General features: G+C 42.3%; 2 protein-coding genes across 5 annotated transcripts; both read left to right on the top strand.

Annotated features, from left to right (window-relative positions):
• Positions 1–25,562: 25,562 nt before the first annotated feature.
• AP1S3 (adaptor related protein complex 1 subunit sigma 3) lies at positions 25,563–65,751 on the top strand. Its single transcript, XM_033958893.1, has 5 exons — positions 25,563–25,681; positions 41,972–42,150; positions 54,797–54,905; positions 62,266–62,403; positions 65,543–65,751. Exons 1-5 carry the CDS (start codon positions 25,679–25,681, stop codon positions 65,576–65,578), a joined length of 465 nt encoding a protein of 154 aa, XP_033814784.1. The 5' UTR covers positions 25,563–25,678; the 3' UTR covers positions 65,579–65,751.
• A 4,406-nt stretch (positions 65,752–70,157) lies between these two features.
• SCG2 (secretogranin II) lies at positions 70,158–138,007 on the top strand. Of its 4 annotated transcripts, XM_033959351.1 has the most exons (3): positions 70,158–70,939; positions 112,473–112,529; positions 135,615–138,007. In XM_033959351.1, the coding sequence occupies exons 2-3, from the start codon at positions 112,496–112,498 to the stop codon at positions 137,510–137,512; spliced, it is 1,932 nt and encodes a 643-aa protein (XP_033815242.1). In that variant the 5' UTR covers positions 70,158–70,939; positions 112,473–112,495; the 3' UTR covers positions 137,513–138,007. The 4 variants fall into 4 exon arrangements, with proteins under 4 accessions (XP_033815242.1, XP_033815245.1, XP_033815243.1 ...); XM_033959354.1 differs by lacking the exons at positions 70,158–70,939; positions 112,473–112,529 and adding an exon at positions 115,569–115,618; XM_033959352.1 differs by lacking the exons at positions 70,158–70,939; positions 112,473–112,529 and adding an exon at positions 123,162–123,263.
• Positions 138,008–144,179: the final 6,172 nt, after the last annotated feature.

Raw genomic sequence — 144,179 nt, 5'->3', positions numbered from 1 at the left:
ATATAAAAAAAATCATCTCAATTTTCTGTAACATGTATTGTTCTTGTAGCATGTAACATGTACTGTTCTTGTAGCATGTAGCTTCACTATAACTTGTGTGCTTGTTAGAGCAGGATTTTCAAAAACCCGTGTTAAAAAGCAACGGTCTGGTAATGCAGCCGTTTAGATACCGAATCCAAAAACCCGAGACATTCTTAAAAAATCGTGCATGCAAATGGGGTCGGTGGACAGCAGCGAAGATTTCCTAATTTGCATGTGCCCATCGCAGAAAAAATGCTGTCAATGCCACCTTAAAAAAAACCCAAAACGACTCAAAACAAAAACACAGCAACAGCGGAGAGATGCCCGCACTCTCCCGCTGCCCCTGTGTTGTGATGTAGCGGGAGAGAGCTCCGCTGCATCACAGCACATCTAACCCTCCTGCAGTTGGACAGATGCCCACTCTCTCCTGCTGCACTAAACCGACCCTCCCCCCCCCCCCGACAGCAGGAGACATGCCCACTCTCCCTGCTGCACTGCCACGACCCGACTGACCTCCCCCCAGCAGCAGGAGAGATGACCACTCTCTCCTGCTGAACTAACTACCTGCCGTGACCCAACAAATGACCCCCTCACCCGACCGACCTCCCTCTCCCCCCCAACTCATTTCAGTGTTGAAGAGCCATTTGCATGTCAGTGTTGGAGACTGCTAGAAATCTCACTAAAGCCGGAGATAATCATTTTTGATAATCTTTCGCTAAACTGCATACAGGTTAAACTGCCGGAAAGCATTAAAGTTTTGAGAATCTGGGCCTTACTTTTCTCATAGCATGGATGCTATCGAAACCAATTTCAATTTTCTGTAGCTGATTATTGATCCTGTAGCTTGTTTGTTATTGATCCTGAAAACTACTGTGTACGTATCCTTGTAACTCGTTCTGGGCTCTTGGAGAGGAGGGACTATAAAAATAACTAACTAACTACCTAAATACATACACACAAATTAATCTCATGCATATTCATTATGGAAATCTTGAAAACCCAACTGGGTTGTGGCCCTCAAGGACCATGGTTGCCCACCCCTGAACTAGCTAGTAGTTCAATAACTGGCTTCTTTTCAATACAACTACACTTCCCCTCCTGATTCATGGTTTTAGGACTCGCAATTTCTATTATTCGTGATTTCCTAAAACCGAAATCACCCCCCCCCCTCCCGGACCTTACCTGGTGATCTAGCAGTCTTTCGGGGCAGGAGCAATCTTCCTACGCTCCTGCCCATTGCAGATCATTCATACAAAATGGCTGCTGTGAGTTCCCGTCGTAGTCTCAAGAGACTACGGGAACTCACGGCAGCCATTTTGTATGTGTGATCTGCACAGGGCAGGAGCGTAGGAAGATTGCTCCTGCCCCGAAAGACCGTTAGACCACCAGGTAAGGTTCAGGATGCCGGGGGGAAGGTGGAGAAGGAGACGAGGGTGAGTAAGAGCTGGTCCAAAAGTTATTCGCAAATTTTCAATATTCACAGGCCAGAATTGATTTCTGGATTTTTAAACAAAAAACAGTCTTAGAGACATTTGGAGCATCGAGATAAAACAGTATATTTCTGTGTCTCGTTGGCCACGAATTTGGAATTGGAGATTGAAATGTACAGTGTCAGCATCTATGAGGCAAACATGGTTATTTTTGTTGCATAGGATTTTTTGGACCCTGGTTCGATTAAATAAAATAGTTCTAAGTCTAATAGATGCTGGCATTGTCATATTGATATAGGGACTTTGGATCATCTGCTATATTTTTGTCCGTTTATATTTATATTTTGGAAGTCAATTTGGGGACAAATAAATTTAGTTTTGGATTCAAACGTTCCACTATCATATGAGGCTATAATTTGTGGAACGATATTACATGTGAAACCCACTCTAGATAAATATAAGAGTCGTCTATTTATGATCATGACAGGTATAGCCATTCAATTGATAACGAGTAACTGGAAGAAGCATGACGGAATAAGTTATACTTTTTGGTGGGTGAATGTGTGCACCACTTACAGATATGAAAGAATTAATGCAGAGTATAGGGGATTTAGTAGTGTATTTAATAAAGTTTGGAGCCCATTGACTAAATTTGTAAAATTGTAATAATGTATATTTATCTTATATTTCATTTTGTTCATACACCTATCCATGGGGGTGGGAGGTTGGAGGGAGGGGAATAAATATTGATGGTGACATTTGGGTAACTTTATTCTTCATTTATACTATATATTATGTTATTGTTATATGTAGGAAAACTGAAAATCTTGAATTATATATATATGTTACCTGTACAGATATTAGTGTAATGTATGTAATACCTACTGTTTGTTCATTTGTACGACACTGTTTTAGATTAAAAATCAATAAAGATTTTTTAAAAAAAAAGTGCGGGCCAGCTCTGCCCCTAACCCCCTCAAATATTGAGGGAGGAGTGTAGTCATCCCTATGCATAGAAAGGGACAGGTTTCTGCTTGTTTTTAGCCATGGAGTTTTATTCCTTCTGTGGTCTGCATTTGTACTGGATGCAATTAATGCAAGCTATTTTCAAATATTTATTAAAATAATGTTTTATGCTACCTTATATATGCTACCTAGTCTGAATGTTCTTCCATACTATCTATTATGGTATTGTTTGTATTATACTGACATTTATCATATTTCTGTCACACAGTTTTTCTGCAGCGCTGTTAGATGTCTATATTTTTTATACTGTTTCATAGTAGTCCTATTATTAGGTTTCAATTGCTGTTTCCCAATTTATCTACTCAGATTTTTATGAAACTTTATCCTGCTAAAAAAATTTATTGTGGTTGGGGCCAGAGTTCAAAGTTACTGGATAAAATCTCTCTTGAGTGGTGTAGTAAGGGGGGGAGGGGCTCCGGCACCCATCCTCCTCTCTGCCCCATGCTCCTTCCCCCACCCCACCACCACCACGTGCGTTCACCCCTTCCCTTACCCTATGCCTCTTACCGTTCCTGGCGCGCGCAGCAACCCCACCTGCTGCTCGTGCTAGTGTTGGCTCTTCCTCTGATGTCACTTCCTGGACCCGCGCCTAGGAAGTGACACCAGAGGAAGAGCCGACACTGGTGCAAGCAGCACGTTGGGGCTGCTGCCCGCGCCAGGAATGTTAAAGAGGTGAGGGAAGGGGCATGTGCATGGCAGGAGGGGAAGGAGCAGGTGGGAGTGGGGGAGGCGGACAAGAGGACGGGGGAGGGGCGCCACTGCGCCTTGCTACGCCACTGCTCTTGAGACAGGTGAACAGTTACCCCATTCAACCATCATTGCAAATTCTTGGAATTGGATTCAACGTTATCTTTTAAACGACAAACTAGTAATCTGATTAGGAAGGTTTTTATCAATTTGTGGAGTATGTTCACTTTGTTATCGGTCATTTTTCTGTCTTGTTGACTCAATTATATTAGCTCAACTGGATTATTGTAATGCAGTCTATTATGAGATTTAAAAAACTAACCTAAAAAGATTACAGCTGGTACAGAATACAGCTGCTAGATTGATATTTAATAAAAACAAATTGGACATGTTACAACTTTGTTAAGAACATTACATTAGTTGCCGGTTGAATCTATGGTAAATTTTAAGTGTGCTTGCATAGTCTATAAGCTAATATTTGACCAAATATATCTCGATAAGCTTCTCATCCCACAATGCCCAACACGTATACTGAGGTCAGCAGATCAGAAACTCTTGTTAATTCCTTCCATAAAAGATTTCTTTTACACTAGGAAAATAAACTTTGCAGTAGTAGTTCCAACTTTGTGGAATGCTCTGCCACAGCAACTCCGATTCAAACAACAACTTGATAAATTTAAGATAAGCCTGAAGACTTTTTTATTTAGCGACGCCTTTTCCTGTGCTTAGAGCATTTTGTTCTTTCTTTCTTTGTTTTTCTTTTTTTCTCTCTCTTTCTTCTTTTTTTCCTTCTTTTCTTATTCAGCCAACCGCTTTTATTAAGCGATCCCACCCCATATGTTTTACCCTCTTCCCTCTTTCTCCTTTCTTCTTCTAACATGTAACTTTCCCCCCCCCCCTTTTCCCTTTTTCCCTCACTTTCAAGTCTGTCCAGTTAACGTCTTTGGTGTGCACTTTCATTATTTTTTAATTATTTATCTTTTAAAAATTTTTTTATTGTAAACCGGCCAGATACTTGTTGATGGTCGGTATATTAAAAGTCAATAAACTTGAAACTTGAACTTGAACTTTTCATGCATCAGGACAAAGGTCTCGCAGATCTGTTTTTTTAAATTCTCGTTAGTATTTCCATCAGTCAAGGGTATTCAACCTCCAAGTTTGGTTACTCGATCTATTTCTTTCAATTTTACCGCTTTGTGGAATGGTTTACCATTATAGTTAAGAACATGTGGGTCTTGCTCAATATTTCGGACGCAGTTAAAAACTATTTATTTTTAAAAAACCCAATTTGATCAGTAGACTGGCTAATCTACATCTTATTGTAAACAGTGTCGAGCTTCATGACACATGGGGATGATGCAGTATATAAGAGGAAAGATTAGATTAGACCTTATTTATCGTATTTGTTTATATTTGGTCATTGGTTATGCTGTTAACAAAATTGTAAGTTTTATGTTAATCTGTACCTGCTGTACATCGCTGTGGGTGAATCTTAAGGTGGTTAATAAATCCCAATAAGTAAATCTGCAGTCTGTAAGAAAAAGAGACAAACACCTAGGGCCAGATTAAGTAGACGGTACACAAATTTAGGCACCAAAACTAGGGTTACCAGATTTTATGTACGCAAAATCTGGACTCATAGACCCGCCCCAGGCCTGCCCAGTTCCACCCATCCCTGCACTGTTACGCCCCACCCCCTCAGCCTGCTCATTGGGAGAGAGTGTATCCATGCAAACGTAGATGCGACAGGATGGCGTCACTGCGTTGCATCCTGAAGTGATTTGCTTTTCAAAACCTGGACATAGTGCCGGATTTTGAAATTTCGTCTGGATGCCCGGACATGCCCTCTAAAAAGAGAACATGTCCGGTGTCACAAACCCCCTTGCAGTCCAGGCTGGCGTGTGACAAACACACAGATTCGGGCGCGTCCCCTTCAACTAGGGGTACCTTCAGGATTTTTAGGCGGCCCCAGACAACGGTCTAGGCCCCTCGAGATATAGGGTAAGTACAAGGTTTCACTATATCACCAAGCAAACGAGTTCTTTAGGAAAACATAAATGGTTTATTCTGACCTCCAGGTCAAAAGATATGCAACAGCAAAACAATATCACTTTGCAGGTCATTGAACAAAAATAGTAAATTGGCAAAAATCAAACTTACAGTACATTTTCAAGCAGACAAGAACTCAGTAGGCAAAAATCGTCACAGCACACTCTGTTAGCAGTTCAGCTTTTCTCACAGCTCCTACGTGCAGGCCCAAATCACACAGCTGAGACGGTTAATCTAATTAGCTCCCTGCAACAGGAGTCACAGTAACTTTCTTACAGTTCCAACTACACTTTAAACAGTGCAGCCTGCCTCTGGTTCATAAACTTGTCTTTGAATGCATTACTTGATTCAGACTTCAGGCAAGCATTATTCTCCAACTTCTCATGCTTATACAGCTCAATATATATATCCCCTTCTTCAGGTTTAACTTGGGCAGCAGAGAGAGGAAAAAAAACGATTTGCAAAAGAAAACATAAAGCACAAACAGTTTCCCTGTTGCTGCATTCTTTCATTCAGAATTCCATACCTTCTAACTGGCCTTCTACCCTAGGGCCAGCTATTTCTACCTCCATGCCTTCTACCTGGTCTGGTACTGGATAGTTTGAAGGGGTTAAGATTTCCTCCAAATCCTGCATGGGATAATCCAACACGTTTTCCTCTGCTGCCCTGTTCCACAGCTCCTCTCCTGCCTTGGGCTGTGGGAGTGACTCGCCCTCGTCACTCGCTCCTCCTCTACCTGTTTGTCTCTGCCTGCTTTTAAACAGATCAGAGCCAATCCCCTTCAGCCTGTAGCGGGGGATGGGTTTTGGCTCTACAGCAGTTTTCCTCTGCCTGGGGTTTTCAACTGCAGCTACTTTCCTTGTGGCTTCTTTAGCTGTTCTAAAGCCCGGAAGCTGCTGTTGCCAACCTGCCTGCCTCTGTTCCAGCTCACTATCACTTTGATTATAGGGGCAAGGGAGGTCAGCCTCAAGTTGAGCGCCAGAATCAATCTGGTCCATTCTTCTGCACTTAATCCTATCAGGGACTGGGCTAGTGCTGGTGCTGGGTTTGTCACATTCCCCCACCCTTAAAGGATGACCCTCACTTGTACCCGGAGGAGTCCCTATATTCTCAGGCATACGTGACAGAATATTTACATTCAATGGCGTTTCCTATTTTTGTTTCTTTTATCAGAAGGGCTCGGACTAGGGCCTGTATCACAAAAGTCATCAGGCCACCGTAACACTGGGACCTCGTTTGGCTCACACACATCTACGCCCTTTGTGCACTCCAACCCCTCTAAACTGAATACCCTGTGGGCTAAAGCTGCTACTGCCTCCGATATTTCACCCATACTACCCTCCTTTGTATGTTCCAGTTGAGCCTGTAAATCTTCCAACACTTCTTCCACTCGGTTCAACTGAGATTTATACTGGCCTAGCTGGGTTTCAAATATTTGATTTTGCTTTACCCATTTACCTGTTTCACCTTCCTTGTCTTTCCATTTTCCTGCCCAACCTTCCATAAACTTTTTAAACTCAGTCTGCTGTCGCTGATTTCCTGCGACCTGCTCTCCTACTTGGGCAAGTTGCTTGGTCAATTCCTCTAGAGCTTTATTAAAGGACCCTATCTTTTGTTGATTTCGTTCTTCAAGTTCCTGCTGTATTTCTTTACCCTGATCCTCTTTATCCTTTGTCAGAGCTCTTATCTGTGCTTGTAATTCCTCCATCTCCTTCCTCCATTCGGCCCCCTCACTGTGTTCCCCCTTGTGTGAGTCCCCAGGAACCGGGAAGGTTGCCGGAGTATGTGTTTCCGAATTCTGTATTTGGATGGTTTCTGTCCCCTTACTTTCCACTTGTGTAGGTATCTTATCCTGGTCAGTCAATCGTTCGTGTGTACTAGGCTGTGTGTTCCCCGATGACCCAAAGCCTTTCATACCCCTCTTAGTCTCAGGGAAGTAAACCCATCTCTCCAGTCTTGCCACCCATATACGTTCACACACTATCTGGGCAATGCAATCTCCAGGCTGTACTTGGAAGGGTACAGACCCGTGATTTACCAATAGGACCGCTACATTACCCCGAAAATCAGGGTCGATTACTCCTGCTGCTACATCAACCGAAGCTTTCCACGCTAAGCCTGAGCGGGGCGCGATTCTTAAATACGAGCCTGGTGGCGGAGACAACTGTAAATCAGTATTTACCAGGGCTCTCCCCTTAGCGGGAATCAGTTGTTCCTGTGCGGCATAAAGATCATACCCTGCCGCCTTTCCATACGCTCGTGTAGGGGCCTTTGCTTTCTCAGACAAGGGCACCCACCTTATTGTGGGCTGCCAGCCTCTCCCACCATTTCTCGCTCGCCAGTCCCCTGCTCTTCTGGCCCTCCTGGATTGGAACTGACATTGTTTAGCCCATGCTCCCAATACTAGTCCACCCTTAATCCGGGTCTCTTCCCCCCTCCTGCTTCCAGTCGAGGTCTTGCAATCACCCCTAACCTTGGTTCTGAGCCAATCCTGCCCCAGGATCAAGGCATGAGGTATATTCTGAGCAATGGCTACCTTTAACTCAATCAGTTCTCCCCCAATTCTCAAGTTCACCCGCTGACGGGGATACTCCCTCATATCCCCATGCACACACCACACCTTCACAGTATCCACCCCTTTCTCACTGGGGCTGGCACCCCTAATTTGATGCCATAATTTCTGTGCCATAACACTCTGTTCTGCCCCCGTATCAACCAGGGCAGACACTGTCCTGCCTTCCACTCGTACTTTCTGAAAATATTCCCCGTGACTAGTTCTCCTTACCTCACAGGCAATAGTAAAGTCCCTTCTTTCCCTGCATTCCCTTTGACGGTGTCCTTTTCCCCCACACCTGAAGCAAACGATGGGAGCTGGGTTAAAGGGTTTCTGTACTCGCTTCTGAGGGTTCCTAGGTGGTATGTTATTAATAGTAGGAGCCTGAAGTGTAGTGTCCCTCTGGAACTGTGTCTGGGGTCTATAACTTGGGCCTGGTTTCTCGGGAAGTCCCTGGGCATCCAGATAAGCTTCTGCCACAGATAGTGACTGTGTCAGATCCTGGCATCCCTGTTTCTGGATCCACCCCTTTATATTCTGGGGCAGAGCCTCTAGGAATTGTTCCCTGATTAACTCAGCGAACATCGCTCGTGGGTCTGCCAAGAAAGGCTGTAACCATCTCTCCGCAGCTTTCGTTAGGCGTTGTAACAGTGCCTTAGGTCTCTCTTTTACCCTTAACTGGAGAGCACGAAAGGTTTGCCTGTAATACTCTCTTGTATATCCCAGAAAATCTAGGATATGTGCTTTCACAGCTGGGTAACTACTGGCCTGATCCGCAGCAATGGTCTGAAAAGCCGCAAGGGTCTCGCCAGCCAAACATGGCAGAAGGCGAACCGCCCACTGCTCTGGAGGCCAACCTGCTGCAGCAGCAACCCTCTCAAAAGAGTTTAAAAAATCATCTGGGGCATCCTGTGGTGTTATTTTGTTCAAATTCAATAAACCTAGAGAGTTTTGCCCTACCACGGGTAGATTACCCCCAGTCCCCAATACCGGTATATGCATCTGTCCACCAGTCGTAGGCTTCAATAGCTGCGCCATTAATTGAGACTGCTGCTCCATGGCTCGCATAAAGTCACTGTGATGACGTTCACTAGCCTCCTGGCTTGCTTGCCATAGTCCGTGGCTAGTCTCCAGGACCTTCTTTAAGTCCTCATTCTGCCTCTGACGTTCTCCCGCAACCACTGCTAACGCCGCCGGCTCCATGCTGACTCTGTAAAAAATGAAAAAACACACGCTCCAAGTGCGATACCACACAGTTCTTTCTCCCCGAAACTATCTTCACCAGCCCCTCTGTTGTATATGCTTACCAGAGGTACTGATGCATCATCGCCTGCGTGCTCATTACAGGGTGCACCACCCTTCTTCAGAGACCTATTGGTCCCCCTTTTGTTCCTCGCCAGCTCAGGATGATGGCCTTGACCCCCGGTCTGCTATCCACCCTTCCTGCAGCCGCCAAACTCCAGACACTGGAACCGATATCCTTGGAATGTTCAAGCCGCTTCCATTCACCAGCATTTATAATCCTGGTTCCGATGAACCAAACAATAGTAGAGAGTAAAAACAAAAAAAAAATTTTCCACCTTTGCACTCCCCAATCTTCACCTGAAGAGGTAACAGACCGCACTCCTGATACCAAACTGTCACAAACCCCCTTGCAGTCCAGGCTGGCGTGTGACAAACACACAGATTCGGGCGCGTCCCCTTCAACTAGGGGTACCTTCAGGATTTTTAGGCGGCCCCAGACAACGGTCTAGGCCCCTCGAGATATAGGGTAAGTACAAGGTTTCACTATATCACCAAGCAAACGAGTTCTTTAGGAAAACATAAATGGTTTATTCTGACCTCCAGGTCAAAAGATATGCAACAGCAAAACAATATCACTTTGCAGGTCATTGAACAAAAATAGTAAATTGGCAAAAATCAAACTTACAGTACATTTTCAAGCAGACAAGAACTCAGTAGGCAAAAATCGTCACAGCACACTCTGTTAGCAGTTCAGCTTTTCTCACAGCTCCTACGTGCAGGCCCAAATCACACAGCTGAGACGGTTAATCTAATTAGCTCCCTGCAACAGGAGTCACAGTAACTTTCTTACAGTTCCAACTACACTTTAAACAGTGCAGCCTGCCTCTGGTTCATAAACTTGTCTTTGAATGCATTACTTGATTCAGACTTCAGGCAAGCATTATTCTCCAACTTCTCATGCTTATACAGCTCAATATATATATCCCCTTCTTCAGGTTTAACTTGGGCAGCAGAGAGAGGAAAAAAAACGATTTGCAAAAGAAAACATAAAGCACAAACAGTTTCCCTGTTGCTGCATTCTTTCATTCAGAATTCCATACCTTCTAACTGGCCTTCTACCCTAGGGCCAGCTATTTCTACCTCCATGCCTTCTACCTGGTCTGGTACTGGATAGTTTGAAGGGGTTAAGATTTCCTCCAAATCCTGCATGGGATAATCCAACACGTTTTCCTCTGCTGCCCTGTTCCACAGCTCCTCTCCTGCCTTGGGCTGTGGGAGTGACTCGCCCTCGTCACTCGCTCCTCCTCTACCTGTTTGTCTCTGCCTGCTTTTAAACAGATCAGAGCCAATCCCCTTCAGCCTGTAGCGGGGGATGGGTTTTGGCTCTACAGCAGTTTTCCTCTGCCTGGGGTTTTCAACTGCAGCTACTTTCCTTGTGGCTTCTTTAGCTGTTCTAAAGCCCGGAAGCTGCTGTTGCCAACCTGCCTGCCTCTGTTCCAGCTCACTATCACTTTGATTATAGGGGCAAGGGAGGTCAGCCTCAAGTTGAGCGCCAGAATCAATCTGGTCCATTCTTCTGCACTTAATCCTATCAGGGACTGGGCTAGTGCTGGTGCTGGGTTTGTCACACCGGGTAAAACCCTAACCAAAATGATCTGGGTGAAACTCATCTTCTATAAAAGGCAGGGCCAGATTAAAGGATATGCCCAGGAGGCACGTGCCTAGGACCCAAAATTGTCAGGGGGCCCTAGGGCCGGCGTTAGGGGGGCGCAAACAAGGCAGCTGCCCTGGGCCCAACAGATCCAAACTTCTTGATTGAACTCCTACATTGTCCTTTTCAGAGGGGCCCCGACACAACGCTGTTCTCACAAGCTGCTGGTGGCTGCCCCAAAGTTTTCCCTCTACCGCGATCTATCCTGTTGTAAACGGGAAGTTGCGGCAGAGGGAAAACTTTGGGGCAGACGCCGGCAGCTTGTGAGAACAGCTGCCGTGTCAGGACCCCTCTGAAAAGGACAATTTTGACTGCAGGGTAGAAACGATCTCTTGCCTCGCCTCCTCCTTCCCCCGTACTGTCAGAATGCCTCATCTTTCCCCCAAGGCAGGGCCGGCATTAGGGGGGAGCAAGGAGAGCAGCTGCCCCAGACCCTTGCCTTCTCTTTTGAGTCGCAATGGTCATTTGCTTTCCCCCTGTTTCCCTGATGTGGCAGGCCCACAAGCCTTCTTCCTTCCCCCCTCCCCCAGCGTCAATTCTGAAGTTCCGGGCGAATGACTGACCGGGAACTTCCTCTCCGACGTCAGATTTGACGTTGGGCAGGAAGGCTTGTGGGCCTGTCACGTCGGGGGAAGCAGGAGGAAATCGAGGGCGGTGGGTTGGCGAAATCAGCAGCGGCGGCGGAGAGAAAGAAAGGGGAGGGGCAGGAAGAAAGAAAGCCTGAAAGAAAGAAAGGGGCAGGGAGAGAGAAAGAAAGAAAGAGGGGGCAGGGAGAGAAAGAAAGAAAGAGGGGGCAGGGAGAGAAAGAAAGAAAAGGGACAGGGAGAGAGGAAGAAAAGTTGGACTCATGGAGGGACAGAGAGAGATGTTGGTTGGGATGAGGACTGGATGAGAGGAAGCATGCAGGAGGAAGAAAGAAAGGATGCACAGTCAGAAGGAAGTGCAACCAGAGACTCATGAAATCACCAGACAACAAAGGTAGGAAAAATGATTTTATTTTCAATAGTGATCAAAATGTGTCAGTTTCTTCAAATTTACATCTGCTATATTTTATATTTTGCAGCGTATTAGGGGGCCATGTGTCGTTTCTGTGGTGTTTCACTGTTTGCAGTTTGGCTTTATGGCGGTTCAGTTTAACCTTTATCTACATATTTCTATTTTTAATTTGTGATTACTTATTCCATATTGGGTGAGGGTGTATCTTTGTTCCGTGTGTATGAAAGACATGGTTTTCTGTTAGCGTTGACTAGCCTTGTTTGACAAAATGCATCGGGCATGGTTCTTGGGAGCACCTAGAATAAATCTGATTTGAATCTCTTTTTTCTACCGATCTTCTTTTGATTTATGTTGGATTCTTTGGTGGACAGCTTGCCTTGTTGTTTTGTTACAAGTTAACATACATGGAACATAAGAACATAATCTAATCTAATCTAATCTAAACCTTAAGTTTATATACCGCATCATCTCCATGAGAATGGAGCTCGACACGGTTTACAAGAACTTAAAATAGTGGGTAGAGAAGAAGAAAAAGGATTACATGAACTTATGTGTAGAAGGGGGGAGAGAAAGGGGGGAAGGATAGAGCTACAATTTGCTGAAAAGCCAGGTTTTCAGTTGTTTGAGGAATAACTGAAGGGAGCTCAGGTTCCGCAGCGGGGTGGTGAGGTCGTTCCAAAGACCTGTGATTTTGAAGAGAAGGGATTTCCCCAGTTTGCCTGAATAGTGGATGCCGCGTGGAGAGGGGAAGGCTAGTTTAAGCCTTTGGGCAGTTCTGGAGGAGTCGTGACTGGAGGAGTTGAAAGACAGTGGGATAAGAGGAGGCAGGATTCCGTGAATGATCTTGAAAGCCAGGCAGGAACATTTGAAATGGATTCTGGAGATTATTGGGAGCCAATGAAGTTTGGCAAGGAGTGGGGAGGCATGGTCAGACTTGCATTTTGAGAAGATCAGTTTGGCTGCAGTATTCTGGATTAGCTGGAGTCTTAGAATACTTTTTTTTGATAGATTTAAGTAGATGGCGTTGCAGTAATCTAGTTTGGAGAGGATGATGGATTGGACAAGGATGGCAAAGTGTTGCCATTTCTGGATCAGACCCTGGGTCCATCAAGTCCGGTGATCCGCACACGCGGAGGCCCCGCCAGGTGTACCCTGGCATAGTTTTAGTCCCCATATCACTGTAAGCTTCTCAAGGGAGATGTGCATCTAGTTTACCCTTAAATCCTAGAACGGTGGATTCTGCAATTACTTCCTCTGGGAGAGCATTCCAGGAGTTCACTACTCGCTGTGTGAAACAGAACTTCCTGCTATTCGTCCTGGGCCTGTCCCTCCTCAGCTTCAGTCTATGTCCTCTTGTCCATGTCACATTGGACATTGTAAATAACTGCTTTTCCTTTTGAAAGTCTCGATCAGATCCCCTCGCAGTCTCCTCTTCTCAAGGGAGAACAACCCCAGTCTCCTAAGTCGTTCCTCGTAGTCCAGGTTCTCCATACCTTTCACTAGCTTCGTTGCTCGTCTCTGCACCCTCTCTAGCAGTTTTATATCCTTCTTTAGGTATGGAAACCAATGCTGGACGCAGTATTCCAAGTGCTGTCTAACCATGGCTCTGTAGAGCGATATTGTAACTTTCTCTGATCTACTCATAATTCCCTTCTTTATCATGTCTAGCATTCTATTTGCTTTCTTCGCCGCTGCCGCACATTGCGCCGACGGTTTCGGGGTTTCATTGGAATATACTAGAGGAGTTACAAATTTGGTTGTTTATACATACATATGGGTTACAGTTGGTTGACGTAGAGTGAGGCGTTGTAAACAGGGTTATTAATATAGACTTATATTTTGGATAATATTACTGCTTTACAATTTATTTGAACACTTTTATATATGTATGGAAAGGGTTCAGAGTTAAAGTACTGGGTAAGTAGGTGGGAAGGGGAATTTGTTCAGAGATGTTTAAGGGTGGCATAGAAGAAAAACTGTGCACTGGTAAGCTAATCTTTGCTTGTTTTGAATAAAAAAAAAAGAAAGAAATACAAGTAGAAATAAAGAAGTAAATAAGAAAACAGATAAATGGGGGTGGGGCAAGGCCGGGGGGGCCCAGTATATTTGTGTGCCTAGGGGCCCTCGAAGAATTAATCCTGCCCTGATAAAAGGTGCTCTGTGCCAAGTGACCTTTATAGAATAACACTTGGGCCCACATTCTACACATGATACCTAAAATTAGATAACTAGATTGACACGCCTAACTGATGTAGGTGCTTAATTTATTTAAAAAGCTTAATCAGCACCGATTGGCAATAAACAACTTGTAATTTATGTTAATTGTACTTAATTGTATGGTGGGCCTCCTACCTATCACTTTGGACTAGGTGCCTACTCAGTGGTGTAGTAAGGAGGGGTGGACCACCCTGGTGACGGGACTAAAGCGCGCGGACAAAAACGCTAAGACAAATGCGAGCAGGACATCAGCGCGCCGGATTACAAGGTAACTTTAAAGCGCTCCAAGAGGGGTATGTGGGGGGAACCCCTCTTTTGCTTAGAAATGTTGCCGCTGCCATTGGGGGTGGGGGGAACCCCCCACTTACAGAGGAAACTAATTTTTCAATAAAACACTGGGAAAAATTACGCTTTCCTCTCTAATTAGGGGGGGTTCCTGCCCCCCAATAGCAGCGCCAACACTTCTAAGTAAAATTGTGCGGTTCCCCCCCCCCCACATCCTCCTTTGGAGCGCTTTAAAATTACCTTTTAATTTGGCGCGCTGACATCCTGTGCGCATATGTCTTCACATTTTTGTCCTCGCCCGATTGTCCCACGCGCTTTCGTCTATGAACCGACCACCCCAGGTGCCATGTTGGTAGGAGCGCTGGCACCTCTCCTCCTTTCCACACCCGCTCCTTCCCACTCCTCCACCACACGCATGCCTTCACTTCCACCCCCCCTCCCTCCACGTACCTCTAGCTTTTCTCCTGCATGAGTAGCAGCTCCAACCTGGGCAGCAAGTTGGCGATGCTGCTCATGCCGGGAACATACAAGCAGCATACGCTAAATGCCAAGCCACCCATTCTATTCCTGTGAGCAGCTTGGCGTTGAACGTGCACTGATTTTTAAGTTTTCTCACATTTGGAATGATCTTCCATTTCTGTTAAGGAGTTCTGGTTCACTTCAATTTTTTCGTAAATCTTTAAAGACCATTTTATTTGCTAAACACTTTGAAAATTAATCTTTTGAAATTTTGTCATTATTTTTTTTAAGTTAACTATTGTAAACCAAGTCAAGCTTTCTTGAATGATGACTCGGTATATTAAGCTAAATTGTAGATTAGATTAGATTTATGTGCAAGAATAATGCATGCCGCCGCTTCTGCCGGTTTCAGGCCTTCAGGTTTGCGCTGGGAGGGGGTGTTGGGGGCTCCTCCCTCCCCAGTACACTTAGAAGTCCTGGCGCTCCCTTTGGGAGGAGTTTGGAGGGGAAACTACAGTGAAAATTCCTTGCAAACTTCCGAGGAAAGGAGAACGGGATTCCCCCCCCCCCACACCCCCAACAGGAGCGCTAGGACTTCAAAGTGTAGAGGGAAGCTCCCCCCCCCCCCCAACACACCCTCCTCGGAGTGCAAACCTGAAGGCCTGAAACCGGCAGAAGCGTAGGCACGCATTAGTCCTGCGTGCAACTGTCACCGCGGGTTTGTCGGTGCGCCAATGTCCGGCGTACTTTTGACGGGTCACCGCAATTCTTATTTTACAGCATTTTGATTTGCAGATTTTATTTGCAACACAATTCAGATTTCAGAGGTGGTTCTAAAATAGGCAAATATGATCATGTTACGCCGCTTCTGAAAGAGGCACATTGGCTCCCTATCACACATCGCATCACCTATAAAATCATCTTGCTGACCTTCAAAATAAAACTTTCACACCAGCCTTTATATCTTGATAAGGTTCTCATTCCTCAATGTTCTTCACGTACTCTGAGGTCCACAGATCAAAAACTCTTACTAATTCCTTCCATAAAAGATTTCTATTACACCCGGAAAATAAATTTTGCAGTAGTCGCCCCAACGTTGTGGAATGCCCTGCCACAGCAACTCCGAGATGAACAACATCTAGATAAATTCAAGATTAGCCTGAAGACTTTTTTATTTCGTGACGCCTTCACCTGTGCTTAGAGCTATCTTCTTTCTTTTTTGTTTTCTCCCCTTCTCTTCTCTCTCCTTCTCTCTTCTGTTCCTCTCTTATTTAACCAACCGCTTTAAAAAAGCGACCCCACCCATTATGTTTTACCCCATTCCAACTTTCTCCTTCTCTTCTCAAAACATGTAACTTTTCCCCTCCTTTCCCTTTTCCCCTCACTTTCATGTCTGTCCAGTTAATGTTTTTGATGTTCACTCATATCATCTTTAAATATCTATGATTTTTTTTCTCTTTTTAAAATTTTATTGTTAACCGGCCAGATACTTGTTGATGGTCGGTATATTAAAAAGATAATAAACTTGAAACTTGATAAACTTAATCAGCCCATAGCTATGTCTATGCAGAACTATATACTCCTGTTATGAATGGATATCTTGGTGCATAGCCATAGAAAAGCCTGCCTTCCCATGACACTCATGCTGCTAGCTTAAACTGAGTTATCCTAAAGACCACGTGAGCCAATCGTGCTTGTACAGAGTAATTTAGAAAAACTCATTTATCTTAGCCTTTAACTAGATTTTGGCATTATTTATTCATGGAACTAATTTGTAACTTCCAAGGCCAACCTTTGATGAACTTTAATAAATCACCTTCCTGAGTTCACAATTGATTTTAAGTTTGTATTGAATTTGCAGCTTCCTTCTTGATAAAACTAATCTATGAACTTCCTTCAGATAATGGTCCAACTATATAACCACAAATTAACAGTGGCAGTATCTATTATGGTACAGTATCAAAAACAAGCACATAGTGAGACAGTACAAATGTTTAATTTGTAATATAAAACAAAGGGTCTGATAACACAATTATTATATGAAAATTGATTCAGAGTTTATCCACACAATCATCTCGCATGGTTTTGTTTTATTTCTCATTCTCTCCCTACACCATGGATGAGGGGGGTGGGGGATGAGAGAGATGGAATTCAGTAAATGGCACCCAAAACTAGGTACTAGATAAAGCCAGTATTCTGCAAAAGGCAAAAAAGCAGTATTATCAAATTGATGACCTCTGACCTTTACAGAATACTGGCTTAGCACACACTTAACCCTTTATTTGGCATTGTTGCTCAGAAGCAACATGTGTTTCCTGTGGCTCTAATGGAAGATCTGCATCTCCAATTCCCTTCATAATAATAATAACTTTATTCTTATATACCACAGTACCACAAACAGTTCAATGTGGTTTACAAAGGAAAAGACTGCATACAGACGGTGTCAGGTCAAAACCGCGGAAGACAAAGGCGTGCGCCGACAACTGAGCGCAGCGCGAATGCGCGCGCTGAAGAAAATAACTGTTTTTAGGGGCCCGACGGGGGTGTGTGGGGGGGGAACCCATCCACTTTACTTTATACAGATCGCGCAACGTTGTGGGGGCGTTGTGGGGGGCTTGGGGGGTTGTAACCCCCATTTTACTGAAAACTTCACTTTTTCCCTAAAAACAGGGAAAAAGTTAAGTTTACAGTATAATGAGGGGGGTTACAACCCCCCAAACCACCCACAACGCCGCCGCGATCTGTATTAAGTTAAGTGGGGGGCCTCCCCAACAAAACCCCCCGTCGGAGTCCCTAAAAACTGTCATTTTCTTCGGCGCGCGCCTCCGTCTTGCGCTCAGTTGTCAGCACGCGCCTTTGTGTTCCGCGGTTTTGTCTATGAACCCATACAGACAGCGATATTACAAAAAGCATTTAGAAATACATCGGCATGGAAATAGAATCAGACAAATTTATCAAAAAGATAAGTTTTAATTGATTTTCTAAAGGTTTGGTAAGAAAATGCATTTGAGAAAAACGCATTTGTTCCATTTACCAGCTCTTGTAAATACAACCCTTCAGAGATGACAAGAAAAGCAGATAAGCACTACGTGTTCAACCGGTACCTGCAAAATCAAAATGGTATGAGAGATACATTGGAGCTGAACCTGTTATAGTTTTGAAACAAAGGCAGGCAAACTTGAAGAGAATTCTGGCTTCCACAGATAGCCAGTGTAATTTTTTTTATAATAAGGGCTTAAGTGATCCAATTTTTTCAGGCCAAAGATGAGACGAACTGCCGCATTCTGAACAATACTTAGGCGCTTAATGGTTTTCCTAAAAGTTCCCGGATATACAGTGTTGCAATAATCTAAGATGCTTAAGATCAAAGATTGGACCAGAAGTCTGCAGGACTAACCATGGCCCTCCTATGGCCACACCCCTTTTGAGTTGCATACCAGAAAATATAAGCATTCATGTCATAGAATAGGCCACTAATCAGTTTACCTGCAGATCTGTGATCCATGCCCAAATTTACACACCCAACTTTGGGTGACCTATGCAGAATCCAGGAGCATATGGGCAGTACCAAAATATCAGTGACCTTAGTGCAGAAACTCTGAATGGAACTTTTCAATATTAAGGATAGGATAGGCAGTTTGGAGGTTGTTCAAGTTCCACAGATGCTGATGGAATTTTAAAGCCTTAAAATAAGTCTTAGCTCATATCTGGCTTTAAATGAAAAGGAAAATGAATGAAGATATAGGCCCTCTAAATTGGAAGAATTACAATTGTCTAAATTTCCCTTTCTGGTGGGCAAATCTGTCCTCCAGCTATAGATATGAAAAAATGAATGCCGATAGTTTGGGGCACAGTAATTTATTTAAATTGGTTTGGGGCCTGTTGACATCTTATATTACTTTATTATAGCAGGTCTTTGATTATGAGTCAGTTTTGTTTATTTTCGTACACATCCAGGGAGGGGGGGGGGGTGGATTTTTCTGTCCTAATTTTGACCTTTGAGTATTTACACTTGGGGTGGGTGGGAAGTTGGGAGGATATTATTAATTTGAATAGGGTAAGGTTATTTAGGAAAATCTAAGATTCTGTGTTTTATTGCCTCCAGCGACCATAATATGGTATGGCTCAACCTCAAGAAAGGTTTCCCTAAGACAAACACAGCAACAAGGGTTCTCAACTTTAGAGGCACAGACTTCAACCGCATGGGAGATTTTTTCCATCAGGAGCTACATAAACAAGCAATATCTGACAATGTGGAGGATATGTGGTCGTCTCTGAAGTCCATCCTACACGAAGCAACAGACCGATACATAAAGACAGTAAGTAAACGCAGGAGAAACAAAAGACCCCAATGGTTCAGAAAAGAAATTTCAGACCTAGTTAAACAGAAAAAAGACGCATTTATCACCTACAAACATTTAGGCAGAGAGGGGGCGAAAGAGGACTATCTAGACAGATCTAAAGCTGTCAAAACAGCAGTCAGAAAAGCCAAACTCCGAATGGAGGAAGAGCTAGCACGGAAAATTAAGAAAGGGGATAAATCTTTCTTCAGCTATATTAGTGACAGGAAAAGAAACAAAGGTGGGATAGTACGCCTTAAGCAATCGGACAGTAACTTTGCGGAATCAGATTCTGAGAAGGCAGAACTACTAAACAAATACTTCTGTTCAGTGTTCACGCGCGAAGCGCCGGGAGCTGGTCCACAGCTGCAGACGGGAGATAACCAGAAAGACCCGTTTCAAGATTTCGAATTTACGCCCAGTAGCGTCTATGATGAACTATCAAGACTCAAAGTAAACAAAGCCATGGGACCGGATAACCTACACCCCAGAATGCTCAGGGAGTTAAGGGAAGTCCTGGCAGAACCATTATCTGTTCTTTTCAATCTTTCCCTAAGCACAGGAAGGGTCCCCTTGGACTGGAAAACCGCCAACGTAATCCCACTCCACAAAAAGGGCTGCAGGACAGAGACAGCAAACTACAGACCAGTGAGTCTCACGTCTATAGTGTGTAAACTCATGGAAACACTGATCAAACAGAATCTTGACACAATCCTAGACGAAGAAAAACTGCGTGATCCACACCAACACGGGTTCACCCAGGGTAGATCCTGCCAATCTAATCTGATTAGCTTTTTTGACTGGGTTACTAGACAACTGGACGCCGGAGAGTCACTGGACGTGGTATATTTGGACTTCAGTAAAGCATTTGATAGCGTCCCTCATCGAAGATTACTGAACAAGCTGAAATCGATAGGATTAGGAGACACTCTAACTACATGGGTTGGGGATTGGCTGAGCGGTAGACTTCAGAAGGTGGTGGTGAACGATACATCGGACGTGATCAGTGGAGTGCCGCAGGGCTCTGTCCTGGGCCCGATTCTATTTAACTTATTCATAAGAGATATGACGCAAGGACTTAGAGGAAGGGTATCATTGTTCGCCGACGACGCCAAACTTTGCAACATAGTAGGCAAAAGCTTATTACCTGATAATATGACACACGACCTACTGTTGCTGGAACAATGGTCAACTACTTGGCAGCTAGGCTTCAATGCTAAAAAATGCAAGATAATGCACCTGGGTAACAGAAACCCGCGTAGAACTTATGTACTAAATGGTGAGACCTTGGTTAGGACCACGGCGGAACGCGACCTAGGGGTGATCATTAGTGAGGACATGAAGGTTGCCAATCAAGTGGAGAAGGCTTCCTCCAGGGCAAGACAAATGATGGGGTGTATCCGCAGAGGTTTCGTCAGCAGGAGACCTGAAGTTATGATGCCGTTGTACAGAGCCATGGTGAGGCCTCACTTAAAGTACTGTGTTCAGTTTTGGAGACCACACTACCGAAAGGACGTGCTGAGGATCGAGTCGGTTCAGCGAACGGCCACCAGGATGGTCTTGGGGCTCAAGGATCTCACGTATGAAGAAAGATTTAAAAAATTGCGGCTGTACTCACTTGAGGAAAGAAGAGAACGGGGAGATATGATTGAAACATATAAGTACATCACGGGACGCATCGAGTCAGAAAATGATATCTTCTGGCTCATGGGACCCTCGACCACCAGAGGGCATCCGCTGAAGATCAGGGGAGGGAAGTTTCATGGTGACTCCAGGAAGTACTTCTTCACCGAAAGAGTAGTGGATCATTGGAACAGACTCCCACTCCAGGTGATAAAGGCCAGCAGCGTGACGGATTTTAAGAGAAAATGGGATACTCACGTGGGATCTTTAAGGGAGTAAATTCAGGGGAGGGGATACTTGGAATGGGCAGACTTGGTGGGCTATAGCCCTTTTCTGCTGCTTTTTTCTGTTTCTATGTTTCTATGTTTCTAATCATTGGGGGTGGGTGGGAGAAAATGGTTGGTTGTGTATATTTGTAAGTTGTATGTGCTTTTATTGACTTACTACATGTTATATATTTGTGTATCGCACTATTGAAGTTTGGAAAATCAATAAAGAATTAAAAAAAATATATATATATATATATATATAGGCCCTCTTTTACTAAGCCGCGGTAGAGGTTTCTATCATGGCCCAGAGCACTAAAGGGCAAATTCTTTAAGAAGCGCCCAAAAGTTAGGCGCCAATATAGGCAATGTCCAGCGCAATTCAAGTAAAATTGGGTGCTGTTTAATGAATCACACTCAGCGGCACCTATTTTACAAGTGCCCAATAAACAGGCCAGCTCTAGGCACAACTAATAGGTAGGCGCCTATGTGAGCGCTTAAACACACTTAAGCGAAGCAATTCTGCAAACAAGGCGCCTAACCCGTAGCTACGCCCATGCCTAACGTGCATAGCGCTCGTTTTTTTGAAGGCCACCTAAATTTTTAGAGGCGCTTTGTTGCAGAATCGCGCTTTCTTGATAGGCGCCCATGTTTCAATTATTGCTGATTAAAAATCTTAATTGAGCTTGTTAATTAATTTAGATAGGCGCCTATCTAGATGGGCCTGTTACAGAATTTGGGCCTAAATGCTTCAATGCTCATACAATTCCTATGAGCGTCGGAACATTTAGCACCCCATGCCATGCTAGAAACCTCTGCCACAGCTTAGTAAAAAGAGGGCCTTGTCTATTATGTGCACCGATTCAGTGTAACTGAAGTGTAATAAGCTTGTTAAACCTAAGGGTAAAGCTACCCTTGCTATGGTATTTACAATGTGAAGGCAAATGTCCAAAACTGTGGAGGCAAGTGCAAAGTCTGTGCTTACTTGTACTCATGGAGTTGGCAACAGTTCTAAAAGAGGAAAAAGTGCTGGCAGAGATTTGCATCTGTTTTCCTGTGGGAATATTATGAAAATAACACAGGTAGATTCAAACATGCAAAGCTAAAACCACCTTATTTTTCCTGTGGTTGGAAGTATGTGTGTTGTTGATCCACAAGTATACTTTTACTGGAGGCCATTTACCTACGCATGATACCTTAAATAGAAAGCAAGGGGGAAGGGGTATAACGCGGACCTCACGGACCTCGCGGATCTAAAACCGCACGTCCTAAAAATTCTGAGGTCTGTGCCACTTGTAGTTTCTGGCTCTGACAGACCTCTATAACATTTTAGCTCTGACGGATCCTAATGCTTTCCCCTCCCTATGCTGAGACTAGCGGCAAAACTTTTGCCCTGAGGTCTGTGCCACTTTTAGTCTCAGCATAGGGAGGGAAAAGCATTAGGATCCGTCAGAGCTAAAATGTCATAGAGATCTATCAGAGCCAGAGACTAAAAGTTGCGCAGACCTCAGATTTTTAAAGACATGCATTGTGCAGATCAGATCTGTGAGGTCCGTGAGGTCAGATGCACAGCAGACCTTTGCACACATTTTTTAACCCCCCCCCCCAACCCAGTGTCATATCGCGGGGGCTCTCAGAATCAGTGCGGAGGGAGAGATTTGGAGGAAGGGACGATCGGGCTAATTAGCAAAAGCCACGGTGCGCCTCCTCCCTCCTTAGCCATTAGGGAAGGCAGAGCCGGGGGCCTGAGCTGCAGGGAAAGCGGTGGAATAAAGGTCTGGGTAAAACAAGCTAAAAGTCGGGCTTGTCAATGCACAGACCTCAGATTTTTAAGGACGTGCGGTTTTAGATCCGCGAGGTCCGCGTTTTACCCCTTCCCGAAAGCAAGCTACTTACAGGAACTTTGAAAAATCTGAAAAATCTAGGATTCCAAACCCCAGGGTCAATTCAAAGTTACTAAATACATTAGGCAAACTTTTAATCTTACACCACAGCTTTCCCTTGTGACTTACCTACCAGTTTGGCCCTGATTCTTCGGGAAGCCCCAACCCCGCATTATTAAAATGAATAGGAGAAAATATTTTTCACTCATTGAAAAGTTAAGCTTTGAAACTCATTGCCAGAGCATGGTGGCGTGTCTGCATTTAATAAAGGCTCTCTAAGTATTTTATGAGTTGGATGACAACAGTGGCCGTGGGGGACCCTTGATAAAGCACAATAGTGTCAGGTCATCCTCTCCCGGGTCATACTTATTAAGCTAAGTGCTTGAAAGTATATAAAGTATTTTATAAGAGATATTTATTGAAAATCTAAATAGAAAATAAGATAAGAAAAAAGTAAAAGATATTTTCTAAGAAGATTATTAGTTGGCCAGTGATGAGGGGCCATGTATTTCTTCCTGCTATAAAACTGTAATTAGCGGTGGAGTGGTGGGTCTGAGGCCATGAGATAATCATAAATTTAAATATATATATCCGGGACGTTTTTGGCAATAGTATAAGCAGTTCCGGAATCATTTGCGATTTAAAAAACTGACATCAATATTTTGGAGGAAAAATTCATAAGCTGCTGTTAAGATAGATAAGAAGAAAGCCACTACATATCCCTGGGATCATTAGCATGGAATATTTTGGGGGATTCCCTGGGTACTTGTGACCTGGATTGGCCACTATTGGAAGCAGGACACTGAGCTAGCTGGACCATCAGTCTGACCCAGTATGGCTCTTCTTCTGTTCAGCTCCTGTAGCCAGCAGGCAGAAGACTACATAATTAGCATTCCAGCTTCCTCTGCTGCATGGGCCCAGTGTTGTGGGATGAGTAGAAAAGTTACAGGATCTTATGGCTCATACTGCAAGACAGACCCTATGCTGAATAGGATTCTGCAGGCCCAAATTCTGTACGCAGTGCCATAAGTTCTGCACGCAAATCAGTACGCACAGCCAATTTGTAGGCACAACTTAATTGTTTAACAAGACCAACCAGCACTGATAATTATACTTGGCAATTAATATCTTAACTGACACCAATTGATACTAATTAGAAGTTACAAGCACATTCTATAAAGTGGTATGCAACAGTTCTAGTACGCAAATCCCCTCCCCCTGTCTCACAGGAGCCAGCATCCTTTGCCTGCCATCTCCTCCCCTCCCTCCTTCTGGCCTGGAATCTCTCTCTTCACCCTCCCTTTAGGCCATTTACCCTAAATCTTGCCTGTATGACTGGCAGCGTTAAAGTCAAACTGCCTTTGGCTGGCGCAGGCTGCTTTTCCTCAGCTGTGTCCTGCTTTCTCTGACAACTTCCTGTTGCATCAGAGGAAGCAGAAAATGGCAAAGAAAAGGGGGCCTGCATTGACTGGAAGCAGCCTGGCTTCAATGCTGTTGGCAAGGAGAGGGAGGGGGTGTGGAGTAAGAGATAGGCCAGGTGGAGAGTGAGAGATGCCAGCAGTCCATGCATGTAAAAAGTACATTTAAGTATGTGAGCTGTGATTGTCACAAGCCTCACGTGTATCATACACAGATTTTTTTCCGCCCCTGACATTAAGACCAAACCCTGCTGACCTTCTACCTTTTCATGAACCCCAAATGTGCTATTTGCTTTATTTCTGTCAGAGGCTGATATTTTTAATTGTCACCTCTTTAACTCACTTAGCCTTCAGCAAACAAGCTGCCTTATCCCTCTGAAACTCAAGAGAGAAATGTGCATTCTGTTTCTGGCTAACATCACCTGCTATGGAATTTGGAGACATTGGGCTAGTATAGGCTTGTTTGCCTATTCTTCAAAAACTTTCAACTTGATTGGTTAAGTGACTTTTGCTTCTTTGTTGTCCCTTCCTAAGGTGCCTGGCTCCCCTAGGTCTGGCCAAACAGAGCGAGAGAGAGATCAGACAGACCCAGGATTTAGAATGGAATGGAAAGATTTTCAGGGCATGCATCTTTAAAAAAAAATGAGAAACATTTATCAATAAAAAAATAATTAATCCCAGAAATCACATACTTTACTTTAAGTACGTGCAGTTTTTAGGCTGCAGAACACGAGACACACCAACATTATATAAAAAAAATAAATTCCAAAGTACCATTCTACTGATCCTATAGTACACAAAACTTTCAAAAAATTAAAGTTGTCTGAATTTATCCCTACAGATGTTTATAGCCTTTACCTCTGTTATTTCAACCCTCCTTTTGGTACCTTTTCATTCAGCAGGTCACATTTATTTCCTGTTGCTTATATACCTTTTTACTTGAGTGGTTGAGTGCTTGAGTGGCTCCTATGCAAAGTTTACAGAGAAAACCTGCTAAGCCACCAGAAGGTCCTATACAAAACTAGTATCACTCATAAAATCAAATAGGTTTAAACGAATTAGCCACTAATCTACAGAATTAATCTTAGTGCCAAGCCCCCGGTTTATTTGAGATTAATGCAGTAATCTATAATCCTAATGAGACGACATAATGCAATTCAATTTCTTTTATTGCTAGTAAGTGATCGGAAGAGAGCAGTGCAGTAGAAATGCTCCCTCCCCTGCCCTGGGTGCTCTGTGTCAGCAGATGGTAACAGCAGCTCATCTCCCTGGGCCCTGCCAGCCCAGTGATGTAGGCGTGCTCTTCCCTGAAGAATTAGTAAAGGGGAGGGAGAGGGCTGGGGAACTTTCAGTTCAGAGCATTGTGGGAAGAAGCAGTATGAGGTCCTGAGAGCTCACCTGTCACAGGCTGAAACACTCTGAGCTCAGCCTGCTACCTGTTCTCAGAAGGGCTTTGCATGCTGCTGACATGGTGAGTAAGCTGTCTCGTTTGAAAGACAGGTTGTTTGTCTATATTGGGAGGACAAGATTTATGATGGGAGATGAGCAAGGAAGTAGCAGAGAGGGACTGGGAAAGGCATCGGAAACAGGAGGGGACACCTGGGAGAAGCAGGTGAACCAGTTCCCCGTGCTCCTTCACCTTGCCGAGGGCTGGCATGAATTTCTATTTCTGAACGATCTAGAGAACAAATAAGTAGTGGCAATATTATTTTTAATTGAATCAAATCACCTGCTTGTAATTTTGCTCAGGGTTTGCCATCTGAATTGGGAAGAACCCACAGTAACTCCGCTGGCAGCCAGTCAAACAAGTTTGGCTGCCCAGGGAAAAGGCTCTAAGCTGTGAATTTACCTGAAATAAGTCTCATTCTTCTGCAAGCATGCATAGGGAAAGCATTTGATAAAGTTAATCTTTATCGGATGTGTACAGGACCCCCAAGAGGAATAAACACAGAATGAATTGTACTTCCCTGTCTGCGCATGCCGGTGTAGATCCTGCCCCTAAACTGTCAGTAGTGCAGAGGTAGGAGGTGGTTCCAAACTTTGTTTGACTTTATTTACAGGAGAAATGAACTGAGCCAGTTGCTTTGACTTTGAACAGTTCTCACTCAGCTGTAATGTACTGCAGTGGAGGAGTGGCCTAGTGGTTAGGGCTGCAGCCTTAGCACCCTGAGGTTGCAGGTTCAAGCCTAGCACGGCTCCCTGTGACCCTGGGCAAGTCACTTGACATTCCGTTGTCCATTAGTCAGATTGTGAGCCCACTGGGACAGATAGGGAAAAATACTTCAGTGCCTGAATGTAAACCAACTTGGACTATAAGTGGTGAATAAATGCCACCCCTCATATGAAATCATCTCTGTAAAAATTGCAGTGCAACTATAGCAGTGCCATCTAGGGGAACAGCATCTGAAAGAGATGACGTTGTGGAGACCATTGGTAGAGGAGGGATTCCTGTAGAGGGCGCATGTGCGCACTGGCCCAGGGGACAGCCTCCAAGGAGGCTGCCAAGGTCCCATGCAGATAATACTAGAGCATTGGAGCTGGAAGGTTCAGGAGATCTCTGATCTGCCACTGAAGTTTTGGACTGCGTGGCTCGGGCAGAACGCACTACCCTGTTGGGTGTCGAAGAGAAGGCCCAGATACTTCAAGGTCTGAGACAGCGTCAACTGGTTCTGTTTGAAGTTGACAATCCAACCCCAGCTATGTAGCAGAGAGATCTCCACCATACAGGCGCACTCATGTCGAGATGGAGGCCATATCAACCAGTCGCCCAAGAAAAAATAGACCTGGACACCCTGCCTGCGGAGAAGAACCGCTACAAGAACCATCACTTTGGTGAAAGTGTGGGGAGCTGTTGTGAGTCCAAAAGGAAGAGCTGCGGACTGGAAATGCTGTGGCAGAACATGGAAACACAGAAATCTGCGATGCTCTGGAAATATTGGACTATGGAAGAAAGCCTCCGTGCGATCCAAGTATGCTAGAACTCCCCAGGAGAGACAGCAGCAATGACTGTGTACACGGTTTCCATTCGGAAATAAGAAATCCGCAGGAAGCAAGTGACCAACGAGATCCAAAATGGGTCTGCAGTCCTCTGAGCTGTACTTTGGCATGATGAAGTATAAAGGGTATCTGCCAAAGCCTGATTCGTGTTCAGGAACCTGTTCAGGAACAGGTTCTAGTGCTCGGATGCTCAAGAGACACTGCAAAGTAGCGCGGACCCTTCACTCCTTGTCCAGCTGATCTGTCAGCGAGTCCAGAAACAAGCCGGAAGCAGGCAAAAGAAAACAATCTTGTGCCCCTCCTGAGTGCTGTCCAGCACCCATTTATCCAAGGACATGCAAGTCCACTTCTAGTAAAACTGAGCAAGGCGGCCCTCTGGAGGGCTGTTTAGGAGCAGTAGCTGCCCAGGATCTGGCTGGATGAGCTGTCACTGGGACCATATCCCTGAGAATATTTCTGGTAGGAAGAGCCCGAGGATCTTTGATAAAAACGGCGTGAGTGACAAAAATTAGAACCGTCCCCTCCCAAAGTCCAGCGAGACATGCATAGGGAGAGACTTAGGGCAGTGATCAGCAACACTGGCCCTGAGGTCATCCAGACCTGTCCCTTGAAAGTAAGTCTACTTAAAGTGGCCTCAGAGGCAGCGTCCCCAGCCAAAGGAAAGAACCAAAGAGGCTGGCACGCAGACACCGTATAAGTGATAAGAACTCGAATGAGATCAGAAAGGGTGTCCGCCACGTAATCCACACCATCCAGCACTAGCTGGGGACAGACCTCTACTTCCGCAGAGGGCACCCTGTGCAATCTCGCGTGACAGGCACACACCACAAAGGAGGCTGCCGCCGCCTGGAAACCTGAAGAAGCCACTTCAAAAAGGTCAACAACTTGCAGTAATATGCAGTCAACAGCAAAACTCTGACCTGGGTGGGGGAGGGGGACAGAGTTGCCAGTACTCTTGAGATGAAGGGGAGGATAGGTGGGGGAGGGAATATATGCTTATAAGGCTATGCAGCACATTACACATCCTCTGCCCCCACTATACTGTAAGCCCTATACAAAGAACCCAGAGATCAGCATACTGAGGAAGCTGGACTAGATGATGCAAGTGGTAGGAATGTAGCATGATAGGTTGCCATGTAAATGCCCATGCTCAAACCAGAAGAGCCATCGCTGCGCCACACATGCACCTATGAACACCTAGACAGCACCAGAAGGCTGAACCTATATACGTGACATGATGGGAAGTACACCTTTCAATCAACAAAGCTAGGGGGGGGGAGGGGGCTGCAAGTTTGCAAAAAGGAACCACTGTGAAGACAGAGTGATTCAACCTGTTTCTCCTCTTCAGTGGAGTAGCCGCCTAACGGTTAGTGTAGTTGCCTGAAAACCTGGAGAACTAGGCTCATTTCCCACGTCAACTCCTTGTGACTCTGGGCAAGTGACATAAATCTTCTCTGCCTCAGTGCCTATAAAAGACTGTGGGAATCATGAGAGGGGGAATCATGGGGGGGGGGGGCAGGCAGGGCATATTAAAACTGTTGGCAACAATAAAACATTTTTTTTGGTTCTTTCTTCTTTCATTTTAACTATGAAATGAATGCATAATGTTGACATGTTATTGTGGGTTCAATGGCAATACAATCCCTAGTCTTGATTATACTATACTTCTGGAAACATGGACTGTCTATTATGTCTTTTAAAGTACTGCCTACATTTGGTTGCACTATACAAACAATCTCTGTGGTGTGACCTAATATATCTGAAAAGACTGATTCATACCCTTTATGAAGGAGGCCTTGAAATGCAGTGTGACAGGTTAATCCTAAATATAATCATGCTTTTAATACAGAAAATGTCTTCATCATAAGAACATAAGAAGAAAATAAGAAGTTGCCTCCACTGGGTCAGACCAGAGGTCCATCCCGCCCAGCGGTCCGCTCCCGCGGTGGCCCATCAGGTCCGCGACCTGTGAAGTGGTTTCTGACCACTTCTATAACCTACCTCAAGTTCTATCTGTACCCCTCTATCCCCTTATCCTCCAGGAACCTATCCAAACCTTCCTTGAACCCCTGTACAGAGTTCTGGCTTATCACCTCCTCCGGAAGCTTGTTCCATGTGTCCACCACCCTCTGGGTAAAAAAGAACTTCCTAGCATTTGTTCTAAACCTGTCCCCTTTCAATTTCTCCGAGTGACCCCTAGTGCTTGTGGCTCCCCACAGTTTGAAGAATCTGTCCTTATTCACTTTCTCTATGCCCTTTAGGATTTTGAAGGTTTCTATCATGTCCCCTCTAAGTCTCCTCTTCTCCAGGGAGAACAGCCCCACGTTTTTAACCTGTCAGCGTATGAGAAATTTTCCATACCTTTTATCAGTTTAGTCGCCCTCCTCTGCACTCCCTCGAGTACTGCCATGTCCTTCTTGAGGTACGGCGACCAGTATTGAACACAGTACTCCAGGTGCGGGCGCACCATTGCGCGATACAGTGGCATGATGACTTCCTTCGTCCTGGTTGTGATACCCTTTTTGATGATGCCCAGCATTCTGTTTGCTTTCTTTGAGGCTGTCGCACACTGCGCCAATGGTTTCAGTGATGTGTCGACCATCACCCCCAGGTCCCTTTCAAGGTTACTCACCCCTAGCAGTGTTCCCCCCATTTTATAGCTGAACATCGGGTTCTTTTTCCCTACATGCATGACTTTGCATTTCTCTACGTTAAAACTCATTTGCCACTTTTTTGCCCAGTCTTCCAGTCTCATTAGGTCCCTTTGCAGGGCTTCACAGTCTTCCGTGTTTCTAACCCTGCTGCAGAGTTTGGTGTCATCAGCAAATTTGATAACCTCACATTTTGTCCCCGTCTCCAGATCGTTAATAAATATATTGAACAATAGAGGTCCCAGCACCGACCCCTGTGTCTGTATTAACTGCAAGGTTTTTAGGATGAGATAAATTTTAAAAAATATATATCAAACACTTTTTAAATACTACAGGCTGTCTGTATGAAGTTCACATTATTTCTCTTTGTCCCTATTGGACTGGTCCAGACTAGTCATAAGGCCTCCTACCAGCAGAAGGAGATGGACTAAAACTGCTTGCTTTCCCTATTTATTTATTTATTTCGATTTTTATCTTGTCTTCCCAGAAGCTCAGAACAGGTTACAAAAAGAAAATATTCACAGTAGATCATACATTCACAGTAAATTAAGGACATGACTGGTCACAAAACATGGTGTACATAGGAGGAATGATATAAGGAGGAGTCTTGTCTGCTGGTGTCCATTTAGCTGAAGAAGAGGGTCTTCACTGCTCTTCAGAATGCCATCAGTGAGTTCTGTGATCTTATCCGTTCAGGCAGCTGGTTCCGTAGTCAAGGGACAAAGTGGCTCTAGGAGCGCTTACGAGCCGTTTCCATCTGGAGAGATCTTTCCCAGAGGATGCATAGTCATCTATCTGCTTCAGAGCAGAGGGGGCTGTTGGGGGTGTACTGGTGTAGCTTGGATGTAATATAGGTAGAGGTTATGTTGTGAAATCTTTTGTGAGCTATCGCCAGGGCCTTGAATATGCAGTGTTTGTTGACAGGTAGCCAGTGTTCCGCATGGAATGCTGGTGAGGTCGCAGTAGTTGAGGCTGTATAGGAAGCGGATTGCTGAGTTTTGGACTCTGAGATGTTTGAGTTCCTTTGTAGTTTTTGCCATTGAATAGGAAATTGCAGTAGTCCAATCTAGAGAGTACATAGGTGTAGATGAGCTGAGCCAGGTCAGGTTTGGAGAGGTATGGTTTGATCCTTTTTAGTTGGCGCAGCAGGCAAGCAAATCATTATTGCTTTGTCTAAAAGAGATGACATCTGGACTAGTGCAGCAAGATCCATGATTGGCTCCAGCAGCAGAGATCTTTGTGGTCTTCAACTGTTGGGCTGGGACCCAAGAGGTAATATGTGGACATGTTGCATCCATTTCTCCTCATCATGAAGTAATGGCTATTTAAGAGTGCAATCCTTTGAGGCTCTTTTTTTAATACAGAAAGAGTAGACAGACTGGATTTTAACTGCTATGGGTACTAGCACAGAACAGAGATGACTGTTCTTGGAAACAGCAGAAGGCTATGCATCACATAAGGAGCGACAATGGATCTTTTACACTAGTATGCCTGTTTCTTGGTAAGCCTACTAATTCTTTGCATTTCTTCATGTGCCCTTTTGGTCATCTCAACAGAACATTCTCGTAGTTCTTCCCAAACCAGAATTTGATTGGAAGCCACTTGTGTGCTCGCCACTTTCTTATTTAATGATCTGCTCCTGCACTACATCTGTTAAATCCTCCCCCCCCCATAAGTTTAAATCAAGTTTAAACATTATTTCAGGTTTCCATTTATGACTTAAACGTTTGATAGCCAGCCAATGAATTCACTGGGATATGATGAATCATGGACTTGATGAATTAAGAGAAGAGCTGTGTACCTTTTTATTTCTTCCTCCTCTGTCTTCCTTTGTGTGGTTAATAATTGGTGTTTAGCATTATAAACTGTATAGGTATGTTTATAGCATATCATATAGGAAATCTCTTTTAGGAGCTCAGCTGCAGCAGAAGTTTGTTTCTCCGATCTCTAAAACTTAAAATCTCCAAGGTCTGTCTTCTGAGGAAAGGCTTTTTCAATGGCTATCTGTTCAGCCAGACTTATTTGCATTGCAGGCATTATGTCCAGATGTCTAAGGAAACACTCTTCTTGTGTATGATGCCTTCTTGTTTTCCCCCAGAAGCATTTCTCAGTTTCACCTGAGTTGGACCAAGTCTTTGAGAAGAGCAGCAGAGAATTGATTTTAAGAGGACATTATGGTGATACAATCAGAAAGACAAAGAGCTTTTCATCTTGCACAGAAGACCAAAAAAGGGGGAAACATCCTCAAAAGCATCAATAATCTTATAGGCTCTCATTATTGTCTCCTTGATCCATCTACTAGGGGCCATAAGGAGCCATAGGAGCTATAAGTACCCAGCATCAAGCCAAAGCATACTAAGTGGGATTTGGATTTATTTCATTAGACTAGGGGATTTTAAACAATGGTGCCCATATCCCAAGGGGTGAAGGAAGAAGTGAACTGGGCTGCAGACGGGGGTCTTGAAATCTGAGGCAATTTATTGAAACTTTCTAGACACAGTGACAGTTATTGGTAGTATAACTGTGTATACTGTAATTTTAGTGACGTTAGTGGCTTAACAATGACATATGTGGCTGTTAGTAGTTACTAGTGGACATGTGGTTTAAGAAGGGGTTTTGAGGGTTTCATTGATTGTTCTGAGGCTTATCCCAGAGGATCCCAGGCAGATAAACTCATTGGATCTGTAGTCTATAATATTACCAGGCTGGACTCTGTGATTTCTTAAACAAGCTTTATTTTAATACAAAACTTAAAACAAAGAAATAAATAAACTTATAGTTCAGCCAATCTCAAGGAATTTTCTTCTTCTGCAGAACCCACACTCCACCAGTGCATCCCAGAGAGAGGGGAAACTGGGAGTGTAATATCACATACTCTTTGTGAAGTGGTACTGTACTTTTAAATTTAGCAGCACCAAGTCATTCCAAGGGTAGCAGATTCAAATCTAGTCAATTCATGCTAAGCTGTATTTAGACTAGCAGATTCAAAGGATAAAATCAGACGGGGAACAGTACCTTCTCTATAGCCACATGCAGCTCAAAATGGAGTTAATAACCATCTACAAGAGCAGCAGCCAGGAAAAATGGGGGGCTTAGCCCACCGGGCGAAAAGCAGTACAGTCTGGGAACTTATGTTAAAGAAATACACTCTGTTACATATCTGAAAACAAGCAGCTGCTTTCATGAATATAGGAGCAGAGCATTGATTAGTTAAAGGGGTGGAGGAACCAAAAAAGGTTAAGAACTCCTGCAGTAGATGACATTTGTAGAGCAGCCACTCGGGTGGCCCTACACTCTTTCATATTACAACAGTAGCATAACCAGAAACCAGGTAAAATGAGTGGGCATGTATTTCTTCTTCCCTTTCCCACTCTTCCCAAATTTAAAACTTAAAATAACTTAGCTGATGGGGATTCCCTGAACCCTATAATCTGAAGACTTGGAAAAGTGTAGCAGTCAGAGATGGCACTCTGAGCTTCCAGTGCCAGCATCACAAACACACTCAATTCCCATGCATGATCCGAGCACGCTCATGATGCTGATGTTGGTGGCTCAGAGTAATGCTGCCCCGCTGCGGAACCTGGGCTCACTCCAATTATTCCGCAAGCAACTGAAAACCTGGCTTTTCACTAAAATGTAATTCTTTCCCCCCTTACTCTTCTCTTCTATATATAAGTTCATGTAAACCTTTTTTTTCCTTCTCTTCCTATATTTTAAGTTCTTGTAAACTGTGCCGAGCTCCACATCCGTGGAGATGATGCGGTATATAAACTTAAGGTTTAATTTAGTTTAGTTTAGTTTGCTGTGCTTTTCTGAGTGGGACTAGTGGCATCTGAATGTCTTCAACGGGGCTTAGGGGATCTCTACCAGCTATAACAATGGTGTATGCTGCTGAGGCACACACCATTGTTATAGCTCAGTGGTCTTAAACCTGCGGCCCGGGGGCACTTGCGGCCCGCCAGGTACTATTTTGAGGCCCTCGGTATGTTTATCATAATCACAAAAGTAAAATAAAACAGTTTCTTGATCATATGTCTCTTTAGCTATAAATGACAATATTATTATTAAGACTTAGCCAAAAGGAAAGATTTATAAACTAAAAAGAGTTTTACCTCATACAAAATTGTCATTTCTTTAATAAGACATTAGCTATTTTTTTCTGAGGCCCTCCAAGTACCGACAAATCAAGAATGTGGCCCTGCAAAGGCTTTGAGTTTGAGACCACTGTTATAGCTGGTAAGGAAGGGCCTAGGCCTACATTTGGCTATACCTCTGCATTACAGATTGTACATGCTAGCTGAACAGCAAGTAGCTTAAAGTTCAGATGCTCTGAGTAATGGGGCTAGCTTAGATGCATCCCAATGGTCTGGACTGGTCTGACAAGGATGAAGCAGGTACAATTATGCTTCTATGATTGTCTGTATGTCTTTTCTTGAGTCCTGCCAAACCAATCCAGAGACCCACTTAAAGTCCAGGCAATGATGGCAGAACAGAATTAGACCAGAAGAAATGGAGCCTTGGGGAGGGGGGGGGGGGGTCCATTCAGACAACAGACACACAAACACACAAGCTCCAAATTGACATCCTAGTTGGCTTCTCCAGTGATCCAGCATAAGTACTGAAGGCCTTAGTAGGAGGCACTGTTTGGCAAGACTCGAAGAAAGTCAGTTAACAGTTAAGCGTAATTAAACTTTTAAAAAATGCAAACACATTCCACAGTACAGTACTCACAAGCCATGCCTTTGAGACTGATTGTGTTATCTGCTGTGGATGTTTTTATAAAATTTAGACATAAGAGTACACTGTGTCTTTGCATGTGCTCTTCCTGCTTTGACTCCAGCCTATATAGTGAATGAACTGGTACAAGACAATTATTTTTGAATGTTACTTCCTACCATTGCACTGCAAAGAAGTTGTAACTTAATATAGCAGGCAAAGAGGTCAGTGCCAGGCGTTGAAACACGAGATGTGTACAGGATGGATAGGCTGGGAGAACTGGTATCCTTGTACAGGAATTTAAACGATTTTCTTTAAGGTTAATAATTATAGGATTTTACAATCGGGATCATTTAATTTTGTGGCAGAATGTGGAATGGTAAGACTGAATATATATATATTTTGTAACTAAAAAGCCCTGAAAATCATGCAGTGTTTTAAATTAGTACCTTTATGTTTGAAATAATACTGATAATATATAGAAATAAAACAAAAGGAGTAAAGGTAATACCTTTTTTTACTGGACCAACTTAACCCCCTCCTTTACAAAGCCCCACTAGCATTTTTAGTGCCGGCTGCGGCGGTAACAGTTCGGACACTCACAGGAATTCTACGAACGTCGGAGCTGTTACCGCGGCAGCCAGCGCTAAAAATGCTAACGCCTCTTTGTAAAGGAGGGGGCTAGGACATTGTTTGATTAGCGTTCGAATGTAATACTTCTTCAGAAATAAGCAAATGTTGACAACTGGCAGTATATGTAAGTAAAACATCAAATCATTTCAGTGATAGTCTCACAGTCACAGGAAGAGTAAGGTGTGGGTAAGGTGAGAGACAGAGAGACATGGGCAAGTGACAAGAAGGAGAAAAAAACAGTAAAAATTCATGGCCTGTAATGTGATAGGAAGACAGGGTCCTTGTTGAGTCCTGTTCAGTAGGTGTCAAAATATTTTGAAACCGTTTTGATTTCAAAAATCTTGCGTTCCTGAATTGTTTTAAAATTTCCTTTTAGTATTCTCACCATAAAATCTTTGATGCAGTGTTCTGATATATATATTTTATGAAGTGTTGTCCCACAGAGGTGATATCCTGGTTGGCATTGCATTTTTTAATATAATATCTGTGTAAATTAATCCTAGTTTTTAGCATATGGCTTGTTTCTCCAATGTAACACCCTTCTTTACACTTTATTGTATTGAATGATATATACCACATTGGAAGATGAGCACGTGAAGGATTCCCTTATGCTGAAAGTTTTTTCCATGCCTGTGACTGTGGGGTCCCGTGAAATGTGTTGGCACAGTTTGCAGTTTGGTATATTGCAGGAACATGTGCTGTTCTCTTCCTTGTGATTTTGTGGTGGGAGTGTGGGTTGTTGTTGTTTTTTTTATACCAGTGTTTGTTTTAGATTACGAAGGCCATATTACTGAAAATAATGAAGTGGAAGGAATGGATCTCTGAAGAGAATTTAGGGCAGGGGTGTCCAACCTGCGGCCCTGTGAAGTATTTTGTGCGGCCCCGATCGAGGGCGATGCAGTGTTTTCCTCTGCTGCCCCCGGGTGTTTACCATCTTGCCGGCTCCCTCCTCTGTCTTGCTGCAGCATGCGGCCCCAGAAACATTTTTTTTGGCCAATGCGGCCCAGGGCAGCCAAAAGGTTGGACACCCCTGATTTAGGGGATCTTATACTAAGCTGCAGTGAGTGCTAGTGCATGCTTACCGCTGCTTAAAAGAGCTTACATTGGACATGCTCAGGCATCCTGAGGTAAGTTCAAAATCTACATGCGTTTCCTGCGTGCTAAAAAATATTTTATATTTTTTTTCTTTGAGCAGGCGTGTCTAGGGCAGAGAGTAGGCAATTCTGCGCTTATCAGCTTGTCCGTGTTATTGTGTACTAATTGGCTATATATATTTTACCAAAGTTTTTTATGGAATTCTAGATCAATTACTAGTACACAATAACACGGACAAACTGATAAACGCAAAATTGCCTACTCTCTGCCCTAGACACGCCTGCTCAAAGAAAAAAATAAATAAAATATTTTTTAGCACACAGGAAGCGCATGCAGATTTTGAACTTACCTCAGGATGCCTGAGCATGTCCAATGTAAGCTCTTTTAAGCAGCGGTAAGCATGCACTAGCACTCACTGCTTATATATATAAGAAATGGGGAGACCAGTAAGCTCAGACCCCTAAGCCAAAAAAGAGGGAAAGTATTATAAGAAAGATTTACATATGTTATACTCAGGAAAAAGAGGAAGACCTCAGTACCGGGGAACTGCACACGATCAACCCTGCAGTATATCCCCTGGGCAGACAACTCATATTCTATTTAAGTTTTAACCTAAATGAGTTTGCCCCGTACATCATAATGTCTCCTCTGTGTGCAAAGTAATGCTAGTGTCAGTGTAAAATAATGATAAAGTGAAAAATAATACAAAGTTATTAAAGTGAAGATCACTTCTTTTTTTTCAAAATAATTCCTTCTTTTTGACCCCTATTACCATTCAGATTTCTTTTCACTGCTCAAAAAAGTCCGTGAAGTAAATTCAACTTATCTGAGTCTAAAGGAAATTTGTTCACTGCCCGACAGAGCTCCGTTTCGTTTCTTCTTCAGGAGCAGGAACTTGTTAAACCTTTAGCATGTAGATCAGGTAAAGTCCTCAAATTGACCGGTATAAAGCTTGCCCAAAACCAAGCAGAGAGTCTGAATAAGTTTTACTTCCTCCACTGCGCAGTAAAAATTAGCAAGAGCAGCTGAATATAGTGCAGGATTACCACATGAGCCCTTAATGCAGAGATTTTTAACCTTTTTTCATTTCACAGCACACTTGCACAGTGCTAAATTTAAGGCATATCCTCACACAAGACGCAGTATTTTACCTTCTCCCTCTCCCCCCCCCCCCCACCATATGATCCAGCATTTTACCTTCTTGTCCCCTCTCCAGCCGGCTACCAAACATCTCCCCTTGTATCACTTGCCTTCCTCCCCCATGTACCTTTTGAAAGTTTTTATTCTCTCTAGTGGTTGGTGGCAGTGATTCATATACAGCCTGCTCATGCCAACCCCGGAGTCTTCTCTCTGACATAGCTTTCTTCCTGTATGAAACTCATTGGAATGCCCCTGGCCATGCTTCCTTTTCAGATACACACAATAAAAGATAGGCGCTGAGTCTTATGGAATAATGCATGTGTAAATCTTAATTGAAGCCAGTTAACTGCAATAATTGGTTGTTAGCACCCAGATTTGCTGGTTAAGGACTCATTACTCAATTAATTTGTGCGCACAACTTGGGTGAACAACTTTGGGTACCATGCATAGAATCTGGGGGATAGCACATAAACCGTAAGAGGGATGACTCATGAACGGAGCATGGACAGAACATGGATGTGTCTTCTAATTATGTGTGCACCTTACCGAATACTATAAGTTACATAAAATTGCACAGCGCACTTAGGACTAAAGCTGTCATAATTTTGTGTGCTTAATGTAAATGAGGAAACCTAAATATAAAGGTGCATCAATGCCGATTTATCTTTTATGCTATAATGGAATCTTGGTGCCAAGGTACCATTATAGAATAGGCACTCAGGGCCAGATTCTATAAGAGATATATAAAGTTAGGCACCTACCTTAGAATCTCAGTTATTCAGTACCCATGGGAATTGGTGAATACCCCCTCCTACACACACACACACTCCAAAGCACCAGCAGGCAGCGGTCCTGAGCCGCAAAGCCCTCCTTCCTCCCTCCCTTCCTCTCTCAAGCCCCAAAGGGGCAGAAGCATGTGGCGGTCAGGGCCTTTCTTCTGATGCTTCACTTCCGACGCAACAGAAGAAAGGCCCTGCCAGGGCTGGATGTGAGCAGCCTGTTTTGAGGCTGCTTGCTGCTGACCGGCTGCGCTCTGGGTAAGGAAGGAGGGGAGGGAGGGAGTTCATGGCTCCGGACCGCTGCATGCTTCTGTCACTTTGAGGCTTGAGGGAGGGAGGGAAGAGCGCTTTGAGGCTCAGGACCACTGCCGTGATGGTGATCAGGGCAGGAGGGAGGGTTTGTAGCTGCTTCGGGGCTTGAGGGAGGGGAAGGGAGAGAGAGAGGATTTGCTGCTCAGGACGCTGATGCTGGTGCTTCAGAGGCCAATACCTGAGATCACAGAAAATAATCCAAGAACTTTGGACAAGGGTTCCAGAATAGTGCATCTGAGGGACACAGTTGGTCTTCTGGGAGCATTTTGTATTGACTTGTGTATTTTAGGTAGTGTATAAAACATTGGAATTTGAGAATTCATACTCATAAGAATTTGATTCTCAACTTTTCTAATGAATCAATCTTTTACTTAGAGTGTCCTCAACCACTCCAAAAATCTCCTTCTGTAGACAAGGAATCGGATTCCCACTCAAGGGAACATAACATTTAACATCCCCAAGCTGGCGTAATACCTCTTCTTAGTATTGTTCTCTGTTTTGAATCACCAGGAATCCACCCTTATCTGCTAGTTTAACAATTATCCTTGTCATTTGGTGCAAGGAATGAATAGCTTGACACTCTTGACGTGACATATTAACAAACTGCTTCTTATTAGAATTTGATTCAATCTGTTGTAAATGCCATAGCAACAAATCCCTGAAAGTACTAATGTTAGAGTCTAGAGGGCTGGGGGACCTATGTGGAAGATAGGCAAAATATGGAATCATCTTTAGTATTATGATCTGACAAATATAATCTCAGTTGAAGATTTCTAATAATCCTGGCTATATTGCAACACATCCTAAAAGGATCATATTTCACCATTGGGACATAGGATAGACCCTTATTTAAAACTGTCAATTAATCTTCAGATAATTGAATCCCAGAGTTGTTTACAATAGGGTCGTCTAATTTTGGATGGTTGTATTATTCTGATGACCCTCTGCTCTATCCTCCTTTATGTCTACCTTGATTTTCCCGTTGTCCTTTTTATCCCCTGGGAAGTTGATCTGAAAAAGAAGACGACTTTTCCCTGGAACGAGATCTGCCGCTGTGTTTGCTCTCATTAGAATTATTTTCTTCAGGAAATCTTACCATTGAGACACGTCTAGATTCTGTACCATCTTCACATTTAGGCTTCGACAACGGGTGTTGTTTTAATTGCCCTTGAACTATTTTTTGAGGAGAAGCGTTTTACTACAATATTAATATTTACACATACTTCAATATTAAAAAAATATAAATAAAAAAGAGAGAGTTAAAGATGTAGTACAGACTCTGGACATTATTTGCTTGCTTGGCAAAGTTTCATGAGAATTCGTGGGGATTTCTCAGTTACCCTGTCCCTGAGTTCCCGTATACTGAAACTCTCACATATATACATATAAATTGAGGAGAGTGTAGTGTAGTAGTTAGTGTTACAGCCTCAGCACTCTGAGGTTGTGAGTTCAAACCCTGCACTGCTCCCTGTGACCCTAGGCAAGGCACTTCATCCTCCACTGCCCCAGGTAGATTGTGAGCCCACTGGGACAGATAGAGAAAATGCTTGAAGTACCACTTTGAGTGTGGTTGTAGAACTACAAAAAGGCGGGTATACAAGTCCCTATCCTAATCCTCTTTTCACAAACGAGGTTCTTTTTTAGTTCTATCATTGGGGAATACCTCCTTTGTTATTCCTTTTGAGTTTTTGTGTTATCCATTATTCTGACCAACATATGTTTTCCCCAAGTCAATCTTTTTCTTCTGGGCCTCAGCGACACCACTCAACCGCTCAACAATAGCTCATAGCGGTGAGCTTTGTGTCCACTCGTCACTGGCCCACACTATTTATCCAAACTTTCATAAACATTTAATATTAATATTTTACATTACATTAAATTAGTGATTTCTATTCCACCAATACCTTGTGGTTCAAGGCGGATTATAAAAGAAGTTATCTGGCCATTTCCAGAGGAATTGAAGAGAAGAGTGGGTTGCTTCAGAGAATTGGGATGAGTCTTGCGGTGTTAGTTTGTCTTCAAGGATTTCTTGAATATCATGGTTTTTATTTCTTTTCTGAACGATTTGTAGTCTGGGGTCGTTATTAGTAAATTGGAGAGTTGGTAGTCCAGTTTTGCTGCTTGTGCGGCTAGAAGGCCATCATACAGTTTTTTTCGTTTGACGTCTCTGATTGAGGGATGCGTGAACGGTTTGTGGGTTCTCCTTTGTCTGGTTGAGGTAGTTTGGAATAGGCGGTTGTTTAGGTAGGCTGGAGTGTCTCCGTTTATGGTTTTAAATAGTAGGCAGTAGAATTTGAATTGAGTCTAGCCTTACCTGCGTACGTTCTGTTTCAGAAGGAACTTGTCTAAACTTGTCTTGAATTCCTGGAGGGTGCTTTCTCCTATAACAGCCTCCAGAAGAGTGTTCCAGATTTCTACCACTCTCTGGGTGAAGAAGAACTTCCTTACGTTTGTATGGAATCTATCTCCTTTTAACTTTAAAGAGTGCCCTCTTGTTCTTTCCACCTTGGAGAGGGTGAATAATCTCTCTTTCTCTTCTAAGTCTATTCCCTTCATTATCTTGAATGTTTCAATCATGTCTCCTCTCAGTCTCCTCTTTTCAAGGGAGAAGAGGCCCAGTTTCTCTAGCCTCTCATTGTGCGGCAACTCCTCCAGTCCCTTAACCATTTTTATCGCTCTTCTCTGGACCCTTTCGAGTAGTACTATGTCCTTTTTCAGGTATGGTGACCAGTGTTGGATGCAGTATTCCAGGTGGGGGTGCACCATGGCCCAGTACAGCAGCATGATAACCTTCTCTGATCTGTTTGTGATCTCCTTCTTGATCATTCCTAGCATTCTGTTCGCCTTTTTCGCCACTGGCGCGGATGGCTTTATTAACTTGTCTACAAGTACTCCCAAGTCTCTTTCCTGGGGGGTCTTTGAGTACTGCACCGGACATCCTGTATTCATGTATAAGATTTTTGTTACTGACATACATCACCTTGCACTTATCCACGTTGAACCTCATTTGCCAATTCGCGGCCCATTTCTCGAGCGTGTTTATGTCTCATTTTAGGTCTTCGTAATCCTTCTGTGTCCTCACTACTCTGAATAACTTTGTATCGTCCGCAAATTTAATCACCTCGCTCGTCTTGACTTCCCCATATCTAGGTTTATTTTTTGAATAACAGCCATCTCTAACCTTCTCTTTACACTAGGCTTATTGTTTTATTAAGGTACTAGTTTATTGTTATGGTTTACATGATCACCTCCTTTTTTGTTAATAATTCCTTAGGTCAGCCAGTCGGCCTGCTTTAAATAAATGTTTCCAAAAACCTAGACTCTTCTGATTAATTTATTAGTTCTCAAGTTCAGTGATTTTTACATGAAAGGATTAAAAATTAAAATCAGAAAAGATGTTTGTGTTATCTAGTACTGAGTGCTATCTTTTTTCCCTAGATCCGTTTTATGTTGCTCTTCAGTCGGCAGGGGAAATTACGACTGCAAAAATGGTACATCTCATTATCTGACAAGGAGAAGAAGAAAATAACACGGGAGGTTACTCAGATTATCCTGGCCCGCAATCAAAAGGCGAGCAGCTTCGTGGAATGGAAAGATCTTAAACTTGTTTACAAAAGGTGTGAGTATTTTGGGTAGAATTTTTAGTTTTGAAGTTTAAACAACTTTAGGATCACCAGAGGTAAAATAAGAGAAAGTCTCCTTACTAACTACTGACTTCAAATTGGATAGAATACTGAAATGTTCGTAAATTATATTTCTATGACCTACCCAGTCCTGACTGACCAGGGAAATGAAATCTCTGACCTGGAATCAAATACAAGTCCTCTAGTTCCAGCCAACTCTAATTTCTCTTTATACAGAGTTCTTCTAATACTACAGCTAGGAATGGATATATTATACATTTTGGGCCTGATTTTAGAAATGGTGTCCCGATTGAGGGCAATGGTAGGCGTCCTACAGACATCTAATGGACCAATCAGGATGCATGTTTAAAAAAGAATTGATGGGGTGAAGGACGCCTACAATGTAAGTGGTGTTCATGCATATATAGAAACATCTAGGCATGCCTACAGATGCCTAAAGCCACCAGAAGTGGCCTTAGGCATCCGTAGGCTTACCTAGGGAGTTCTCATAGGTGCAAATCAGGTGCCTTAAATGTAGGCCTGTAAAATGCTTGCCTACATTTAGCCAAAACAAAGTAAACAATCCAACTTGTCTGCAGTCTACTTTTTTCCAACAGTATCAGATCTTGGTATATTAATCACATCTTTTGTCTATCACCACACATTTATAGTTTCATATTTCACTGCTCTTCACTATTTCACTTTTGATGGTCTATCTTGTCATCCATGTTTCCAAACATTACGGTGTATATTGGTTCACCTTCACTCATTACCCCTGTATCACAGAGTTCATGCATGCCTTGGTCAGCCATCAGTCATTCACACCTATTCTCACATTACACTCCATTGGTCAAACATTCTGGCTAGCACCTTTTAGTACCTCACTTTTTTCAATATCTCATCACATTACATATAATACTCTCAATTTCTCATCATATAACATTTACCTTTAGGACCCCTGAGGAAGGAGTGTTTCTCCAAAACACTGCCCGTGTCGGGTCTCGCATTTTAACATATGAGAACCATCATTGAGATTACCATATTTTATCAATAAAGTTGCTCTGCAGTTTTTTTCTTTTGTTTTTCATTCTTGGCCTACATTTAGCACATATACACCGTTTTAAATCCAATCAAATATTCACTTCAGCAGTGACTCATACCAAATTTAAATATTCTTGTACTTTTTTCCTAGGATCATCAGATGGCTGTCAGGGTATATAACTCCTGCTTTCACAGCCCTTATCTTCATTGATACGATTTTCTTATTTATTTTTAATAAACGGCTCATATTCTCACCTTTTTTTCATAGAAATTGTCATATATTTCATATAAAATATATCTTTTGAATCGGTGCTTCACCCCTCTCGACATAAATCCACGTTTCAATTCTTCTTCTTCAGGGTCAAAGTGATTAACAGCAGTAATGCTGATAAGGCCATTTAAAGGGAATCTCTGTTGTTAATTAGCTTCACTGTTAATCATCTCGACCCTGAAGAAGAATATTTGAAATGTGGATTCATGTCGGGAGGGGTGAAACACTGATTCAAAAGATAAGTTATATGAAATATATGACAATTTCTAAGAAAAAATGTGAGAATATGAGTTGTTCATAAAAAACTAAGAAAATCAGATCAATGGACAGAGGCTGTACCATGCAACCACAAATCAACAAAATAAAAACATCATTCGCAACTATGAGAAACCTAAGACAAATTTGAAAATTCTTTGACAGGAAACAATTCCAACTTATGGTACAATCTTTTATCCTTGGACTAATAAACTACTGCAACATACTTTACCTCCCCTGCCCAGTGACCATGATAAAGCAACTACAAACAATACAAAATACAGCCCTAAGACTCATCTATTCACTGAAAAAGTACGACCACATCACAGAGGCATACCACGACTCACACTGGCTCCCAATACAAGCAAGAGTACACTTCAAATTCTATTGCCTACTATTCAAAGCTATAAACGGAGACAGCCCAACCTACTGGAATAACCGACTAACTCAATCCACCTCAACCAGACATAGGAGAACCCACTCACTATTCACACACCCACCAACCAAAAATGTCAAATGAAGAAAACTATATGACAACCTAATGGCCACCAGAGCAGCAAAACTAGACAGACAACTCACCAATCTGCTGTCTTCAATCACAGATTACAAAACCTTCAAAAAAGAAACTAAAACTCTACTCTTCAAAAAATGCATAAAACCTATTTAACATGACCAGATCCATCCCAAACTCCATCTACTATACTATCTACTCCTTATCAAATCTAAAATGTTCAAATTACCCAACATGTATTACCTAATTTCACGACAATTCTTATGTAATCCGCCTATATATATTGTAACTTCATGACAACTCTTATGTAATCCGCCTTGAACCGCAAGGTAATGGCGGAATAGAAATCACTAATGTAATGTAATGGAGATAAGGGCTGCAAAAGCAGGAGTTATATACCCCGACAGCTATCAGATACCCAAGAAAAATAGGAAAAAAAAGTACAAGAATATTTAAATTGGGCTGAGTCACTGCTGAAGTGAATGTTTGACTGGATTTAAAGTTGTGTATACACGTATGTGATATTGTAAACCAGTCTGTTTTTATTAGCTTTGTGGTTGCTAGGCCTATATTTAAGCAATAGGTGTAATTCTGGATACGGTGCCTACCGGTGATTGACAGGCACCTACTGGGGCAGACGCTGTTTCCCAAAGCAGGCCCTTTATATGTAAAAATGTAATTACAAGAGAATTGGACAGATGGATGGCCCCCTGTGATCCTTAGCTACTGCCATGTTTTTGTTTCTATGTAGGAATAAGTTGACAAAACAATTGTAGATGATACTTTTCGTTGAATTAGAAATACATGTGTGAATATTTTAGGAGGGGTAAATGCCCATGATTGAACATATGAACATGAGCCAAGTTGAGGTTGCCCGAATAGATAAGTAACAACAGGTTGAACCTCAATAATTGGTACTAGTACTTATAAGTTTGAAATTGTTACCTACTCAACCATATTTATATTCATTGCCAAGTAAATTGTAGGCTGCAGCAGTGTGTTGATATATCAACCTGTAAAGAGATTTAGTTGGGTGGAGAACCAGGTTTGGACCTGCTTGGATGACCTTCCATCCTCTATGCATATCATTCTATTTACAAAGAGCTTAGTGTTAATTGGGCATGATCACCGGATTAAGTTAAATGCCGGCATCAACATTTAATTTTAATCTGTACATTCATCACCACTATCCACATAGGTGGTAGTGCAAACTATATGTTTTGATCAGTGACCACATTGGCATTATTAATTTTCTTTAGGTCTGCTATTTGGTAGACCTAAAATAAAAAACCATTAGCCATTTAGCAGTTGAATATTGTCTGCCTACATCATTCATAGGGTCTCCTTTGAATGATGTAGACAGTGGCGCAGTGGTTAAAAGCTACAGCCTCAGCACCCTGGGGTTGTGGGTTCAAACCCACGCTGCACCTTGTGACCCTGGGTAAGTCACTTTATTCCCACCATTGCCCCAGATATACTAGATAGATTATGAGCCCGCCGGGACAGACAGGGAAAAATGCTTGAGTACCTGAATAAATTCATGTAAACCGTTCTGAGCTCTCCTGGGAGAACGGTATAGAAATCTGAATAAATAAATAAATAAACCTATCCTGGCTCAGTTATATAGATAGCATTACGTTATTAGCAATTTTAAACACCCTGATAATTCTCACATAATTCTTCAGATAAACTAATCTAATCTAATCCTTAGGTTTGTATACTGCATCATCTCCACGTTCGTAGAGCTCGACGCGGTTTACAGTAGGAGAAATAGGAAGGAACTACAACATAGGGTTAGAGGTAGAAGTGTGAAGAAAATTTAGAGGACTTGGGAAGCCAAGATATAAGAGTTTCTTTGATTCCTAAGTTGGAGAGAGACTTACATTTTTTGAGAAAAGCCAGGTTTTCAGATGTTTGCGGAAACTAATTACACATTTGCCTGCACATGTAATTGTCTTTGAATAATAGTCTGAGAGGATTCGGATAAGTGCTAGAAAGGTGAACGAGGCAGTAAGAGTGAAATTTGCAATTATCTGTCTTTTGCTAGGAAAGTAGGCTGTTACTCATTAAGGCCCTCTTTTACAAAGGGGTTTACTGTGGTGACCCAAGGTAATTGCACCGAAGCCCATTGGGAATTAATGGGCTTGTTATTACAACTGCAGATGTGTGCATCCACTATCTTGCTCATTCTCTTCTTGTTACCTACGTACACAAAGGGAAGGGCACAGGCACATTCATCCCAGACACCGCCCCTCCCCCACAACTGTTCATATTGCAGCTCTGAAAACAAAATACAGATGGTGTGATCCACTCTATAGTTTACTTTTATATTCAGAGAGAAAAGTCAACAAGGAAGCTGAAGGTGCTACCTCCTTTTATTGAGCTTTCATAATTCGTTTGCGACTAGTTTTTGAAAACCTTTTTCATTGGTTCCGTGCAGAATGAACTGGAAATAATGATGGTGGATGTTTTAATTATCCTTCTGTATTACAGCTTTGAAAACAAACTCATATAATACAAAGTATATGGCTGGATGTGTATCCACAGAGGAGCAAAAAGCTGAGGGAGACAGAATTTATAGGGATGGGCTCAGAGACTGATGTATGTGATGTCTGGTGAACTTTCTCAATATATCTTCTTTAAACACTTTAATACACTCCTTAGTAATAGCCAAAATAGACTATTGCAATTCCCTCTATAAAGGGGGCATCACTTAAGGAACTAAGACGGTTACAAATCATTCAAAACACCACAATAAAAATCATCACCAAATCCAGAAAGTTTGATCACGTTACACCCCCTTCTAAAGCAAGCTCACTGGTTACCAATAAACCACAGAATTACATTTAAAATATGCTTATTGACTCATAAAACATTAATCTTTAAATTTCTCCTATTCCTGGAAAAAATGCATATTCCCTATACTCCGTAAAGAGCATTAAGATCTGACGACAAAAACCTCCTGTCCATCCAATCCTTAAGATGCATTAATACCTGAAGAGATACTATCTTTTCAGTTGTAGCCCCACAAACCTGGAATTCACTCCCGAAACAAGAGGGAAGAAAAGTCATCAGACAAATTCAAAGGATTATTAAAAGCCTTTCTATTTAAAGATGCTTTCGATGGTTAAAATTTCTAAGAGGCTCTGATTATCGTCTTTTCCCTGCCCTTCTGTGTTGGCCTTTAACTGTCTTTTTCCTATCACAATTGTAGTTTTCTCCTCAACCTTTTGTATCTAATCAGTCACGTTAGTCCATGTCTATGTTAGTAATTGTTTTACCTGTCATCCTCATATTTTATTGTACATCGCTCTGAATTCCGAAATTTTATTTTATCAAAATTTTATTAAACTTGGAGTACTAAAATATATTGAAATCCATCCATATTTTTTGTAACTAACATATTATATTTTGCTAATATTACTTTATATCCTCATTTATCTCACTCAAAATGTACAGGAAAATGAAAAGAAACATTAAAGAAAATCCAATACACAAGAAAACAGTCATCATATAGTCCATATCTCGAGACTGATCATCACTAAACTTACTGAGGACAAACTGGCCATCGAAATAACTCGATTCTCACCGGCTCAAAAAATTCAGAAACAGAAGTTTGAGGAGCAGATTTATCTAACAAAATAGTTTATAAATGTGTGATATCAGTAAATATATGTATATTTCTTGTCTCCATAAGTAATCAGGCATTTACAAGGGAATCCTAAGAAAAAAGTTTGCTCCCACAGCTAGGACCTTAGGCTCAGTGGCGTAGTAAGGGGGCGCCGGCACCCCTCCTCCTCTTTGTCCCCTTACACACTTTTCCCCCTGCCACGCGCACACCCCTTCTCTTCTCCTTTACCTTTTTAACTTTGGCATGAGCAGCCACCAACTTGCTGCCTGTGTTGGCTTCAGCACTCTCTCTGATGTCACTTCCGGGACCTGTGCCCAGGAAGTGACATCAGAGAGAGCACTGAAGCCGATGCAGGCAGTAAGTTGGTGACTGCTCGCGCTGAAGTTAAAATGGTACGGGGAAGGGGTACATGTGTGGAAGGAGAGGGCGCCATCGCCCCGGGCGTCGCTCAACCCTCGCTACACCACTGCTTAGACCTAATCTGTAGGAATTGCTTTCGATGAAGCTGTTTGTCTGAATACATCTGGAAACATATTAATAGGTCGACCACAAAACGGAATTTGCATTTAGGAAAATACAGGGCTCCTTTTACTAAGCTGCAAAAGCGTTTTTAGCGCACGCAGGATTGTTGCACGCTAAACCCGCACTACACTGCTAGAACTAATGGCAGCTCAATGCTGCATTAAGGTCTAGCACGCGTGGCAATTCAGCGCACGCTAAGCGCGCGCTAAAACCGCTATCGCAGTTTAGTAAAAGGAGCCCACAATTTCAAGGTCAAATTCTTCTCAATGTCTTTATGAAAGGTAAGTAACAATGTAGCATGTTTTTCTATAACAGGGGTGTCCATCCTTTTGGCTTCCCTGGGCCGCATTGGCTGAAAAAAATTTTTCTGGGGCTGCACAAATGCGCAAACGCTGTAGCAAGACAGAGGAGGGAGCCGGCAAGACGGTAAACACCCGGGGGCAGCAGAGGAAAACACTGCATTGCCCTCGACCAGGGTCTCACAAAATACTTCACGGGGCCGCAGGCTGGACACCCCTGAAATATCCTGAGAGGACTCTAAAAAATTGAGAAACATCCAAGCTATCTGGAGTAACTACTTGATCTAAGCCTCCCTCCTCCTTAGTAACCTTGGAACCTCTTGACACATAATAAATATGCTCTACTCATTGCTAATAAATTAGCCTGAGAAAGTTTCAAAACATCCTTTAGATATTTCTTTAAAAGTTCCAGAGGAGCTAAGTAGTGAGTTATTGGGAAGATCCTACAATTTTGAGGGTGAAAACGATTTTCCGTTATTTCTAACAGCATGCAATAAGGAACTAATTTTAACTGTGGACACAGCTGCAGCTTGTAGAGCATTCAAGAATTGTTCAATTCTGTCCCCTCTAACCTTTTCTCAGTCTTGGAGAATTTTACAGCTCCTTCCTGAGAAAACTGACATAATTGAGGAATAGTTCCTTGCATTAAGTTATCAAGTCATTTTTATTTATTGGGATTTACTGTCTGCCATTGCTAATAGGAATTTAATGCAAATTAGTCAAGCACATCCATATTTACTATGAACTTTTTTCACAAAAAAAAGTTTATTGTGGGGCTCACTTTCAAAGGTTTCTGTGGTACTTGGTGTGGGGTGACGGGAATAAATCGCGCGAGACAACAGCGCGCAGACAACTGAGCGCAAGGTTGACGGCGCGCCATAGAAAAGCACTATTTTAAAGGGCTCCGACGGAGGGTGTAGGGGGGAACCCCCCCACTTTACTTAACAAACATTGCGCTGGCGTTGTGGGGGTTGGGGGGGTTGTAACCCCCCACATTATACTTAAAACTGAACTTTTTCCCTAAAAAACAGGCAAAAAGTTTGGTTTCAAGTATAATGAGGGGGGTTACAACCCCCCAAATCCCCCACAACGCCAGCGCGATGTCTGTTAAGTAAAATGGGGGGGTTCCCCACCAACACCGCCCGTCGGAACCCTTTAAAATAGTGCTTTTCTTCGGCGCGCCATCAACCTTGCGCTCAATTGTCTGCGCTCAGTTGTCGGCGCGCCGTTGCCTCGCGCGATTTTGTCTATGAACCTTGGTGTGGTACTATGAAATGAGTTAAGTCGGTTACACAATCTCATTTGTGAAGATTTTTAATACATATAGTTTAAATATCAGTTTCCAGCTAATAAGCTAGTTTGCATAATTTTGCATCACCATCCCTCATAAGGAAGGGCTGGGCTCACTGGTTGAGCTGCTGCCTCTGCCTCCAGAGGTTGGGAGATCAAATCCTGGTGCTGCTCATTGTGACCCTGGGCAAGACACTTAATCCTACAGTGCCCACTGCTTTGAATTTCAGCTGTGAAATGCCAAAGTGACAAAAAAGGTGGTATACAAGTTCTCATTCCCTTCCCCTCATTAGCAATCAGTTCACATGAAACTTTGCAATAGTGAAGCTGTGTATAAGCCACGTGCCCAAATACTTGTTGAGAAGTCAGTGGTTAAAATTTGCTATGCCTGTCTCTTTTCATGAAATATTAGCACAAATCCTGCAAATATTTGTGCCACAGTTGGCATGGAAATTTACTCCAACCCTGGGAATGTCTAATGTACAGATGTGTGCTTACTTGCAGCTTGCATGATGTAATTCTATGACTTCTTAAAAATCAAGTAGTGAATGTTTCTTTACGGAGAGGGTGGTGGATGCCTGGAATGCGCTCCCAAGAGAGGTGGTGGTGATGAAAACGGTGACATAAGTTACATAAGGACCTTCGGTCCATCAAGTCCGGCGATCAGCACACGCGGAGGCCCAGCCAGGTGTACACCTGGCATAATTTTAGTCAAACATATCCCTCAATGCCTCTCGTAAGGAGATGTGCATCTAATCTAATCTAATCTAATCCTTAGGTTTGTATACCGCATCATCTCCACGTTCGTAGAGCTCGACGCGGTTTACAGAAGGAGAAATAGGAAGGAACTACAACAGAGGGTTAGAGGTAGAAGTGTGAAGAAAATTTAGAGGAGCATCTAGTTTGCTTTTAAATCCTAGGATGGTGGATTCCGCAATAACCTCCTCTGGGAGAGCATTCCAGGTATCCACCACTCGCTGCATGAAGCAGAACTTCCTGATATTTGTCCTGGACTTGTCCCTCCCCAGCTTCAGTCCATGTCATCTTGTCCGTGTCACATTGGACATTGTAAATAACTTATTTTCCTGCTCTATTTTGTCGATTCCTTTCAGTATTTTGAAAGTCTCAATCATATCCCCTCGCAGTCTCCTCTTCCCAAGGGAGAACTATCCCAGTCTCCTAAGTCATTCCTCGTATTCCAAGTTCTCCATACCTTTTACCACCTTCGTGATGGAGTTCAAAAAAGCGTGGGATGAACACAGAGGATCTAGAATCAGAAAATAATAGCAAATATTGAAGAACTAAGGCCAGTACTGGGCAGACTTGCACGGTCTGTGTCTGTATATGGCCGTTTGGGGGAGGATGGGCTGGGGAGGGCTTCAATGGCTAGGAGGGTGTAAGTCAGGGGTCTCAAAGTCCCTCCTTGAGGGCCGCAATCCAGTCGGGTTTTCAGGATTTCCCCAATGAATATGCATGAGATCTATGTGCATGCACTGCTTTCAATGCATATTCATTGAGGAAATCCTGAAAACTCGACTGGATTGCGGCCCTCAAGGAGGGACTTTGAGATCCCTGGTGTAGATGGACTGAAGTGAGCTTTGACGAATTCTTCAGTAGTTGGAATCTAAGAACAGTACCAGGCAGTGCTTTGGATTCTTGCCCAGAAATAGCTAAGAAGAAGAAGAAAAAAAAACCCAACAAATTTTTAGATTGAATCAGATTGGGCAGACTGGATGGACTATGTTACTATGTTAATTGTTTGTATGTCAGAGCCAGTAAAAGGAGCAGGTATAAATGTGTTGGGGGAGATGGGGAGGTGAAACAGCTGCCCTAAGCCCCACAGCTCCAGGGGCCCCATGGTCCAGGAACCTCTTCTCCTTTTCCCACCAGTTATTTCCCTTTGTAGTGGATGTCGAGAAGCAAGCAGAAACAATTTTTGTTAGAAAACTCGCCTTTCATTGTCAGAGCAGCAGTTTTTACAACTCGCTGCGCTGGCCAGCATTGGGCCATTTTCTTTGACGGTCCCGCCTACTTCTGCTTCTGCAAAGGCAGGACCCAGCAGAGAGGAAGGCCCAACACAGCCAGTGCATTGAGTTGTGAAGGCTTCCACTGCCTACGATAAAAGGTGAGTTTTCTGGAGGGAGGGTGACAGAACACCCTGAATTTTTGTGTGGTAGGGAGAGGAAGAAAAATATGTTGGACCAAAGGGGAGGGTGGAGAAGAGTGAAATGTGTTGGGCCTTGTCGGGGGTGGGGAGAGATGGAGATTGCTAGACCCTAGCATGGGAGGAAGGCTGGAGGGAGGTGGAGATGTGCTAGACCCTGGGATGGGAGGGGGGCTGGAGAGAAACAGAGATATGCTGGACCTGCCAGGAAGGGGAACAGTAGAGGAGAGTCGACCCATAGGCAGAGAGAGAGGGCGTAATGCCAGACCATGATGAGGGCCAGGTGAGAGAGATGCTGGACTTAAAATGTGGGAGGAAGGGAAGGGTAAGGGCACAGATAATAAATACTGGGCATAGAGTAAGAATGGAGACAGGGACACAGCAATGGTGGAAAAAGAGTGGGAAGGGTTACCAAGGAGCATTGTTCATCACAAGGGGAAGGATAGGGGCACACTGTGAATGTAAGGGGACGATAGGAATACTTAAAGAACAGATGCTGAACATGGGGGGAAGATAGGAACAGGAAAAATGAGGAGAGATGCTGGGGAGGACAGATAGGGACTTGAAAAGAAGATGGATGGCAGACATAGAGAGGAGAAATACCAAGTAGACTCTAGAAAATCAGGAAAAACAGAGAAAAACATAACAAATTGAATGGAAAATAAAATGCTATGACTACAAATGTAGAAAAAAATATTTTATTTATCAATTGGACTGTTAACTTTGAGAAATTGGCATCTCTGATATTTGCATTTCTGTTTCTCTGGTATTGCTGAGAGTGGGGGCTACTGGGAGAAGGGGAGCAAAAACTAGTGTCGGTGGAGACGATAAAAATTTGGAGAGAATTCAGTTTGAGGAAGGACTCCTCACTGGGGCCCAGATGCACTAAAGCCAGCGATCGTCACTAACCTTATTTTAACAGCTTAAGTGGCGATCGCGTTTGCCGACCCGATGCAGAAAATGGCTCACCGCCTGGTTTTCGGCACGATCGCTCATTCCCCAATCCAACCATGCAGATAAGCTAATTAATATTAAAATGCTCTAACATGGCTTCCTGATGCACTAAAAAAAAGTGTTTACCTCTCTAACCTCCTTTTTAAAAAAATGGACACAGATGATGTGCATGTTATACATGCATAATATCTGTCCCATTAGAAAAAAAAAAGAAAATAAAGGGCCCCCCTGCCACGCCTTCCCCAACAAAGGCACCATGAACTGCACCCCCCCTCCCCATGCCAGCAAAAACGGCAGGATCTTCTTAGGTATCATATCAGAGGGCAGGAGGAGACACCTGACTGGAAGCTGCTGTGGCTCAATGGGTCAAAGCCCTGTTCCCATCTTCCAAAGGTCATAGGTTTGATCCCAACCAGCTCCCCCATTGGCGCTCAGCGTTATGTAAATCAGTCAACAGACATTTATATTGAAGCCTCTCCCATGCCATGCCATATCATGCGCACACCTATCTATTTAGGTGTAGCTTTTCCTGATGGGCACCCATGAAATTGTGGACACGTCTCCAAACTCACATCTACATCCTTTGGATGCCCAAGTGCCAATTAGCGCTTGTTAAGATTCTTAAATCCTAAGTTAACCATTTTCTTTGGACACCTAAGTCGCACCTAACGTTAGGTGTGATTTAGGCACCCTTTATATAATCTGGGCTTATGTTGGTAGCCCTCCAATCTTTAGGTGCTATGGCTGATTTTAATGATAGAAAGTTGTAATCTCTGAAATTTCATTTTTGAGTTCTTTCAGCACTTTGGGCTATATACTATCTGGTCCAAGTGATTTACTGCATTTTAGTTTGTCGGTTTGCCCTATTACATCTTCCATGTTTAGAGTTGTTTTCTCTGCATCATCTCCATTCATGTATAGCTCCATTGTATCTACTCCATTGCACTCATGTATAGCTCCGTTGCATCCTCAGTAAAAGACTGAAGAATTTATTCAGCCTCTTTACTGTCTGTCTCTCCCCGCCCCCTCCCCAAATGTTCTATTTAACCCCTCAATCATCTAATGGTCTAACTGATTCTCTCAAATGCTTCTTGCTTCAAATATACCTGAAAAAACTTTAAAAAAAAATAAAAAAATTTTAGTGAGTGCCATAACAGCAAGCTTATTTTCAAATTATTTTTATTCTGTGTTTGGGTTTTTTGTCTTCCTTATAGGTACATTGCATTTAACTTGGTAGTGCTGTATGCTGATTTCTATTTTCTTCATTTGGAACCTTTATATTTTTCGGAAAGATATTTTTTTGGCTATACTAGCCACTTTCACCTTGCCTTTTAATCAAGTTAGCTGTCATCTGGGTTGCACCTAGTGTAAACTCTTAAACTTTGTAGCAGATTTGTCTAGATTTAATTTTTTTAACCATTTTCCTCATTAAAGGTAAATATAAACATTGTCCAAGAATCTACTGGAGTTGCAGGGAGCTGCTCCTGGGACTGCAGCCTGACTTAAAAGCACCTCAGGCTAAGAGTTTAATTTTGAATATTATATTTTATTGGATTAACTGAATGCTATCCAGGAAGCTATTACCTACAATTAATTTGTTTGACAATTATGTAAATAATTGAACTGACATGAAATTTTGAACCTTTCTTTGCCAGCAAATACGTGATAACTGTATTTGGCTCTTTCTTGTCTTCTGTTTCAGGTATGCTAGCCTATATTTTTGTTGTGCAATAGAAGACCAAGATAATGAATTACTGACTTTAGAGATCGTTCATCGATTTGTAGAATTATTGGACAAGTATTTTGGAAATGTAAGTGCTTATCTTAGTTTATTGCTTATTTAAAAAATCTGATATGCTATCATTTCTTGTTAACAGTCACAGCAGTGTACAAATATAAATTATAAAATACATACGTAAAGTCGCTGCATCAAAATAGGAAACGATACTAATCACCCAATTGTCTATTTAACTGCAAACTAGATTTAGAAGATAAAAAAATCGGATAAATATGGAGATTATTCAGCTGCACATGGTCCAGGTTGATTATCCTATAACTTTTTTTTCCTTGTTTAGATGGTATTTGGATTTTGCCCACTCCAAGAAATGTGATCATGATTTTAAGCCTGTCTCTATTTGTGTATTTATCATGCTTATAAACTGTCCTTCCCTGGAGGGCTACTAAGCAGTGAATACCACCAAAAATAAAACCCACAATCAAAATAGGTATGATAACAAGATACTAACATTAACTCTCTCTTTTACAAAGGTGCGCTAAGCTTTTTAGCGTGGGCTAAACACTAACGGGTGCATGTTATCCTATGGACGTGTTAGAGGTTAGCACACGCGTTGATTTAGCGCACACTAAATCCATGCTAAAATGCTTAGTGCACCTTTGTAAAAGAGGGCCTAAATGAAATCGCTAAAAACTGTGAAGCCAGAGGTGAAATAATAACAGATCAATTCTACTACTACTAATCATTTCTATAGCGCTCCTGGATGAATGCAGCACTGTACACATTATATGCAGGTACTTTATCTGTCCCTAGTGAGCTCACAATCTAGCCCCCCCTCTTTTTTTATTTTTTTTTTAAATTTATAAATTTTGAATACATTTACAATATCCAATAAATCAAAGGAAAAAAGGAAAATAAGTAAATAAATCAGTACATAATCAAACTATACATACATAATTCCTTTTAAGCCCACATTAATGGGGAACACATCTTGCTATTTCTATCAAATAAATTCAGGAAAATAAAGGACAATAATTCTCGGTTCAAACTAAGAACCTTGAATCATTTCTTAAATTGGGATATTGTTAATCTAATTTCTCCTCATATTCTCAGCTAAATGAAACAAATCTCATTTCTCATTTCTGTTCTCTTGCAACCAAAAATTGTTGTAATTGTATAGGATCCCAAAAAACATACTCAACATCATTTAACTTAACTAGACATTTACATGGAAATTTCAGATAGAAAGATGCATCTAGGGCCAAAACTCTATCCTTCAATTTCAGAAATTCCTTCCTCCTCATTTGAGTGGTCCTGGATACATCTGGGAAAATCCTAACCAAATCCCCACAAAATTTCTTTAACCTATTTTTGAAGTAAAGTCTTATTATTAACATTTTGTCCATCTCACTCAAGCATGTTATTACCAGGGTGGACCGACTCTGGATCACATCCTGTGTATCTTCTAAAAATTCAGTCAAGTTTACCTCTGGTGTGGTCAGATGGTCCACCTCCTGGGCAGATTCGAGGTTTTTTGGAGGAATATAATAATAATAATTTATTGGAAAATTCTCTGCGTTGGCCATTCCCAGTACTTCTTTAAAATACTTCCTTAATAAGATTTCAGGTGACAGTAAATGAGTTACTGGAAAATTGACCAAGTGGAGATTTTTCGCTCTATTCATATTCTCCATATATTCTATTTTAGAATGTATCACTGTAGAATCTTTAACAGCTGATACCTAGACAGCTTGTAAATTATTACATTGAGTTTCAATAGCATTTAGTCGTTTATCCAAACAAACTAAATTAGAATCCACATTTTCTAGTTTAGACGAAACAGACTGAGAAAAATCCCCCATTTGTTTCATTGTTACCCTGAGATACCCTTCAACTCTAGTTATTCCTTGCCATAAGTCCTTTAAGGTAATATCCTGCGTTTCCTCTGTTTGTGGATTTTCTTCCACTCCTCCAGAAAAAATCAGTGGTTTAGGAATTTCAGCGTAAACTAATTTACTTGTCTGAGTAAATGAAACCACTTGTCCATCGGATATAGTAGGGTTAATATTCCTACTATCGCTGGGTACTGGGTGAAGAGGAGGAGTCCGTTCGAGGGGACTTATTGAAGCTCCTGACAAAGAAGATTCAACATTTAATGGAACCACTGATGGATTATCAGACAATAATGTTAAATGTCTGTCCATGGGGCCCGATACCACTGGTGTTGAGCTTTTAGGTTTTATTTTCCTCTTCCCCATATTCAAGCAAGCATATAAAGAAAGACAATAATAATAGGGAAAATATTAATACTACCAGTAGACTCCAGCTCCTAGACTCCTCGTGGTTCGGCCACACCCTGCGGCCGTGCGGCTGCGGCTGCAACCGCGGCGGCGGCTTGCTTATGTAGTAAAGGAAATTGTAGGAGACGGACCCGATGACGTCAGGGGGTCCGTCTCTGTCACTGCCTGTCGGCGTTGGTGGTATCCGAGCAGAAACCGCTGCTGCTGGAGACTGGGAACCAAAACACAGCCCCTCCGCCAATATCCACCGGTAAGCGTTAGTGTCCCAGTGCTTCTGCGGCGGCGGCTTGCTTATGTAGTAAAGGAAATTGTAGGAGACGGACCCGATGACGTCAGGGGGTCCGCCTCTGTCACTGCCTGTCGGCGTTGGTGGTATCCGAGCAGAAACCGCTGCTGCTGGAGACTGGGAACCAAAACACAGCCCCTCCGCCAATATCCACCGGTAAGCGTTAGTGTCCACCCGCCCTCTTTTTATCAAGCTGCGCTAGAGGTGTGTAGCTCGCACTGGCTCACACTAAAACCTATATCGCAGCTTGATAAAAGGAGCCCTAAATTTTTGTACCAGGGGCAATGGAGAGTTAAGTGACATGCCAAGGTTAATAAGGAGCAGTGCTGGGATTGAACATACAACCTTAGGGTGCTGAGGCAACAGCTCTAACCACTAGGCTACTCCTCTACTACAGCAAGATGCCTGTATTTACGAGGGTCATTTCATAAATAATGCACATTTTAAAAAAAATTTATGTTTTATTTTTATTCAAGTATTTCTTTACAATCCTTCGATATAGTCTCCCTGCTTTGCAATGACTGAGTCCCAATGTCTGTGAAGCGTTCATCCAAGACACCGTTTTTGTTCAGTTGCCGAATGGCTCAGGTACCGGCGGAAAAAAGCTCTTCCTGAGATGCAAAACGATATCTACGCATAGGTTGTTTCTACTTTGGAAAAAGGTCGAAGTCTGGTGGACTCGTGTCTGGACTGGAGGGAGCATGAGGTAACACCTCCCAGCCGTATTTGCGTAGTTGGATGATCAAGGAGCAAAAGGGGCACTCAAAAAGGATAAGGCCATAGTGGATAGACTGAATGAATTCTTTGCTTTGGTCTTTACAGAAGAAGATGTAAGAGATCTACCTGAATTGGAACTGGTTTTCAAGGGTGAAGATGCAGAGGAACTGAAAGAAATCTCGGTGAATCTGGAAGATGTACCAAGTCAAATCAACAAGTTAAAAAGTGATAAATAACCTGGACTGAATGGTATACATCCCAGGGTACTAAAATAACTCAAACATGAAATTGCTGACCTGCTGTTAGTGATCTGTAACCTGTTGCTAAAATCATCTGTAGTACCTGAAGATTGGAGGATGACCAATGCTATGCCGATTTTTAAAAAGGGATGGTTAACAAAACTAAGAATGTTATAATACCTCTGTATCACTCCATGGTGCGATCTCACCTGGAGTATTGTGTTCAATTGTGGTCTCCTTATCTCAAGAAAGATATAGCGGCACTGGAAAAGGTTCAAAGAAGAGTGACCAAGATGATAAAGGGGATGGAACTCCTCTCATATGAGGAAAGACTAAAAAGGTTAGGGCTCTTCAGCTTGGAAAAGAGATGGCTGAGGGGAGATATGATTGAAGTCTACAAAATCTTGATTGGAGTGGGACGTCAAAATGAGGCAGATCCGCCCCTTCCCGGCCCATCCCCATTAAGCCTAAGGCCTGATTGGCCCAGGCTGTAGAAGCCTGGACCAATCAGGCCTTAGGCATAGGAGTCTGCCCATCCCCACTAAGCCTAAGGCCTGATTGGCCCAGGCGCCTAGAGCCTACTCTAACCCGATTCTGTAACCAGCGTCTGTAACATGGACGCCGGTTACAGAATCAGGGTTAGTGTAGGCCCGATTCTGTATAGGTCACTCCTCCCGGGCGTACTATACAGAATCCAGGCCTTAGCGCCAACAAAAATAATGCCAGTTCCAGGACAGCATTAGAAAGATTGCTTGAGAGAAGAAGCCCTATGGGGCTCAGACCCCCCAACCCCAACACTAACTACACCCTCACCCCCATCCCTCCGAAGCAGGCCACCACCTCTCCATGCCCAATCCCAATTACCCCCCACCCACCTCCGAGGTAGGACCAGAAACTCCCCTGGTGGCCTAGAGGCCCACCACATGGCCCCAATGTACTTTAAGAAAGAAAAGGGAGTAGGCATCTTTCCCTCCTTCCTCTGGAGTGTGATCATCAAAAGGTGGCGCCCCGAATAGTGCATTCTGGGATCAAATAAGTTAGTTAGATGTTAACAACCAATCACATTAACAAGCACTTGGAAGTAATTAGAAGTTATGTAGAGGTGTGCCTTATTCTATAACACATGTGTCTAAATTTCATAGTGTGCCTTCCAAAGGGAGTATGGCTATGGGTGAGGCATGGGAGATCAGGAGCGTTTCCAGAAATCAGACACAATAGGATTAAAGCATAAGCAAACTTGGCAAGTGTAACAGCTTGCACCCAAAGTTAGGTGCAAAATGTATAGCACTAAGCACAAAATGACTAGTATGCTATAAAACAGGGCTATTTAATTCTGGATCTTGGGATCCACAGGCAGGCCAAGATTTCAGGATATTCACAATGAATGTGCGTGAGCGGAATTTTCATACCAAGGAGACAAGACCTAGTGGTTAGAACAGCTGGTTTGGCACCCTGAGGTTGTGGGTTTGAGCCTTGTGTCACTCCTTGTGACCCTGGGCAAGTCACTTAACCCTTCATTGCCCCAAGTACCATGGGTAGATTGTGAACCTGCTGGGACAGATAGGGAAAAATACTTAAGAGTAAAGGTATAGTATATAAGTACCTTAATAAACATAAACATGTATGCTCACTATGGATATCCTGAACACCTAGCCTGCTGTGTGGCCCTCAAGGACCAGAATTGAGTAACCCTGCTTTACAGAATACAAGCATAGGCATTAGGATGATCAGCACTAACTTTGGGTGCCATTTATTGAATTCTCTCCACAGTGTACCACTACATGGTGTGGAAACTGAATTCAGTATTTCAGTTGGTTGTAGCAGCATAGATGTGCAAACCGAATTCTTCATTTTCAATATTTTTCAAAACGCAGTCTGAATGATGGAATGTGCCATCTTATTTGGTGATGACCTACAAGGACTTTTCTGTTAGTATATTCTTGTATATTTAAAGAAGTATCACAAGCGACATTAACAGTGATCTCATGCTGACATATCCATCAAAATGGCATTCTCTTTGACAGATAGATTAGATAACAAATCAAACAAAATGTTGAAAAAGAAATATAATTGAAATTTGACAATACTGATTATGTTGTACTAAACTACAGTATATAATAGGATTATTGTCTACTCTAAGCAGGTTTTTTCCTTTAATAAACAGCCAATGTTCAAGCTGATAAGTTGTGTTGTATCTAATATAATAAAACGCTAAGCGCACATGCGCACTCATACCCCGTGCTTCCCTGACCCCTGATCTGTCGCGCTATGCGAGCAAGAGTGCGCATGCGCGCTTACTACGTCGTCGGCTGCCAGGAGGAGGGATTTGAGGGAGCCGGCTGTCGGCGGAGGGCAGACGCCGGCCCAGGACGGTCTGCAGTAGACTACTTGCTCCAGCTCGCGCCACCTAAACGGCACCACACCGCCTCCCTGCTCGCGCAGATCTCCATCAACGAAAAACGCCACTACCATTTGAAGTTTATTTTAAAAGTTTAAAGTCGCTGCGGCGGCTCCTCTCATGAGCCGCACCTGCGTCGGAGAAGGCTTCGGACGCAGGCAGCGATCGTGAGAGGGGCCGTCGTGGCAATTTTAAACTTAAAAATAAACTTCAAATGGTAGTGCCGCTTTTCCATTTCTGGCTGTGCCCTCTCTTATTAACTCAGCGCTCCATGCAGGCTCCTCTCTCGCGGTCTTGCCGGCTCAAGCTCTCTTGCATGCAGGCGGGGATCGAGAGAGGCTCTCTGGCTTTCACCCGGTCCTACCTTTAAATTTATCTTTGTCAGGAGGGGTGCGGGGTGTGGGGTGCGGGATGCGGCACAGGGAACTTTCCCAATGGGTGCAACAGGTTGGGCCTTGAGGCGGCTGTCGGTGGAGGGAACCTCTGATCAGGGGCAGAGCAAGGTAAGTGTATCATAGGGATAAGAAGGAGGAGGGGGGCAGAGCAAGGTAAGTGTATCATAGGGATAAGAAGGAGGAGGGGGGAAGAAAAAGGAAGGGAGGCCTACTGCTGGACAGGGGGAGAAGGAAAGAGGTGCTGCTGGACAGGGGGGAGGTAAAACAAAGGAAGAAGGGCTGCTGCTGGATAAGGAGAGCAGTGAAGGGGTGGTGGTGGACACAGGGAGGTAAAAGGAAGGGAGAATGGACAGGGGAAGCAGACAAGGGGTGGTGGTGGACAGCCAAGGAAAAAGAAAGACAGAAAGAAAGAAAGACAGAAATACAGAAAGCGGCTAAGTAGAGAGAGAAAGAAAGAAAGAAAGACACACACACACATATATTTTAGCACCCGTTAATGTAACGGGCTATAAGACTAGTTTATTTAATATAGTAATTGTATATTACTATATACAAAGTTTTTCACTGCCTGTCTTCTTCTTGAGGTATCTTTACTCCTTCACTCTGAATCTTTTTTGACTGAAGTATTTATTTAATAGGCAGAACAATTTTTGATATTGCCTGTGGTGCCTGAAGGCAGTGGGTACTTTGTACCCTTGGGTCTGCATGTTTTTCAAAAGGACATGCCCTGCAGTTTCCCTTTTGAATAAACAAATAGCATGCAAAATAGGTAGGCATCACACCTTTCCCACATAATAAAGAGAAGCATCACATCAAGCGGCATTATGGGGCAAAGATCTGGAACAATTGCTCACGCCTACTACTTATGGGGAATTTAGGAAACACCTGAAAACATACCTGTTCCTGAAGTATTTAGGCAACTAACTTGTATAATCCTACTCCACAATAACTGATCTCTAGCGCTGTTAATAACTAGCTTCTAACCTTGTTAATTCTAATTAATTTGTAACATCTTTTAACCATTGTAAACCGCATAGAACTTCACGATCCTGCGGTATATAAACTGTTATTATTATTATATGTAATTTTTTGCTTTACCAGGTCTGTGAGCTGGATATCATTTTTAATTTTGAAAAGGCTTATTTTCTGCTGGATGAGTTTCTAATGGGAGGAGAAATTCAAGACACATCTAAATTATCTGTAGTAAAGTCCATAGAAGAATCTGATATGTTACAAGAGGTAAGTGATAAGGGAGCAGAAAATGCAGTATATAATTCTAGCGTACTCAGAGCAGGATCTTGTTGCCACATCAAAGACAGACAAAACACAAATGATGTAATTTAACAGTAGTTCATTTAAATACAAAAGCAGCTTCTGGAGTTTTTATTAATGGTTGAATTCAGTTGCCAATTGTCTACGATGTATTAAGGTTTTACATATTGATACTAGTGTCAAGTTTTTAGAGAATGACATGGGGATAAAGTTTATCCCTGTCCCCTCAGGCTCTGTCCCTGACCCCATGCTCGCCTTGTCCCTGAAGGCTCTGTCCCCATCCCATGGTTAACAATGGGTACCCATCCCCATTTCATTCTCTATACAGAATTTCCCCCATATGTTTTCCCTAACTAAAATGTCCAGCATAAATTAGAAGCACCTCTTTGATCTTCTCTTCTGCCCCTCATCTGTATTTTTTTTCCCCTCTCATTCTCGATGTCATGTTTATTTTCTGTTTAATTTTTATTCATTGTATTTTTTTACTGGTTGTCCAGTACTTCTTGTTGTAAACCACCTTGAACTATCACGGCTTTGATGGTATATAAGAATAGTTTATTATTATTATTATTATTAAAGCATAAGCAAACTAGGCATGTGCCTGGAGCCCAAAGGTATAGGAGGAGTGTCCTCAGATGTGCTAATTCAATAGTCTTGTAAGTCAATTGCTGGCAGAAAAAGTGGGGGAGAGGAACAGTGAGCCAGTGCCACCCACTGATGTCTATAATACCCAATCCCCCTTTGCATCTTGTACATTGTCCTCCAGTCAGCAGGTGGAGTTAGAGAACAGTGTTTCCTACTACTGCTGCTTTCTGTGCTGGTTTTCCTGTGCAGATAGAATGGGGCACTGTTTGTTGGATTTTTAAATGATAAATACTGATAAAACACTCATACAAATAAATAAATAGGCATTTTTTGGATAAACGCTGGAAAAGACACCACTCCCTCCCCCCTAGTTTTCTCACTCCTTCAATGGCTTAGTCATAATTCTTCATTCAGGTTTTGTTTTTGTTTTTTGCTGTGATAATGACCCTGAAGTGATACAAATATAAATATTTGATTCAGCTGGAAAAGGTATGGTATGAAAATATTGATGGATGGATTTTTGTACCCTCAAGGAACCTCTAAATAGCCAGAAAAAAATAGCTTAAATTTACAATCTATAAACACTTAAGAATGAAACCCTAGCTATTGGAAGGGGGGGGGAGGAGTTCTTCACATTTGTTTATATAGAGCTCACCAAAACTTTAATTGTGCCCTGAATGTACTACATAGTTCTTGACTGATAAACTGTTAAGGAAGAATAAACCAAAGTGAAATAATACTGGTCAGCCCAAAGTTAGAGATTTGCATGAGGAAGAGATCACATAAGGGTCCTTTTATCAAGGCGTGGTAGGGGTTTAACGCGCGGAATACCGTGCGTTAAACCGCCTGCCGCGCTAGTCGCTAACACCTCCATTGATGAGGCATTAGTATTTTGGCTTGCCGCGGGGGTTAGCGCGTGATGAAATGTCCAACACGTTAACACCCTTAGCGCACCTTGATAAAAGGAGCCCATAATCTTTTTTTTTATTAGTGCAATAAAAGGACCATAGCCTGCAAAAATGTCAGATTTCCGCCCTGTATAATTTTGTGTGTTTTAAATTAGAGACAGGCCTTGTCAGATAAGTTTGATCAATTTTTTTGACTGGGTAACCAGAGAACTGGATAGAAGGAGTGCGCTAGATGTGATGTATTTGGATTTTAGCAAAGCCTTTGACAGTGTTCCACACAGGCGGCTAATAAACAGAGTGCCCTAGGGATGGGACCCAAAGTGATGGACTGGGTCAGGAACTGGTTGAGTGGAAGGCGACAGAGGATAGTGGTCAATGGAGATCTCTCTGAGGAAAGGGATGTTATCAGTGGTGTGCCTCAAGGTTTGGTTCTTGGGCCTGTTCTTTTGAACATTTTTGTAAGTGATATTGCTGAAGGGCTGTCAGGTAAGATTTGCCTCTTGATACCAAAATCTGCTATAGTGTAGACACTCCTGGTGGTGTAAATAACACGAGGAAGGACCTAGCAAAGTTTGAAGAATGGTCTGAAATTTGGCAGCAAAAATTTCATGCTAAAGAATGCAAGGTCATGCATTTGGGCTGCAAAAACAGTACAGTTTAGGAGTGAAGAACTTTTGTGCATGAAAGAGGAGCGGTACTTGGGTATGTGATGATCTAAAGGTGGCCAAACAGGTTGAAAAGGCGACAGTGAAAGCTATAAGAATGCTAGGGTGCATAGGGAAAGTTATGGCCAGCAAAGAAGGTATTGATGCCCTTATATAAGACTCTGGTGAGACCTCGTTTAGAATATTGTGTACACTTCTGGAAACTGCACCTTCAAAAAGATATAAATAGAGGAAGGCTACTAAAATTTTCAGTGATCTGTCATAAGATCTACAGGGACAGACTCAAAGATCTCAAAATGTATACTCTGGAGGAGTACACATATACTATAGTTGGGTGGGGTTCAGATTTTTGTGCAAGTACTCTGGAGGAGAGACAGGAGGGGAAGATGATAGAGATGTTTAAATACCTACGTGGCATAAATGTGCATGATGCAAATCTTTCATTTGAAAGGAAGCTCCGGAATGAGAGGGTATAGGATGAAGTTAAGAGGTGATAAACTCAGGAATAATCTAAGGAAATACATTTTTACAGAAAGGGTGGTAGATGCGTGGAATAGTTTCCTGATTAAAAGTGGTAGGGACAAAGACTGTGGGCCTGCCCTGTGCTAACGGCCCCGAAGCCCATAGAGATTTAAAGAGCTTCGGGGCTGTTGCCGTGTGGCTTTGTAAAAGAGGCAGTGTGACTGAATTCAAGAAAGCGTGGGACAGGCATGTAGGAAATCTTAGGGAGAGGAGGAGATAGTGGATACTGCGGACGGGTAGACTGGACGGGCCATTTGGCCTTTATCTGCCTTCATATATCTATGTTTCTAAGATGCAAGCATTAGAATGGTTGTACCTGATGTTATGAGTTCTTACATATGTCTGGTTTTGTTTCTTCTAAAGTCTTGAAATATTGTGAATCTTTACAAACACTATAAAAATTTACTTTTTTTTTTTTTTTTGTAGACCATGGAAGAATACATGAACAAGCCAACATTTTAATGTAAACCTGTCTGGAAACACCAGAAATGATGCATACCATAGTCCTTTTATTTCAGCGACTGCAAATAATACCACAGAACTATAAAACTGTTAAAGGTCATAATTAAGGCTTCTGATTTTAGTTTTTAACTGATAAATGCTGATGAAACAACCCAATACAAAAAAAAAAAAAAAGCAAGAGTTGTTTTATTAGTTAAACACTGGAAAAATGTCACTTCTCTCCCCTGGCCCATCTTGGATTCTCAACAGAGTTTTGGAACCTGTTCCACAGTGGCGACTTTATCTGCTGCACAAATGTATGTGTTTGATTCATCCAAGAAAGATACCCAGCAATAATACCTATACCACAACAACACTGTTAGACATTGGGTTTTATGGGTTCATAGTCAGATGCACGCAAGACATAAGCGCGCGGACAAATGGGCGAAAACAACAAAAGGAAGGCGGGCTGTTCTCAGCACATATAAAAGGAGCAAACATAACCATAGTAACGAAAATGCATTCACGTGACTTATATTCAAAGCACAAAGAGCCTAGGTAACCATAGTGATAAAAATGCACTAGCAATACTCCTTCACGTTTACATTTATATGAACGTGCATGGGACCGTTTACGTGAACGTGTGCGTGATTGTGTTAACCTTTTGTGGTGCACTCCGCCATTTTGTGCTGTGCTCAATTGCCGTGCGCTGAATTGTCCTTGCACTCATTTGTCGTTGCGTACAATTTGTCTTGTGTGCAATTGTTGCACTCAATTGTCTTGAGCGCAATTGTCTTGCACTGAATTGTCATAGCTCTGAGTTGTCTGCGTGCAATTGTCCGTGCAAATGTTTTGCGTGCATTTGACTTGCCACTGGTTTTATATATCCTCAAAGAGCTTTTTAGCTGGAAAGTAAACACCTAATTGTATAAGATATACACATCTACGAATAGAAGCCTTGGTCATAAAATATAAAATATTTTGTAAGGGGGGCAGTGCTTGAGTGCCTCTATTTAGGCTCTGAGATAGTGTTGTAGATAGCTGTTCTATAGAACTGGCATAAGTGCAGATACTATAGGGTAGTGCTGCCTGATTCAGGAAAAAAAAATTAGATTCGATTCAGCCTATTTAATCGACTTTTCGATTCGATTCGATTTATCTGCCCTAGTGGATGTTTTTTTTCAAATATCCTGGTGGGTTTATTTTATAGCCTCTTCACCCACTTTGCCCTCTCCTACCCACGCTTGCACTGTGGTGTAAACAAAATAAACAAACAAAAAAGACTTTTCCTCTCTCTCTTAAATCCTAGCTTACGTTCATGGTCTAACACCACAAAATAGAAAATAAAATTATTTTTTCTACCTTTTCGTTGTCTGATCATTATTCAGATCTTATCGGTCCCTGACTCCAGTTATCTTCTGATAACTTGCTTGCCAGGGTCTCCTTCTTTCTTCTTTCTCCGTGCTAACCATCCATCTTCTGTCTCTGTCCTCCCCTTCCATTTCCCTTCCCTCCCCTGGAGGTCTTGTATCTTTCCTTTTTTTCGTCTCCATCCACCTTTTCTGAATTACCCTTTTATCCTTCATCTCTCTCTCCTTCCCCACCATGTCTCCCTTTCTCTTCCCAACTACCCTCCTATCTATTATGATCTATCCCTCCCCTCCACACCATTCCTTGTGTCCAACTTCTCTCCCTTTATGTTCCTTCCCTCCCTAAATCCCATTGTCCACCATCTGTCTCCCTCTCCTGTTTTTAGATCCTTATTTCTTCTATCCTTCCCCCATCTCCCCTCACCATGATCTCCCCCAAGTCCATCTCCCCCCTCCACCAAGTTCATTTCTCCCATCTATCTTCTCCCCATCTCTCCTCCAGTCCACCAACTCCCCATCTCCCCTCTCCCTCCATCTGCCTTTTTTATTTTTTTTATGGCACTCCTAAGCCCCCACCACCACCACACCCCCGCACCTTTCCCAAAGAGAGTCCGGCAGGAGGTCTGCCCTGGCGGTAGCGATCCACTCCTGCCAGCACTCCTCGCGTCTTCTCTCCACTGCGGCCCGCCCTTAGTGAAAACTTCCTGTTTCTGCTTGGGCGGCCGAATGGAGAGAAGATGCCCGGAATACCGGCAGGGTAGTGAGTCACATTTGCTACCGCCGCTTTTGCCTGGCCAGGGAGGAGAGGAGAGAGCCTTGCTGCCCCGATCTGTACGCAGAGACCCGTTCGGGATTTCCTTCTGCCGGAGTCCTTGCTTCGATGTAACTTCCGGTTTTTGAAAAACAAGGACTCCAGTGGCAGAAGGAAATCCCGAACGGGTCTGCGGTGGTAGCAAGGGGCCAACGAATCGGTAAGTCTGATTTTATGCAATAACAAACCGATTCGAATTGATTCACCCAAAGTGAATCAGAGAATCGATTCGAATCGCGAATCAGGCAGCTCATTTTCAAAGCACTTAGACCAGGGGTGAGCAATGAGGGCTGGAATCCAGTCGGGTTTTTAGGATTTCCCCAGTGACTATGCATGAGATCTATTTGCATGCGCTGCCTCCATTGTATGCAAATGGATCTCATGCATATTTGTTGGGGAAATCCTAAAAACCTGACTGGAATCCGGTCCTTCGTTGCCCACCCCCGACTTGGACACACAAATTACCATAGGTTTCTATGGGTACTGTGTAAGTCTTAAGTGTTTTGAAAATAAGCCCTTAACAGAGATCATGTGTTGAAAAAAAAAGTATTCTGTAAATGATGTGTGTAAGTGGAAGCCTTGTTTATATTCCATCCTTGCAAATTCCCTTTCTATACGTTAAAACGGGTATTCACAAAGTGGCACCTTGTTAGCACCTAGGCAGGTACGTGGGCACTGATGTGCAGAAGTGGTAGTATTCTTAACCATTTGGATAGCAGGTGCGTAACTGTGGCCTTCTAGGTTACAGAATTGCCCTTCACCTGATATGTCTTTTTATTCTCTGCGTTATACTTGTTGGCTTCTAGTGAAAGAAGTTTCAAGTATTTGTTATTTTAGTGTGTGTTATAAGGGAAATGATTATCAAGTGTTTCACACTAACATCACAAATAAGAACAATAGAAAGTTTAATTGACATGTGGGTGGACATGGATTTAATTCCCAGCTCAAGTCTTCTGCTTTCCAGCCAGAGCTGGAAATACTGCAGAAGCTGTAATCATAGATTGGGGGGGAGGGGGGAAGGGAGGAAACAGTAGGAATTAGTCATTGTTGTACAACGGTGACACATAGGGGTTGGTTTTATAATAGGACACCTAGGTTAACAGACCAAGAGGACACCTATTTTGGCACAATTTTATAAAGATACCTAGGCACTTATATGACTTCTTAAAATATTAGCACAAATCTAGCAGCATTAGTGATCAGATAAGTGCAGAGTCAGACATTACACCTGCTAAGGAGCAGGACTAAATGTTAACCCATAATTTATGTATTCAAAGTCCGAACAAAAAGTGCAATAAGCACTAAACATACAATGAAAAAAGTACAATTGGCCTTAAGAGCTGAAGTAAAAAGACATTTTAATTGGAATGACCCAACCAAGCCTGTGTTTCGGCTGGGAGCCTGTGTCAGGGGTCAGAATGAATCCTGCCTCTTTGCCCTACTTCCAGCATGCAATAACAACGTTTTGCTGTTTGGCACAGAGAACAGTATGGACTGATTCTGTATAGGCCACTGGTCTCAATGGTTGAGAATCATGCACCAGCGTCCTATACAGAATTGCGTCTTTCTTAAAGAACAGATTCCTTAGCTCCCTCCCCACCGATACTCTAACCGGCACTCATTTCACCAGCGCCATTTAGAGAAATGTGCCTGCCTGATTGCAAAGATAGGTGGCTCAGCCGCCTGTTTTTGCTGAGGGATCCCTTGCCATCAGCTCATTGCAGCAAGGTAATCCCGAATTAGCTGAGCCAGCAGGACTCCCCAAAATCACGGCTTCGAGGAGTCCTGCCAGCTCAGGTGATCGGGGGAGGGGCAATACCCCTGCTACAATCAGCTGAGCCGGCCACAGAAGACACCCCCCCGACAACCACCTTCGTGATCAGCAGGAAGGATGCCAACTCCCTTCTTCCTAACTCATCCAATAGTCCCACCCCCCACTTTTGTAATCAGTAGGAGGGATGCCTACTTCCTCCTGTCGCCAGGACCCCTCAATTCCCCGAACCCCCAACACTCCACTCGACAGCCATGGGAGTGGCCTTTGGTATTTGGACCAATCAGACTTTGGTATTTGGACCAATCGGAGTCTTAGGCCATTCTCAGGGCATTCCAAGATGCACTGGGAAGGAGACCTAAGGCTCTGAGTGGCCCAAATGCCTAAGCACCAACCTTTGAGAGGGGCCTTAGGTTATCTGGGTCAATCGGGTTCTTAGGCCCCCTCCCTGGTGCATCCTGGGATGCCTGCCATTTTGGAAGAGGCGGGTTTGCTGGCAGGAGGGAGTGGGCATCCCTCTTGTTGGCCTTTAGAATTACAGGAGGGTTTGAGTGGTGTTGGGGGTGAGATGTTGGGGGATCGAGGGGGCCCGGTGGCAGGAGGGAGTGGACATCCCTCCTGCCAACTGGAGGGGGGGGTCATCGATTGCCTTGGGCTACATGCTGTTATAAACTGGTTTTATTTCATTTTCATAAGATGATGTTATTGTGTGCTGGAAGTAGCACAAACACACAGAATTCATTCTGATCCCTGACGCAGGCTTCAGTTGAAACATGGACCGTGTTGGGTCATTCTGATTAAAGTGTATTTTGCCAATTGCACATACTTTATATATATATAATGCCTCAAATATATATGGAAACTAACCTCACCCATTCTCTGCCCTGGGCAGACCTCCTGTAAAAGTATGCCACAGTTTGCATTGGGTGTACTTCAGGTGTGACCTGGCTTTGTAAGAGCCCATGTGTGAGCCTAAATCAGTATTTAGGTACAAAAATAGTTTATAGCCTCCTTAGACTGGATTTAGAGCCCAGGGTTCTGGAAGAAGCTTGATATATGTAGCCCTGGCTGAGCATCATCACTGCAGTGCAGTGACCAGCCTAAAACAATTTGAGATACAGTATACAACTGAAGGATCATGATGCCAAAATCCAGCCCTGGTTCCAAATAAACTGCACCCCTGAAGGGATTAAGGAAATGGCAGCCGCAAAATAAAAAAAGGAAAAGTTTTTTCAAAAAGAATTTGGACTCCACAGTCATCTGAATTAATGTTGGGCAGAATGGTTTATATAAAAAGTGTAGGCTGTTTTATGACTTATTTGCCTCTGTCCCTGACAGATACGACAAAGCATATTTTTGTGTATTATAGAAGCTTCCGTTGTATGGGGTAATTTTCTATGTATACCCTTTCTTCTCAAGTTTTGATAAAGGTATGTTGTACTCTTTTTTATATTTGTAAAAATTGTATAAAACCAGCTTATATTATACTGTTAAGTTTGGATTCTGTGTATGTTTAATTGTGTGAATCAGAGAGGAATTGATGTAGGTGAAATGGACAATAGCTATATATTTAAAAAAAAAAAAAAAAGCGGATTCCCCTACTTTATTATTAATAATAATAATAACAGTTTATATACCACAATACCGTTAAGTTCTATGCGGTTTACAGAAGATTAGTGGGGTAAAAGTTGAGTTGACGTACAAGTTGAGTTAACTTAAGGGATGTGGGAACAATGGGGAGAAAGGGCAAGAGAGGGGAAGGAGGGAAGTGGATCAGCTGTCTAGGTATTTCAGGAATAGGTGAGTTAACAGGTCAGGGCGCATTTCATCTCATTTATTTTATTTTTATGTTCAGTCTTAAGTGGTATCTTTTGCATCAAAGTAATTTACACATTAAAGAGAAATATATAAAATAATAGAATCTAAAAATACTGCCTTACTTTAGAATTGTACAATAAACTAACCCACCAGCTCCCCCAAAACTAGAATAAGCCATGCCTTCAGGTGTTTTCTGAAATGAAGATAGTTCGTCTCCTCACATGACACAGGTTAAGCAATCCCATAGTTTTGGTCACAAATAAAAGTTTGTTTCCCAAGGGTGGGAGCTAAAGAAATTTGATTGAGAAGAACACAGCATCAAAGCATATTGTAACCCTCTTTTCAGTAAGTTGATTGTTGTCTGGGTACATCTCCATCACTTGTGTGCGCGCTTGCTTTCCATTCCTACCTTGTCCTGGCTGAGTTCCCTCTTCCTTTGTTGTCTGCCCCAGATTCATAGCAATTCTGTGAACTGAGTGCTAACATTTAAATGCTAATTATGTATATAAATATTTAGAATACTGGCATCTATGTCTCTAAATGCCAAAGTTACGCCTATGAATGTATTTACAGAATAGTGCATATCTTAATATAGCATTTTTATATCTTATAGGTAGATACCCATATGAAGAGTATGGTAGAGCAAGGGTGGAAATCAACATTTTATGCATATGACCCTGTGATTCTATATATGGTGGCCAAAATTGAATGCTGATATTTGGGTCCGATTTAAAATGTGCACCCAAGTAAATTGGCTAGTGAGCCAATTAGTACCCATAATTGGGGGGCACAAATATGCATTTGGGTGCACATCTTCCTACTCAATATTCTATAACAATGTGCCCCTGAATCCCATAGCATGCAACCCAAAAGGGGGTGTGCCCATGGGAGGTGCATGGACAGATTGAGACATTCTAAAATTTGCATGCAGTGCTATAGAACACAAGGGATGTGTGCTGAGATGGGTGTTGGTTTCAGGAGACAAGAACATAAGAATAGTCTTACTGGGTCAAACCAATGATCCATCTAGCCCAGTAGCTCATCTTCATGGTGGCCAAGCCAGGTCACTAGTACCTGGCAGAAACCCAAATAGTAGCAACATTCCATGTTACCGATCCAGAGCAAGCAGTGGTTTCCCCCAGACTATGGACTTTTCCTCCAGGAAATTGTCCAAACCTTTCTTAAAAACAGTTACACTATCTGCTCTTACCACAACCTCTGGCAATGCGTTCCAGAGCTTAACTATTCTCTGAATGAAAAAATATTTCCTCCTGTTGGTTTTTAAAAGTATTTCCTTGTAACTTCATTGAGTGTGTCCCCCAGTCTTTTTGTAATTTTTGACGCAGTAAAAAATTGATCCCATTCTAAACCACTCAGGATTTTATAGACTTCAATCATATCTCTCTTCAGCCATCTCTTTTCCATGCTGAAGAGCCCTAACCTCTTTAGTCTTTCTCATATGAGAGAAGTACTAGTCCCTTTATCATCTTGGTTGCTCTTCTTTGAATATTTTCTAGTTCCGATATATTTTTTTTGAGATAAGGTGACCAGAATTGAACGCAGTACTCAAGGTGTGATTGCACCATGAGTGATACAGAGGCATTATAACATTCTTAGTCTTATTAACCATCCCTTTTTAAACAATTTCTAGCATCTTCTTTGCTGTTTCAGCTGCTGCTGCACATTGGGTGGGTTTTTCAACATATTGTCTACATTGACACATACGTCTTTTTCTTGGGCGCCGACTCCCAAGGTGAACCCTAGTATCTGGTAACTGATATCTGGTAACTGGTATTCTTCACAATGTGCATCAATTTGCATTTATTCTCATTAAATTTCATCTGACATTTGGACGCCCAGTTTTCCTAAGATCTGCCTGCAATTTTTCACAATCCACATGTGTTTTAACAACTTTCAACTGCTTAGTATCATCTCATCGTTCCAATTTCCCGAACATCTAATATAATAAAAGCCTAAGCGCGCATGCGCACTCCCATCTAAGTGTTCCGGTTTCCGTGCGCTGTAGGGTCCTGCAGGTAGGAGTGCGCATGCGCGCTTAGGTGGAGGCTGTCGGCCGCTGCAGCGCTTGGCGGCTGCAGGTCGTGGCGGCTGTCGGCGGTTGCATGCCACGACAGCTGTCAGCGGCTGTCGGCGGAGGCCAGGGAGTGCGCATGTGCGCTTAGGCGGAGGCTGTTGGCGGAGGCCAGACGCGAGGTAAGGGGTGCTGCTGGACAGGGGAACAGACGGGGGGAGAAAAAGGAAGGGAGGCCTACTGCTGGACAGGGGGACAGGAAAGAAGTGCTGATGGACAGGGGAAGAGATGGGGGGGGGAAGAAAAAGGAAGGGAGGCCTACTGCTGGACAGGGGGACAGGAAAGAGGTGCTGATGGACAGGGGGGAGATAAAAAAAAGGGAGAAGGGCTGCTGCTGAATAAGGGGAGCAGTGAAGGGGTGGTGGTGGACACAGGGAAGGTAAAAGGAAGGGAGAATGGGTAGCCTAAAGCGCCTATGGAGGTGCAATACACATCAAAGATAGGCACTGGAAATGTAGGCCTAATTTCCAGCGCCTACCTTTGCCTGAGGCGCAATTCTGTAACCGACACTGTCGCATGAATGAAATGTGATCAGCAGCTGTCAACAATGGTGCAGGTTTAGAGAATCCATTACTTTGTTTCCAATGCATCAAAATCTTAAGGAGACATGTTAGAGGCGTGTTTTGGGTGGGCATAGGACTTGGATGTTCTGCAGGGATAATCAAACATTTAACAAAACGTTTAGGGCACCGTTTAGATGTCTGGGTCAAAAGATGCCCAAACTGAGCAAATGACCACAGGAGGGATTAAGGCATGGCTCCCCCTTACTCCCCCAGTGATCACTGAACCCCTTCCCACCACCCAAAGATGTGAAAGAAACAATTCATTTCTGACTGGGTTACAGACCTTGAGAACCAAAGAGAACCTTTGCCCTCTACAGGATTAGCCTACATATTTTGTTCAAAGTGCATATTCTAGCAATATGCACATTCTATTATGCAATATTAATCCCATCTACTGTATGGACTTGGATGGCAAAGACAAAATTCCCCAAATCCTATAAAATATGCCTAAAGTTAGGTTCCTAGCTAATATAGGTGTCTAACTTAATTGGTTAATAGACTTAATCAGTATTAATAATTGACACTCTAACATCTCATAATTGTTTGGTGCCATTGTTAGGTGCCATCGACTTATGAACATCATCAAGTTTTCATGGCAGAATACAGAAGTAGATTGCTGGGCCTTCTGCACAGTATAAATTAAAGGTCACCGTTGTCGCATCAAACGCAATTCTCCGCCTCTAATACTGCTCATCTGCTATGCCTAGATGGGTGGTACATCGTTAGTCTCAAACAACAAAATATAAATAAAGGATTGGCTAAACGGTTCCTAACCCCAGAAGGAGTAATTAAAGACTGAAAATTGATCACTTAAGTAATAATAATATTAAATAAATAATAAATAGTAAATAGTGGATGAATAGTGGACGTCAGTATGAGCCTTTCATAGATCAATCGAACATATAGGCTCGGGCTATATCTCATAGGTGACTAGCACCAGAACATAAGTCCAAATGAGAGTCGCCCCATACATCATTTTAGTCCACCTTAACATAACCACTATTTAATGCTACTGAGATTAGTGCATGCTAAATGCCAAGAAGCCTATTTTATACCTTAGGTTTCTTAGCTATCACAGCTTAGTAAAAGGAGCCCTAAGTGTTTAGAGAAGGTGGTGGCAAATCTGGAAAGTTAGGGCTCAAATTTCTCTTTCCCTATGAATCTAGAAAACCCAAATTTGTGACTAGTGTGCAAATTTGTGTGTGCAGGTTATAGAATAAGGTCAGTTGTGTGTATAACTTAATAATGAACTAAGAATTGGTATTAATAAGTAATAATAGGCTATAATTGACTAATTGGTATTAGTTGGCACCAATTAGCACTTATGAAAGCAGCTGCCCTTAGACGATGTTCTATGCTCAAATTCCAGAGTGTATAACTTTGAGGGGAGCACAACAAAGAAAAATGGGGAGACCCGATGATCCACAGTGAAAACAATCCACCGATGAAAACAAAAACAAAACACTGTGGATACAGATGTTCTGGAGATAATTTATTAAACACTGACATATAAAACCATGAAAATTCAATTAAAAAAGTACAATGATAAAAAATATGGTGATAAAAATCCACCCGGACCCTACATGGTCCATGTTTCGGCGAACACGCCTTCCTCAGGGGTCCAATGGTTTGCAAACTCACATATAAAGAATTGGACTGAAAACAGTCTTATTGTCTTTAAACGTGTGAGCAAAGAACACCGCAGATAAGCTGAAGTAGCAAAAAAATGCGTTCTTTATGTGTGAGTTTGCAAACCATTGGACCCCTGAGGAAGGCGTGTTCGCCTAAACATGGACCGTGTAGGGTCCGGGTGGATTTTTATCACCATATTTTTTAGCATTGTACTTTTTGAATTGAATTTTCATGGTTTTATATGTCAATGTTTAATAAATTATCTCCAGAACATCTGTATCCACAGTTTTTGTTTTTGTTAACTTTGAGGGGAGCAAGGACCTACTACTAATTATTTTTATAGTGCTACCACACAAATTATAGATATGTAGTACAGTATTTACATCTTAACTGCCTACAGCTAGCAATTCAGCTAGTGTGATTTCTTGCACATAAATTAAGACACACTAGTATTCTACGTAAGTATTGTATTGTACTTTTTTAATTGAATTCTACATAATCTATGTAATGACTGACTATCTTCCAAGGGGCCAACTACCACTGTAACTTACTGTGCCAACTAAAGGAGGCACTGAAAGAAGAAAAGAGAGGGAGGTTGAGGAAAGGAGTTCTCTTTTTGCTCAGAAAGCTGGCACAATGATGACTCCCACTCTCTGGAATTCTCTGCCTTTTTATCTCCATTCAGAAAAATCATTCGCGACTTTCAAGATGCAATTAAAGGCCTTATGTCCTTAATTCTCTTTTTTTGTTACGTATTAGGCAGCTTAAAAGTTGCATTCTTGGCTTTACCTCAATTAATGTGGGCAGAACCAATTTCAGTTTCCTCCCCTACCATATTGTTCATTCTTTCCCTAACCTTTTTGTTTTTATTGTAACCGCCGATTCTCTCCTTTCTTCATATTCATTGATGGTTTGACTGTTTGATTGTACATTGTTTTGTTTTCATTTTTGTTTCCTACCCTATTTATTTTAAACTTTTTATTGGAAGCCACTTAGATTTACCTTTGGTTTTATATTTGCGGTATATTAAATAATTTGAGCTTGAACTTGATGTTTTGATGCAATTGGGGTTTCAGTACATAGACCATCTACCCTACTCACCAGATCTTGCTCCATCTGACTATTTTCTGTTTCTAAACCTTAAAAAGAGTATGAAAGGGTGACAATTTTCGAGTGATTCAGAGGTGATTGCAGCAGTGGAGCAGTATTTCAGTAACCAGACATCAAAGTGTTTTTGGAAGGGTTAGAGAAACGTCAGACACGATGTGCCAAGTATGTTGAACTTAGAGGTGAATATATGGAATAACTTGTTAGTTTCATGGCTCCACATCATCCTTTCTTGGTTGAGCTGAGAACCTTTCAGCATCTCCTTGTATAATGACAGTTGCACATACAACTACCTGTAGAATTTGTACTTTGGCACTAGGATGATACATGCTGACTTTAGGTGATCTTTTGAGAATTTTTTCCCTTTGTGCCTTTGAACAAGTAATTTCAACTTTAATTGTTTCAGGAACAACTAGTCTATAAATCAGGTTTGATTTGGGAAAAGATAAGTAATGTCTAAAATACCAAACCTTAAGACAGTAAGCAACAGAAAATGTCATTAGGACCCTTTTGCTAAAGCGTAGTGCGTACTATTGAGATTAGTGCATGCTAAATGCCAAGAAGCCCATTTTATACCTTAGGTTTCTTAGCATTTGGTGTGTGCTAATTCTGTTAGCGCATGCTAAACTTTAATAAAAGGGCCCCATTATGATTTAAAGTTATCTTATCATTTTTACAGATCCCTTCTGGTAGCTCTTTTTAACCTATGAGCAATGTATATTATGATCGAGCTTGTGACACAAGTCTATTGACTGTTAGAAATTCTTGACTGGACATTTTTTGCTATATAATTTTATTGTAGGAAGTTATTGCCCTGAATGGCCTCATATAATTCAATAAAAGCATTTCATTCTAATATGAACTTTAAAAAAATCTATAATAATAATATCTTTACTTGGTGCCTTGCCACCGCGTGCTTTACAATAAATATTTAAAGGTCCAATATTCAATCCATAGTGGTTAGCAGATATTCAAGGTTAGGCCTAATCCAGCACAAAAGCAGCCTCCAGCAGTTATCTGGCTGTGTTGATATTCAGTCTGGCGCTTGATACATATGGAAGCAATTTACCATCACTCATAATTATGTTTTAGGAATATACTTTGTCTAGTTTAAGAACATCTTGGGAGTAGTAATTTTTCAACAGATTATTGCAGCCCTTGGGGGTGATAACAGGTTCTATTCCAGAGGCAATTTTGTAATGGAAAAAGAAGACTCTAGCATATATAATATGAGATTAGCACATATTCTGCCTTATCGATTTTAAAAACCCGCTACTGTAGAGGCACAGGCAAAATGAACTACTTTCATTTTTATAGCATGTAGTCCTTTGCATAAATGCCACCTTTCTGGTCATCACTAAATGTTCTTTAGCCTTTGCAGCTTGAAAATCCATTTAATCTTAAAGTTACTATTGCAGCTTTGCATGTGAGGCTTACTGTAACTCCAGACTCAGGGAGTATAATACTATAATTGGGCACTCTAAGGTCATGTAATAGGAGCCAGTTCCTTAATGAAACCTAGGTTCACTTATGGAATAGAAGTGTAACCCAGTAGTAGCACACCCAACAAGTACCGTATTTTCATGCATATAACGTGCGCGATATACACGATTTTACAAACCGAGCATAACCATGCGCGTTATATGCGTGAGCGCGTTTTACAATTTTTTTTTTTACATTGCTGGTTCCCCCCCCCCGACATCCGATTCAGCCCTGAAAGCCTGATGCCCCACCCCAAAGGACCGCTGGCCCCCCTACCCTGAAGGACCGCTTGCACCCCCCCGACGTCCGATTCATCCCCCAGCCCCCCCCCGCACCGTTTGCGGTGGAGAAGCAAACAGTGCGGGGGGGGGGAGGCTGGGGGATGAATTGGACGTCGGGGGGGGGCGAGCGGTCCTTCAGGGTGGGGGTGCGAGCGGTCCTTCAGGGTGGGGGGGGGCAGCGGTCCTTCGGGGTGGGGCATCAGGCTTTCAGGGTGGGGACAGGACTTCAAGGGGGGACAGGCAGACCTTTAAGGGGGACAGGACTTCAAGGGGGGCAGGAGGTTTTAATTCAATGAGCAGCATGCATGGTATACGCGTGTGCGCGCTATATATTTATTTACATAAATTTATTTTTCCCATGCACTATACCCGTGTGCGCGTTTTACACAGGTGCGCGTTATACGCATGAAAATACGGTAGATACTTGGACCTATGCCAGCTATAGAGCCATTGTAAGTGTCAGCACCTAAATGTGGCAAAGAAATACATAACTTACAATATGCTAAACTCCCTGTGAAAGTAAGAGATCTGTATATGCCCTATCCATGCTCCTGACCTATGGATTTCCCCCTTGAAAATATAAATGAGTGCTATTTTCAAAATGGCATCCAAGTCAGTATAGAGACATCCAACTCATCACATCCACAATGGACATCCATCTTGCATGTATCTTCCAACAGGAACTATGTCAGAAAACTGATAGCGAACATAAGGAATGGTCAAGAGATTTGAAAATAATATTGAATGCATAAAAGTGTAGAATCATGTGTTTGGAGTAAAGAAAATCAGCAGAGCAACACATGATGGAGGTGAGGTGCTGATATGAAGTTATCAGCACAGAGGTATTGGAGTGATCCTTGATGATCTTAAACTGACAGAGCAACGACAATGGGAGATAAAAATGTTTCAGCACAGGTCATGTAAGAGACCTCATCTACTACCTAATTAGTGCTCAAACTTAGAGAATTATGAAATAGTGGCTATGCAAACAACTGGAAACATCAACCGTATCATATGAAGAAAAAATTGTTCCAGTTTGATATTAATCTCCAAAAGTCATCAGGAGAGGGTTAGATACTCGATCCTCAGAGGGTGAAATTACCCACAGGTTCAAGTGAGCAACACTCACCGAACCCCGATCTTCACTGGATCAAAACCGTATCTATTTTTCTTTTTAACTATATATACTTTTTAAATGATTTTTTTATCCATCAATTGTTAATTTAAATAATTTCACTTAACTTGCTAGTTTATACAGGGGAGCGCCTCCACCAACATGTCCATGTTTCACACGCTTTCCTCAGGGTCGAGGCTCCCTATTGTTTCTGCAAAACATTTGAATATCAAACATTACTCCTAAAATTATGATATTCTTTGAAAACCCTAATATATTAATATAATATAATATTATATTAATATTATAATATTATATTATATTATTATATTATATTATTATATTATAATATATATTATATTATAATATTATATTATATTATAATATATTATATTATGATATTCTTTGAAAACCCTAATATATTAATATAATATATTAATATTATAATATTAATATTATAATATTATAATATAATATAATATTATTATATTATATTATTATATTATAATATTATATTATATTATATTATGATATTCTTTGAAAACCCTAATATATTAATATAATATAATATTATATTAATATTATATTATATTAATATTATAATATTATATTATATTATATTATGATATTTTTTGAAAACCCTAATATATTAATATAATATTATATTAATATATTAGGGTTTTCAAAGAATATCATAATTTTAGGAGTAATGTTTGATATTCAAATGTTTTGCAGAAACAATAGGGAGCCTCGACCCTGAGGAAAGCGTGTGAAACATGGACATGTTGGTGGAGGCGCGCCCCTGTATAAACTAGCAAGTTAAGTGAAATTATTTAAATTAACAATTGATGGATAAAAAATCATTTAAAAAGTATATATAGTTAAAAAGAAAAATAGATCAAACTTAGAGAATGACACGCAGACAAATTTTTCCCTGTCCCCGCAGGAACTCAATTTTCCTGTCCCATCCCTGTGAGTTTTGTCGCTGTCCCTGCCCCATTTCTGTAAGCTCTGTCTTAACCGCACAAGCCTGAAACATGATTTTAAAGTGTTTGAGGCTTGTGCAGATGAGGACAGAGCTTGTAGGAATGGGGCAGGGACAGAAAAAGAACTCGATGGGACGTGAAATGAGTTGCTGTGGGGACAGGGAAAAATTTGTCCCCATGTCAATCTCTACTAACGTGGGGCAGACAGCATCTGTTTAAGTTTTGTATGTGATATCAACAACTGTTCTACTCTAGGAGGATCCTCTAGGGTCAGCTCTTTTAACTAGGTTATGCTGATAAGGCCATGATTCTGGGCAATCCTCACCAACTGTCTTGCTATATCTTAGTTATCTGATAATTTTATGTTTTCTGTTATAATCCCTCCCTCCCCCTTTTACTAAGCTACGATAGAGGATTCTACCATGGCCCAGAGTGCTAAATGCTCCGATGCTACTTCGATGATCATATAATTCCTATGAGCGTCAGAGCATTTAGCGCCCTGTACGATGGTAGAAACCTCTACTGCAGCTTAGTAAAAGAGGGTCTTTATTTGTTATAATTGTTGTAACCGAGGTCTCCATCCATATTTTTTGTGCCTAATTGTCTGTAAGAGAGATGTTTTATGTATATTTTATATTTTATTATTGTAAGTATCTAGATTTTTTCCAGAAATAGGTGGTATTTCAAATAAACCATTTATTTATTTAAATATTTATAGTCTGTTTTAATTCCAAAGCAGATTACAATAAAATGTACTGTATGTAAATTAAGTTAACAAAACAAATATAACACACATATATAAAACAACTATATACCCTGTTTCCCCCAAAATAAGACCTATCCCGAAAATAAGCCCTAGCATGATTTTTAAAGATGCTCCTAATATAAGTCCTACCCCCAAAATAAGCCCTAGTTAAGATCAACCCCCGAAGCCCCCCCTGAATATCCCCGACACTCCCCAACTCCATCCCTGACACTAGTGCTGCCCAATTCGCCGAAAAAAATTTGACTCGTCAATTCAGCAACCCCAATCCCTGCTGCTTTCGGAGGCCTCAGAGCGGAGGTATGTCAGTCTCACGTTGGGAGGGTTGGTGGGGTTCTGCTGCACAAGGGGATGAATGAGAGGAGAGGAATGATGCTGCACATGGGGGTGGGAGAGAAAGGAAAAAGGAAGAATTGGGGTAGAGGAGAGGAAGGGAGAGATGATTGTTGTACATGAAAAAAATAAGACATCCCTGAAAATAAGCCCTAGTGCGATTTTTGGACCCTAAAGTAATATAAGACACTGTCTTATTTTTGGGGAACCACGGTATTAACAACTTATTGTTAAGCTAGTCAAAAATAGCATTTTTTATTTATTAGCCTTCATTTCTATATTGCATCAGGAATGGGCAGTCAAGGTAGGCTTGCAATCTTTTATTTTCCATGTTTCTCTGTTTATACAATTACTGCAATACAAAATCTTGAGAATCTTCTCTGGCAGAAATACTGGGTTTAATGATCATAAGAACATAAGAATAGCCTTACTGTGTAGACCAATGGTCCATCAAGCCCAGTAGCCTGTTCTCACGGCAGCCAATACAGGTTACTAGTTACCTGGCCCAAACCCAAGGTGTAGCACTATTCCATGCTACCAATACAGGGCAAGCAGTGGCTTCCCCCATGTCTTTCTCAATAACAGACTATGGACTTTTCCTCCAGGAACTTGTCCAAACCTTTCTTAAAACCAGTTACGCTATCCGCTCTTACCACAACCTCTGGCAAAGCATTCCAGAGCTTAACTATTCTCAGAGTGAAAAAAAATGTCCTCCTATTGATCTTAAAAGTATTTCCCTGTAACTTCATTTTGGTGTGCTTTTTTTCCACACGGAGAACATGTAATGGATGGTTCCTGTTCAGAAGAGCTTACAATTTAAGCTACTCATCTGTCAAATTGTCTTCCTTCAATTTGCCTCTTCTATTGCTAATAAAAGATTTATTTTCCGTGCTTTCCAGTATTTAGTCCTTTCGAAAACAACATTCCATATGGCTATACATATTGTAGAACATTCCCTTCATACATTTCTTTGTAACATGTACACTTTATACACTTAAGAAGGCACTGTTGTATGTTCTGGGTAATATATTACAACCAAAAGGAAAATGCAACCCAATGTAAAATCAAACAGAAAACAAGAACAAGTGGGGAAGGGAAAGTGCATATCAGCCTTAAGAACAACTCTACTTTATTAAGCATTCTCAAACTGTTAAAACCAGTACATATGTAAATGTTGGCCAATTAGGAGAGTCCTTAGTCCTTATTCATGGACCCATCACGTTCCGTGTTTCGGCTTGTGAAAGCCTTCTTCAGGGGTATATTGCTGATGTCTAAAATATAAGTTTGAGAATGCTTAAAGTCAGATGTGCACATCCCCTTCCCCACTTGTTCTTGTTTTATGTTCAGGGTAAGACATATTTCCTTCTGCTGTTCCATAGTGTCACCAGTCTGTTCTTCATCCAATCAAGAAATCTACTGCAACTCAGCCTGAGTCTTATAGGGCTTTGAGAAGTCCAAAGAATTACTACTTCAAAAGTGATTCCAATCACTGCTCAGGGTTGCCTGGATTTGCCTCAAATGCCCCCTCCCCCTCGTATCTTCATCTTCTACCTACAACTTCTTCCCCTCTTCTCTAGGGTGTCTTCTGGAATTAGTTGTCTACTATACTTCTCCTAGTTCCATAGGGAAATCCTTCTTTGTCTCCTCTTGAGTGTCACAAATCATTTCCTCTTTCCTCTCAGGCAGTTCTTCATAACTCAATCCTTCTTCTTTTCCCATTGTCCTATCCTTTAAGGGCATTTCCTTAGGCTTCCCTTTAGACTCCTGGACTTTCTCATGACACCTACATCTGAGTTGGAATGATATTTCCCAGGAGCTAAGACGTTTCCAGAGGTACCTCTGGCTTAAGGGTAGCACCTGAGGAGGGCCTTTAGGGAATCACAGAGCTTCCCAGAAGTCCTCAAGTGTAGGGTTGGATTTAATTTACCCTCTTCTAACCAGGACCCTATCTCCCCCATCACAATAGTTACAACTATTCAATTCTTTCCCCACATAATATTACAATCTGCTAACTTTAGCGGGAAACTGCATGGGGACACCAGGAAATTATTTTTCACTGAAAGGGTGGTTGATCGCTGGAGCAGCGTGCCTGATTTTAAGGCCAAATGGGATAGACACATGGGATCTATTCACAGAGAAAGGTAGGGGAGGGTCATTGAGGTGGGCAGACTAGATGGGCCGTGGCCCTTATCTGCCGTCTATTTCTATGTTTCTATGTTAACTGAAACATGCATAGAACCATCCAGCAAAAATATTTATAATGATTACTCAAACATGCAAAAACATCATCTGCCCCTTCCCAAAGTACTTCACTGTGTTCCTGAATTGTATATACTTTTGCAGCTTTACACAGAGATCCAAAGTACATTTTGTCTATAAGACAGAAATTTAACCATTTTGAGGTTTCTCTTCACCTTCTGATCCTTCATTTCCTACCAAACTGCAGTAAACTGAAAAACACCATTTGATTAATGGATCCTATTACCTCTTTCACACAGTAGTGAATCCTTCGCCCACCTACCAAGGCTCAGGGGACTTTCTCCAACTCACTAGAAGTCAGCAGTAATATGTCCCACCTAGTAATTCAGAGAATTTGTTAGGATGATCTTGAATTGTATCTTAGTACCAAACGCTTTTATTGTCACTCAACCACTTATTCCAAGTCAAACGTTCTTGTCAGGTTTTATTAGTAAAGATAAACACATTTATTCACAAATATCAAAACATTTACCCTTCGTTGCCTTGTTCTTGTCACAGAAATTTCCAAGAGCACAATTTATTCAGCACAAAAGTACAATTAATAAACTACAGACCCTTAAGGTTGAATTTTCAGTAAGGTGCCTAGCTGGCAGTGTACAGTATACAGTGGTGCCTCACACAACGAACTTAATTGGTTCCAGGAGCAAGTTTGTTATGCGAAAAGTTCGTTATGTGAAACGCGTTTTCCCATAACAATGCATGTTAAAAAAAATAATTCGTTCTGTAGCATAAAATATGCTAAGATGACATAAAAAAAGATAAATTTTTTGTTATTATTTTTATTTAGATACATCTAAAAACATAATTGTTTTTTAAAACAACACACATTTTTTAAATTTAAAGACAGACTAAGTAGAGTCTAATTTTACAGTGAGAGAGGGCAGAGTCTCAGCGGCAAAAACTGGGACTGTTCATTTTTTTTTTTTTTCTAGCATCGGGGAAGCGGCGAGAGTAGCCCCGCCCCCCCCAACGCATCAGCAGTAGGCGCCGGGCCCCTGCGAGCCGACGGTCCGCCACTGCACAGGGAGCCAGGCGGAGAGAGGGCAGTTAAGCGCAGTGCCTGCGCGGAAGGATGCAGCTCGGGCGGCTTCGTTGTGTGAAACGAAGTTCGTTGTAGGAAGCAAGACATGAAGTTCGTTGTGCACAGCGTTCGCTGTGCGAGGCGTTCGTTATGCGAGGCACCACTGTATATGCTTTTCAACCTGCATAAACCCAGCCACGTTTCAAAAGCAAGGTAGGTCCTCAAGTACATTGTGTTGGAATATTGTTATGCTGCTAAAAGTAAGAGTGTATACTTAGAAACATAGAAATATGATGGCAGATAAAGGCCAAATGGCCCATCTAGTTTGCTCATCTGCAGTAACCATTATCTCTTCCACTCTCCAAGAGATCCCACATACCTATCCCAGGCCCTTTTGAATTTAGACAGAGTCTCTGTCTCCACCACCTGTTCTGGGAGACTGTTCCATGCATCTACTACCCTTTCTGTAAAAAAGTATTTCCTTAGATTACTCCTGAGCCTATCACCTCTTAACTTCATCCTATATCCTCTCATTGCAGAGTTTCCTTTCAAATGAAAGAGACTCAACTCATGCGCATTTACATTACATAGGTATTTAAACATCTCTATCAAATCTCCCCTCTCCCGTCTTTCCTCCAAAGTATACAGATTGAGATCTTTAAGTCTGTCCCCATACGCCTTATGATGAAGACCACATACCATTTTAGTAGCGTTCCTCTGGATCGACTCCATCCTTTTTATATCTTTTTATAACGTCACTCAAACTCACTGTCACAGAACTACCTTTTCCCCTTAAATGGCAGAATCTGACACCTTTCAGAGAGCATTATTCTTGACTGCTTTTTAAATTGGCTTTCAAAATCAACCTTTTCTTCAAATTTTGCTCACACAAGTTCTTAATTTAGTAGCCTTCTAATACACCTCTGTTTTCTACCCAACGACTCAGCCCAGTGTGACCATTTAACCGCAATAAATGTCACTTCAGCCATCTGAACCCTGCCTGAAGAATAATTTTTTGGAATCAGTCTTCTGTTGGACTTTCCTTATTGGGAGGATTTTGTCTACTCTCTAATCCAAGCTAAGTCTGAGTTTATTTCCTTTTGGAGTTGGCTGGGGGGTTCTCAGAGTGGTATTTTTGCCTTAATTAATTTTTTGCTTTGATTATCTGCTTGTATGAATTAGTAATCCTTCACTGCACTATTTTTCACTGTTTTGGTTGGGCACACGTGAGATATCCAGTGATGGTGTGCAGGTAGGGGCTTGCTGCCTCTGCCTTGATGTGTTAAGCGCTGGAGGTTCTCCTCCCCTCGCTAATTCTTCACACTGAGGATATCCTGTTTCAATATTATTTAATATAATAAAACGGTAAGCCGCGCATGCGCACTTCCTATGCGTGCGCCGGTTTTCCATGAGCTGTAGCAACCCATAGGAAGTGCGCATGCGCGGCTTACGGTCTGGCCTCACGTGAAGCAAGATAAGTGCGCATGCATGCCCTTCCCTGCTCTCCATCTGCGGAGCGGTGGCTACCGGCCGTTAGCACCCCCTGCCCTCTCCATCGCCTCCCGGCTCCAGCGGCGTAGGCAGCACCATAATCACGCTGCTTTGAGCCTTTCTCTGCCGATTTCCTCTGCCGCGTCTCTGATGACATCATCGGAGACAGACGCGGCAGAGGAAATTGCCAGTAGAAGGCCGCGAAGCAGCGTGTTTATAGTGCTGCCTATGCGGCTGGAGCCCCGAGGTTTATCGGCGGTGGGAGGGTCAGGAGCAGGCCGGATCGACAATGGCAGTAAAAGAAGGGGGAGGGGCCAAACGGAGGAGGGAAGAGAAGGTAAGAGAAGGGAAAGGGGGAGTGAGGGAAAATGCTGCTACTGCTTCTACACAGGAAAGGGGGGATAGGAGGGAAATGCTGTTGCTGATGCATAGGGAAGTGGGATGGAAATGCTGCTGCACAGGGAAATGGGGAAAAATGACAGACAGACAGCGGGAGGGAGACAGAAAGAAAGAAAGACACAGGGGTAGGGAGAGGGACTTAAAGACAGACAGAGAAAGGGGGCCAGAGAGAGAGTCAGTGGGAGAGGGAAAGGGGGCTGCTTTGGGGGGAGGGGTGTGCTTGGGGCAAACAGCTTTGCTCTGGGGGGAAGACAGAAGGGGCCATGGAGAGACAGGGAGAGGGAAAGGGGGCTGCTTTTGGGGGGAGGGGTGTGCTGGGGGGAGAGAGAAGGGGCCATGGAGAGATAGGGAAAAGGGGCTGCTTTGGGGGGAGGTGTGCTGGGGACAGACAGCTTTGCTCTGGGGGGGAAGACAGAAGAGGGCCATGGAGAGACATTTGGGGGGGGAGGTGGGTGCTGGGGGCAGACAGCTTTGCTCGGAGGGGAGGGGGAGACAGAAGGATACAGACAGCGGCCAAGGAGAGAGAGATAAAGAAACACAGACAGACAGACACATCTATTCTAGCACCCGTTAACGTAACGGGCTTAAAGACTAGTAATATAATATATTTATGCATAGAATTATTCATTAAGGGTTTGTTAGCCTGTTTTATTCTTTAATGCCAGAATACCACTCTCAGAACTCGTTGACTATACTGCCTTTCAGTTGGTCTCTTTTGTAAGCTCCTCTGGCAGTTCTCTTTTTGGAGTATTTTTTTGACTTCAGCCATCTGTCATGAGACAGCTTTTACATTCAGGGCCCCTTTTATCAAGCCACGCTAGCGGTTTAACGCAAGTAATAGCACGCGTTAAACCGCCGGCTGCGCTAGCCGCTACCGCCCCCTCTTGAGCAGGTGGTAGTTTTTGGCCAGCGCGGGGGGTAGCGCGTGATGAAACGTCACGTGTGTTAACCCTGCTAGCGCGGCTTGATAAAAGGATCCCTCAGTATCAAGAATTGTAATGACCATAAACATATTCACATTTTCTGGCATTATATAAATTTACAACACACAAAACAAGGGAGTAAATAATATCATCAGATAACTAACCTACAGTGGTACTAAACCAGTAAAGGATAAAGAAATTATGATTATGATTTTGTAATTACTTTTATATAAGGAGTAAAAAAGACCTCACAGGGCAAAGCAGACTCAGTATATTCAATGGTACTGCCGTGATATAACCCATAATATAATCACGGGTCAAAAAAATCCCTTTCATTACATTACATTACATTAGTGATTTCTATTCCGCCAATACATTGCGGTTGAAGGCGGATTACATACAAGTTTTCAGAAATTACATAAACGTTTACAGGAATAGTATAAGAGATGTCGTAAGAGTTACATATGAATTACCAGAGAGTTGTCGAGATCTTAAGGTGATAAATGTTTGGGTAATAAGAATTACCAGAGAGTTGTCAAGATCTAAGGTGGTAAGTGTTGGGTAAATAGAGGCATTTAGCATTAGTTGGGTAGTTGGGGGCATAATAGAGTATATTAAGGGTATAGAGTGGGTATGTGGGGTTTGGGTAGGAACTAGAGAGCTGCACGGGAACGGGGACGACGGGAATCCCGCGGGACCCGCGGGCATCCCGCGGGTTCCCCCTTTGGGTCACGGGGATCCCGTGGGGACGCCCCCTAGGGTCGCGGGGATCCCATGGGGACGCCCCCTAGGGTCGCGGGGATCCCGTGGGGACGCCTCCGAGGGTCGCGGGGTTCCTGCGGGGCTGGATGTACTCAGTCGCGCGGCTCTTCTCCCTACCTTCTCTGCTTGCAGCACAGAGCCGAACGGAAGTCTTCCCGACGTCAGCGCTGACGTCGGAGGGGAGGGAGGGCTTAAACAAAGCTGGATGTACTCAGTCGCGCGGCTCTTCTCCCTACCTTCTCTGCTTGCAGCACAGAGCCGAACGGAAGTCTTCCCGACGTCAGCGCTGACGTCGGAGGGGAGGGAGGGCTTAAACAAAGCCCTCCCTCCCTCCGACGTCAGCGCTGACGTCGGGAAGACTTCCGTTTGGCTCTGTGCTGCAGGCAGTGCAGGTAAGGAGGAAAGTAGCCTCGTGGTTCGAGTGGCTACCAAGGGAGGGGGCGGTCCGCCCCGCCACACCCCGCCCCGGTTGCAGCACAGCCGGCCAGGTCCCCTTACTTTTGTGGCACTTCCTCGACCGACCGACAACAGCCCCGGTCCGACAATCCTCCCTGCCCTGTAGCCGCGAATCTAAATTATCTTCTTACAGCAGCTGTAATAAGGTAATTTAGATTCGCAGTTAAGGGCAGGGAGGTTTGTCGGACCGGGGCTGTTGTCAGTCGGTCGGGGAAGTGCCACAAAAGTAAGGGGACCTGGCCGGCTGTACTGCACCCGGGACGGTAGAGAAGGAGTGGGGAGAAGGACGCTGAAAGGCCATGGGGAAGACGGGCGGAGGGGGGGAAGGACTCTGAAAGCACTTGAAGACAGAGGAGGGAGAAGGACGCTGAAAGCACATGGGGAATACAAAGGGGTGGAGAAGGACGCTGAAAGGCCATGGGAAGGACGGGGGGGAAGGAAGGACTCTGAAAGCACTTGTGGAAGACAGAGGGGGGAGAAGGATGCTGAAAGCACATGGGGAAGACAAAGGGGTGGAGAAGGACGCTGAAAGGACATGGGGAAGACAAAGGGGTGGAGAAGGACGCTGAAAGGCCATGGGAAGGGCGGGGGGGGGGGGAAGGACTCTGAAAGCACTTGTGGAAGACAGAGGGGGGAGAAGGATGCTGAAAGCACATGGGGAAGACAAAGGGGTGGAGAAGGATGCTGAAAGCACATGGGGAAGACAAAGGGGTGGAGAAGGACGCTGAAAGGACATGGGGAAGACGGGGGGTGGGGTGGAGAAGGATGCTGAAAGGCCATGGGGAAGACAGAGAGGGAGAAGGACGCTGAAAGGACATGGGGAAGCAGAGGGGGGAGAAGGACACTGAAAGCACATGTGGAAGACAGAGGGGGGAGAAGGACGCTGACAGGACATGGGGAAGATGGCGGGGAGAAGGACGCTGAAAGGAAATGGGGAAGAGAGAGTAGGGAGAAGACACTGGCAGGGAAGAAGACAGATGCCAGACTATGGGGGAGCGGAGAGAAGAAGATGGGTGCCAGACCAATTTGGAAGGGGGAAGAAAGGGAGAGGCACAGTAACAGAGCAAATGGAAGATGCAGAAGGAAGAGAGACAGTGGATGGAAGGAATTGAATGAGAACATGAGGAAAGCAGAAACCAGGCAACAAAGGTAGGAAAAGAATTATATTTCTTTTTTTTTATTTTGCTTCAGGATAAAGTAGTATATTAGTTGTGTTGATAAAAATTTATAAACATTAGAGGCTCTGGTAGAAACCCATTTGCAAAGTATGTATTCTTCCCAATTAATATTTTCAAATTAATAAAGTCTTTTTGCTTATTTGTAAATGGGTTTCTACCAGAGCCTTTAATTCAGTAGCATAATTAAATGAAATAACAATTTCTGAAGTTTATATGGACGGGCGGGGACGGAGGGGATTCCTTGCGGGGACGGGTGGGGACGGAGGGGATTCCTTGCGGGGACGGGTGGGGACGGAGGGATTCCTCACGGGGACGGGTGGGGACGGGTGGGATCCTCACGGGGACGGGTGGGGACGGGTGGGACTTTGGCGGGGACGGGTGGGGACGGGTGGGATTTCTGTCCCCGCGCAACTCTCTAGTAGGAACTGGTCATGTTAGACAGGTTTTATGTATTTTTTGAAGAGTAGGGTTTTAGTATCTTTCTTGAAGGTTTTGTAGTCTGGTCGATGACAACATAGTGGTGATTTGTCTATCCTTTCCATTCCTTTAACAGTGTATATCAATCTGAAAATATATAATAGTGTAGCACTTATTTATTTAAAATTATTTATAACCTGCCTATCTACAAATCTAAGCAGGAAACAATAATTACATACAAGGTAAAAAAAACCAACAACAAAAAACCCACAAACACAAAACAGCAGAAAAACAGCATAAGGAGAACTAATCTAGCTCATACTGTCACATGACTAGCTCCAAAAAAGCACTCAAACAGCAAAGTTTAAAGTTTGGGATTAAAGTTTGGAGATTATTACACTATTATATTTTCAAAGTTTGACATACACTGTCATGTGGATGGAAGGTTTTGTTGGGTTTTTTTTAAATCTATGATTATATCATAATCATAGGGCTCCTTTTACTAAAGTGCGCTAGCGTTTTTAACGCCCACAGGATTTTAGCGTGCGCTAAACCCGCGCTACGCTTCTAGAACTAACGCCAGCTCAATGCTGGCATTAAGGTCTAGCGCACGCGGTAACTTAGCGTGCGCTATTCCGCGCGTTAAGGCCCTAACGCATCTTTGAAAAAGGAGCACATCATTTCTTTATTCTTTGCTGGTTTGGTACCACTGTAGGTTGGTTATCTGATTATATAAATTACAAAAATATGTTACAAAAATATCATGAAAATAAAGCAATCAGAATGCACCTCTTGGGTTGCTTTTCCTTAACTCATCACAATGCACAACTTGTAATGTGAGAATGAAATATTATTAGAGTTAGAGAACCTTTTATCTATTATAATAACATTACTGTATTAATAGACTGCTCTTTCACCAATCTGTCGAAAATGTGGATCATGGTTGGATGTGCTTTACTTTGCAAAGATTGTTTTTATTACAGCTCTACATTTTCTTCCCCAGAAAATGGGAAAAGCGTGAAACATTTTGTCAGCATTGTTAAAATTGACATCTTTGAAGCAATAACATTAAGTGGCTGGCTGCCAGTCCCTGCTGAAAATAGGAGGCTCTGAGTAGAGCTGAGATGTAAACAAGTTGCCTTGAAGCAGCTTAATGCTCTGCACCACTTAGCTTCCTGATGCATTGGAGCTCCATTGACACAGATCTCGGGGGAGGCCATGGATGCTACACAGCTGCTTGCTAATATGAAGAGGTGCACAAACACAAGAATTAAAGAAACATTTTCTTGAGACCTCAGAAAATAAACATTGGCCTTTCATTGTTTATTTGCATGTCTTGTCTTAGAATGTAGTGCATACCGTGGAATAGCTGCCAGCCTCTGCGGGAACCTGTGATAGACTGTAGGACAGATATGGACGGTGTGCAAGCAGCTGTATGGAACTTCTTGATGTTGCTTATGGACATTTGTAGACTACACTTGGGGCTCCTTTTACAAAGGTGCGTTAAGGACTAAAATGCCGTGAACGCTAGCTGCTACCGCCTCCTCTTGAGCAGGCGGTAGTTTTTCGGGTAGCGCGTGCTAATCCGGTGTGTGCGCTATAAACGCTAGCGCACCTTTGTAAAAGGAGCTCTTGGACTTTCAGACTGCAGAAACTCCTTTATATTTAAGCAGATATCAAATACCTTATTATCTACAGGGCCGGATTTTCCTATAGGCTAACTAGGCTTCAGCCTAGGGCCTCAAGATCAAGAGGGGCCTACATTCAAATTGTTAGCAAAATTAAAATGACACTATTCTAAAAACAGTGAACACTAAAACACTGAACCGAAAATAAGGAGAAATTCTACGCATATGACTAATAAACAAACATAAAAATGTATTGGTTAAGATCAACGCGTTCGGCTCATTGGGTCTGTCCGTTTGTATATACTAGATTGCACCAAAGTATAGTTCATGCGTTCACTAATTGCTATGGCAAATATTGACGTACCTTATGCTACTAAGCTCTGGTTTGTTCTTGTATAAATAAAGTGCAGATTGGTGTAGATTGGAACAGACAAATGAACAGACCTATTGATATCCCAATGTTCAGTTATATTCGTGTTACTTCGATAATATGAAACACGTGTTAATGTTATTAGAAAAGATTCTTATTTTAGGATTGCGTACACGATCATTTGATTCTCGCCTTTTGAGTTCAGTAGGTTCAATACTTTAGTGAAGTGTGTATAGACTATTGAAAAAAATTTTTCTGACAATATCTTCATTTCACGGAATTCTAAGTAAGTTCTTAACATATGTTTTAATTTGCATATTTTAAAATATATATTACGTGCTTTATTTTATATTTTCATGATTATATCATAAATAATAAAATCCTAGAGCACGCATGCGCTGTTGAAATATCGTGAGTCCTGGTGGCATGAGGTGTGCTTCTGTGTCACTCCTCACTGCGCCTGCGCCAGCGACTCATCAAAATTCAGCTGGGGGTGGGGAATCCAAATTGCACACGTGCTCCAGCTCCGGATCGGATCCTGCTGCTCTTCTCTCCCCCCCCCCTTTCCCGGCTCCGGAGGGGAATCGGTCTCAGTCCCGGGTGATGTATTTTATTATCTCTCATGTAATTTACAAACTTAAAAATGGGAGGTGAAAGGGCCTCATAAGTGGAATAGCCTAGGGCCTTTTTTCATCTAAATCCGGCCCTGATTATCTATCTTGAACTTTAAGATCCATTAATGAAAATTGTCGAATAATTCCTTCCTTTTGTCAAATTATATCTGATACTCATCGTTGTGCCATTTTTTCTGTGCAAGGATCTGAACTCTGGAACCTTCTGCCAATCCATTTAAGACCTGAAAAATCTTTAACATAATTTATAAAGGACCTTAAAACATATCTTTTTTGCAAATGCTTACACATAATTTTTTTTTTAAGTTCAAATAGTTTTATTAAGTTTTCAAGAAGTGAACAAAACCATATAACAACAAGATCAAGCTTCCAAACTAAGGCAATGCATCATTATTAACCATTACATAAGAAGCATTCTGAAATCTGCCATAGCATTGCAGAACTAAATAATAAACCTAAAACATATGAAAACAGATAAGAAGGAAAAGGAAAAGTAAAAAGAAAAAGGATAATGTTGACTGCTTGGCTATTTATCTCATAGATCATCATTTTATACACTTATACATAACAGTAAGATCAAATCAGACCGTACAGTAATCCAAGAACGGTTACCAAATGGTATTCGTTTTTTGAAGGGACCCCTTCCTTTCAGCTGCTACCAGTTCAAATTTGGCAATAAGGCAGACTTGATTCCACCATGCAGAATAAGATAGTGCAGATGAAGTCTTCCAATTAGATAATATCTGTTTAATAGTGATGGATAGTAAAGCTTTAAGCAACTTGGCTTGAGGATCAAGTAGAGGAGTCTGAAGACCTTGATGGCCATATATCACAATCGCCAGTGTTATAGGTTCTGAAATGTGTAATATGGCACTGATAGTGCGCCAAATTTGAGACCAGTAATGCCGTATAATGGTACATTGAAAAATCATATGATCCAAGGTTCCAAGAGATGAGTGGCAGGACCAGCATTTACCATCCAGTGGATTATCCTTATGTGCTATCTTAGCAAGTTTTATTGGGGTCCAGAATGCCTTATGAATAAGAAAGAAAAGGGATTGAGTGATAGCTGAGGAGGCAAGTGCTGAGTGAGACTTTTTCCAAATGTCACTCCAGTCAGCTACGTCAAGCTCTAGTCCTGTATCCCTGCTCCATAATGAGTAAAGAGTATTGAGTGAGAAGGTATCATGTTTTCTCATGATTTTATACCATTGTGATGATTCATGTCTGGTGTGAGAAATCTGTTCACACAAGAGTAGTAAGTTAGGAAGTTCATCTGTGATCGGTTGTTGCTTCAAGTGTGCCGTTATGGCTGATTTTAGTTGTATCCATTTGAAGAAATGGGATTGTGGTATCTTACAGCTTTCCTCCAACCGTTGAAACGGGATCCATGTAGAGTTCGAATAGAGATGGCAAAGACGATGTATTCCTTTGGACTGCCATAAGGAATTATAGGTCGGTGTATTTTGTATGTGAATTTTACAATTTCCCCAGAGTGGCAGTTGCGTAGTTTCTCTCCATTTTGGTGAAAGCATGGCATCTATATGTCTAAGAGCTGCACAAGTAGATGCCATAATCGGTTGGAGATGTAGAGGATCTGTCTGTCCAGTAAAAGGTAAGTCATCAAGAGTTACTTGGCAGAAACAGCCCAATGATTTGGAAGACTAATATCTCATGTCCTTCCCTTCCCAACTTTACTTTTCAAAATGGAGTTCCTTTCCCTATTTCCGAACACAGCCCTTTCATCAAGGGACTGTTCAGCATGGCCCGGAGCTCTAGTAAGAACCAGCATGTCGTGGCACACGTGGTGGGGAGGGGGGGATGGTGCTCCTCCACCCCCACTCCAGCACTGCAGAAACAGGCAAACTACTTCAATGCCTCATAACGTGATCACATGGTAGCCTGTTTCTGTGCATTAACCATGTGTATGAGACTAGATTCTGTAAATGGCTCCCAGGTTTGGGCACTGAAAATTGTGCACTTAGCACTATTCTATAAATGATGCTTTGAGTTGGGTGTCATTTATAAAATAGGGCACAGCACTGGAGATCCACACCCAATTTTTGGCACAAGGATATATATCAACTGATATCTGGTGTAAATCCTTGCATGTATATTAGGTGTGGATCCCCCCCAATTCTATAATTCTAAGAGGCTCATTTTCAAAAGAGAAAAACATCCAAAAAGTGGTATAAAGTGCCAGATGGACATTTTTCTTGGCAAACCATCTAAATCTCTATTTTCAAAACCTAATTTTTAGACAAATTTTTATGCTGTTCATCTGCAGTTCATCTAAATCTCACGGGGGCACGTTAGAGGTGTGTTTTGTGCGGGACTATGGTGGCCTTATGACTTGGACATTTTTCTGCCATAATCAAACATTTTAGAAAATTTTGGTAGAAGGGCTCCATAGCCTTAGACATGTCACAAGACTCATTCCAAGTCTGAATCCCTTCCTTCAAGGACATGACATCAACATTTGGTGATATTAGTTTATATTATGGCCTAGGTCAACATTAAGCAAAACTGGAGATACATCAACTTTGATCGTGAAGTTTTAGACAAAGCTTTTTGATCTAGTATATTCATTATAAACCACAAAACTAGTAAGAGTGCTACATTCTCCCAATAGTTTACCAGAGAATGAGTCAAGAATAACAAATGCATGCACAGAGCAATACATAATTTACATCAGTTCAAAATCTGACATAATTTTGAATTGATGCAAATGATTCATGGTGCAATGTAAAAAAATTGCAGTAGATAATCAGAATGGGTCGAATGATAGCTCTTTTATATAAGGATCAGGAACAACACTAGAAGCTAAACTGTGGTTGATCATTATAACTATAAAGGGAAATAAGTCAAGAACTGATTCACTGTGAAGGAATTGGATTTGATGCAAACATAGTAGGTTTATCTGAGGAAAGGTCTTACTTAGGAGATGATGGCTCAGGGATTAGTAGCAAGTCAGGTGACACCTATATAGTAATATTCCTACCTCTAAATTTTTAACCCCTCCATTACTCTTTAAAACAACTCATGGGTACTTTGGTTTGTACAGAGGAACTGTGCCTTTTATGCTCACTTGCTATGTGAAATTTGTTTATGTGGTGAAATTGAAATTTGCAGTTGAGCAGCATTATTAAAATGCAACTTCGAAGGGACACAAACCAATCTAGTTTTCATGGCAAGACTAATAAATAGGCAAACAACTAATAAAGGAACAGGCTACTTTAAATACCTTTTTAAACAAGTAAAGGTGCTCAGAATCCAAGATGGAAAAAAAAAACAAAAAACTTCAATTTGGGGTACAAACCCCTAAAAAACGTTTTTTAGGGGTTTGTACCCCAAATTGAAGTTTTTTTTTTTTGTTTTTTTTTTCCATCTTGGATTCTGAGCACCTTTACTTGTTTAAAAAGGTATTTAAAGTAGCCTGTTCCTTTATTAGTTGTTTGCCTATTCAGATATTTTGGGAACAAATCTTTTTTTGAAATTTTTCCCCAGTTGTATATATTGGATATCTAAGACTAATAAATATGCATGAGAGATTTATATGTACTGCTTCCGTTACATGCAAATACATCTCATGTATATTGGCTAAGGATATCCAGAAAAACAGACAAACTGCAATTCTGCCTGCTGGAGAACAGGACCATTATCCCAAGCTACTACTGTACCTATCTTATTTGGCCTATCTGTTCACCTCGTTTTGTCTTTTAAATACTTGTGAGTCTGGCTTGACTCACAACTCTCCTTTACTAAACAAATCTCAAAAGTAACCAGATTAGGTTGTGTCGTCTTAGTTCTATTTTGGATTACGATTCTCTTCATGCCTTTCTAAATGCTTTTCTCACCTCTCACTTGGACTACTGTAATATAGCACATGAAGGTCTTCTTCAAACACAACTCAAGCATCTACAGACTTTGCAAAATTATGCAACTTGTTTTCTTCTCAAAGCATGAAAGTATGGCCATGTTTCCCCACTACTTTCACAATTATATTGGTTTCCCATTAAATACCACATCCTCTTTAAAGTCCTTATATTGACACTTTAGGCTTTTTATTCAGGTAATCCCTCATATCTTCCTGTATTAACTATTCATTATACACCCTAACGTACTCTCCATTCACTTGACGCTGACTGGTTCTTCCTAACCCTACATTTATCCACTATGAGTCCACCCGTTAATCTGCATTCATTTTTGGGGGGCTCTTAAATTCCCATAAAACATACGGAATAAAGAATCCTTCACCAGATTTAAATCACTTCTAAAACCTTTTACTATCAACCAGCTTTTTATTTCCCTTATCTCTATCACAGCTGAGATATAGTCCAGTTTTACAGAACTATGAATGTTGATGGTTTGATTGCATTCTTTGGTATGAGAGTTTCAACCTGTCCTGTCATTTATGAAGTTTCTTTCATTTTAATATTTTGATTTGATTACTATTGTACACTGCCTATATCTTTTTTTGTAGAGAATGACACGGGGGCAAATTTTCCCCATCTCTGTGGGATTTCTCTATCCCTGTCCTGTCCCAGTGAGCTCTTTCCCTGCCCCATTCCTGCAAGCTCTGTCTTCATCTGCACAAGCCTTGAACACTTTAAAATCATAAGTATTCGAGGCTTGTGCGGTTAAGACAGAGCTTGCAGGAATGGGATAGGGACAGGGACAGGACAGGGATATTGAGATCCCATGGGGACAGGGACAAATTTGTCCCCATGTCATTGGTTTTAATAAACAAACATAACCTGGAGAATTGCAAACCAGACAATCCCACATTAGATACATTTTTCAAACACACACATAAATATATATTGGGCATGGCTTTTTTGCTGTGGTGAGCTGCTCTACCCAGAACAAATGAGTTTTGAAAAATCCATGCCTGAAAGCTATTGCATTATAAGCCACAAAAATATTTCAGTCAGAGTTGGCAACTCTGAGATAGGAGGCTGACAAATGTGAAGCAGACATAAATTGAGAAAAATGAGATCAAAGAGAGAAATCCATGTCAGAGAGAGATAAGAGGGAAAAGTTATAAATATAGGAACAGAGTGAAGACAAGTAAACGTAAAAGTTCAATTCCCATTGTAACTCTTTCATTTCAGTACAACTATGCGAGCCCCCCTGGAACATAGAAATGCTTCCTCTGTCTAAATATATAAGTGGCCTTCAAGCCTGAAGGCTATTATAATGGTGAACCTTAAGGTACAGTAGGTTTTCTCTGTTCCTGGAGGGCTCAGCATAAAATGTGAAGGAGTTTATGTGGGATTTGTATCCGCGTCCTTTTATATGATGTCCACCGCCCTGACCACAAGGCTGCCCTCTCTATTGCTGGGATTGTGTGGCCAGTTCACCAGGATCACTGACAGACATTGGTAGCATAGAATTTTGCTACTATTTGGGTTTCTTCCAGGTACTTGTGTCCTGGATTGGCCACTGTGGAAACAGCATACTGGGTTAGATGGACTATTGGTCTTTCCCAGTATGACTATTCGTATGGATTGTTTTTCTATGTTTTTCCCTGGGACTTTCGTTTTTGGTTTTTTTTTTTCAAGAAATGGTACTTATAAATGAACATGTTGAGCGTGAAAACATCTCGATGTAGATGTTTTTCTGGTTCAGTTATGGCCGTGCGCTAGACACTGGATTGAGACATTTTCAGTAAAACATCTTTCAGATTTAGATTTCATATTGAAGATACCCCGCTATGTGTCTCGCAATTACACAGCACAGTCTATCAACCCACTATTTCTGAGCATGGTTCCGAAACTAACATAAACTCGAAAGCAGGAATTGATTTTACTTTCTTAAGTAAGCAAACTTAATAAGCCAGAAACCTCTGCAGACATGTGCTCTTGCGTAATCAAGAGCTCAGTTTAAACTAACAAAGCTTCCTTCCAGCTTTGAACTCAGTACTGATTTTAATACCTGCAGCTCAGAAAACAAATCAAATCTTTAGAAATTCTTTCAGAATTCCACTAGCATTCTCACTATCTCTCTCTAATAACCATAGATCAATCTTAAGAATAAATTAATAGCTTCTAGGCTTTAGAAATCTCTCACTTAGTATTATACTTCCTTTTTTTTTTCAAGTAAATCCTCTCATTGTCAAGGAGCTGCTTAGCAGACCAAAATGTTTTACAGGCTGTGGGCACTTGCATAGGAGACTGAGCTATTAATGACATCGATGAGGGGACCTTCTCTGCTACCTACATCAAACCAGCCCTACTGTGAAACTGGGAGCTGCTATTGGGCCCAATTGTGTTGCAAGCTACAGACACTTGGATAGGAAGCCACACTACTGGTTAAGGTCCTTCTTTGCTACTTGCATCAAGGCAGCCCTACCAGAAAACACAGCCATGGGTATGTGCCCAAAGGGGCATGATCAAAGGGGCAGGTCCCACCCTTTGGAGCCACCCTTTGGAGCCTCTCTTAATGGGGAAATGCAAAGGATTGAGAGGTAAAACTGTGAAGGTAATTGTGGTGAGAGGACCAATGGATCAACAAATAAGTCTCTTTGGCAGCCCTATTTTTCCAGACACAGTGAATTCTGCTCCCTATCTGTAGGTTTCACTGTTGTTGGATGGTCAAACCCCATCCCTTCAACCTGCAATTATAAGGGAGATGGCTGGATTCTTGGTTATAGAGACTACCATTGCCCCTCAAGGAATGAGGTGCTTCTCCCAATCCTGACTGTAGAATGGGTGGCATGTCTGCTCCTTAGATTGTCATCTGCCCCCCCCCCCAAATGGCAAAGGTACATCAAAAATATACAGAAATCTGACAATAAACACCTAAAGGCTTCCAAACATTTTAAAATTAGATAAAATATGCATTTTAAAGCAGCTATCTCCTCATACTTCCATAATAAGCAGACAGCATTTCACCAGGTACAGTAAGACAAAACTGATCTGTTCTTTTAGTTCATTAATGTAATTAAGATTTGCTGTATCGCTATACCCATTAATATATCAAACAATTTAGATTCTATTGGGGGGGGGGGATATGAGGCAAAGCTACAGACCATAAATTAAGAAGCTGAAAGAACCTGAAAATGAAAAATCCTTCCAATTCTACCCCATATAGAATACCAAAACTATTTCACATTTGAGCAAGTGTATAACATATGTTGTAGAGTCCCCAACACTGACTGACAAGACCAGCAAGACCCTACCTTCAATAATCTAGACACTTTATATGGCGTCCAGAGGGCCCAATGAGTCACATAAAACAAAGATTGAGTAGCAAAAGCAGACATAATAGGTCGATAGACTCTAATCCAAAAAGCTACCTAATACTCCTCCCCCACAACTTCTCCCAACTCATATACCCATATATGTTCCAAAAACAGTACATCTAACATCACTCTTAAACTTAAATTTCCTATAAACCAAAGAAGCTTTTTTATTCTGCCTAAATAATATCCCACAAAAATCATACAAACCAGTGCCCTATTCCACACCTTTTAAACAGTGCCGAAGCTGTAACCAATGATAATAATGCCACATATCCATACCATAAAGTCATCTTCAAGGCCAAGAAATTTGACCACATCACCGCTCTCTTAATTAGAGCTCATTGGCTCTCTATTGATCACTGCATTACTTTTAAAACATTATTGTTGATGTTTAAAACAAGAAAAACAGGGCAGCTGGAATTCATGAACAGACTCCTGATTCCATACTCCTCTCCACATATCCTTCGAACGTCTGATCCAAATTTGTTAGCAATCCTATCACTGAGACATATTAATACCAGGAGAAATTCTATCTTTTCCATAGTTGCTCCCTCCCTCTGGAATTTGGCTCTAAACTCTATAAGAAAAATTTGAATCCTTCCTTAAAACGTTCCTTTTTAGAGATGCTTTCCAAGATCAACTGTCCTTGTAAGGACTTTTTAAACTTTACATAGTCCATTTCCTTGGGCTAATATGTTGTCTCCCCTTCCATTGGGTTTTCCCTCGCCCCTTTCTTTCCTTAATTGGTGCGAGGAGGAGGGCTTCCACTTTGTTAGGAACTGGACTACCTTCTTGGGGAAGAACAAGCTCTACAGAAGAGATGGACTGCACCTTAGCACAGCTGGGACGAGGATGCTGGCACGCAACGTCCAGAACGTCATAGACTTGGCTTTAAACTGAGAAGAAGGGGAAAGCCGATAGTCGACCTGACCTCGACACATCGGACATCAGTACCTGACAAAGGTACTGAACTGGGACAGTGCAAAAGAGGACTCGGGTCTGAGGGTGTATGGGTTGAAAAAGGACCTAAAGACGCATTGCAGGGATCGAGGGAACAAATGGACCAGGTAAGCGGCACCAACACAGAACAACAGGAAACAGAGGGGCAAAGTCATTGTGAAAAAGAGCCCAGGACTGAGTGGGAATTAGGAGAGCAGAAGGTGCAGGGGAAACAGGCAGAGGACGTCACACACACACAACAGGAGGAGGATGAAGCTCAGGGACTGGCAAACCATGAGGGAAACTGCAGGAATACCAAAGCACAAGGGAAACAAAGAGAGAGGACAAAAAACTGGGTCTTAAACTGCCTATACACAAATGCTAGGAGCCTGAGGGCCAAAATGGGAGAACTGGAAATCACAGCCAGCGATAAGGACCTAGACATAATTGGAGTCACAGAAACGTGGTGGACTGAGGACAATCAATGGGATGTGGCCATACCAGGGTACAAACTATACAGGAGAGACAGGACACATAAAAAGGGTGGAGGAATAGCGCTGTACATAAAAGACTCCATACCATCAGCCAGGACGGAAACAACAGTACGGGCGGATGGCCTGGAATCACTATGGGTTAAGCTACAGGGAGGAGCAGGAGCAGACATTAAATTGGGTCTGTACTACCGCCCACCTGGACAACCGGAAGAAATCGACCAGGAGATGGAGGCTGAACTGAAGCAGGTATGCAGAAGCGGAAATGTGGTAGTGATGGGGGACTTCAACCATCCTGGGATAGACTGGAGTATTGGGCACTCAAACTGCGCAAGAGAGACAAAATTCATAGAAGTCACGAGGGACTGTTTCATGGAGCAGCTGGTCACGGAACCAACAAGGGGCGATGCCACTCTTGACCTAATCTTCAACGGACTAGGGGGGACAGCAAAGGAGGTGGCGGTATTACCCCCACTAGGCAACAGCGATCACAACATGATCCAGTGCAGGCTTGAAATTGGATCATCAAAGGGGAAAAGAACCACAACGACGGCACTCAACTTCAAAAAAGGAAATTATGATGCCATGAGAAAAATGGTGGGAAAGAAGCTCAAAAGCAACATAGGGAAGACGGAATCCGTAGAAAAGGCCTGGACCTTATTCAAAGAGACTGTACACAAAGCACAAAGCATATGCATCCCCAAGTTCAGAAAAGGGTGCAAAAAAAATAGAACAAAAAACCCAGTGTGGATAACAAGTGCAGTGAAGAAGGCGATAAGCGACAAGAAAGCATCATTCAGAAAATGGAAAAAAGACCAAACAGAGGAGAATCAAAAAGGGCACAAAGAACACCAGAAAGAGTGTCACCGAGTGGTTAGAAAAGCAAAAAGAGAATACGAAGAGAGACTGGCAAAGGAAGCAACAAACTTCAAGTCGTTCTTCAGATACGTCAAGGGGAAGCAACCGGCGAGAGAAGAAGTGGGACCACTGGACGATGGAGACAGAAAGGGAGTTGTAAAAGAAGAGAAAGAGATAGCTGACAGGTTAAATGAGTTCTTCACGTCAGTCTTCACGATGGAGAATATAACCACCATTCCGGAACCCGAGGAGATCGTAATAGGAGACCAATACGATAAGCTGGTCGATTTAGAGGTAAGCCAAGAGGATGTACTCAAGCAGATCGACAGACTAAAGAGCGACAAATCGCCGGGTCCGGATGGCATTCACCCAAGGGTACTCAAGGAACTAAAAGACGTAATAGCGGAGCCACTTCGACAGATATGCAACCTATCCTTAAAAACCGGAGAGATCCTGGAGGATTGGAAAATAGCAAATGTCACGCCCATCTTCAAGAAGGGCGCAAGGGGGGACCCGGGAAACTACAGGCCGGTGAGCCTGACCTCAGTCCCGGGAAAGATGATGGAGGCACTGATTAAAGACAGCATCTGTGAGCACATCGAAAAAAATGGGCAGCTAAAACCGAGTCAACATGGCTTCTGTAAGGGTAGGTCATGCCTCACAAACTTATTGTACTTCTTTGAGGGAGTGAACAGCCAGGTGGATAAAGGGGAATCTATAGACATCATTTACCTTGACTTCCAAAAAGCCTTCGACAAGGTGCCACACGAGAGACTGCTTAAAAAGATATGGAACCACGGGGTACAAGGGGAGGTCCACCGATGGATCAAAAACTGGCTGGCAAACAGGAAGCAGAGGGTTGGCGTAAAGGGCCACTACTCAGACTGGAAAGGGGTCACGAGCGGAGTTCCGCAGGGGTCGGTGCTGGGACCGCTCTTGTTCAATATCTACATAAATGACCTAGAGGCGGGAACTAAGTGTGAAGTCATTAAATTTGCAGATGACACTAAACTATACAGCAGGGCTCAAACCAAGGCAGACTGCGAGGATCTCCAAAAGGATCTAACGCAGCTGGAAAAGTGGGCCGAAAAGTGGCAGATGAGCTTCAACGTGGGGAAATGCAAGGTCATGCACGTGGGGAAAAAGAACCCGATGTTCACATACAAAATGGGGGGAACACCACTAGGGGTTAGTAACCTGGAGAGAGACCTGGGAGTGATGGTAGACGCAACACTGAAGGCATCGGCGCAATGCGCCACAGCCTCCAGGAAAGCAAACAGAATGCTGGGTATCATTAAGAAGGGTATTACGACCAGGACAAAGGAAGTCATCATGCCGCTGTATCGTGCAATGGTACGGCCGCATCTGGAGTACTGTGTCCAGTACTGGTCGCCGTACCTCAAGAAAGACATGGCGGTACTTGAGGGAGTACAAAGAAGAGCAACCAAACTGATAAAGGGAATGGAAAATCTCCCATATACTGACAGATTGAAGCAGTTGGGACTTTTCTCCCTGGAAAAGCGAAGACTTAGAGGAGACATGATAGAAACCTTCAAGATCCTGAAGGGCATAGAAAAAGTAGACAGGGACAGATTTTTTAAATTAAGGGGCACCACAAGCACAAGGGGGCATTGGGAGAAATTGAAAGGGGACAGGTTTAGAACAAACGCTAGGAAGTTCTTTCTCACTCAGAGGGTAGTGGACACATGGAACGCGCTTCCAGAGGCTGTTGTAGACAAGAAAACATTAAATGGTTTCAAAGAAGGTTTGGATAGATTCCTAGAAGAAAAAGGGATTGGGGGGTATAGATAGGTATAGACCATTGCTCAGGCAATGGGCCTGATGGGCCGCCGCGGGAGCGGACCGCTGAGCAGGATGGACCTATGGTCTGCCTCAGCGGAGGCAACTTCTTATGTTCTTATGTTCTTATATTGTAGTTCTCCCCACTCCTTCTTGTACCAGTTTGTTTGTTTTTGTCATTATCTGTCTTGTTGTCTTGACTGATATGTTAGTTTAGCCTTCTCGGCTTACTATTTGTTGTCCCTTTGATTTTACTGTATAACCACCTTCAAATGTATGATAAGGTTTTATAACAAATTTTTTATAAACTTGGAAACTTGCTCAATTCCTCAAAAGACTTAAACATACTCCCATTCAATAACTGAACCACAGTCCAAATGTCCTTATTTTGCCAGGCAAACCATTTGCCCATAGCCCTTTGAATTTTAATATCAGAATTAGGCCATAAAGAAACAAGGTTAGCATTAGTCTAAATCAAACACAAACCATCTGCTAGAAATTGAAACACTCCAGGAATAGCAAAACAGCAAAACCAATTAAGATACCACCTGCGAAACGTGAATGGTTCATAAATTTCCTAAAAGGACTGGGAACACCATAGCTTGCTCCAATTGCAATCATCAAAGGCTAAGATCAACTCCTGCTGGTAAAAACCAAGCCACCAAAGCAGCCGTCATGTAAGCAAAATGATACAATTTGAAATCTGGAAAGTTAACCCCCCCACCTTTCTCTAAACAATTTAAACTTAGATATAGCAATGTAGGAGGTTTACCCTACCAGAGAAAATGTTAAATCCTATCTTCCAGACTTTTATACAATGAATTTGAAAAAGGTATAGGAATCATCCTCAAAATATAATTTACCTTAGGGACCAACATCATTTTGATTGCCTCAGGCTGACCCCACCAAGACAGTGTGTGTTGCAAGATAATCTTAGTGCAGAATGAGTGTATAGTGAAGTCAATCACCCTTTGTATTAAAGGCTTGGGTGAACAGCCAGGCTTTCATTTGCTTCTTGAAGTTGTCAGTCTGCAGTTAGATGTAGCCCCTTTGGGAATAAATTCCAGAGCATGGGAGCTACTCCTGAGAAGGCTTGCTGGTGGGCCTCACATTGTACAGTTTCTTTTGATGAGGGTATAGATAGTAGTGTTCATTGAGAGGACCTCAGACGTCTCAAAGGGCTAGTTTATTCTTTAAACATTCTGGCCCATTTTGTCTGAGGATCTTTTTTTCCTTCCCCTAACTTTCCCTTGCAATTTTATTATAATCTAACCTTAATGTTTATTCCTTTAAATGTAATGGAGTTTGGTTTTGTATTGTTTTACCTCCACAATTTATATTCATTGTAAACCGCTTAGATTTTAACTTTGGTTTTCTATTTGCCTTTAATACATAGAGTGATTGACTATACACTCATTCTGCACCAAGACTAGCTTGCTAAACACACTATAATTATATGAGTTCCTTTATCTTGTTTAACTGTAAATCAATTTGCCTGAGTTGCCTCCCATCTGTTTATCCCAATGATTCTATGCCACCCACCTTCTCCCCATCTAATAACTGCACTTGGTCTCTTGACTATAGGATAAGCTGTATTGTAGAAAAGCATCATATCTATGTTATCTGAATGTGCTGATGTGTACTTATTAGTTGTTTCATAAATATTACCCATATGCTGACATTGTATTATAGATCTCTTATTTGAATTTCAGCGCTGTTATATTTTTGAAGCTGTTTCAATTTGCTGATTTTGAGTTTACCTCACTCATTGTATTTGTTTATAGTTCGTCTTTTTACTACTGTTATGCTGTTAACAAAATTGTACATTTTATGTTGAATTGTTGAAACGCATGTGGACTGTGAAAAATTGCAGGTGGACCTTAGGAAATTGGAAGACTGGGCGTCTAAATGGCAGATGAAATTTAATGTGGACAAATGCAAAGTGATGCACATTGGGAAAAAGAATAACCTGAATCACAGTTACCGAATGCTAGGGTCCACCTTGGGGGTTAGCGCTCAAGAAAAGGATCTGGGTATCATTGTAGACAATATGATGAAACCTTCTACCCAATGTGCGGTGGTGGCCAAAAATGCAAACAGGATGCTGGGAATTATTAAAAAAGGGATGGTTAACAAGACTAAGAATGTCATAATGTGCCTGTATCACTCCATGGTGCGACCTCATCTGGAGTATTGCAGTCTGTTCTGGTCTCCTTATCTCAAGAAAGATATAGAGGCGCTAGAAAAGGTTCAAAGAAGAGCGACCAGGGAGAGAGACAGAAAGACAGGGGGCCAGGGAGAGAGACAGACAGGAAGAAAGACAAAGGGGGCCAGGGAGAGAGAAAGACAGACAGGGGGCAGGGAGAGAGACAGACAGAAAGAAAGACAGACAGCGGGAGGGAAAGAGAAAGAAAGAAAGATAGACAGCAGGAGGGAGAGAGACAGAAAGAAAGGAAGAAAGAGACAGGGGCAGGGAGAAAGATAGACAGACAAAGGGAGCCAGGGAGAGAGACAGACAGAATGAAAGACAAACAGACAGCGGGAGGGAGAGAGACAGAAAGAAAGGAAGAAAGAGACAGAGGCAGGGAGAGAGACAGAAAGAAAGAAATACAGACAGACATCTATTCTAGCACCCGTTAATATAACGGGCTTAAACACTAGTTCTTTATATTTCTCCTTGGTGTTTTTATAACATCTAAATAATTGCAACTGCAAGAAAGGAAATAAATAAACAAATAATGTCATGGTTGATTCTTTCATTTATCAAATGTATTTTCTTTCTTGCCTCACACAAACTCAGACACTGTTTCTATCAATTTCCACACTCACAGGATGTCTTCTCATATTTGTCTTGCCTCTTTCATGTCTTTAGTCATTCCTCCTAACAGAAACACAGCTTGTTTCCATAGTAACAGGCTTCACTAATATAACGGACTCCTTGCAGAGGGCAGGATAGCCAATTAGATGCTTGATTCCACTCAAAGTTTGCATGCATGCCCAAGTTGGTTTTCAGCTGAATTGTCCCCGTGTCATTCTCTGGCCCTGACCTCAACTCGGGTCTACCAGAGCTCTGGCGTTTCTTCCACGCATGCATGGAATTCCACACATGTACAGAAAGTTCAGTAGCCCAGCTCCTCTGCCTTTGTGCCCCAATCTTGACTGCTTAAGTCACTTAGCCCTCTATTGCTCCAGGCACAAAATATGTACCTGTACATAGCACATAAACTGCTTTGATTATAACTACAGAAAAAGTGGTAAATCAAATCCTATCTCCTTTCCTTGTTTTCCTTTCTCTGTCCATTGCAGCAATGTGATTCTGAAGCTACCAGCCCCTCATTGCTGGCAGCCACTGCTCATTCATGGACCCCTTCTGATTCTGAACCCAACTGGACCCTGACTGCAGCCAACTCCAGCATAACTCAGACACCCTTTAAAAAAAACCCCAATAACTTAACCCTTAGATTCCATTGTGATAGAGGGCCAGCCCTACAACTAGGTGGACTCAATGTTTACCTAAGACAGCAAGCTTAGTCAGGGGGCAGCAGCACAGTCACAGACAACAAAGCAGCCCTTTAAACCATTGATAGTTTGCAGGATGTTGGCAGTGCGTGTGTGTGTGTGTGGAGGGGGGGGGGTGTGAGAAGGGAGATGGGGAGGAAAGCAGCATGCCTTCAGCACAGACATGGATATTCAGAGGCCCACTGCATGATTTTCTTTCTGTTCTATACAAGCTGCATTCCACTGGCAGTTCAGGTAGAGTGAAAGCAGCAGTAGCAATGGTAGCTGGAGAAGGGAAGAATGGTGACATCATGGGGGAAGGGAATGAGAGAGACGCTAGACACCTTGGGGGGAGGGGAGGAAGGGAAGGAGCAACAATGGTGGCAGGAGAAGGGAAAGAAAGAGATACTAAACACCTTAGGAGGGGGAAGAGAAGAGGGAGAAGAGACTGGGTACCTTGGGAGAAAGGAAAAAATCCTAAATACCTTCAGGGAAGAGGAGACATGCTGGACTTGGTGGGGGAGAGGACTAGGAAGTGGAGATAATGGAGATGTGGGGGGATTGGGAAGGGTAGATACTAGAGATCTTGGGGGGGGTGTATAGTGAAGAGAAGGGAAAGGGTGGATTACAGTGATGGTTCTCCTAGAGCAGAGGTCTCAAACCCTTTGCAGGGCCACATTTTGGATTTGCAGGTAATTGGAGGGCCGCAGAAAAAATAGTTACTGTCTTATTAAAGAAATGACAATTTTGCATGAGGTATAAAACTCTTTATAGTTTATAAATCTCCCCCCCCCCCCCCCCCCGAAGTCCTGCATGTTCCCCCCTTCTTTGCAGTGTCCTCCAGCTTCCCCTCTGGCCTCCCGGTCTTAGTTTCAGCTAATTACCACAGCCTGCAGAGAGGATCGCCGGTGCTGTAGCGTTCCTTGCAGGCTGCTATTGGCTTCCACAAGTTCCCTCTGCCATGGTCCCGCCCCTCCGCTGATGTCAGGGGCAGGATCACAGCAGAGGGAACGTGCTGCTGAGGATGACGGCAGCCTGCAAGGATTGCTATAGCATCGGCAATCCTCTCTGCAGGCTGCGGTAATTAGCTGAAACTAAGACCGGGAGGCCAGGGGGGAAGCTGGAGGACGCTGGAAAGAGCGGGCAGCACTAGTACAGACAGCACTAGTACAGACCACAGGCTGCAAATTAGTATCTGGTATGCCGCATGTGGCCCCCCCAGGCCGTGAGTTTGAGACCACTGACCTAGAGCATCATATATCCTAGGATTGGCCCTGGATAAAGTGATGCCTTTCTGGGAATGGATAAAAGGGGAGAAAGCAGACCTCTCTGATATGAATTGAGGATGCATGAGGTGGGCAATTAGGCCAACTTTCCTTCCTGTATTCTTGTTTATAATGGGGACTCTTAGGAAGAATTCACTAACATAGTGAAAAGAACAAATATTAATGTTAATCCTTATAAATGATTCTATCTCTGTTTCATGTATTTATTTCATTTCTTTATTATATTTAATTGTCTCTCCCCCCCCTTTTGTTTTTCCCTTCATCATTTGCTTTTCTTTTAAATATTGTAGTTCTCTGCCCTTACCTCCTGCTCTATCGTATGTCAATTATTAGTCTCTCATTTGTATTACCCTTTTTTTATTACTGTATAACCCGTGGAGGGGCATAATCGAAAGGGACGTCTAAGTCCGTTTACGTCCAACTCGCAAGTCGTCCAAAGTAAAAAACAGCCTAGGACACATTTTTGAAAAATACGTCCAAAATATTTTTACTTTTGAAAATCGTCTAATTATACGTCCTACAGATCTGATCGTCCAAGTCACTAAATCGTCCATCTTTATACCACATTTTTGTCTAACTTTTCATCCAAGTCCAAAACGCATAGAACAAGCCCTGTTGGATGTGGGAGAGGTCTGCAAAGTGATGGACTAAACACCCAGACATGCTACCTAAATAGTGGGGTACCTTACGGGGCACTGCTGTGAACTTCACAAAAAGGGTGCCATGTCTTCTCCTCACTACAGCTCCCTTATAGGTCATGGTGAGCCCCCCAAACCACCTCCAGAATCCCCTAGACCCACTTATCTACCACCCTAATAGCCCTTATGGCTGCAGGAGCCACTTATATGCCAGTAAAAAAGGGTTTTGGGGTGTATAGGGGAATGCACATGTTTAAGTATCGATGCAGTGATTACAGGGGCTTATGGGCATGGGTCCTCCTTTCCATGAGTCCCTAACCCACCCCCAAGATGACTTAAGCTGTCTTTGTGCTGGACGATTAGGCTTTCCTATGCCAGGCAGTCAGATGATGATGGTCTGGAGGCTGAATTTTAAAGGTGTGATTAATATTTTTATGGGGAGGGGTCGAGGATCACTGGGGTAGTGTGTGGGGAGTCTGTTTTATGTGCTTGCAGTGCTTCTCTGGTGACTTTAGGTGGGTTTTTGTGACTTAGACCATGTTTTACATGGTTTAAGTCACAACATCCAAGTTCCATCAATCATGGGCTGTATAACTTTCGGTTATACATGCTGTACGACTAAATCTAAGCCGGCCCACGTCCTGCCCAACTCCCGCCCTCGACACTCCTCCCGAAATGCTCCATTTAGCTTTAGTCATTCAGCGGCACTATGAAGGCCTATGTCATTTAGAAATACGTCCAAAACCTGTTTTTAGTATCGGCACTTGGACGTATTTGGGAAATTTCTTCCAAGTGCCGACTTAGGCCAGTTTTTGGACGTTTTTCTCTTTCAATTATGAGCCCCTTAGAATTCATGATTGGCGTTTTATCAAAATTTGAATAAACTTTAAACTTCACTAAGCACTTGATCACAGCTATAAAATTTAAAAATGAAAATATAATAAACGCAAACAGCTATAACAAACAATCCGTATATCACCTCCTGAACTCCCAATACAATCCCAAACCTTAAATCCCCACCCTCTCTATTTAAATTAAATCTATTTCTGTACTATACATATATACATTTTATATTAAAGATACACACACAACCAGATACTGTACACTGTGCTGGTCTTACAAATTAGGGATTATATGTAAATTGAATACTGTTTTAAAAGTGCTGTTGAAACGGTAAGCCAGGAATGGCATGTCTAATTTTTTTGTGGCCTTCCGTCAGCCACGTAATTTGAAACAATAGGTAAAAAACAAGCTCCCCACACAAACCCATGAAGAAGAGAATGGCACATGTCCTTGTGGTGTGACAAAATGCAAACTGTGCAAACACTTCAAAGGATCCCAGGGTCACTCATATGGGGAAAACATCGATGAAGCAAGCCAAATGCTAAAGACCAGAATCAACCAACATAGATATCATCTTAAGAATTGTAATACCAACCAGGATGTCACCTCTGTCCGACAACACTTTGGAAAAACTGACCACTGCACCAATGATTTTATGGTGAGAATACTAAACGGGAACTTTAAAACAATCCAAGAACCTTTGAAATCAAAATGATAAGTTATTTTGACACCTACCAGACAGGACTTAAATTCTGGGCTTTCTTTCCCACTATAAAGATATTTAAAACTGCTCTGCCACCTTTCTGCCTCCTGCCAACCCACCCCTCCCTCTTCCTATCCCTGAAATGCTTTCATGTTTTCCTTATATATACTACTAGTGTTTAAGCCCGTTACATTAACGGGTGCTAGTAAAGCCTCCTTCCCTCACATGTCCCCAAATTTTCAGCCCCAGCTCCAAACCCTGAGCATTTAAAGGCCCGCGGCTTCCCCCCTCCTCACAGCAAAGCGAGAAGCAAAGGGGGCTGTGCACCGTACCTGCTTTCAGCGGGCTGACGAAGGCTTCCAGCCACGGGGTACTTTCTTGCGTTCAGTGACCCGCTTTCGGGCCCGCGCCGAGAGCCATGGCCAGCTCGTGCCTGGGCTCTAAGGCACAACGTCAGCCCCCCCCCCCCCAGTCCGCTGCGGGAAGATTAGAGACGCTCCTCCGGCAATGCCTGGCAGGAAGGACTGAGAGCCACCTCTGCCACCGCCAAATACAGCCACGGAGGGCAATCGGGGCGGCCAGGACACATGCAGGGAGAGAGCTTGCCTGCGCTTCTCCAGCGGTTGGTGAGTGAGGGCAGGAGGAGGGGAGTGGTCAGAGTGTTCCATGCCGCAGCGTTCTAAAATAGAATCCGGCCACGGATCAGAAAACACGGCGGCAGGGAACATGAAACCCTAAGTGCTCATGCGCGCTTAAGGTTTTATTATATAGGATTTGTCAACATTTGCTTTTTTCTGATCTGAAGAAGAAGGGTTACCTTAAAAGCTCATAATAAAATGCATTGAGTTAGTGCAATCTAAAAAGATATCACCTTTGTATTTTGTTTTATATTACTTTGTCATATAGAAAACTTTCATTCTTTGTGCATAACTTTCTAAAACATTTCTGTTCAAGGTTTCCTTTGTTGCCTACTGAGAATGAAATATTATACAGCAAGAACTGCGAGTACAGGTCGGTAAAGCTTTTCATAGGTAAAAGTAGAATGTGTTTCACCAGAAATATTTTCTTTTGTTTGCATATGATGTCCTCAGTCAGAGTATTCTTAGACAGAGATGATTCAGAGCTCCTCTTTCTTATGTCTACAACTTTTGACTAAATTCAGCTTTCTGACGCATGAGCATGAGCTCAAGTCATGACCCCCTTCAACAACCATCCTGTGCTAATAGGTTGGTAAAATTAAACAATTTAATATACCAGCAAGGCAAGAGAAGAAAATAATTCACACAAAAGAGTACAGATGTCACCTCATGACTATGTGCAAACAAAAGAAACATGAACTCTCTATTGATAATAATAGAAAAAGACAAATATTTACTATAAGTGAACAATTTAGATTTTTTTTTTATGCCTTCTACAAACGTACTTAGACTTCTAAGTCCACAGATTCATTCTATTATTTATCATGATTTATGAACTTTATTCAAGGCTAGCATGAAATGGATTCTGACTTCAGGGAGGTAAATATAGAATAAAATTCCATCAATTTTGTATGGCTCTGCATGAAAAGCTAATATGATATAAAATGTAGAATCATTTCACAGCGGTTGTGCTCTCTACTAGGACAATAAAAATCATGGACAGAAGTGACTAATCAGTTTACACAAATTTACTTCATGCCTTATAACTTAACAGATTTTATATTTTACCATATACCCTCAAATTCTATCTTTTTTTTAAAGTGCTAAAAATTGCACACAAATATGGGTGTATGCACAATTTAATTGAATCTTAGCAAGCAATTATTAGCGCTAATTGGATTTAATTACATTTTAAGCATGGTTTCACAAAGGGGGTGTGGCCACAGGAGGGTCATGGGTGAATCATGGGCATTTCTGCAATTCACATGTGCGGTTATAGAATATGGGGGGGATCCGTACCTAATTTACGTGCAAGGATTTACACCACATCTTAGTTGGTGTTAAAGGCCACACCTAAAGTTAGGCCCAGTTCCCTGTGATAAGGCTATTTTATTAAAAGTGACTAACTTTGTGTGCCATAGAATAGCATTCAGTACCATTTTTTTAGGACCAATTTTTTTAGGTGTCATTTATAGAATCTAGTTCTTAATGGCTTGCTTTCCCGTTCATGCTCAAAAATGGCTTATTGTAATGCATGTTTGCACAGATGTACACTTCTAGAGGTTAGCTAGTGAAAACCTGATTCAAAATGGCCTCGGAACAATTCAGGTGACATAAGGGCTCATTTTCAAAAGAGAAAAACATCCCAAAAAGTGGCATAAAAGGGCAGATGGATGTTTTTCTTGCCAAAACCTTCCAATTTGCTATTTTCGAAGCCTATTTTCTAGGTAGATATCTATGCTTTCGATTAATAGTTCATCTAAATCTCAAGGGAGCATGGGTGTGTTGGGACTAGGTGGGCTTATGATGTGGATGTTCTGCCATAATCAAACATTTAAGAATACGTCCAGGGCACAAGTTGGATGTCTGGAGCTAGACCTGTTTTAATAATGAATAAGTGCCAAAAAGGTAAACAAACTGACCAGAAGACCACTAGAGGAATGTAAGCATGTCTCCCCATACACACACACACACACATTTCCCCGGTGGTCACTGACCCCTCTCCTGTGCCCCAAAGATGTAAATGCAGTGGCGTACCAAGGGGCGGGGGCGGGGGGGGCGGTCCGCCCCGGGTACCAAGCCCTGAGGGGGTGCTCCCGGTCCGGTCCAGTTACCCCCCCCTGCGCCGGGTGTCGCGTCTGGAAACAGCCTGCAGCAAGATCGCGATGCCAGAGATCTTTGCCTGCTTCGACTGTTTCCTCCGCCACGGTCCTGCCCCTCCTCTGATGTCAGAGGAGGGGCGGGACCGCGGCGAAGGAAACAGCCGAAGCAGGCAAAAATCTCTGGCATCGCGCGATCTTGTTGCAGGCTGTTTCCCCAGGGCAGTAGCGTACCAAGGGGGGCGAGGGGGAGGTCCATCCCGGGTGCCGCCTTAGGGGGGGGTGCACAGCTGGCCCGGTCCCTATCGCGCTCCTACCCTCCCAGCGAAAGCAGCATCGGCGCCATTATCGAAAAAGGTAATGGCGCCAGGCCTTGGAGCACCAAGGCAGACCGCTTCTCCCCCCTCCCAGCCGAAACCCCGCTGACCATCCTATCTCTCCTCCTCCAAGTGAACCTTTCCGACCCTCCCAGCGAAAGCAGCAAACCTCCCTCCAGTAGCGTCGGCTTTATCCTCCCTCTGCCGCATCACTGATGACGTCATCAGTAACGCGGCAGAGGGAGGAGAAAGCCGCGAAGGAGGTTTGCTGCTCTCGCTGGGAAGGTCGGAAAGGTTCACGGGGGGGGGGAGATAGGAGGGTCAGCGGGGGTTCGGCTGGGAGGGGGGAGAAGCGGACTGCCTCGGTGCTCCATTACCTTCTTCGGGCAGCAGCAGCGTTTACAATTCGCTGCTGTTGCCGGCTTCAGGCCTTGTTCTCTGCCGGGTCCTGCCTACTTCCAGTTTTCATGAAGACAGGACCCGACAGAGAGGAAGGCCTGAAGCGGGCAACATCAGTGAATTGTGAATGCTGCTGCTGCCCGATGAAGTTCAGGACATCGGAGAAGGAGCAGGGAGAAATCGGCTGCTGGCTTGGGGGTGAGGGTAGGGAAAGAATCGTGGAAGTGGAGAAATCGGCACGATGGCTTTGTGCAGACTAGGGGGAGAGAGAAAGAAAGGAAAAAATAAAGAGGGGGGGCCAGGGGGAGAGAGAAAGAAAGGCAGAAAGAAAGAGGGGGACCAAGGGGAGAGAAAGAAAGGCAGAAATAAAGAGGGGGACCAAGGGGAGAGAAAGAAAGGCAGAAATAAAGAGGGGGTCAAAGGGGAGAGAAAGAAAGGCAGAAAGAAAGAGGAGGGCCAGGGGGAGAGAGAAAGAAAGGCAGAAATAAAGAGGGGGGTCAAGGGGGAGAGAAAGAAAGGCAGAAAGAAAGAGGGGGGCCAGGAGGAGAGAGAAAGAAAGGCAGAAATAAAGAGGGGAGCCAGGGGGAGAGAGAAAGAAGAAGGATCAGAAGAAGGACCAGAGACTCATGAAATCACCAGACAAAAAAGTAGGAAAAATGATTTTATTTTCAACTTAGTGATCAAAATGTGTCCGTTTTGAAAATTTATATCTGCTGTCTATATTTTGCACTATGGCCCCCTTTTACTAAACCGCAATAGAGTTTTTTAGCGCAGGGAGCCTATGAGCGTCGAGAGCAGCGTGGGGCATTCAGCGCAGCTCCCTACGCTAAAAACCGCTATCGCAGTTTAGTAAAAAGGGAGGGGGAATATTTGTCTATTTTTGTATAGTTGTTACTGAGGTGACATTGCATAAAGTCATCTGCCTTGACCTCTTTGAAAACCCGCGGAATATAAATGATAATTAACATTTTCTCTGCGTACAGCGTGCTTTGTGTTTTTAAAATTTTATTGTTGGTAGATCATTTTGACTTGGCCACAAAGGTAAGGGGGAGGGAGGGAGGGGAACTGCTGAAAGACATCTAATAATCCTTGCAGGCTTGACTGCAGGGAATTATTTTTGTAAAATCATGTTTTGTTATGTGACTGGCATTATCTAGACTTTAATTTCTATGAATGAATAGAATGAAAATGATATAAAATTACTTGCTTGTTTTTATGTGCATGCGCTGAAGGAAAGTGGAGAGAGAGTGGGCTGAGGATGCTGAAGGGAAATGGGGAAGAGAGTGGGGAGAAGACGCTGATTTATAAATTGACAATTGTACAGAATATTGTTTCTTTTTATACTTTAATATAAACAATTCAAGGCTTGTGTGGATGGAATCAGGTGGTTTGCGGGGATGGGGACCGAGCTTACGGGGATTAGTCCAATAAAATTGTATTTTTTTATATCTCATTATTTGTTTTATTTTTATTTGTTAATTTATAAAGTGGTGATTGTTATGTATCAGTTTTTTCAAATTTACATCTACTGTCTTTATATTTTGCACTGTATTAGAGGACATGTGTTACTGTTTTTTGTGGTGTTGCATTGTATCCAGGGTCTGGTTTCTTGGAGGATCAGTTTAACTTTTGTCTACATATTTCTATTTTTAGTTTGTGATTATTCCATTTTGGGCGAGGGTGTATCTCTGTTCTGTGTGTATGAAAAAGACATAGTTTTCAGTTGGCATTGACTACAGGACCAATTGACTGTGCGGGATCTGGCTTGTTTAGTTTTACAATGTATGTGTTGGTGTTCTAGTGCTCACTGCAGTGTTTAAGATGCAGCCTTTTCCTAGGTACACTCTTGTGGTGCGATATGTAGATTGGTACTAAAAATCATATTTTTCATATAGATGGGGGGGGTGTCAAAAAATGATGGGCCCTGGGTGCCACATACCCTAAGTACGCCACTGCCTGCAACTACTCCATATGTACTTCTAATGTCATGACAATTTAGACATAATTTATGTTTTGTTATGTTTGGAATAATGGTTACATATATGAGGTTCAATAAAAGAAAATTTTCACTGCCTGTTTCTATTCTGACCATTTATTCCATTTCATGGTTATTGCAAAAAAAAAAAAAAAAAAAAAAATTTTACATGGGGGGGGGGGGTGTCAAAAAATGATGGGCCCCGGGTGCCACATACCCTAGGTACGCCACTGTGTAAATGATTCCTGCCTGTATAACAGTTTCAGATGTTATGGCTAATCCTAGTAGAGCAGCAAGCAGGTTTCTAGAGTAGCCTGGCGGGTAGTGTGGTCAACTATAGAGATGGGGATTCAGGCCTATACTCCACTCTAACCACTACATTTATGGTGGAATCTGTGACCCTTCCAAACTCCACCCAAATCCCATATGTGAGGTGTCTTCTGCATGCATAAGGGCTATTAGTATGGTGCACAGTTGGATCCAGTAGATTTGGGATGGGTTTTGGAGGGCTCTCCATTAAAGAGCTGCATGGGAATGTGGACAATGGGAATCCCACAGAGTCTATTGGGATCTCCTCCAGGCCCTCAGGGATCCCACGGGGATCCCCTCCAGACTCATAGGGATCCCACGGGGATGGTTCTGTTTTGTTCAGGGATCCTGGAGGTATGGTACCTTGTTCCAGCATTGGGTCCTATGCAGCCGCACTCCCTTGCTCTTTTCAGGTCACCAGCAGCATTCCTTAACTCCTCCATGCTACCAGCGGCTGACCTGTAAATCCTTCCTCTGGCACGTTTTGCAAAAGCGTCAGAGGGAAGGCTTCTGGATCAGCTTCTGGTAGCATGGAGGAGCGAAGGAACACTACCGGCAGCCTGAAAGAAAGGCTGGTAAAGCCACTTCACAGGCTGGGGGTGGGTTGGAAAGGGATGCTGCATGTGCTGGGGCACATTTTTGATTATTCCTCTCCACACTTCCTGGGACATCATGTCTTGTTGGCAGAAGGGGTTAATAATTACCAATATTATCCAGCGTTTCTTTGAGGGAAAAATATTCTTAAGATTTTAAGACTAATGAACACTGACATTCTTACAGGAACTTCATTGCGTAATATTTGTTAAATATCAATAAATTATTACTGTTCAAAAATTTTTTTTTATATGTCTTTGGAAATTATATTTTCTTTTAAATGTAAGAAAAGTGTAGCACTTTAATAGGAATCCAATTTAACTGGTTTGGCTCTATTGCTTTGTGCATTATTTTATTGCTATTGTGAACACATGTAATAATAATACTAATATCTATTATTTATACTGTATTGTTATTAGAAACAGTGCAGTATCTGCTCCCTGCCAGTCTTATATGAAATATGTATAACAATGCCTAAAAATAAAATTTTTGGCTGCTGGTTAGTGAGAACAGGACAGGGGGAGGAGAAGATAGGAAAAGCATCTGATCATAAGTGATACCATTTTTCTGCCCTACCACAGGGTCAAATTAAATAACAAGCTCTTGGATTAAAAACTTGGTTTCATCCTGTCTCTAAAGTATTGCAATTCACAGAAGCAGCTACGAGGTGTGCTGAAAAGATCTCAGCCCAACCAACTTCCTAAATTCTGTGCGTTATTTTGCCACTGTAGCTGAAAAGAGTGTTATTTTATTGTGCAAAGTGCCAATTTGCAGAATTGTAATGCTATGTTTTGACATTGTTTCAGATCATCGATTGAACCATGTCAATGAAAAGTGTGGAATTTTCAAGTGTGGAACTCCAAGCTTTCATGAAGTTCTTATTCCTGCAGAAGAAAACTTGCTCTTGTAAATATCTGAATAAGTCACAGTCTTATAATTAGTACCTGATCCTATAATTCTCCTGGAAATGTCCAGCTTACTCTTTTGTAATTCACCTAGAACTGCAAGGTTCAGGCGGAATAAAAGTTACTAATTTAATGTAACACGCCAAAGGAAATCTTTGAATGTCTGATGCAAACATTGAATGAGAAATGCTCATCATACTCTACAGTGAAAAAGTGGTGTGCAAACTTTCAGTATGAAGATTTCGAGACCAAAGATGTAGTAACTTCTGGGAGGCCTCAAACGATGTCAACTGCTGAAATTGTTGATCATGTCCATGGCCTGATTTTGGTAGATCAGTAAAAATCAGTTAAAACAATTGCCATGACACTACAGACATCCAGGGAATGTGCTGGGTATATAATCCATGAACAGCTGGGTATTGTGACAGGGATCTGGCTAGTCCTAATAAAGCCCGGGGGAAAGCCCAGGGAAAAGAGCAGGGAAGCATTAATAATGTGCCAGGGACTAAGGAGAAGAAATATCCTGAGTATAGGGAAAATCCTGAGCACAAGGTTAAGAGGGAGCCTGTCCCTTTAAATGCTCACAGAGCTCAGGCTGGAACGGGAAGGACAGGGCTCTTTAAGGAATTAGCTAAAGCTGCTGTGAGGGGGCGTGGTTATGTGCCGAGGCTCCCTTTTTCTGAAGTTCCCTCCTCAGTGGGAGAGGAGGGACAGCTGGGACTGGAAGCTCAGGGGAAGCTGAGAAGGAACCCAGCTAAAGCAGCTAACTTTTGGCCAGCCTTGGAAAGTTCTCACCAGGATAGGGAAATGCGAAACCTTGAAACACAATCTGAGGTTTGTGACATGGACTGGTTAGAGAATAATGCTATGTCTTCTGAGGAAGAACACCCTATGGAATGGGAATAGGTTTAGGAAAGCCTGAATGTCCTTTTTCCTTGGTGAAAGGGTTTTTCTTGTTTCTTCCTTTTTGAGTTTTATGTTTTGTGAAAGGATTTTGTATCCGTGTTTCAAGCTGGGGCTGTAAGCTGCTGAATTTACTTTTGTGTTAGCTGAGTGGAACAGTGGCCACACCTGTGGGAGTACAAGTCCCTCTGCTCCTAGTGAAAGGGAACTGCCACTCAAATCTACCAGAAGCTTAATTAGTGCCTAGAACCAGGTAGCCTAACTATTGCCATGGCAGGTACGGTTCTAGCACTGCTTGGGGAAATGACACATAATATGAACTGTATTTGATGTTCTTAATTTGTGAACTTGAATTGGCCAGCACTGAGGGTGCAGTGAAAAGAACTGGCACATAAGAGAAAGAAAGCAGAACAAGAGAAAATTGGAATGTTTTGGGTTTTTACTTTGAATGCCAACTTTTGACCTTTTTGTTTGAACTTTCCTTGTGGAGAAATAAAAGTAAAATATTTGGACAAAACCCGGCCAGTGTGGTGTGCAGTTTATGGGAGGCACCAGGCCAGCTGTGGTCCACCACGGTTACGCTCGCGCCAAGACTGGGATTCTGTGGAGCTACTAGGCCTCGCCAGGATCCCGGTCCCACAGTATGCAGAAGCTGTCAGCCAAGTGGGTGCCCAAATGTTTGAATGCTGATGAGAAACGACATCAAGTAGACACTTCCAAGTTGATTTTGTAGCACTTTCAGTGAGCTGATGCCAACTTTTTGGAACCACTAGTTACTGTTGATGAAACATGGTTACGCCACTATGATCCTGAGACAAAACAGCAGTCAATGCAGGGGCGGCACTCAGTTTCTCCAAAGCCAAGCCAATTCAAGACCCAAAAGTCAGCAGGAGAGGTCATGGCCACAGTGTTTTGGGATCAGGAAAGTGTTATAATAACTGACTATCTTCCAAGGGGCCAAACAGTTAATGCAGAATACTACTGCCATTTGTTGTGCAGATTAAAGGAGGCACTGAAAGAAAAAAAATAGGAGAGGAAAGCTGCGGAAAGAGTTCTCTTTTTGTAAGACGATGTACCTGCTCACAAGGCTAGCAAAATGATGGATGTTTTGACACAGTTGGGGTTTCAGTGCATAGACTATCCACCCTACTCATCAGATCTTGCTCCATCTGATTATTTTCTATTTCCAAACCTTAAAATGATTTTGAAAGGGTGACAATTTTTGCAGCAGCAGAGCAGTATTTCAGTAACCAGGCATCACAGTATTTTTGGAAGGGTTACAGAAACCAGACATAATGTGCCAAGTGTATTGAACTTAGGGTGAATATGTGGAATAACTTGTAAGTTTCATGGCTCCATGTCATTTCCATGTCATTGGTCCGGCTGAGAATTTTTCAGCACCCCCCCCCCTTGTAAGTATCCCAGTCAAACGTTTTGCTTCTATTATGCTCTCCAATATAAGGAATGTTAGAAATAATTATATAAAGGGCATTATTGTTTATCTACCCATCCATCTGATTATCTATCAGCATACATCTCGAAAAAAGGAACATAAGTTCTCCTATCTCCACATGAAGGAAGAAAATCTGAATATTTTGGATAAATTTGAAAACAAGAAGCATTACATAACATTAGCATTCACATTCCCGTCACCTGCAACTGAAAGCTAATCACCATCAATCAATAATCACACAACTCAGTTTTATTGGAAGAAATATTTGGCCGCAGCTTTATTATGTGTCTGAATATTATCTCCACTTACAATACAATCTGTGTCCAAAAACCAACAAACTCCCAATGCATATTTCACACACCCCCAGGGAGCTATTCGGTGTCGAAACTAGCTCCCGTTAAGTCTTTAAATTTATAACATTCCCCCAAACATGGCCCACGGTGACGCCAGGCCATGCTTCCCCTCCCCTCCCTCCAAACATGACCCACAGTGACGCAAGGCCATGCTTCCCCTCCCCCCAAACATGATCCACAGTGACGCAAGGCCATGCTTCCCCTTGCAGCGGTATCGCCTACGAGTGTTACATTTATTTATTAACTGCTCATCTCCCAGATACAACTGGGCCAAACCCATTTTCCGCCCCACCCAAAGCTGCAACCACCTCCCTCCAACCCCATAAGCTCCACCAAACCCACCCAAGTCAATATATAACATGTACACCCCCCACCCCACCCCACAACACTAACACAAAACATAACACCAGCACAAATGGGAGGGAAGGAGGGATAATCTTTTCCTGAAGAGACTACTCTACTGTTCCCCTTTCCTCACAGAATTCACTCCAGACTGCCACAACATCTAACCAATCACGTGACTGCTCCACCCCATCACCTTAGAAACCTTCCTAATCATTTTTCTTTCTTACAAGCTCTATTAACCCTTTCTTACCTCCTCTTATAAATTTGTCAATCCTTATTCTACAGACCCTTGACAATATCTCATATATTCCCCTCACCCTCTGCCTCCCTCCCCTTCCCATTTTACCCACACCATCATTTAATAAATATTACCAGCTGGTGACATCAGCTCAGCTAATGTTATATCACACCAGATGAATCTGGTGTTCTTCTTTATTATTCTCATAAAAACAAGCCTCCCCAAAAATTATCATTGCTTTCTAGGGAAAATTTTTAGAAGCTATTAAAAATTTCCAGCACTTCAGCACAGAGCAACATAGGCAAACATAAAAAAGATCGAAAAAGCTAAAGCAGCAGATGAGGAATGAGTTTTCAATGCCATCTCTCAAAGTCACACATATATACCACACCCTAACTCCCAACACACACCATAAACCCAATCCCCACTGCCCCCCACATCCACACTCCCTCACATAAACCGACCCGCTCACTTCTATACCCATAATAGTACATATGCTCCTCCCCCCATGCCACTAACCCCTATATCATTTCCCTCACATCCAGCCTCACAACCCACTCCTCCCTCAAACTCATGCCCTCTACCTAGGCACACTCACAACCACAAATACACCTCCAACCCAACTCTGCATCCACCCCTACTCGACTGCTATGCACATATACATCCAATTCCTCATGCACAGCACACATAAACTCACAATACCTCTATTTGACCCACATCAAACGCACTCAGGCACACCCATATCACTTACTCAAACATCTTATTGAAATTCACATACATTTGCATAATCAACTACCCCAGACAGTCTCACACATAAACACAGCCACATACACCCCAGTTCTAAATATACTCTTAATCATGTGCCACACACACTCATACCATTATATTGCATTGCTAATGTATATTTTATATTCCTCTCTCTATATTTTGTTAGATTTTATAAGCTAAAATATTTTCACCTCAGGAAGATAGGTGGCATGCATGTACAATAGAACTGGCTCAGAGGCAGGGTACACCATAGCACGTAGCTTCCATCCTCCAGCCCTCCCTGAACAGCTCGGTTTGTGAGTGAAGCGACGTCACTATGGCATAACAGAGTCAGGTGATGGGCACTATAAGCAGAGGGAGCTGTCCGGGTGCTGAAAGCAGTCTATGAATCAGCGGCAGATAGAGCAAGAGGACCATGCTTTGTATTCTCAAGTCTTACTAAGGCACAGGTAAGAATGGATCCTTTCATTATGACTACGTAGATGAAGGAGCCTTGTGTGTTTATTGTACATCTTCAGAGATAAAATAAGGTTACTAAATTTGACATAACTGGGAATAGAGGGAAAAACAACCTGATGCATGTCAGCTGATCAGGAATTTTTGCTTGTATGCATGCAAAATTAAGCTTTTACATTTGATTAGCTAGAATCATTACATAAATTATAACTCAATAAAATACTGATACATTGGACAATATAATATATTGTATCACTGTTTGATTCTAGAATAGTCTTTCCTTAGCTGAATGTTGTAGGTGCCTAAATTCATTCTTCGCACTAGGTTGTAGTTACAACTAGAACGATACTCTGCATTAACGTTTGGGATTTTTAATATGTTGATCGATATAGCTACTTGTCTGAACCTGCAATCACTACATCACTACAGTTCAGATTCATGTCACTACACATGGGACAATTATAGCATTGCAGACCTTGTTACTTTATTATTTGAATAACGTTCGTAATTAACTAGAAAAGTTACTGCACGGTCTTATAGAGGTAAACTAAAGGCTGCCTGTTGCTTTAGGGAAAACTCAGATTCCTCAGTGGAACTCCCAAACCATCACCAGATTCTAGTGCGAGTCTAACAAAAGATAACGGGGGAGCATGCTAACAGCACTACATCCACTACTAGACGGCATTATTGCTACTAGACTAGAGCATGAAAACAGCAATAAGGCTACTATAATTCTTCTATGAAAGAACATCCATTCAGTGCTTCTCTTGATAAAATCTATCACACTAGTACTCAGTGTACACACTACACTGAGATCGCTTACATTTAAAGCAGTGATTGAGAATTTGCATTATGTTAAATACCATTGGTTCCTGATGGCACAAGGGATAATTGCAAAGCCAAAGTGTGCAGGGAACAGGCACTAAACAGCCTTGAAAATAAGCATACAATATTTCTATAGTTACATGAAAACGATCTTCAAATATTTAATCTCCTTCTATATCACACTGTATTACATTTTTAGAATTAGGTGGATTCTCAATATTATTTCCAGAGATAATTGGATCGCTGGTCTTTCCCCCACCCCCACCCCCACAGCTCACAAGAATGCGCTTAGAAAATTTAGATGTTAAAAAAAATCATTATTTTAACATATTTTAGAATCAGTTATAGCCTGTGGCGTTGATAATAGTTTTCTAATATGCATCTTGCTATCTTCTCTTTCAAGCATGAAACGAAATTTGCTTTCCCATTCTGATTGCTTTTTCTGCTGTCGAAAGGTTCCGTGTTTTAGATTTTACTCCCATTTAACTGATATGCCTAGACATACAGGAGCTTATGCACCAAAAATTAAAGCAGCAAATAATTCAATACTTCAGATTCTCAGCAATTTTGAAGTTTAAAAAGTGACATCATTTGAATAAGCATAGGGGAAATTTATTTTGAAATGAAAAATGTATTGAATAAGCATAGGGGAAAATTATTTTGAAATAAAAAATGTAAGAAGAAGATATGATCCGAGGAAATTTATTATAAGTTACCTTGGACAAGGAGCACATGGAAGAGTGTGATCCTCTGGGAGGGTGTTTGGGGGTATCGGTACCAGCATTCCAAAATGATTGAGGTACTAAACATAACATAATTGTTCTTTCTTGGACACAGTGAAGGAGTTTGCTCTAAGTGCTCCTTTTACTAAGGTGCATTAGGGCCTTAACGCGCGGAATAGTGCGCGCTAAATTACCGCACACACTAGACCTTAATGCCAGCATTGAGCTGGCGTTATTCTAGAAGCGTACCACGCGATTTAGCGCACGGTAATTTTGTGCGTGCGCTAAAAATGCTAGTGCACCTTAGTAAATGAAGCCCTAAATTAGGGGTGCTCAGCACAGGATTGGCTCCTATGCTTGTGGATGCTCTTCTTCCCACCTACCCACTTCACCTTGTTACTGTTCTCTGTCCCTTGTACTCCCTTTCCTTTACCAATCTCCATAGTATTCCACCCCTTTCAATCCCCATCCCTTTGCACTTTACCCTTTTGCTCCTATTACACTATTACCCTAATCCTTTTCTCTCACCCCATGTTTCCTGTTATCTCTTTGTGATCCAGCTGTCTCTTCTAGCACTGACATAGGAGGCCTCATCTTCTTGTATCAGTGAGGGAGAGGGGCACCACTCCCTGTTCATGCCATACCACTGCCACATGACAGCTGTTCCTGGCACACATCATTATGTTCTCCATGACTGTCTGAGAGTCATATTTACCATCATTTTTCCTTGGAGATAGGAAGGAACAACAGCATTTGCAGCGTGGAGTGGGCTCAAGACAGATGAGCAAAGCCCTGGTGCTATTTTATATATAAGATGGGGTTTTTTTTCCCGTTACAATGCTTGTAAAACAAATTATCAGATCAGAAAAATGATTACTCCCATTTTTAAGCTCTTCCATAGCTAGTTGGTGTTATGTACTATGGGGCTCATAATAAAAACATTAAAAAAATGTCTAAAATGTGGCCTAAATGGGTACTTGGATGATAAAAAAAAGTCTGATTGTCCAAGAATCCATAACCAAAGCTGGTTTTAGATGTATCTAAAACCAGCTTAGACCTTTCCCCTGCCTCTAAACGCATAGAGCGAAAAGAGGCATTTTTAGAGGAGGGGAAAGGGCGGAAGGTGGGCAGGAGGTAGGCCGACCTACACTTAGTTGTACAGCAGATATAACCAAACCTTTTGACAGGTTGCCTAGTCAGCACTTATACATTTTGACTTAGACCAAGTCAAACAGATATAAGTGCCGAAAAAGGGGCCGCTGAGCTGATGGCGGCTGTCGCGATCAGCTTAGCAGCCCCGACAACCTGCCTATTCCCCCCCAACAATGATCGCGGCAGGAGAGATGGCTCATCTCTCCTGCCATGATAGTGATCGCCCACCCCCCTGAACCGTGGCACTTCGGGATGAGGATCGCAGCAAGGGAGATAGCCAATCTCTCCTGCCGCAATCACCCCCCCGGACATGACCGGGGCAGGAGGGAGCCCAAGCCCTCCTGCCCCGGCAAACTCCTACTCCCCACCCCCACAAAAATATGGTCAGGAGGGATCCCAGGCCCTCCTGCCCTGTTGCATCCTCCCATACCCCCGATTGGCCCACTGAACACCCCCCACACTCCAACCCACGAGACCCCCAACCCCACCCCCATACTCCCCTGTACCTTAAGAACATTGGATAGACGGATGGGTCCCAAACCCGTCCGTCCGGCATGCCCGCCATCCTCAGAATGGCGAGCCTTAGGACCTGATTGACCCAGGCTCCTCAAGCCCTGCCCACAGGAGGGTCCTTAGGTGCCTGGGCCAACCAGAATTGGCCTAGTTGCCTTAGACTCCTCCTGTGGGTAGGGCCTTAGGCACATAGGCCCAACCCAGCGCATGTTCCTAAGGCCCCACCCAAAGGAAGGGCCTAAGGCAATTGGGCCAATTCCGGTTGGCCCAGGCACCTAAGGCCCCACCTGTGGGCGGGGCTTGAGGCACCTGGGCCAATCAGGCCCTAAGGCCCGCCATTCTGAGGACTGTGGGCCTGCTGGATGGACGGGCTTGGGTCCCGTCCATCCGTCCAACGTTTTTAAGGTACAGGGGGGGTCCTGTCAGCAGGGAGTTTCGTGGGTTGGCAGGTGTGGAGGTGTTTGTGGGGGGGCACCTGCAATTTCATATCACAGAAGAGAGATTCATTACAATGAAAATAAGTCTTCAAGAATGGATTTCTATCACTCTCTGTGACAAATTATTCCACCAGTCGCCCAATCAGAAATGTGAAAATTTTCCAGATAATTGTTAAACCCAAAGCACTTGATGGCTCTGAAAAGTCCATAAGACACCCTAATTTGTTAGAGATATAGAAACATTTATTAACTCGAATTTAATCACGATTAGAACTTTTTAAAACCTTTTATAAATAATTAGCAAATAAAATGTGAGGTCGCCGTACTTAAAGAAGGACACGGTACTACTCGAAAGGGGCCAGATGTGGGGGGGGCTGCATCAAGGCAGGAGGGCCTGGGATCCCTCCTGCCCCGATCGTATCGGGGGGGGGAGTTGTTCGGGCAGGAAGGCTTGGGCTCCCTCCTGCCTCGGTCGTGTCGGGGAGGGTGGGGGGTTGTTCAGGCAGGAGGACTTATGCTCCCTCCTTCCCCAGTCATGTTGGGGAGGGTAGGGATTGTTCGGGCAAGAGGTCTTGGGCACCCTCCTGCACCGATCATGTCGTGGAGGGTGGCGGTTCTTCGGGCAGGAAGGCTTGGGCTCCCTCCTGCCCCGGTTGTATCGGGAAGGGTGGGGGGTTGTTCGGGCAGGAGGGCTTGGGCTCCCTCCTGCCATGGTCGTGTCAGGGAGGGTGGGGGTTGTTCGGGCAGGAGGGCATGGGCCCCCTCCTGTACCAATCATGTCTGGGAGGTTGGGGGTTGTTCAGGCAGGAGGGCTTGGTCTCCCTCCTGCCATGGTCATGTCGGGGGGGGTGGCAATCGCAGCAGGAGAGATTGGCTATCTCTCCCTGTCCCGCAATAGCGATCCGAAATGCCGCGGTTGGCGGCACATCGGGGTCGTTATCACAGCAGATGAGATGAGCCATCTCTTCTGCCATGATCCTTGTTGGGGGGGGGGGGGCTGTGAATTCTGTAACCAGTGTTCTTTTTGACAGACACCGGTTACAGAATCCAGCTTTTAGGCAAAGGACTGGCTCCTCCTTCACCTAAAAGGTCTGGTTTTGGGCATTTGGGACTTAGGCTTTTTTTGGGGTTCATTATTCTGTTTGTAAGTATAGAGGTAGTAGTGGTCTGGGCGTTTAAAAAGATGAACTTAGAGGCAGGCCATTATTTAAAAAATCTCCTTTTGGACTTTTTTTTTTGAGAATGGACATTTTCCCTGCTTTCTTACTTTCAGGTTTGGGCCTAGGCCAAAAGGGGACTTAGCCTTTTATTTATTATGCCCCTCCACATTAACTGACGATAAGACCATTTGGAAAGGGTGCCCAAGTTCCCTATGGCAGGCTTGTTCGCTTTAAATCAATGATTGGCCTACATTCTCGTTTAAATTAGTTACACTGAGTAGGAGATGTGGTGGATATGAATCTCTGCCTTCTGGAATAGCTCATCGCAATTGCTTTGGCAACAACTGGAAAAACACCTCAGCCTTGATGAAAGCTTAAACAAAGACTGTACTCTAGCTGCGTTTGTGGATGTTGATTTAAAACGGTAAAGGGTAGTGTTTTGTAGATTAAGACAGTTACATCAAATCTGAAAATATTTTCAAGCCAACATAATAGCCCACATAGATTATTCCAGTATTATAATGTTGAATAGGGTACAAAAAGGGCTACAAACTTTACAAAATACTACACAAGACTTACGTGGAGCAAGTAAACATGATAGTGTGATTCCTTTGTTACAGTGCCTTCACTAGCTACTAGTTGAAGCAAGGGTCATATTTAAACTGTGCATCTGAGTTTATAAGATATTGCACAATTAAGAACCATTTCCCAATCTTTTAAAAGACTGCTTATTATTACATTGTCCCTCTTCTAAAGTGCTAACATATAAAAAGATTTCCCAGTGGTTTGTGACTTTTGGTAATTCCTAGCTCTAGCCAGCTTCTTTCTCTGCTCTCTGTGTAGAACCATTATTGGAATTACTGCAGAATAGGTGAAGCTGTATTGCATTTTGTATTGTACTTTTTGTGAAGTAGCTCAAGGCAAGTTGCAATCAGATACAGTAGTCATTTTCCTATTCCTAGAGGACTTATAAATTAATGGCCACATATTTAGCAGGTAGGTGTGGCTGTGATAAGTTCCATGCTGAGTTGTATACGTAATCTAGGAGGGACCAATTTTCACCTTATTTAATCTTATTCAAATAAGATTACGGAAGTCCATTGCTTAGCAATTATAATGATAGTACCTAAAGAACAAAAAACCTACTGCTTGCTCATGCTATAGACCCATATCTTTATGTGACCCCTCTCCCTTTAAAATGCCTCTAACATAAAGGCAGTGTTGTAGTATTTTTCAGGGGGTCACTGAGACTAAGCTTGAAGTGGTTAGAAGAGAAATAGTGGGAGGTGTAGGAGGGGAAGGTTATATATAAGGGGAGTGAGTGAGTTTCTTAAGGCTTTTGGTGATCCCTTTTCTCCACCAAGGCTCTGTGTACAGAGGGAGACTCTTGTGGTTCCTGGGAGGGGGAGAGATAAAAAGTTGATATTGACTACCGGATAAGTGAAATAGAAATTCATGGGCTTCGTTATCCTATTTCTCCCACCAAAACTCCTTTTTGGTTCGGGGGGGGGGGAGGAGGGGGAAGGACAGAGAATAAGCAGTTACTACAACCCAAGTACAAGAATAAAAGGTTTGAACTGTTATGAAATGTCTTTTGAACCTGCTGACTGCCGATACATCTGAAGGAGTGTAAAATACAGTAGGTGTGAACTTGAGTTTGTGTTGAATAAAACGTTCCAGTTACTCAATTGTACCTTGGGCTTGGCTGTTTCCTTCAGCATGCAAGAAGTTCCCGGTCCGAGTGGGGTGATTGAGACCCAGGATTGTTCACCTGCTCTGGCCTACAGGAGTTATCCAGCCCCAGCCTATGCCCAAGCTCAATAAGAACTGTGAGACTGTAAGTGCAAGGAAATGACCAATTTTTTTTTTTTTTTGTGAGCCCTGGTAGTGGATCCCTGACCCAATGAGCTGGCCAGAGCAACAGGGGTGGTTGCATGGCGGAGCCAGTCCTACATTTACTAACTCTGACTACAAAATACTTACTACAATTCTTAGTAAAAGGGTAGAGCAAACAGTTCCAGATCAGATTGGAATTATCTTTGAGAGATACGAAGTTGACAACATTAGATGACTTCTCATTATATTGTTTCTTGCTGCTTTCAATAAAGATGACTTGGATATAATCTCCCTAGATGTCAAAATGGCCTTTGATAAAATTGAGTGGCCTTATATATTTTGCCTTTTTGTATCCATTGGTTTTGGTAGAAATTTTATTAATTGGATACATGGAATCTTTTCTACCCCTAACACCGTTATTCATATAAATGGACACTTTTCCTCGCTGATTATATTGCATCAAGGCACTAGACATGGCTGTCCCCTTTTACCTCTAGTATTTACCTTAACTGTTGAGCCCCTGGCAATACTGATTAGAATGTCTAATATAATTCAAGGAATTTCAATAGGCAAAATATCATTACATACGGATGGTACTATCATATGTCTGAAGAACTTGAACAGGTTATTACCTGCTGTATTGTCTGTTACGAATAAATTTAGCTGTTTCTGGATATTCAATTAATTTACAGAAGTCCACTATTATGCCATGTAACCCTCATTTCTGACTATCCAATACCTTATCTTTTTGTGCTCTTAATTTAGGAGATTGGTGAAATTTTAAATATAAATTTAGTCACTCAACCCTAGTAAATTTTCAAAGAGGTCAATTTAAGAGCAAGTGCATTAGTGGGGAATTCATCAAGCAGCACTCATACCTTAACACACATTAAGGGAATTAGCATGTGATAAATACTAAAAGCCCATACTGTAGGTAGAGAACGGGCTTTTAGCATTTAGCATAAACTAATTCCTTTAATGTGCGTTAAGGCCATAACACCATTTGATAAATTCCCCATTAAATCCTTTGCATATCACGAACTTAGACTTCACAAAGTTACATGACGCATCTAGGGTGGAAACTGTTAAATGAAACAGGTTGGATTTTGTCAACTTTTAGTTGTCAACTCTGATTGATTTAAATTCTTACTTGAAACATGAACACATCATTTAAGACAGACTTGCTGTACTTTCTCTCTGTCAATTGATGAGAGCTTTCACAATGATGACAGTATAAAGGCATGAATGCATTTCAATAATGAACAGATTCTAGATCAAAGTTCTAAAAAAATATTGCATGGAAGCTAACCAGTCAATATTCAGCTTATGTGGTCCTCTGATTTCTCTCGACCCTTACCACCCCTGATTCTTCTCTTCCTCCCCCATGATCTCAATCCCTAATCTTTCCCACCCCTGACATCATGAAGGCCCTACTCCCTTATACTCATAAATACCATGAGATACCACTAGAAGTCACAGCAGTCACTTTGAGAAAGAAGTGATGGCCAGGAATAGGATTGCCCTTGTCTGTAGGACCTCACAAGACCACCAGGAATCTACAAGGCCTCTTTTCTAGAACTCTTTACCAAAGTAGCTAAGTTTTGTCTTTATACTTTTTAAGCTTTATAATTCCCTGAACTAATTCTTTTTATGCTAAGAGAAAATATTTCATTTGTTAAATATATATGTAACAATAACACCCCCTTTAGAATGTTCCCTAGATTTGGGGATGGAAGCTCGTCTGACAAATGCTCCAACCAGAGTCAGCTCTGTCATTCCTTCTTTATCTCTGGTGCCCTGATGCCTATGCCCAAAGAGAAAGGGAATTAAAGGGTAGATTCCTTTCCAATTTCCTCAGGAACTTCTACAAAAAGTCGGTGAATTCAACTCTATCAAAACTCTCATTGCTTTTCCTCATCACTAAACTCTGTCTACTTTGATGGCCTTGCACAACTACCTCAAATCCTCTTACACCTCTGTCAACTATGATCTATCCATACTGACAGAGATCATAGAACTCTCAAAAATCTTTCACTCCTCCGCTATCTGTAATCTGCTCATTCTGACAGACATCATACAACTTCCCGCTCCCACTGAGCCAAGGAAACACCCACTGATATTTTCCTCCTCAGAAAACTCCTCCTCATAAGAACATAAGAATAGCCTTACTGGGTCAGACCAATGGTCCATCAAACACAGTAGCCTGTTCTCATGGTGGCCAATCCAGGTCACTGATATCTGGCCAAAACCCAAGGAGTAGCAATATTCCATGCTACGATATAGGGCAAGCAATGGCTTCCCCCATGTCTTTCTCAATAACAGACTATGGACTTTGCCTCCAGGAACTTGTCCAAATCTTTCTTAAAATCAGCTATGCTATCCGCTCTTTCTTCACAGCCTTAGTTATCTTGCAGAAGACAAATTGATATATTTACTGATAGCCTGTTCAGTCTCGCAAACATGACATCATCAAGTCCTGACAGGAAATATCACCAGAGATGCCATGGGGGGCTCATTCCAGTGCTGGAGATTTACTATTGCAATACTGAAGATTGAAGGCCCATGAGAGAGGTATTTCTCGGGAGCCCCAGCCATGTCTACAACTAGTTCTGGAAGATGTACAGTACATTTTAAAAACTGACATATTCCAATCAATAAATAGAAAATAACATTCTTTTTTCTTCATTTGTTGTGTGGTCATTTTTTTTCTTATTATGTTGGTCCTTCCCTCTTTCTTCTCTTAACTGTTTTGCCAGAGTCTCTTTTTTCATTTGGAACTTCTTTTCTCTTCTTGTCCACCGTCCATCTTTTCTCTATATCCTTATCTAACTAATCCAGCATCACTCATTTCTGTGTCCCTATTGTTGCTCTGTCCAATACAACTGTTCTGTCCCCCCCCTCCCTAACACACACACACACACCTGCCAGCATCTCTCTCTTCCGTCTCTCGTCTCTCTCTCTCCCAGGCAGATCTCTCCCTCGGGTTCAATAAGTATTCCTCTCTCTTTCCTTGCTCCTGTTCTGTCTCCCCTTTGCAGGAACAACCCTCTCCCTCTTCCTTCTTTCCCTGAAGGTCCTGGCACATCTCTCTTTCCTTGTCCTCCCCATCCCCCAAAATCCAGCACCTCTTTCCTCTCCGCACCCTCTTTCTTCACCACCCCTCATTGGATCTGTCTCTTCTCTACCTGACCTTCTCTCCAGCATCTCTCTTCCTTCTTGTCCCCCATGCTGCATCTCTCCCCCTCCTTGCCCACTCTGATGCAGCATCTCTCTCCCTCCTTACCCCCCAAATGCTGCACTTCTCTCCCTCCTTGCCCCACAGTGGCATTCCCTCTTTCCCTCCTTGTCCCCTCCCTACAATGGCATCACCTCCTCTCATGCATTCAGCCCCTCCCCCCCCCCCGACCTAGTCGAACAATCGCTGCTTCCATTGCTGGTTCTAAAGCTCATAAAGGTGACTGTAACCTCTCAGAGCTGGCAAGGGAGGCAGCTATTGGGGCTCACTGCTGCCCAATAGACCTACCCTACACCAGGGAATTATTTGTTTATGTCTGTAGGTAGGGGGAGGGAAGGAGACTGAATGCATGAGAGGAGGGGGCTTTGGCATGTGAGGTGGAGTTTGGGGCCAAATGTATGTGTCACATGCCAAATGTATGTAGCTTGGTATATCTATAACCCAAATCAAAATCCCAGGTTCACTAACACACAAACTACACTCTATCAAACCTAATTTATATGTGTGTTACACAGATAAGTCATCAGCTATGAAAATCTCTGATCTGCTAACTATAACAATATCTACGTACATCTCATTCATGATAACACACATTACTCTATGTTCCTGCTTTGAAAACTTCTAGCCTGGCATAAATCTAGTAATTTTACTGAAAATAGTTTAACAAAGGATATGGGCAAAGGAATCAACAAATCTTTCAGCATAGTTCCACAACTATATTACATATGTTATAATATAAGTATATAAGGAGAGAGGGAGTTCAAAGTACAGGATACCATGCCAAGGGTAAATAGCACAAGAGGCCTACAAGGATGGGTTGGCATCTAAAGTTTATTAAAGGACCTGGCACAGGTTATATTTTGGTGCAGTGCCTGCATTGGGGTTATCAGTGTTAGTGTTACAATTGTGATGTGATCCTTTGTTCTCTCTAAGATTGGTAAGCATAAACAACAAATATAGTGGTTAAAACAGCATAGTTAATTCATACAGCAAAAACAAAAACGCTGCCAAGACTCTCCAAAAATAATCTGTGTTGGGGTCCTTTAATAAGCTTTAGATGCCAACCAATTCTTGGAGGCCTGTTATGCTTTTTTCACTTGATACAATATAAGAATGATGGAAATTTTATTAAATTTTCAGATTTAGGGGTGACATTATCAATATGTCAGTGGAGGTCCCATTTTATGCAATAGGGCCTAGAACATTTACCAAAGCTTAGGGCTCCTTTTACAAAGGTGCACAAGCATTTTTAGCGCACGCACAAGATTAGCGTGCGCTAGCCGAACAATTACCACCTGCTTAAAAGGAGGCGGTAGCAGCTAGCACGCGTGGCATTTTAACGTGCGCTAAAACCGCTAGCGCACCTTTGTAAAAGGAGCCCATAGCGTGTGCAAAGTATTAAATATGATGTGTAGCATTTAGTACTTGCTAAATGTCTGTTAGGTGTGCCAAACTATAGCAAATAATGAAGTTAGCAGTAATATAACACATCTTAACAGTAGCCAATCTTGATAACGTCCTCCATGAATTAGCTAAATAAGAGAATCTTCAAAGAAAATCATAATCTAAATTTGAAATCAGGAATATATGCATTGTATTTCATATGAAAATATCATTATTTATAAATAAAGGTAGAATTCACTTTTTCTTGTGTGTTATATTTATCAGGTACAAGCCCTGATTTATAAGGTGAGAAAAGAGCAGCTTTTTCCAATTATAAAACAATTACAGATAAGTTATAACTATTCACTAGTTCTACTACTGTAAAATTATGGACCACTGAAAGACTGTGATAAGATTAACAGGAAGGATCTAGGCCGTGACTAAAAGAATCCATGAGAATTCCATAGAAGCTATTTAGAAATCCTGTTGGGCATTCAGAGCCAGATTCTACAAGTGGCGTCTAACTCGGTAGGTGCCTAGAAAAGCAGCACCTACCGCATGTCAATCAAAGTTAAGCGCTGTTTGTGGAATTGTTCCTAGTGGTGCCTAAATTGTTAGGCACTGGTATATTAAGCCAGAGTTTTCTTGGCCTAATAAACCAGCACCTAAAGTAGATGCCTCCTGGCGCCTAATTCAATCCATACTCAAACTCTGCCCATAACAATGCCTACTTTCCATGTAGGCACCTTGGTATAGATGCTTACTGTGAGGCGATAAGTGCCTACTGAGTTAGGCGCCTACCAGATAATTGTTTTTTTTAATGATCTTTCAATTATCAGCACCAATTAAGCCAATTTTAAAAATTTAAGTTAGGCACTTAGTTCAGCAGGCATTCGATCTAGGCACCTACCGGTACGCACCTTTTATAGAATCAGGGCCTCAGTGTATCACAATAGTTAGAGCATGAACCATTTATTTTTCTGTTGACTACAACAATTTGTTCATTGTGTCAATTTTTCATACTTTATTACTATATGTCTGAATGTGTTAATTTCTTTCCTTTTCTTTTCGTTTGTTAAAGGAGAACTTGCAACCATGGCGTGCGCTACTGCTCAGTGGTTTGGAACAGCTTTATCTTTCACACCTGTGTTTCTCTTTATCTGCTGCGTTGATGCGGCATCATTTCAGTACTACCAGCTACCACAGAAAGACTCAGACTATAGGCTAAAAAACATGCAGAGGTTTCCAAGTCCAGAGATGGTCAAAGCACTGGAATATATAGAGAATCTTAGACAGCAGTCTAACAAAGGAGTAAGTATCCCAGACTATAACTCGTTCCAAGGTGCCCCATTTCTTCTGCAGAAAGGAAACAGTGATTGGAACCGTTTTTCGGATAATCTAAAAGATCCTTTGAATGAAGATGAATCACAATGGCTAAGGATAATGCTAGAAGCTTTGATGCAAGCAGACAAAGAGGCAAAGACACCCTCCAAAGCAAATAATAAACTATATTCTCTGACTTCAGGAAAAAGCCTGCCAGCTGAACTGAGCGATGATTATGAAACAAATAAATTGCCTGAGAGAAAACACAAGAATCTGAAGATGCCCCGTGGATACTATGAAGAGAGTTCTAGAGACAGTCCTTTCAAGCGTACTAATGAAATAGTAGAAGAACAATATACTCCCCAAAGTCTTGCTACTTTAGAATCAGTGTTCCAGGAACTAGGAAAACTGACTGGACCAACTAACCATAAAAGGGAAGAGCATGAGGAAGACCAGAAGTTTTATAAGGATGATGAAGATGGCACATATAAGGCTAATAACATTGCATATGAAGATGTTGCTGGAGGAGAGGACTGGAATCCTATAGAAGAAAAACTAGAAACCGAAACCCAAGAAGAGATTAAAGACAGCAAGGAAGAAATTGAAAAAAATGAAGAAGAGATTGATGATGATATGAAGCGATCAGAAGGGCTTGAATCTCAAGATGATGTAAGAAAAGAACATAAAGAACAACAATCAGAGAACCTTTCCAGATTAATGAATTATTACTTGAAAATGTTGAGGCTGGTGAATAAGTTTGAAAATAGTAGACCACAGAGTGGACAAACTGAAGAGAAAAGAGCAGCAAGAGTTTTAGAAAGAGAAATTGATCCTCGGGTAGTATACCAACTGATAGACATCTCAAGAAAATTACAAATTCCACCTGAGGACTTGATTGATATGCTTAGGGCTGGAGATAACAAGAAACCAGTAGAAAAGTTAGAGACTGATCAGGAGCCTGAACTCCCAGAAGATCTGGATGAAATTTCAAATCCTGCTCTGGATCAAATTAATTTGCTGAAAAATAAAGCAAATTCAAAAAATGGTTATTTAAAGGAATCATCATATCCCATCTTGGAAAATCTACCTGAAGACCTCACGATTGAAGATGTTGTAAATATTTTGGGAACTGAGAATTTACAAAACAGGAAACCAGATTACAGTTTAAGTCAACTTAATCTAGAAAATAGTTTGCCAAGATCATCCTTTACACATGGAAGACCTAAAGGATATAAATATGCCAAAGCTCCTTGGATCAATGATTTAGACAGAAGACAAGTAGAACATGAAGCAATTAATGACAAAGATGAAGAACTAGCAGATTACTTAGCAAAGATGTTGTCTAAATATCCAGAAGTAATGGCTCCAAACCAAATAAAACGTATTCCAATGTTTGTTCCTACTGAAGATGAACTACAAGAGGATGAACAATATGATAAGGGTATTAAAGAGTATTTAACTCATGAGGGGTCACACGAGGTTGATAGACTGGCCCCAGTCATCAAAAGGTTTTCTAAAACAAGGGAAAATGATGACACGCAAAATAAGGAGTATCTGGATGAAGACATGTTAATGAAAGTCCTGGAGTACCTTAACCAAGAAAAAGTAGGCAAGGGGAAAGATCACAATGTAAATCGAGCAATGGGAAGTATGTAAATGGCTGCTACTGATCCTTTCTATGTAGTGTTTTTGTTTAGTGTATTGACCCTTACTTACCATACCTTAAGTATGATTTCAACAAAAAAATGTAAATTGGTCCTTGCATTGAATTGTCTGCTCAATTTATTATTTTTCAACTATTTATGTTGTTTATAGACGTGTATTTGTTATCAATCTGAAGTAATTTAACAAACTATTTCAATTGTTTTAAGAAACTAATTTATCAAAACATTATTGAATTACAGAAAAATACATTTCCATCACATTGTTCACAAAAGTACATGAGTGGACAATGGCAGATGAATTTCATCCTTAAACTTTTGCTCAGAGGGTCTTTTAAATTAATCAAATTATTTTGTTACTGTCTGTATAGTGTTTTGTGGAGTACTGAAGAAATAAAATAAAGCATTATATTAATATATATAGTTTTATTTATACTACTTTTTTCTACTGTGTGCTTTTATTGTTCATTGAATAAATATTATTTCTGGATTTCAGGCTGTTTCTTTGCAATTGTTAGCTAATCACATTTTATTGCCTTGTTTAATCCAATAACATACCCCCCTCTTTTACTAAATCGGCAAGCCAGAGAAATCAAATTACAAGGCTTATATTATCACTTCTCTTGTGCTCAGAGATATGCTGGATTATGAGATGTTAAGTAAGCAAACAATCCACTCATATTCTCAATCACTGCGTTTCGCCAGTTGGCTGCTTCAGAGTGACCCGGTGAATACCTCACATACCTTTGTAGACTCTGCGAGCTAAATGATTCACGGTATTCACCGGGTCACTCTGAAGCAGCCAACTGGCAAAATGCATCAGGACCTGTGAACCTTTAAGCTATGTATTTATTGACTGAACACATTTAATTTCATATTTATTTGAGCTTTCTCACTAAGCAAAAAAAGATATACAATAAGCTGTGCAGTGATTGAGAAGAAGAGCAGTTACTACAGTGGGTTGTTTGCTCACTTGGGGCCTCTTTTACAAAGGTGCGTTAAGCGTTTTAGCGTAGATTTAGTGCACTATATTAAGCGCGCACTAAAAATCATAGCGTGCCTTTGTAAAAGAGGGGGTTAACCAGGGCCAGATTTAGATGAAAAGAGGCCCTAGGCTATTCCACTTATGAGGCCCTTTCACCTCCCACTTTTAAGTTTGTAAATTACATGAGAGATAATAAAATACATCATTACTGTGATATATATCAATATGTTAAATGAAACATGTTGTTATTGGTACTAACCTTTATAAAAAATGTGAGAACACTTATTTGGACATTTATTCTCAGCACCATATATAGTACTTGTAACAATAACTAATCAAACATAACACACAACATTGCCCCTTCCTATGTCCATAGTGCCCCCAGTGCGTCCTTCCTCACCTCACCGCCCCTCCGATGCCCGCCTGCCTCCCATCCCCCTTCCATTGAACACCTCCCCCATGCCATCCTGCCTGCCTGCCTTCCATTAAATCCCCCCACCACCCCTCCGATGCCAGCCTGCCTGCCTCCCATCCCCCTTCCACTGAAACCCCCCACCCCACCCCCGATGCCAGTCTGGGCCGCCCTGTCCTGACGGATCCACATTTTGCCTCTCTCCCCGTGGGGCTGGGCTTTGCCCAGCTGTTTCTGGCCTGATGTCTTTCCCTCCCCGATCCTCCTCCCAGGGCGAGAAAAAGAAAGGGAGAAGCCGAGTCAGCGCCCCGTTGCGGCTGGAGCCGGTTCCGATCCCGAAGCATAGAATTTCTCCTTATTTTCGGTTCAGTGTTTTAGTGTTCACTGTTTTTAGAATAGTGTAATTTTAATTTTCCTAACAATTTGAATGTAGGCCCCTCTTGATCTTGAGGCCCTAGGCTGAAGCCTAGTTAGCCTATAGGAAAATCTGGCCCTGGGGTTAACGTCTCATGATCCAGCGTATCTCTGAGCACAAGAGAAGTGATAATGTAAGCCTTGTAATTTGCTTTCTCTGGTGGATGGTGGTGTATATCTTTTGCAATGACCATAACTAGACCAGATTCCAGAAATGTTATGCATATCCCAGTGCTCCTCAACTCGGTCCTGGAGTACCACCTTGCCAGTCAGGTTTTCAGGATATCCATCATGAATATGCATAAAGTTGATTTGCATACACTGCCTCCATTATATGCAAATTTATTTCATGCATATTCATGGTGGATATCCCAAAAACCTGACTGGCAAGAGGGTACTCCAGGATTGAGTTGAGAAACACTGCCATAGAAAATAACACGTGGCCCTTCTAAAAGCAGATTTTATGGTCTGCACTAGCTAAATTCAGTCAGAGAAGTCTTCAGGGCTCCTTTCACTAAGTGGCAGTAGAGGTAAATGATTTGACGCTCATTGGAATTCTATGATTATCGGAGCACTTATCTCACTGGCCCGTGGTAGAAACCTTATTTACAACAATATAAAGCCCACCCCACCCCCCTAAAAAATCTCCTATGAGTTTCATTTGCAGTTGAGCAAAACTAATATGCATGAATTGCAATATTATGATAATACTTGTATCTACTTATATTTACTTGTAGTTATGGGAGATTAAGGGGCCCTTTACTAAAGCTTAGTGCATGCTATCAGATATTAATGTGTGCTAATTGCTATATTGCCAATAGATATAAAATAGGACCTGCAATATTTAGCCCACATTATTGCCACTAGTGCACTAGGCTATAGTAAAAAAGTCTCTAAGTGACATGAGAGATGCAACCATAATTATTTTAAAACTACCATATGACTTAGAGGACCTTTTACCAAACTATGCTTAGCACATTTTAACTTGAGTCTTTCCTGCACACTAAGCCCAGATCAATGTGATAGTTTTTAAAGACTTTTTTTTCCTTTTCCCATTAGAGAACCTGCAAAATCAATAAAGAATTATTAAAAAAATAAAAAAAATAAAAGCAACAAAAGGTCTGAACTTTGGGGCTCTCAGAAAGATCACAACCTGGTATTCTACCTTACCCTTTCATTCATCAGCATGCCAATAGGTGGTCACATACATAATAATCATGTGATTTTCCTTATGAGTCTGTGTGTTTTACTTTGTTTTTGCTGTTACGCAGCAACTGTCATTATCATTTGTTGTGGTAAAAAAACAGATAATAAAATGCCAAATGAAAAAAAAAAAAAAAAAAAGAGAACCTGCAAAACATTAATAAAGAACTACTTTCTGCCTCTTATTTAGAATGCACGAAGCGCTCCCATGTTAACTGCATTATCTGGTTAGTATATGCTAATCAGAACACACTAGCTGGATATTACAGGAATGCCCACTCTCCGCCCATAACACGGTCTCTATTAAAAGCTATTTTTAAAAAATTAGTTGACCCATGTTTGGCAGACAGAAAAGAGGAAAATACCACAAAACGCTTTCATGCATTTTATGGTAAGCAATTTCTAGCACACCATGCGTTAGGACATAATGCCCTTTAGTGAAAGGGCCCCTTGATTTGTCAACCTATAGTTACAGAATTATGAGCAGAAAGAGAGTGAAAGATTAGTCAAAGCCTAGTACACACTACATAGTAAAAGTTAAAACCTTATCCATGATCAAACTACAAAACATATGTAGGAGCTCTCAATTTCAGAAATACCTTATCTCTGGAACTGTTTTAGCTCTCATTTCTCTTTCCTAAAATAATTTGTTTAATTAAAACTTACTTGCACTAGAAATGAAAGCTGATGGAAAGGCTTATGAGATGACTGTTCTGTCATTTTATCAAACTCAAATTCTTCTGATATACACTTCCCCCTCTGTATTTGCGGGGGTTAGGAGCAGAGCCGGCCCGCGAATACGGAAAAACCGCAAATAATATTCGGACCGGTTCTGCCCTTATCCCCCAGCTATTTTTAGCCCTTTAAGCCCCCCCCCTTAAGCCTTACCTGGTGGTCTAGTGGGTTTTCAGACAAGAGCAATCTTCACACGCTCCTGCCCCGTGCAGATCGCTCACAGGAAATGGCTGTCTTGAGCTCCTGTAGTCTCTCGAGCCATTTCCTGTGAGCGATCTGCACAGGGCAGGAGCGTGGGAAAATTGCTCCTGCCTGAAAACCTGCTAGACCACCAGGTAAGGCTTAGGGGAGGTGGGGGGGGGGGCTTACAGGGCTATAAATGAAAAATAAATTTTTGGTCAAAAATCGCGAATAACCGAATCCGTAGATACAGAATTCACGGAGGGGGAAGTGTACTATCTGGCATTACATACTGTACATTTCTTAATAATCACTGTTAATATTTGATTCTAATAGCAAAAACCACACCTACCCTTTTACTTGATTTAAAAATTTTTTAAAAAACTCCTGCTAGTTGGTTCACTAGTTCCCCAAATATCTGGCCCTGACAATGTGAGCATACCCAGCTTTTCATACAGGGGTAATTTGGTACAAAAATAGTGATCCTTCTGTTATTTTAAACAACTGTATATTTTCCTCTAGTTAATTGTGATGGGGTCTATAGGAAGCTGCCACTCTCTCTTAATGATGCTTCCTCACAGTTGAAGAGCCATCTTAACCCTCAGATTCCCAACCGGGGGGAGGTGAGAGGAAAGGTAGAACTGGGAGGGTGTGACCCAGGAAGTATAAAAGATCAAGGCACAGCTAGGTTGAAGAGGTTTAGAGGAGAGAAAAGGAGCCCTACCTCGTATGCCTCCACCTCCTACATGTGACTCACAGACACTTTCTTTTTTTATCTTTTTTTTTTTGTAATTTTTTATTGATTTTCAAATCAAATACAAAGTGCAAAGAATATATAATATTAATATATAAAACTGCACTTACATCCAAACATATAATAATACAACATACATTCCCCTCCCCCCTCGAAGTGTGTGAAAATCAATTAGGAATTAAAGGCTTATTCAATTAATTGGTTTTAACAAATTCTGTTAATGGACCCCACTTGCTTTAAATTTCTTATTATGTCCCAATTGTTCAGAATTTATTTTTTCATGTCTATAACATTGACACAAAGTTTCCCACCTAAAGGTAAAATTCAAATTATCCCAGCTTTTCCAATTTCTTCTTATTAACTGCATAGCTACCCCTGTCATACTAAGAAGACTGTTTTTGTTTGCATCAATTGGATTCTTAGGTTTTAATAAAGTCCCAAATAACACTATATCCTAAGATAATGGAATCGAAGTTTCCAATATCCTGTTAATTTTACCCCAAAGAGACTTCCAAAAGTTGAATATTAACGGGCAATAGAAGAGCAAGTGATCCAGTGTCCCTACATCAAGATGACAATGCCAGCATCTATTAGATTTTAAACTGTCTAACTTTTGCAAACAAACTGGGGTCCGAAAGATTCTATATAACAGAAAAAACTAGGTTTGTCTCATAGATGCCGACGATGTATATCTCACAGACACTTTCAGGTACGCCAAGTTCATCTTGGAGCCTTGCGGAACTGTGTATAAATACCTGATTTGAAGTTGGCCAGTGATTGTTATCTGGTGAGAGACATAACCTTATCTCTGGGTCCCAGGCCTGAGACAAGCTGGATATACTGTTTTTGTTGAGAGACAATAATAGATGCCATAGCCCTGTCAAAGCAGGCCACAAGAGGACAATTTGTGAGTCTAAGAACTGGCTGTGTGTATTTATTGTTTTATCCAATCCAGGCACATTAATAAAGTAGTTTATGTTCACCTTTAACCTGCTTGGTGGCTCCCTGTATCAGTGCCGTAGGCCTGCCCTTGTCTATGTTCCCATAGCAATTAAATATTTTATTTTCTCATGGCAGTGATTTGTGAATATATACTGAAAGAATACTGTCAATCCAGCCATTAACCTGGAATGGAATATTAATTTCTAATAACCCATTTTTTCTAATATCAAGAAGGAACTCCCCTACTGTGGAACATTTAAAGGGTCATTTTCGATATGACTTCTAAATCTAATTTTGGACATTTTGCAAAATAACATCCAAAAATCCTTTGCCAAACATGGTCATTTTGGTTCTAAAATTGACTTATTTTAGATGTTTTTGTGCTCAGTGCATTTTTAAGGGCCAATTACACACAAAAAATATCCAAGGGAAAAATGCACAAAAACAAACTATTGTGATGTCTTGAGGCCAGCAGTCTTTATAGACTGGCCACGCAGACATCCCAGCAGAGCAGTGTACTTCACATAAAAGGTCCTATATTGTATGTTGAGCCCTCCAGGAAAAGCAAAAAATGAACTGTACCCAAGTGTACACCCTACAATAACCCTTATGCCTGCAGATGTCACTTATACTTTGAGTTTTGGGGTGATCACACTTTCCACCACAAGTGTACCAGTTAGAGTGGGATATGGGCCTGAGTTCCCTACTCTACAATCCACTGTACCAACCACTAGGCTAGAGGCCTGCTTGCTACTCTAAGAGGAATGGCCATTATATCTGCAGCGGTACATAGACGAAAGCACGCGAGACAAAGATTCACCGACAATGCCACCCAGACAATTGCGAACAGGACGTCAGCACATTGGATATAAACAGTATTTTAAAGTGGTCTGGGGGGGGGGGGGGCTGGGGGAACCCCACACTTTACTTAGAACTATTGGCGCTCCCTCTTTTTTAGGGAAAAATTACAATTTCCTCCCACCCCCAATGGGAGCACCAACAGTTCTAAGTAAAGTGGGGAGTTACCCCCACCCCCC

The sequence above is a fragment of the Geotrypetes seraphini genome, chromosome 9, assembly GCF_902459505.1.
Source record: "Geotrypetes seraphini chromosome 9, aGeoSer1.1, whole genome shotgun sequence".
In the NCBI taxonomy this organism is placed as follows: domain Eukaryota; kingdom Metazoa; phylum Chordata; class Amphibia; order Gymnophiona; family Dermophiidae; genus Geotrypetes; species Geotrypetes seraphini.
Note: the sequence above shows the minus strand (reverse complement) of the source record. Positions and strands in the feature narration are given on the sequence as shown.

What these genes read in the sequence shown, in the direction of transcription:
- SCG2 (XM_033959351.1), top strand. Translation starts at nt 112,496, where the DNA reads ATGAAATATTATACAGCAAGAACTGCGAGTACAG. An exon ending in AGCAAGAACTGCGAGTACAG is followed by an intron (nt 112,530 to 135,614) that starts GTCGGTAAAGCT and finishes CGTTTGTTAAAG; the next exon opens with GAGAACTTGCAACCATGGCG.
- AP1S3 (XM_033958893.1), top strand. An exon ending in CTTAAACTTGTTTACAAAAG is followed by an intron (nt 42,151 to 54,796) that starts GTGTGAGTATTT and finishes CTTCTGTTTCAG; the next exon opens with GTATGCTAGCCTATATTTTT. An exon ending in AATCTGATATGTTACAAGAG is followed by an intron (nt 62,404 to 65,542) that starts GTAAGTGATAAG and finishes TTTTTTTTGTAG; the next exon opens with ACCATGGAAGAATACATGAA.